This window comes from Pleurodeles waltl, chromosome 7, assembly GCF_031143425.1.
Source record: "Pleurodeles waltl isolate 20211129_DDA chromosome 7, aPleWal1.hap1.20221129, whole genome shotgun sequence".
NCBI classification, from domain to species: Eukaryota; Metazoa; Chordata; class Amphibia; order Caudata; family Salamandridae; genus Pleurodeles; species Pleurodeles waltl.
The window spans coordinates 1,523,942,014-1,524,086,192 of NC_090446.1; the positions used below are offsets into that span (position 1 = coordinate 1,523,942,014).

Here is a 144,179-nt window from a genome sequence, read left to right on the forward strand (position 1 = left end):
TTCCAGAGTGCCTCAAAACTGGAGAAGTCATCCCACTCCTCAAAAAAAATCCTCAGCCAATACTAATTACCTCTACAACTATTACCCGATTTCCAATCTGCCTTTCCTCACAAAAATCATCCAAAGGTGTATAGCGAAGCAGCTCACCCAACAAATACTAATCCGGTTTCAATTAAGGCTACAGCACAGAAAGACCAATACTACAGGTAGCTTATAATGCACTTCGAATCCTAGACTGAAGCAGCTCCTGCCTCTAGATCCTTCACTATCATCAGCCTTTGATGTGGTCTACCCCCACATGCTCCGAGACACACTCAAAAATCAAATGGGGATTGCTAGCACGGTCCTTCAATTTGCTGTGATGGTGTGGTCCTTAAATGGTTCAAATCATTCCTCATGGGCAGATTCCGGAGGATAAATCTGATGAATGTCTCTCAACACCAAAGGTGGTTGAGCAATGGTTCCCCCAAGGGTCTATCCTTGGCCCGACCTTACTCAATCTGTACGATGAGACACTTGGGGGCATATTTATACTCTGTTTGCACCAAATGTGCATAAAATTTTTTGACACACATTCGGCTCAAACCGTTCACCATATTTAAACTTTGACGCCCGAGCCCGCAGATGTCAAAATTCCTCAGTGTGCGTAATTTTTTGGATGCGGGAAACTGCCTTGCGTTAATGACATGCAAGGTAGGCATTCCTGCCCAAAAAATTACTTTAAGGCCTGTGCGCCTTATTTATACTCCAGTGTCATTTTGACGCACAGGAGGGGGCGGGCCTTAAAAAACGGCCCACAGCCTGATGTGCAACAATTTTTAACGCCTGGGTCAGGGCAGGCGTTAAGGGACCTGTGGGCTCACTTCCATGGTATCTGACCATGGAAGGAGTCCAGAGGTGCTCTTTCCTGCCCCCAGGGACACCCCCTGCCACCCTCCCCCACCTCTGGAGGACACCCATGGATGGGGGGACCCATCCCAGGTAAGTACAGGTAAGTATATATATATTTTTTTTAAGTGGCATAGGGGGGCCTAATTTGGGCCACCCTACATGCCACTGTGCCCAATGGCCATGCCCATTAAGTGTTAGAATTTGGTACAGTGAAGGCAAGTTTAGAATGTTGATTTCACGGTCACATGCTGAAGAATAAAGATGTTTAATTCCATAACTCTGTGTGTGGAGTATTAATAAGTGGGTACACAGGCTGGGGAGGACACAATAGTTAGGTGTTTAGAAATGTTTCACTGCTGTACATACCTACTGTTTAACTTGTTTCCTTTTTCTATAACTTACCATTTTGTAATTCTAGAACTTATTTAACTATATTTGATAATATTTGGTCATTCTTAAACCCTCTGTAACCATTCATGCAATGACATATGTGTGGCACCTTCGGGTAATGTTCATGCTATAAAACAATGCAAACTATTTTTTTTTAAATACTGTAGGAGGCTGGCCTGGTTTGTTGTGGGTACCTTGGGTACTTACACGTTATACCAGGTCCAGTTATCCCTTATTAGTAGATTAGTAGTGTTCTAGCAGCTTAGGCTGATAGAGGTAGCTATAGCAGAGCAGCTTAGGCTGAAATAGGAGACATGCAGAGCTCATGCAATAACACTTATAGTGACACAGTACTTATGCACAAGTAAAGACAATACTCAGTGTTACCAAAAATAAAGTTAGTTTATTTGGGTGACACAGTACCAAAAACATCTTAGAGACAATACTCCTTCTGGAGGTAAGTATTATACACAATGTATACACTAAACTCCAAAACAGGGCAAGTAAGTACATGAGGTACCCTCTGAATGTTACAGGCCCTCTCAAGTGCAGCAAACCACTTATAGATGTCATCACCATCCATGTAAGGAGGGACAACTTTATGCAGATTCCTAGAGTCAAATGAAAGTTCCCTAACATTTGAATATCTGAAACTACTGCTGCCACCATGGGGAACTAACCACAACCCCTGCATTTCCTTTTCCACAGCCAGGGATTCCCTGTCTAAGGCCAACTCTTGCTGTATTATCCTCAGTCTGGCCTCTTCTAACCTCAGCTTTCTGAGTTCCCTATCTAGGGACTGGTCCTCAGGGTTAGATCTGTGGGATGCCTCTGAAACCGAGGTCACATGGGAATCTGCAGAGGCAGATCTGTCTCTAACAGGGGCCACCCTAGTGACCTGGTGTAGGAGGCTGACCTGGCTTGTAGTGGGTACCAGAGGTACTTACACCTTGTGCCAGGTCCAGTTATCCCTTATTAGTGTAGAAGAGGTGTTTCTAGCAGCTTAGGCTGATAAAAGGTAGCTATAGCAGAGCAGCTTAGGCTGAACTAGGAGACATGCAAAGCTCCTACTATACCACTTATATCATAGCACAATATCATAGGAAAACACAATACACAGATATACTAAAAATAAAGGTACTTTATTTTTATTACAATATGCCAAAAGTATCTCAGTGAGTACCCTCAGTATGAAGATAAGTTATATAGATCCAAGATATATGTACACAAACCAAAATTAGGTAAGTAATAGCAAGAAAAGTAATGCAAACAGTGTAGAATTACAATAGATTGCAATAGGAGCACATAGGTAGAGGGGCGGCACAAACCATATACTCCAAAAGTGGAATGCGAACCACGAATGGACCCCAAACCTATGTGAGCATGTAGAGGGTCGCTGGGACCGTAAGAAAACAGTGAGGGTTAGAAAAATAGCCCACCCCAAGACCCTGAAAGGTAGGTGTAAAGTGCACCTACTACCTCCAGAAAGAACAGAAGTCGTGATAGGGGGATTCTGCAGGAAGAACTAACACCAGCAATGAAACAACAGTGGATTTCCGGACCTGAGTACCTGTAAGACAAGGGGACCAAGTCCAATAGTTGCGACAGTGTCAAGAGTGGGCAGGAGCCCAGGAAATGCCAGCTGAGGGTGCAAGGAAGCTGCCACCAGTTGGAAGAAGCTTGGAGTTCTGCAAGAAAGAAGAGAGCTAGGGACTTATTGTTTGGAAGACGGATGTCCCACGTTACGATGAATCTTGCAGAGGTGTTCCCATGCAGAAAGACCACAAACAAGCCTTGCTAGCTGCAAGGGTTGCAGTAGAGGTTTTTGGATCATGCTGTGGCCCAGGAGGGACCAGGATGTCACCACTTGGAGGAGGAGACAGAGGGGGCGCCCAGCAACTCAGGGAGCCCTCACAGAAGCAGGCAGCACCCGCAGAAGTACCTGAACAGGCACTTGGAAGGAAAGTGAACCAGAGTCCATGCGAAGTCACAAAAGGGAGTCCCACAATGCCGGGGGACAACTCAGAAGGTTTTGCACTGCAGGATAGAGTGCTGGGGACCCAGGCTTGGCTGTGCACGAAGGAAATCCTGGAAGAGTGCACAGGAGCTGGAGCAGCTGCAAATCACATGGTAACCAGCAATGCAGTCTAGCATGAGGAGGCAAGGACTTACCTCCACCAAACTTGGACTGAAGAGTCACTGGACTGTGGGAGTCACTTGGACAGAGTTGCTGAATTCCAGGGACCACGCTCGTCGGGCTGAGAAGGGACCCAGAGGACCAGTGATGCAGTCTTTTGGTGCCTGCGGTTGCAGGGGGAAGAGTCCGTCGACCCTCAGGAGATTTCTTCAGAGCTCCTGGTGCAGGGAGGAGGCAGGTTACCCTCAGAGCATGCACCACCTGGAAACAGTCGAGAAAGCCGGCAGGATGAGGCGATACAAGGTTGCTAGTAGTCGTCTTGCTACTTTGTTGCGGTTTTGCAGGCGTCCTGAGCAGTCAGCAGTCGATCCTTTGGCAGAAGGTGAAGAGGGAGATGCAGAGGAACTCTGTTGAGCTCTTGCACTCGTTATCTAAAGAATTCCCCAAAGCAGAGACCCTAAATAGCCAGAAAAGGAGGTTTGGCTACCAAGGAAGGAGGATTGGCTACCAAGAGAGGTAAGAGCCTATCAGAAGGAGCCTCTGACATCACCTGCTGGCACTGGCCACTCAGAGCAGCCCAGTGTGACCCCAGCACCTCTAAATCCAAGATGGCAGAGGTCTGGGACACACTGGAGGAGCTCTGGGCACCTCCCCTGGGAGGTGCATGTCAGGGGAGTGGTCACTCCCCTTTCCTTTGTCCAGTTTCGCACCAGAGCAGGGCTGGGGGATCCCTAAACCGGTGTAGACTGGCTTATTTAGAGATGGGCACCATCTGTGCCCATCAAAGCATTTCCAGAGGCTGAGGGAGGCTACTCCTCCCCAGCCTTCACACCTATTTCGAAAGGGAGAGGGTGTAACACCCTCTCTCAGAGGAAATCCTTTGTTCTGCCTTCCTGGGCCAGGGCTGCTTGGACCCCAGGAGGGCAGAAACCTGTCTGAGGGGTTGGCAGCAGCAGCAGCTGCAGTGGAGACCCCGGAAAGGCAGTTTGGCAGTACCCGGGTACTGTGCTAGAGACCCAGGGGATCATGGAATTGTCACCCCAATGCCAGAATGATCTTAGACATGTTACCTGGCCATGTTCGGAGTTACCATTGTGACGCTGTACATAGGTAGTGACCTATGTACAGTGCACGCGTGTAATGGTGTCCCCGCACTCACAAAGTCCGGGGAATTTGCCCTGAACGATGTGGGGGCACTATGGCTAGTGCCAGGGTGCCCACACACTAAGTAATTTTGCACCCAACCTTCACCAGGTGAACGTTAGACATATAGGTGACTTATAAGTTACTTAAGTGCAGTGGTAAATGGCTGTGAAATAACGTGGACGTTATTTCACTCGGGCTGCACTGGCAGGCCTGTGTAAGAATTGTCAGAGCTCCCTATGGGTGGCAAAAGAAATGCTGCAGCCCATAGGGATCTCCTGAAAGCCCAATACCCTGGGTACCTCAGTACCATATACTAGGGAATTATAAGGGTGTTCCAGTATGCCAATGTGAATTGGTGAAATTGGTCACTAGCCTGTTAGTGACAATTTAGAAAGCAGAGAGAGCATAACCACTGAGGTTCTGGTTAGCAGAGCCTCAGTGAGACAGTTAGGCATCACACAGGGAACACATACAGAGCACACATATGAGCAATGGGACCCTGGCTGGCAGGGTCCCAGTGACACATACACTAAAACAACAATTATACAGTGAAATATGGGGGTAACATGCCAGGCAAGGTGGTACTTTCCTACACCTTGCCTCTAGGGGTGAAGGGAGCCCTACTAGTGTGTGAACCCTTCCCACTTCCAGTTGTACGAAGGGGCTTGTTAACAGATAAATCTGTGGAAGGACCCTCCCCAGGATTTTCATGTTGCTCCTCTGAGCCTTCCTGGTTGTAACCATCCTCTACCTCTTCCCCTGTCTGATCTGGACCAGTGCTGAGTCCCTGGTCATCTTGGAGGAGAAGATTTAAGAGGAACTTCTTATTGGGGTTCTTCCCAATCCCTAAACTTTTTTCAGTACAGAGACCCCTCACACTTTTAAAGTTTAGATTCTCATAGGTAGTTTTGACAACTCTAGGGGTAGCTTCTACAGAAGACATATTGAAAGAAAAAAAAGTTTAGGAAAGTGAGTAAAACGTTAATAGAATAACAGAGCTAACTTTTTAGAGAAAGAAGAAAACAACTTTTCAGAACTTTGTAAAAACTTTTCAAAGTTTAAAGAACTTTTTAGTAAGTTAGAAAATTACTTCTAGGTACATATTATATATGCTCTAAGTCTTGGAGCAAGCTTTTCTTGTGAAAAGCACCAGTAACAAAGTGGTAAAGCAATTGCAAATACTTATCCCACCACTGCACCACCAATGTAGGAGGCTGGCCTGGTTTTTAGTGGGTACCTTGGGTACTTACACCTTATACCAGGTCCAGTTATCCCTTATTAGTGAAATGTAGTAGTGTTCTAGCAGCGTAGGCTGATAGAGGTAGCTGTAGCAGAGCAGCTTAGGCTGAACTAGGAGACATGCAACGCTCCTGCAATACCACTTATAGTTAAACAATGCTTATATACAAGGAAAGACAATACTCAGTGTTACCAAAAATAAGGGTAGTTTATTTGGGTGACACAGTACCAAACAAATCTTAGAGACAATACTCCTTCTGGAGATAAGTATTATACGCAATATATACACTAGACACCAAAATAAGGCAAGTAATTAGACATAGGATAGTGTAAACAATAGGAAATGCTTTAGAATGCAATGGGAGAAAATAAGTCTACGGGCAACACAAACCATATACTAAGAAAGTGGAATGTGAATCATGAATTCCCCCCTAGACAAGTACAGTGTGTGCAGAATCGCTGGGAGAGTAAGAATACAGTAAAGGTAAGTAAATGACCCCACCCCAGAGCCCAGAAAAGCAGGAGTAAAGTACTGCAAGTTTCCTTGGGACACACTACACCTCGTGATTGGAATTATTGCAAGGACCAACCAAGTCTGCAAACAACAAACAGTGGATTCCTGGACCTGAAGACTCGCAAAAGAAGGAGACCAAGTCCAGAAATCAAAAGAGGTTCCAGGAAGGACAGGAGCACCTGCCAATCCAGAAGAGGGTGCAAAAGAGTCCCCAGTTGGACGAAGACTGCAGAAATGCACCATAGGAAGATGCCAGCAGGTTCCTGCATGATGCAAAGGATGTCCCACATCGTGAAATTGGATGCAGGTGAGTTTTGGCGCTGGATTCATCCAACAAGCCTTGGTTCCGGCAAAGTCGGGCTTTGCGTCAACTAGGCACTATCTGGACCCAGGAAGGGCCTGGGGGCCTCAACTCTGTGTGAGGAGGGAGAGGGGGCTCTCAGTACTTCAGAGAGCCCTCAGAGCACCAGATCACCAGATAGTACCCACGGGAGTCCCAGGACACGGGGACAAAGTAGGTGCAAAATGCAGTTAGTGCAGCACTACAAAGGAAGGTCCCACGCCGCTGGAGATCAACTCAGCGAGCTGAGCGCCGCAGGAGAGAGTACTGGGGACCTGGGCCAGGCTGTGCACAAAGCAATTTTGCAAATAGTGCACAGAGGATGCAGGAGGTGAAGAAGACACAGTGCACAGGGGTACTGTCATTCTGGGGGAATGCAAGGTCTTACCTCCTCCAAATTGGGACAGCAGGACCACAGGACAGACTGTGTCGATGGGGTCCACCCTCTGTGTTCCCAGGAGCACACTGGTTGCCAGGAGAGGAGTCCAAAAGAACCAATTGTCGACTTTGAAGGTGCCTGCATGAGCAGGGAGTGACTCCGTCACCCCACGGGAGATTTCTTCGGTCTTTTTGGTGCAGGGTGAAGACAGGGAGTCTTCAGAGCTTGCACACCGTGGAAACTATTGGAGATGCTGGCTGGAGCTGAAGTTGCAGAGGAAAAGTATCCCTTGTGGATACTTTGTTGCTGTTACAGCGGTTCCTGGAGCAGGCTTCGGTTGATCTGAGGTCAGAGGATGAAGTAGTAGTTGCAGAGGATTCCTGCTGGAAACTTGCAAGTAGAATCTGAAGAGAACCCACAGGAGAGACCCTAAATAGCCCTGAGAGGAGGATCGGCTACCTTCTCAGGTAAGGACATATCAGGGGGGGTCTCTGATGTCACCTGCTGGCACTGGCCACTCAGAGCCCTCCAGAGTGCCCCCACACCTTGCAAAGCAAAATGGCTGAAGTCCGGGACACACTGGAGGAGCTCTGGGCACCACCCCTAGGGTGGTGATGGACAGGGGAGTGGTTACTCCCCTTTTCTTTGTCCAGTTTCGAGCCAGAGCAGGGGACAAGGGGTCCCTGAACCGGTGTAGACTGGCTTATGAAAGGAGGGCACCATCTGTGCCCTTGAAAGCATTTCCAGAGGCTGGGGGAGGCTACCCTTCCCCAGCCTGTAACACCTATTTCCAAAGGGAGAGGGTGTAACACCCTGCTCCTAAAGGATATGGTTTGATCTGCCTTCCTGGGACTGAGCTGCTCAGACCCCAGGAGAGCAGAACCCTGTCTGTGAGGTGGCAGCAGCTGTAGCTGCAGTGCAAGCTTCTGAGAGCTGGTTTGGCAGTATTGGGGGTCCATAGTGGAGCCCCCAGGATCCATGGAACTGGCTCCTCAATACCACATTTGGAATGGGGGGACAATTCCATGATCTTAGATGGCCATATTCGGAGTTACCATTGTGAAGCTACATATAGGTATTGACCTATATGTAGTGCACACGTGTAATGGTGTCCCCGCATTCACAAAGTCCCGGGAAATGGCCCTGAACTATGTGGGGGCACCTTTGCTAGTGCAAGGGTGCCCTCACACTAAGTAACTTTGCACCTAACCTTTAGCAAGTGAAGGTTAGACATATAGGTGACTTATAAGTTACTTAAGTGTAGTGAAAATGGCTGTGAAATATGTGTGCATTGTTTCACGCAGGCTGCAGTGGCAGCCCTGTGTAAGGGTTTGTCTGAGTTCCTTATTGGTGTCAAAAGAAATGCTGCAGCCCATAAGGATCACCCGGAACCTCAATGCCCTGGGTACCTAGGTACCATATACTAGAGACTTATAAGGGGGGTCCAGTGTACCAATTGAAATTGGTAAATTAAGTCACTAGCCTACAGTGACACATTTAAAAGCAGAGAGAGCATAAGCAATGAGGTTCTGTTTAGCAGAGCCTCAGTGACACAGTCAAGCACTACTGACAACACACACATTTGGCCACAAACTATGAGCACTGGGGTCCTGACTAGCAGGATCCCAGTGAGACAGGCAAAACATACTGACATATATGTTTTTATCTATGAGCACTGGGGTCCTGGCTAGCAGGATCCCAGTGACACAGTAAAAACACACTGACACACACTCACAAACAGGCCAAAAGTGGGGGTAACCATGCTAGAAAAGAGGCTACTTTCTCACAAATACATAAATAAACTCCTTTTCAGAGAAGAAGAATCTGGCGCCCTCTTGCGGTCCTTCTGCTAATGACAGCAGTGTTTTCCTTCTCTAGGCCAGGGTGGAAGACTCGTCGTGTCCAGAGCCTCAGCCATCGGTCTTATTGTTGAACACTTCTTAGGGCCCTTCATTTTTATGTGGAGCGCGCAAGCGTTTTGACCTGTTGTAAGCATTGTGGGCTTTTAACCATGCCTGTGTAACGCCCACCACTTTACTCGTTCGTGGGCTTGACTTCCAAAAATCCTTTTATGTCATTGGTAAATGCTTTATGTTTGTCCCGCCTTGGGGCGGTTTTGTTACCAGCTTGGGGACCGACCCTATTACATGGATTATAGCACGATTGTCGATATACTTCAGCGTGGGTTAACCATTTTTGTGTCTCTCTCATTCGTGCTTCATGGCAGCCATGATGCTCACAGTGTGAACAGGCACAACAGCGTGAATCGATCTACAGGATTGGAACGCTGGTCCTATTGTTCACAGTAACCTAATCAGAGTCATTTCTTGTGTCACTTTCCTTAAAACACTTGAAATTTGTAAATGCTTTACGGTAAAACAGAAATCCTCAAAGCAAAAGTGGCTCTTCCGGCACAGCAGGAGAGTCAATACTGCAATATTCACTGCACTTGGGAAATTCAACCCATATTGCTTTGCAAGCATTCTTTTTCACAACATTTTTGACCATAACTCAACCTGTGGTGGTTCTAGGACAAAGGGCCCACCACCAAAACATTCAAAACAATGTGCTCTTTCTGTCTACGTCAACTTTGAGTGCCCACAATAGGTTAGTGGGGACCCTAAAATAATAACTCCTTCCACCATTCAGTGTCTATTTAAGTCCTCTTGAGGATGGAACTTTTGTTTTACACCTGAGAATAGTTTGTGTTTTATGGGTCTTTTTTGTAATATTTTTGCTATAGGCCTGCAATCTCTGAAAATATGTAATGCACTAAACTCTAAATATATGGTTACACCATATTATTCATTGCCATTTTCTTTTTGTGTGGTTATTCCCTCTAGGGGCTAATTATATATTTACATGACCATGTTTCTTACAAATGCTATTTTCATTGCGGTCATATCAACATATTAAAATATTCATAGCACAGAAACTTGTCCAAAAATGCTTTGACAGCCTGTGCAGGGCGTACATTGACCACAATGTGCTCTTTCTGTCTACATCATCTATTTGGCCCCAAACTATGTTACTGGGGACTTCAAAATAATAACCCCTACCAGCATTCATTGTCTTTTTAAGCCTTCTCATGGCTGTAACTTTTGTTTTATATAGTTGGGAGAAGTTGTGTTTTATGGGCCATGTTTGTAATATTGCAATAGCCCTGCTAACTTTAAAACTGTGTAATGCGTACGCTTTCCGTAAATCTGTTCCTTAGATTTTTGATGTAAGTTTACCTTTGTGAATCGGACCCCTAGATTGTGCTACAGCCATCTTACAACAGCAATACACTGCTGCGCGTTCCTTGACACACACCGCCACCTGCAGGCCCCGTCATGTTCTGCAAGGAGATTGTAAAATACTATCTCCAGGTATTCATGTTGCCAGACATCGTGAGATCTGCAAACATTCCTGAGATCCTGCGAATATTTCCTTTCCACTTCCCACGCTTTCCTCTGATCCCGGGAATCCCCCTTCATAGGGGCCGGCGAGGCTCTCCATACACAAAGAACCACATCAGTCCGGTTTACATTTATCGCACAACTTTATCATCAGCATTGAAAATAATAGTAATTTTACACACTAAGGAAAATCATTTCCAGCACATTAATGATTTACAAAGCTGCAGCAGGCGCAGGTTTTCAGGCGAGCAGAGGAGAAAACAAGAGTTTATATTCGTAGCGCATTCACCTCGTTTGCAGTATGTCAGATATTTAAAATAATCCCTGAACTTTTTTAATTAAAACACCACTTTAGGACAATATCAAAATGAACAAACAAAAAATATGCAATACGGTTTTCAAACTGAAAAAACAAATACATTTTTAAGCAAGCTCGGAATTAAAACAAGAGACCCTGAGTTTGCTGTGTTGAGCTACAATGCGCCGGCTCTTCTCTTACTCATGTTGGTAAAGGCTGCGATTTTGAAGTTGACAAGACCACCATAGAGAGCATGAAATCAATACATAATAACAGAGAGAGAGAGTGTCAGTGGGTCACCTCCGTCAGCCATTGCTCGTCTCCTGTGTCAGTCACGGTTTGATCCTCCCACATAACAGCCCATCAGGGCTGTAGCTGTCGCTCATGACCTATAAATGCGTTTCTTCCTCTTTTCTCTACAGTTCAGCAAGGCAAAGTAGCCAGGATGACAGCTGGGTATCTTGAATGGTTATAGCATGACCCTGACCAGGCGGGGCTGCTACCTCTCATGGGCGCAGTCTCCTTCCCATGACCAAGGCCCCTTGGAGGTGCTGCTCATCTCAGCCAGGCCCACAGCTCCAATGCTCTGCCCCTCCTAGCACTTTGTGGTGTACATAAAGCTGCCAAAAGCTAACAGCAATGGTCCTGAATGTGGCAGCCATCTTGGATCGGGAATGTCCCCACTGTATCACCACTTCTTTAAAGTAATGGCAATGCTTGAAAGTTCTCATAAAAGACCAAACATAGTTACATAATTTCGTGAATGCCTTTTTGTCACCACTGCCATAAGGTGATATCGGTTCTACTTAAAACACGCCGTCTCTCTGCAGGAAACGCTAGAAGCTAGTGGTACCCTAACCTAGTGCAACCCTCTCCTTCACCAAATGCATGCAAGCAGAGTGCTTCTCAGCGCTACTCTAGCCCCTACACTGCCCTGTCGTGGATCATCTCTGGCCACTTCCATCATGGTCCATCAAGGGTGACCACTGACCTCTCCCCCCCTCCCCATGGTCTATTGCTCGATGCCACCCACCACCCCGGCTGGTCCATCGATGTGTCAGCAGCCTGGGCTCTCAACCTCTGCTGTCCGCGACCCTTGCCCATCCAGTGAGCGTCATTTCCCAACAGGCTCCACCCTCACTCTTGTATGAACGCGTTTCAACCAACAGTAGCTAGGTGCGCGCATGGCGGAGACCAGGGCCAGTTGTACCAGGTGTTTCCTTCCCCGCCCTGTATTCACTTATCTTCCGCCCTGTAACTTTTGTAAAGCGCTTGTTGCTGAAGCCATATTACCAATATGTTGAGCGATTCATGTCGCTTCTGGCAGACCACTGGGAGAATATTGGAAACAGAAATATCGTGTTTACATAATATTGTGTCAAAAATATCGAGGCCCAAAATATTGAGAAGGTAAGTATAGATTTACTATTCATAACTCCAGATCTACATACCTAGAAGATACATATGTATCGTCATGGTACATACAGGGGGAGTTACGTCTTGTAAAACTTTGCTACTTCTAGAATTACCGCCATGAAATCTGTTATCCTCAATATTCTTGACACGATATTTTGGTCCACGATATTTTTATTTCCGATAGTCTGTCTAAATACGGTTTCTGGCACTTTGTGACATTGAAAACTGAATGACTGTGGTTGTGATTGCCAAAGTCTGATGAGTTCTGGTCTTTAGGGCTCATCAGCGGTCTCCCCTCTGTTCCCAAACCAAAGCAGCCAGGTGGGGCCACTGCAGGGATGTATGGGAAACACCACTGCACGAGAACTGGGTGAGGGGGCGTGGAAGGAGGGGTACATGGGACGGTGGAGGTTGTAGGCAATTTTATATATATATGTGTATTTATGTTAATCAAACTTAATTAAGCGTGCATTCACCATGAGGTCTCTTAGCACTGAATAGTCAAATGAATGGAGAGAAGGTTGAAAATAAAGATAATTTTTATCATCAGTTGCAGAAAAGCCAAGGCCCATATTTATACTTTTTTAGCGTCACATTTACGTCATTTTTTGACTCAAAAGAGGCGCAAACTTACAAAATACAATTGTATTTTGTTAGTTTGCGCCACTTTGCATCAAAAAGCTGCGCAAATACAGCGCTAAAAAAGTATGAATATGGGCCCAAGTTTTTAATTTTGTCCTAAACTGTATGAAATTATTACTTTCAAAACACAGCTGCTCCGGTAGAGAGTTCCATAGCATCGGAGCCTGAACAGAGAAACTGCGTCCTCCCATACAGTTCCTCCTGTATTTTGGAATCTCTGGATTGTTTGAGCTGGAGGACATTTAAAGTCATGAGAGGGGATACTTCCTAATTCTTTTGGTCACAAAGTGAGGGGCCGCGCCATGTAATGCCTTAAAGCAGGTCTCTGGAGTGTTTGGTGCAGAGAAAAACAGCTGCATTGGGTTCTACATTTGGTGGAAGTAGAACAAACCTATCGTTCATGAGGCCCTGGAGTGAGTCTCCTGCCCTTTCCTGTGCTGTGCATGGTTGCTGCTTTACCCCTGCTTGGGCTGCTTTGCTGCCGTCATTGCGTTTCTCTGTTTGATGCTGTGAAACAGTGAGTTGTTGCAATTTGAAAATTAGCACATTGGTAACCCAGCAGACCTGCGCCTGGGGGGGCTGTTGGGATGTGAGGTGTGTAAATTCTATCAGGAAGCATAGTTTTCAGTGTGAGCACTCCTGGAAGTTCAGATCCACTGCAGAGAAGTCAGGAGTAAGTCACAGTGACTCGCAGAACAATATTTGCTAAAGGGACTCTGTGAATGTAGCCCCTAGCCCACTGTCACTCGGCTGTACTGTCCATCTCTAAAGACGGAAGCTATCCTTTCCCAGTTCTCTGGGCCTCTAGGCGCTGCGTGGCAGCCGTGGAGGAACGGGCACATCTCTGGTCACGAGCTCATGGCCATTTGCCACAGCAGGAGTACTCCTCACTTACTCCTGAATTCAGGGTGCTGGTCCCCGAGTAAGTCATACGTGTTCCAGAGGACAGAGAGGGCCATCCCCGTCCCTGAATAAAAGGGTCCCAGAGGGAGCTATATTGTGTCCCGCAGAGGTGGAGGGGCATAGAGGGGGATGGTGGGAGGTGGAGAGGGAGAGAGAGAGAGGCGCAGAAGAATGCTTTCCGTAGGTAACGGAGTCAGAGAGAGCCAAGCCCAGCACTTCTGTAAGTGCGGAGAACAGAAAGAGACGCACGCCTGCCTCATGGAGGAAGAGGAGGGCAACGGGGGTCTGACCCGGCCTCACGAGAGAGCACAGAGGGAGCCAAGCTCAGCTCCTGCTGGTAGAGGAGACCAGAGGGAGCCACGCTCAGCCTCCTGAAGGTAGAGGAGACCAGAGGGAGCCAAGATCAGCCTCCTGAAGGTAGAGGAGCACAGAGGGAGCCAAGCTCAGCTCCTGCAGGTAGAGGAGACCAGAGGGAGCCAAGCTCAGCCTCCTGAAGGTAGAGGAGCACAGAGGGAGCCAAGCTCAGCTCCTGCAGGTAGAGGAGACCAGAGGGAGCCAAGCTCAGCCTCCTGAAGGTAGAGGAGCACAGAGGGAGCCAAGCTCAGCTCCTGCAGGTAGAGGAGACCAGAGGGAGCCAAGCTCAGCCTCCTGAAGGTAGAGGAGCACAGAGGGAGCCAAGCACAGCCTCCTGAAGGTAGAGGAGACCAGAGGGAGCCAAGATCAGCCTCCTGAAGGTAGAAGAGCACAGAGGGAGCCAAGCTCAGCTCTTTCTGGTAGAGGAGCACAGAGGGAGCCAAGCTCAGCTCCTGCTTGTAGAGGAGCACAGAGGGAGCCAAGCTCAGCTCCTGCTGGTAGAGGAGACCAGAGGGAGCCAAGATCAACCACCTGAAGGTAGAGGAGACCAGAGGGAGCCAAGCTCAGCCTCCTGAAGGTAGAGGAGCCCAGAGGGAGCCAAGCGCAGCCTCCTGAAGGTAGAAGAGCACAGAGGGAGCCAAGCTCAGCCTCCTGAAGGTAGAGGAGCCCAGAGGGAGCCAAGATCAACCACCTGAAGGGAGAGGAGACCAGAGGGAGCCAAGATCAGGGACCTGAAGGTAGAGGAGCACAGAGGGAGCCAAGCTCAGCCTCCTGAAGGTAGAGGAGCCCAGAGGGAGCCAAGCGCAGCCTTCTGAAGGTAGAAGAGCACAGAGGGAGCCAAGCTCAGCCTCCTGAAGATAGATGAGCACAGAGGGAGGCAAGCTCAGCTCCTGAAGGTAGAGGAGCACAGAGGGAGCCAAGCTCAGCTCCTGAAGCTAGAGGAGCCCAGAGGGAGCCAAGATCAACCACCTGAAGGTAGAGGAGACCAGAGGGAGCCAAGATCAGGGACCTGAAGGTAGAGGAGCACAGAAGGAGCCAAGCTCAGCCTCCTGAAGGTAGAGGAGCCCAGAGGGAGCCAAGCGCAGCCTCCTGAAGGTAGAAGAGCACAGAGGGAGCCAAGCTCAGCCTCCTGAAGGTAGAGGAGACCAGAAGGAGCCAAGATCAGGGACCTGAAGGTAGAGGAGCACAGAGGGAGCCAAGCTCAGCCTCCTGAAGGTAGAGGAGCCCTGAGGGAGCCAAGCGCAGCCTCCTGAAGGTAGAAGAGCACAGAGGGAGCCAAGATCAGCCTCCTGAAGGTAGAGGGGCACAGAGGGAGCCAGGATCAGTTCCTGCTGGTAAAGGGGACCAGAGGGAGCCAAGCTCAGCCTATTGAAGATAGATGGGCACAGAGGGAGGCAAGTTCCGCCTCCTGAAGGTAGAAGAGCACAGAGGGAGCCAAGATCAGCTTCCTAGAGGTAGAAGAGCACAGAGGGAGCCAAGATCAGCCTCCTGAAGGTAGAAGGGCACAGAGGGAGCCAAGGTCAGACTCCTGAAGGTAGAGGAGCACAGAGGGAGGCAAGGCCAGACTCCTGAAGGTAGAGGAGCACAGAGGGAGGCAAGGTCAGACTCCTGAAGGTAAAGAACCACAGAAAAAGCCAAGCTAAGCCTCCTAAAGGTAAAGAGCCCAGAGGGAGCCAAGCGCAACCTCCTAAAGGTAGAGGAGCACAGAGGGAGCCAAGCTCAGCCTCCTGAAGGTAGAAGAGCACAGAGGGAGCCAAGCGCAGCCTCCTGAAGGTAGAGGAGCACAGAGGGAGCAGTTCTCTCCCTTAATGAAGAGAAGTAAAGAGGCAGCAAGTCTCTGAAGGCAGAGAAGGACAGAGTCGGATCCTGTACCCTGAAACTAAGAGGGGCTGTGTATTGAATGAGGTGGATCGTATAGGGAGCCAAGCCCCGCCCCGTGAAAGGAGGTGACGTCGAGGAGCCATGCCCCACCCCTGAAGGGAGGTGACATAGAGGGAGCCAAGCTGCCTTCTGAAGAGCTAGGCACTGCGCCCCTAAAGTGAGAGGAGCATAAAGACAGACCCCTGCCCTGTAAAGTGTGAGAGAAGCACAGAGGAAGCCTTCCTGCCCCCCTAAGGCTTCTCCAGCTGGATGTCAGGCAGCCTGACACTGGCCACGTCCTGGTACGTAGACTGGAGACCTCTGGAGATGTCTTCATACATGGAGCACTCACCCAGGTTCAAGCCCTGTCAAGAAAGCAAAGCAAATGTCAGGAATGATGGTCTACAGGGTCATGTGAGGGATACAGGGAGGGGAATGCCCTTATTACTGAATGGTAATCTTCATTACCCCGATTCAGAATCCTCCTCGTTTCATTCCTAACTTGTGAGATGCTTCTGCCTCTGACAAAGGTTTCCAGGCTAGGGATGGTAGATCCCCACAGCTTAAGCTGTCTCCTATTTCCATAACAACAGGATAAAACTCCTCCCCCCACCTGTCGTCCTGTGATATACCAAGTCCGAGAGAAGACTGTGGAGGTGCACAAGACGCGGGAGGGAGGCTTGTGGACTGGGACTAGGAGGATTCCGAATTGGGGTAATGAAGAGTGCTGACCAGAAATAGGGCCATTACCCCTCATCTACATCCTCCTCATCCCAATCCTAACTTGTGAGGAGACACTAAGCAAGAAGTACACCGACACAGAATCTGATGCTAATGCCTTTATTGAGAAATAACAATGACTTCATTGCAGTTTGTAAAATACAAGTTCCAAAAGAGACCTCAGCACCTGACAAACCAAGACGATAACGGCGGGCGAACGTCTGTTAGGAAGACCAGATATCAGCGCAGAAGAACTTCTGAATGGAAGAATCACTGGCTTCAGGCCAGGAAGCTGCTACTGCTCTAGTGAAACGTCCCTGGATGCTGGAGAGTGGACATCCTCCAGCAGAATATGAGCTTGAATGATAGCTTGTCTGACTCACCGGCCTATAGTTTCGGAAGAAACCTTGGAACCTTGACTGAACCGAACGAGACAAACAAACTCTTGGATTTATGAAACTCCTGGATCCTGGACAAATGAACAGACAATGCATGACTCAGACCAAGTGTAGGTTGGACCCCTTCTAGTTCAGAGAAAAAAACTGATAAGAAAACCTCCTGCTTCAAGGGGAAAGTGGGATCTAGCCTAAGAATCACTTTAGCAGGAATAAAGCATAGGAATGGGTAGAGTAAAGAAGCGCTCCCAGTTCATCTAATCGCTTTGCAGATGTGATGGCTACGAGAAAGGAAGTCTTAGCAGACAACCAGGGCAGCTGTCCGGGTCCTAAACGTTCAAAGGTAGCCAACTGGAGGCCCTGAAAAACTTCTGACATTGACAAATCCTAGGAAGGACCAGGGTTGGACAAAACCGGCCTCTTAAATCTGAAGCTCTTCAGAAGCCAAGATACCAAAGGTGAAATCTTGGAAAAATCCCTTTGCACATGAAAAGCCCTAATGGCCGCCCACTGAGCACGAAGGACAGAGCAAGACCTTTTAAGAAGCCATCCTGCAATAAAATCCAGAATAGAAAAAACTATCCAAGGGGGGAGGATTTAAATAATTTGAAAAATACCATCTCTGAAACGTACCCCAGTGTTTTTTCTATGACTCCAAGTTAGAAGGTTTACAAGAGCCTTGAATGTTGAGAGCTACAACCTTAGAACAACCAAGACCCATCAGCCGTGACTTTCACATTCAAGGCCGTCAGACGAAGATGACATTTGTGTGTCTCTTGAAGATTGGGAAACTAGAGCGGTGTAAGAGGCTGGCCTGGCTTGTAGTGGGTACCAGAGGTACTTACACCTTGTGTCAGGTCCAGTTATCCCTTATTAGTGTAGAAGAGGTGTTTCTAGCAGCTTAGACTGATAGAAGGTAGCTATGGCAAAGCAGCTTAGGCTGAACTAGGAGACATGCAAAGCTCCTACTATACCACTTATATTATATGCACAATATCATAAGAAAACACAATACACAGAGTTACTAAAAATAAAGGTACTTTATTTTTATGACAATATACCAAAAGTATCTCAGTGAGTACCCTCAGTAAGAAGGTAAGTAACATACACAAGTTATATGTACACAAACTAAAATTAGGTAAGTAGGAGCAAGAAAAGTAATGTAAACAGTGTAGAATTACAATATGTTGCAATAGGAGCACATAGGTATAGGGGTGACACAAACCATATACTCCAAAAGTGGAATGCGAACCACAAATGGACCCCAGACCTATGTGAGCTTGTAGAGGGTCGCTGGGACTGTAAGAAAACAATGAGGGTTAGAAAAAAAAAACACCCCAAGACCCTGAAAAGTAGGAATAAAGTGCACCTACGACCCCCAGAGAGCACAATAGTCGTGATAGGGGGACTCTGCAGGAAGAACAAACACCAGCAGTGCACTGACAACGGATTTCCAGACCTGAGGACCTGCAAGGCAAGGGGACCAAGTCCAATAGTTGCGACAGTGTCCAGGGGGGCAGGAGCCCAGGAAACCCCGGATGAAGGTGCAAGGAAGCTGCCTCTGGATGGAAGCAGCTTAGAGTTCTGCAAGAAAGAAGAGGACTAGGGACTGCTCCTTTGTAAGACAGATGTCTCACGACACGATGAAGCTTGCAGAGGTGTTCCCACGAAGAAAGACCACAAACAAGCCTTGCTAGCTGCAAGGGTCACAGTAGAGGTTTTTGGGTCCTGCTGAGGACCAGGAAGGACCAAGTTGTCGCCTTTTGCAGGAGGAGACAGAGGGGGTGCTCACCAACGCAGAGAGCCCTCACGGAAGCAGGCAGCACCCGCAGAAGTACCCCAACAGGCACTTGGAAGAAGAGTGAACCGGAGTCCACGCGAAGTTACAAAAGGGAGTCCCACGACGCCAGAGGACAACTCAGAAGGTTGTGCACTGCAGGACGGAGTGCTGGGGACCCAGGCTTGGCTGTGCACAAAGGAAATCCTGGAAGAGTGCACAGGAGCCAGAGCAGCTGCAAATCACGCGGTACACAGCTTTGCAGTCTAGCGTGGGGAGACAAGGACTTACCTCCACCAAACTTGGACTGAAGAGTCACTGGACTGTAAGAGTCACTTGGACAGAGTTGCTGTGTTCCAGGGACCACGCACGTCAGGACGGGAGGGGACCCAGAGGACCAGTGATGCAGTCTTTTGGTGCCTGCGTTAGCAGGGGGAAGATTCCGTCGACCCACTGGAGATTTCTTCGGAGCTTCTGGTGCAGGGTGAAGGCAGGCTACCCCCAGAGCATGCACCACCAGGAAACAGTCGAGAAAGCCGGCAGGATTAGGCGCTACAATGTTGCTGGTAGTCGTCTTGCTACTTTGTTGCAGTTTTGCAGGCGTCCTGGAGCAGTCAGCGGTCGATCCTTGGTAGAAGGTGAAGAGGGAGATGCAGAGGAACTCTGGTGAGCTCTTGCATTCGTTATCTGAAGAATTCCCCAAAGCAGAGACCCTAAATAGCCAGAAAAGGAGGGTTTGCTACCAAGGAAGGAGGATTGGCTACCAAGAGAGGTAAGAGCCTATCAGAAGGAGCCTCTGACATCACCTGCTGGCACTGGCCACTCAGAGCAGTCCAGTGTGCCCCCAACACCTCTGTTTCCAAGATGGCAGAGGTCTGGGACACACTGGAGGAGCTCTGGGTACCTCCCCTGGGAGGTGCAGGTCAGGGGAGTGGTGACTCCCCTTTCCTTTGTCCAGTTTCACGCCAGAGCATGGCTGGGGGATCCCTGAAACGGTGTAGACTGGCTTATGCAGAGATGGGCACCATCTGTGCCCATCAAAGCATTTCCAGAGGCTGGGGGAGGCTACTCCTCCCCAGCCCTTCACACCTATTTCCAAAGGGAGAGGGTGTAACACCCTCTCTCAGAGGAAATCCTTTGTCTGCCTTCCTGGGCCAGGGCTGCCTGGACCCCAGGAGGGCAGAAACCTGTCTGAGGGGTTGGCAGCAGGAGCAGCTGCAGTGGAAACCCTAGAAAGGCAGTTTGGCAGTACCCGGGTTCTGTGCTAGAGACCCGGGGGATCATGGAATTGTCCCCCCAATACCAGAATGGTATTGGGGTGACAATTCCATGATCTTAGACATGTTACATGGCCGTGCTCGGAGTTACCATTGTGACGCTATACATAGGTAGTGACCTATGTATAGTGCACATGTGTAATGGTGTCCCCGCACTCACAAAGTCCGGGGAATTTGCCCTGAACGATGTGGGGGCACCTTGGCTAGTGCCAGGGTGCCCACACACTAAGTAACTTGGCACCCAACCTTCACCAGGTGAAGGTTAGACATATAGGTGACTTATAAGTTACTTATGTGCAGTGGTAAATGGCTGTGAAATAACGTGGACGTTATTTCACTCAGGCTGCAGTGGCAGTCCTGTGTAAGAATTGTCAGAGCTCCCTATGGGTGGCAAAAGAAATGCTGCAGCCCATAGGGATCTCCTGGAACCCCATTACCCTGGGTACCTCAGTACCATATATAAGGGAATTATATGGGTGTACCAGTATGCCAATGTTAATTGGTAAATTTAGTCACTAGCCTATTGTGACAAATTTGGAAAGCAGAGAGAGCATAAACACTGAGGTTCTGGTTAGCAGAGCCTCAGTGATACAGTTAGGCATCACACAGGGAACACATATAGGCCACAAACTTATGAGCACTGGGGTCCTGGCTAGCAGGATCCCAGTGACACATAACAAACACACTGACAACATAGTGTTTTCACTATGAGCGCTGGGCCCTGGCTAGCAGGATCCCAGTGAGACAGTGAAATCACCCTGACAGATACTCACAAACAGGCCAAAAGTGGGCGTAACAAGGCTAGAAAGAGGCTACTTTCTCACACAACCCCCCCCCCCCAAATGAAGGACAATAAGGCTAACCTTGGCCAGTTGAGTCTTTATTGTCTAAGTGGTGATAAGTAGAGAGTAGCTCTGCAATAGCTTGGTTACTCCCTTTATCATCCGCTATATGGTTACTTCCATGTGGGGATATAAACCACCCTGTTTGAAGTTTTTTAGCTAGCCAACAATGTGAGGTTATATTCTCAGAGTTCCTATTAGTATGTTTTAGTTTAGAGCAGTGGGAATTGTCCACTGGACCTATATCAAGTGATGAGAATGCCAGACAGGTATGCTGTCTCAGTAAAGCCATAGCTGGGCAAGAACTTTGTCCATATGGCTGCAAGAGAGAACAGGGGTGCAGTTTCTCTTGAGATGGAGCAGGGCAGGGCTGCTGTCCTATGAGCTCCACACTAGGGCAGGGCTGCTGTCCTAAGTGTTGTGAGGCAGTGCAGGGTTTTTGCACCAAAGTTTCTCTGGGAGGGTTGGAGGGATGCTCCATGTTAACTAAAATGGTGCACATTTCCTCACCAATATTAGTTGTACCACAGAGAGGTACTTCTACCTCATGGAGTTCAGCTGTGCCAGCTGATGGTTCCCTTGGTACAGGTGCCACCCCAGGAGAGGTTTCTCCTACCACAGGAATGGTATCCTGAATGGCAGGGTGGGTAGGGGATACTGTGATGCCTTTTTTACCTGTTGTTGGAGAAGGATCCTGAGTTTTCAGGCCTTTTTCTCTCCTTTGCTTTTTCATTTCAGCTGAAATGAGAGGAAGCAATTCCTCAGGGATACCCAGCTTGGCTGCATGGGTATGAAACTCTACCTCAGCCCAACCTGAGGCCTCTAGGTCATTACCTAAGAGACAGTCTACAGGTAAGCTAGGTGATGCTACCACCTACTTAGGGCCAGTAACTCCACCCCACCTAAGCTGAACCATAGCTAAGGGAAGAAACTTAGTGGAGTTATGGACATCAATAATCTTGTACTGTTGTCCAATGATGTGTTGTTCAGGAGACACTAGGTTTTCAGTCACCAAAGTGATACTGGCACCTGTGTCCCTGTAGGCCTGAGCCTCAACACAATTTATTGAAACTGTCTGCCTGTACTTATCCATTGGAAGGGGACAAGCAGCCAGTGTGGCAAGGCCAATGCCACTAGGTGTGACAGAAACTGTCTTGGGAATGACTACCCCAATTTCTATGATGGACCCATAAGTGAACCCAACTACACCCTTACTTTGACTGTTGCCAGCAGTCCCACCACTATTACCACTACTGTTAGGGGCACTGGAGTTTGATGTATTAGTGGCGGTAGGCTCAGGGGGTTTACCTGGACAGGACTTATCCCCTGGCCGATGGCCCTTATTTTTACACACAAAGCACCAAGGCTTTTTGATGTGTGTGTGCTGTGAAGAAGAGGAAGAAGATGATTTATCCCCACCCCCTGAAGAGTGTTTAGGATTTGAAGAAGGATCTTTGATTTTACCCTTATCCCCATGCTTATCCTGGGATTTCTCACCATCTTTCTTATTGCCATCCTTGTCACCACCTGTATGAACTTTTCTGTTCACTCTTGTTCTGACCCATTTGTCTGCTTTCTTTCCCAATTCTTGGGGAGAGGTCAGATCTGAGTCTATCAAGTACTGGTGTAACAAATCAGACACACAATTGTTAAGAATATGCTCTCTCAGAATAAGATTGTACAGGCTTTCATAGTCAGATACCTTACTGCCATGCAACCACCCCTCCAAGGCCTTCACTGAACAGTCCACAAAATCTGTCTAGTCTTGAGAGGACTCTTTTCTGGTGTCTATGAACTTAATCCTGTATTGTTCAGTGGTTAAGCCAAATCCATCCAAGAGTGCATCCTTCAATACTGTGTAATTGCTAGCTTCACTTTCTCTAACAGTAAGGAGCCCATCCCTACCCTTTCTATTGAAAGATAGCCACAAAATAGCAGCCCACTGCCTTTGAGGGACCCCCTGTACCATACAGGCCCTCTCAAGTGCAGCAAACCACTTGTTGATGTCACCCCCCCCCCCTCCTTGTAAAGGGGGACTATCTTGTGCAGATTCCTGGAATCATGCTCTCTAACAGGATTACTATCAGGAATACTGCTGCTGCCACCATGGGGTCCTAACCCCAACCTCTGTCTTTCCTTCTCAATGTCTAGGGATTCCCTATCTAAGGCCAGCTGTTGCTGTTTAAGCTTCAGTCTGGTCTCTTCAACCATCAACTTTTTGAGTTCCCTTTCTAACAAGTTATCCTCAGGGTGGGTGGGTTGGGGATGCTTTGACACAGAAGACAAGTTGGAAACTACAGAGGGGGGCCTGTCCCTAACTGTCTGGACCCTGGTAACTTGGCCTCTAGGAATAAAGGATGCCCTACTGTGATGGGAACCTCCATTACTACCAACATTACTGGGTGTCCTGCTAGGGGGCAGACCCTGTTCAGAACCCTCCCCACCTTTCTCAAGGTGTTCCTCTGAGTCAGACTGGGAAGCTTCTATTAACCTCTCATTGGATGGACCAGACTGGTTCTGGTCATTCACCATAAGCATGTTATACAGAAACTCTTTTGTAGGGTTCTTTCCTATAACTAAACCTCTATCTAAGCTGAGACTCCTTAAGCTCTTGTAATTCCAAATGTCATAAGTAGCATTGACGGTTTTGGGAGCAGAATCTACCACACACATGATAGCAAAAGGTTTAGAGATAGTGAGAAGAGAGAACAAGTTTCAGAACTTTTTAAAGCACAGAGAAAAAAACTTTTTCTAACTTTTAGAAAACTTTTAGAAGTTTTAGGAAACTTTTCAGAACTTTGTAAAAAGTTTTAGAAAAGAAAAGCAAACTTTTTTGGTTAAGTGTACATACACTGATCTGTTTTGTATATGATTCTCTTATGAAAAGTACACAATGACAAATTGGTAAGTAGTTACAAGTACTTATCCCACCGCTGCACCACCAATAAGGGATAACTGGACATGGCACAAGGTGTAAGTATCTCTGGTACCCACTACAAGCCAGGCCAGCCTCCTACAAGCGGGGAAGGCTGACTAGAGAGAGGTAGATAGATCCTGTTGGAAAGGGACAGCAGCAGTGGGAACCTGGGACTCCAATGCCAAAATGGAGCAATGAGAATGACTGATGACTTCTCCCCCTGAATCTTCTGCAGCAACCTCGGGAGAAGGGGAATTAGAGGGAATGCATAGAGAATCTCATTGCGCCAAGGGACTGAGAGGGCATCGACTGCCCAAACCTGGGGAGCAGGAGTCTCCGAACAAAAAAAGAGGAAGTGTCACATTGTGTGGCGACACAAACCATGGAGTCCCCAAAATTGCACACACCGAACTGCACTCCTGGTACGAGATACAATACAACACCGAAGATTTTGTGTTTCTGCTCAGGCAGTTGGCCTGAAGATTGAGAGATCCCTGTACATATACAGCTCAAAGGGTTAGAAGGTGAGACTCTCCCATAGCAAAGATCTGAGTCAAAATGATATTCAAACTCCTGCTCCTTGTACCCTCCCGTTGATTCAGATAACACATGGAGACTTTGTTGTCCGTACAAACCACCACGTTCTGCCCCATTAAATGCAGAGAAAAAACTAACAGAGCCTGTCAAATTGCGGACAATTCTCTCCAGTTGGAGGAGTGGATTGCTTTCCATGCTGTCCAGGGACCTTTTGGCTGCTGATCTTTGAACACTGCCCACATCCCCACATGCTAGCATCTGTTGTGAGATACATGGGGGGTTTAGTTGACCAGCATGCCTCATGACAGATTTGCCTATGACTGCCACCAACTCAAAGTTTGTTTGACTGAAAGTCACTAGAATCTGATGATCGTGGTTGTGAGAGCTTGGGCTACAAAAGCAAAGTATGTGATTCACTGATGGCTTGAGATGAAACCTTCCTCAGAGAACCACAGCAGTAGAGGCTGCCATAAGTCCTTGAATTTATAGTCATGCTCTTGCTGACATGGTGGTATGAGCCAGAAGTTGAGCCACTGAGTCCTGAATAGCTGTCACCCTCTGTGCAGGAAGAAGTGCTAACCCCCAAACTGTGTCGAACTGGACTCCAATGAACAACTAGGACTCGGTTGGTTCCAGCTGAGATTTTGGAAAGTAGATGAGGAATTCCAAACCCTGTTGTGTCCGTAGTACCAGCTGGATGTCTTCCTGAGCCTTAAGAAGAAGCAAATAAGAGGCAGTCATGAAGGTATGGAAACATAGAAATACGCTGTAAGTGAAAAAGGGTTCACCTTTGTAAAAACCAATGGAGCTGTTGCCAGACCAAAAGGCAAGACCTGGAACTGAAAGTGCCGACCTCCAACAGCAAACTGAAGATTCTTCTGACTTGTCGGATGGCTGGGAACATGAAGGTAAGTGTCTTGAAGATCTAATATGACCAGGTAGTCATTTAAGGCCAATAAAGGAAGAATGGATTGGACCGAAACCATCTTGAAATGTTCCACCACCAGATCCTTGTTCAGAGTCTTGAGGCTGAGAACTGGACGGCGACGACCATCATGTTTGTGGACCAAAAACAGTAGGGAATAAAACCCTGTCCGTACTTGAGAAGAAAGAACTGGAATTATTGCCCTTTTGTCCAAAAGAGACTGAACCCCTTGAAGCATGGCTTCTATTTTTAATTCACAAGTTGGCAATGGAGTAGCAAGGAAACGTCCCCGGGGAGGAGGTCCTCGAAAGGGAATTTGATAGCCATACTTGACGATCTGCCGGATCCATTTGTCTTAAATTGATGCCTTCCAGTGCTGGAAAAAGTGAAGTGAGCGTGTCCTAACTCTTTGATTGTCATTTGGCTGACTGTTCATTGGCAGCCTGGAAGCTTGGTGAGCTCTTATGGGCAAACACAACCCCCTGTCCTTAGGCTCAGCCTCAAAAGGGACATTTGTCAGGAGTGGTATAGGTTGGCTTCTTTGTATAAAAGATTTCCTGCCTACTGAAAATTGAAAAGACTTTAGGATTTTCTTCTCCTCGGCTGCTTTCTGCACCAGCTGATCAAGTTCCGGAACAAAGGGCCATATGTACGAAAGCTTTTTCCCATAGACTGAATGGGTAAAATCCTTTCATACATCTGGCCCCAAATGGCTTCTGGCCAGCAAAAGGAAGCTTCATAATCAGGGAATGCTGGCTAGCATCCAACTTCCGGGACTTCATCCACCACAATCTCCAGTTAGCAATCAAAGCCCCTGCTGATGAGGCAGCTGCCCACAAGCTATGGAATGTAATGTCTGACAGAAACTGTGAGAGCAGCTCCGTATTAGCCAGAATCATAGTAAATCTTTGTCATTTTGCACAAAAAACACAATGTCCTAAAGTCTTTAAGCAAAGCCTGTGAGACATAAGCATCAGAAGGACTGGCTGTTATGGAAAAAGTGGCCTCAGCGTATGACCTTTCTAGAGAAACTTCAACCTTCTTATCCACCACATCTGACAAAGTTGAATCCTCAGATGCCAAGCTCGATGTAGAAGCCATAGTGGCCAACAAAGTGTTCACCTTTCGAGACTGAGGGAACAGCGCCTCAAAGTCTTGTAACACATAGCGCTAATTAAAAAAGGGGGGATTGATTGCTTATCAGGATCCTTCTAATCCTTGCAATAGGATAGATTTTTTGTACATCATGTAATGGCAAGTAATTGCAATCAATTGCATTGTACTGGGAATAAAACCCCTACTCCTGCTGGGGGTTTTCTCCAAATTGTGAGGAAAGAGATCTTTTAATGGTGAACCCCGAATGTATTTGCCTTTGGGATCAGAATCAATGTCCTCAACTGCCTCATCCAACTTCAGTTGTTTTGATGAAGAGTCCCACAGGGCACAATCAATGGCATTCTTAATTAGCTCTGAACAAGAAATCTGGAGCACCTCCTCAATTTCCTCCACTGGAGGGAGCTCCGCATGATTCTCCTTTTGAGAATGCTTTCTCCCCTCAGACCTGCCAACTCACACGCTGCCACCATGTGGCACAAGATATTGGCTCCCCTCACACAGTCTCCCAGTGAGGAACCAATACCACACAGTGGCAGGGAAAACAGTGGTTTTCAGGTCGTTTTTGGAGGCTTTTAACTGTAGATGTCCATTATTGGGCTTGAAAACACACCAGGACATTGGCTACAGACTCAGCAAGCTTTTTTTTTTGAGAATTGGGTTTGGGGCCTGCGTGGGGGCAAAAGTGCATTTTAGGTGCGTCTCTGCATGAGGCCATGCCCCTCGAAGGCCGCACCCCCTCCTCAAACTGTGAGGTTTTTGGTGAAGTTGGCAGGTATGTCCCCTCCATCATGGATAGCAGGTCACAAACGCACTAAAGCAGTGTTCTTCCTGCTTTGTACTGTTGCTTGGTAAAAAAATCCTGCTCTCTCGCGAGAGTTCACTACCAAACAAGAGAGAGAGGGTGGCCTTCCGAGGCCATGTGTGCAACCAGACGCTGGCCCTGCTTTCGGAGCCACAGCAACAGCTCCTCAACGGCCTGCTGGCCAGTGTAGTTCCAGCTCCTCGTCTCAGGACCAGCACATGGACAAGGAGTGCAGCGACCGCAGTGCACACAAACTTCTCGTGACCCGCATCAAAGAGGGCATGTACAAAGCTGTACTGACAACAGTGAGATAAAAGATAAAACACACCAAAATAAAATTACAGCGTGTATTACCTCTGTTCCATGAGGACTTAGAAAATTACAGGAGGACAGGCGGGGGAGTAGTTTTATACTTTTATTATGGAAATAGAAGACAGCTTAAGCTGTAGGATCTAGTGTGGAAATGTCTCACAAGTTAGGACTGGGAGGAGGAGGATGTAGATGAGGGGGTAATAATGCTTAATGCCAGTATTTCTCTCCTGAGTCCAGACCGAGCAAATATAGTGATCTGCCCAATACCACAGGAAGCGTTGGTGCAGGAAGTGGATGATTCCACTGAAGACTCCTGATGGCAGACAGTGGCCTATATTTAAAGGAAAATGACGGAGTTCGACGCTGCGCCAAAATTGACAGCACCGCGCTCCGTCATTTTCACAATGCAACTGTATTTAATTGTATGTAGTGCACCTCTGTGTTGTCCCCTGCACTGGCGCTAAATTGAGCTGCCAGCACCAACGCAGGCATCCTTGCACCATCGTGCAAGGATGTCTGCGGTGAGGGGTGTGATTGTTTATGTGTGGGAAGGTGTCCCTTCCTGCACATAAACAATCACTAATGGCGCTTTGGCACTTCTGTGTGTGCTTCGGAATGCAGCACACACAGAAGTGCCAGAGTGTTATTTTGAAATCATCGTTTATAGGCAGGAAGGGACACCTTCCTGCACATAAACAATCGTTTCTGGCATTTTGCTCTTTCTATGCGTGTGGCAGAATGCAGCACCCAAAGCAAAAGCAAAACACGAGGAGGATTAAAACTATTTTTCCTTGTTGCGCCCTGCTAATGCCACCCCTAGGGTGGCGTTAGATTTAGGCAATGCCTCAGGTTTATGGAAACTCGTAAATCTGAGGCAGAGTCAAACCGCAATGGGTGTTGCTGTGGCACGCCCACACCAACACACATTGCACGGCCCTTCCACGCACAGTGCTGCGTGGGAAGGGGTTGTATTTACAAGGTGGCAGTAAGCCACAAATAGTGGTTCAAGGCCACCTTGTAAATACTGTGCAGGGCATTGCGCCACCGGAGCATCACAAAAAGTGGCATTCCAGTGGCGCTAGGGGCTCTTAAATATGCCCCAGTGTGTCCACTGGTTTCTCTATCTGTTGCTAGCTCCTGAGTGATGACCCTTGAATCTTGTGGGTGATGACTCCTGACCCTAGTGAGTGCTGACCCCTGACCCTGGTGAGTGCTGGCCACTGAGCCTAGTGAGTGCTGACTCCTGACCCTGCTGAGTGCTGACCCCTGACCCTAGTGAGTGATGAACCCCGGCTCTGGTGAGTGGTGACCGCTGACTCTAGCGGGTCCGGAATCAAGACCCTGGTCACTGCTGACCCCTGACCCTGGTGAATGCTGACCCCAGGCTCTAGTGAGTGGTGACCGTTGACCCTAGTGAGTGCTGACCCCTGACCCTGGTGAGTGCTGGCCACTGAGCCTAGTGAGTGCTGACTCCTGACCCTGCTGAGTGCTGACCCCTGACCCTAGTGAGTGATGAACCCCGGCTCTGGTGAGTGGTGACCGCTGACTCTAGCGGGTCCGGAATCAAGACCCTGGTCACTGCTGACCCCTGACCCTGGTGAATGCTTACCCCAGGCTCTAGTGAGTGGTGACCGTTGACCCTAGTGAGTGCTGACCCCTGACCCTGCTGAGTGCTGACCCCTGAGCCTAGTGAGTGCTGACCCTGCTGAGTGCTGACCCCTGACCCTAGTGAGTGCTGACCCCTGACCCTAGTGAGTGCTGACCCCTGACTCTGGTCATTGCTGACCCCTGACTCTGGAGGCTTCTGCCTCCTAACTCTAGTGGGTGCTGACCCCTGACCCTAGCGAGTGCTGACCCCTGACTCTGGTATGTGCTGGCCCCTGAGCCTAGTGAGTGCTGACCCCTGACCCTGCTCATTGCTGACCCCTGACTCTGGTAGCTTCTGCCTCCTAACTCTGGTGGGTGCTGACTCCTGACTCTTCTGTTTCTGGTGAATACTAACTACTGACTCTGGTGGATGCTGACACCTAGCCCCGGCGCTGTAGCTGTGTGTGTATGTGTGTCTCGTTCTTGTGTCTCTGTGTGCCAGTGTATGTGTGTCTTATTGTGTTTTGTGTGCCAGTATCTGTGTGTGACTGTGTTTATGTATCTCTGTGTCTGTGCCGTTCTAAGAGTGTTTATTTGCATCTATGTGTGCATGTGTCAGTCTGTGACAATGGGGCCTAGGTGTGTGCCTGTGTGTTTGTGCTCCTGTTCGGGTCTGTTTGTGTGCTGGTATCCCTGTTTGTGTGTTTATATGTGTGTGTTCTTGTGCATGTCTGCACACGTATGCCCAAGTCTGCATGTGTTTGTGTGTGCCTTAGACTTTGAGGGCCCGAATCACAAAGGTAAAGTTAGACTTTTGGTTTAAACTTAGACCAAAACTCTAACTTTACCTTTGGGAATCGGTCCCTGAGATCAAAAGTCTAACTTTTCCTTCGTGGTTCAGGCCCGGAGTGTCCGGGTGTTTGTGTGGTGACAGCGTTTCTGTTTGACTGTGTCTATGTGTGTGCATTTGTGTGATCACGTATGTCTGTGTGAATACGATTGTATATGCCTCATTCTTTCTATTTGTATGTTTCTGTATGCATGTTTTTGAGTTTGTGTGCATGTACGTATGTGTGCTGATCTATGGATCTGCAGGTGTGTGCCTGTTTATGCACTTATTTCACATAGTGTATTTTTTGTCTCTCTGTGTGTGAGTGTGCCTATGAGTGTGGGCCTTTGTGCCCCTGTTTTTGTGTGTGTCTTTGTGTATATGTGTGTGTCGGTATGAATGGCTTTCTGTATGACTATGTGTGTTCTTGTTAGTCCTTGTGTCTCTATGTGTGCTTGTGCGCATGTGTACATGTTTCAATGTTTGTTTGTGCCTTTGTGTGCCTGTCTTCTCCCATGTTTGTGCGACTGGCTGGCCCTCAAATCCCACCTTCATCTCATACAGGTTGTGTCTGTGTGTCCAAGAGTTTGTGTCTATGTGTGTGTGTGTGTGTGTGTGTGTGCATGCGTGTGCCTGACCTCGAAGCCCACACTCACCTCATATAGGTTGTTTCTGTGTGTGTGTGTGTGCGTGTGTATACACGTGCCTGGCATCGAAGTCCACACTCACCTCATACAGGTTGTCGCCCTCGTCCAGGTGCTTCTTAATCTGATATTTCCTCTCATTCTCCCATCTTTTCTGCAGGATTGAAGAGAAGAGAGGGGTTAGTTCATGAGAGTCATCCACTCCAGTGGCTGGGGTGAGAAATGTCCTCTCACACTTCATACAGCATGGGTGTGGCAGGGGTAGGTGCACCATACAACAAGATGTGTGCTGAAGTATAAGCACCATGCAACAAAATGTGCACAGTTTGACGCTTTTTCGTTTTTCCCTTCCTCCGTCTTTCCCATGTGTGTATTTTGCTCACAGCAAATGCTTGAGGCAGAAGAATAAGCCCCGACCCTCAAAAATAAGTTCCAGTGCTCAGCACCGGAAACAACAAGCACAAATTAAGCACTGGGTCCCACCCAGGGAGCTACCTCAGCGAAGGCTGGTTCTCTGTGAAGCTCCTTCAGCCCGAACTTTGACCTCCCGTTCTTCGGCCACTTGGATTGTCCATCCCTTTGCAGCATCTTGCTGGAGCCTCCCCCCTGGTTCCTATTCCCCTCGAGGCCAGACTTCCAGCTCGCGCTGCTGAGTATCAGGTACTCGCGCGCTCGCGCACAGGATCACTGTCCTGCCCCTCACAGGCCTCGGCATTGCCCAGTCTTTTTTATTCTGTTTGGTGAGCCTGTGCTCTTTACCTGTGAAAATGAAGTTAAAACCCCTCTGCGGATGCCTGATTTTCTATGTCCTCTTAAATATATCATTTTTACTGGTGAATATTTCACTTTGAATCGTGTGAAGCGATCTGATGTTGACGTGAACTGGCCCGAGATGCACAAAAGTACACAACAAACAAATCTTGAGTTAGTTGCTTCGGTTCAGTGGTGGGACCTCTGGAGAGTTTACCCCACAACTTGAATATTGGGAGATAGTGAAGCTAAAAAATTACCCATCACGAGGAAGGCCCTCCGGATTCCCTTGCTTTGTTGGTTGTTGTTTGTATGTAATGGTGCACTATTTTATTTAGCTGGACAATTACCTTCTTCTTCTCTGTGGTGTAAATAATTATGAAAAGGTGAAACACTTACCAGTGCACTGTCTCTTCCTAACACCCTCTATCACAAATAAATGCATGTCGCAGCCCCACTGCAGCTCTCTGTGTCCTTAGGATTTCATGTACACGATGCAATGTTACTCTATCTATGCGTTACTCTTTCGAACAAGTCACAAGTACTCGTGTTGCTCTGTACTTACAGACGGGATATAAGATGCCTTATAGGGGTTGATGGAATGTCAGTACTGACAACATGCCAAAAACACACCTCACGCAGAGGCCCTCACCCACTCACACCGCATGGAGAGGCCCTCACCCACCCACTCACACTTCACGCAGAGGCCCTCACCCACTCACACTTCACGCAGAGGCCCTCACCTACTCACACCTCACGCAGAGGCCCTCACCCACTCACACCGCACAGAGAGGCCCTCACCCATTCACACCTCATGCAGACCCACACCCACTCACACCTCACGCAGAGGCCTCACACCTCACATGCAGAAGCCCTCCCCCACTCACACCTCACACAAAGGCCCACACCCACTCACACCTCACGCAGAGGCCCACACCCACTCACACAGAACGGAGAGGCCCTCACCCACTCACACCTCAAGCAGAGGCCCTCACCCCCTCACACCGCACGGAGAGGCCCTCACCCACTCACTCCTCACGCAGAGGCCCTCACCCTCTCACACCTCATGCAGAGGCCCTCACCCACTCACACCTCATGGAGAAGTCCTCACCCACTCACACTGCACGGAGAGGCCCTCACCCACTCACACCTCATGCAGAAGCCCTCACCCACTCACACCTCACGCAGAGACCCACACCCACTCACACCTCATGCAGAGGCCTCACCCACTCACACCTCACGCAGAGACCCACACCCAGGATTAGGATTTCATGTACACGATGCAATGTTACTCCATCTATGCGTTACTCTTTCGAACAAGTCACAAGTACTCGTGTTGCTCTGTACTTACAGACGGGATATAAGATGCCTTATAGGGGTTGATGGAATGTCAGTACTGACAACATGCCAAAAACACACCTCACGCAGAGGCCCTCACCCACTCACACCGCATGGAGAGGCCCTCACCCACCCACTCACACCTCACGCAGAGGCCCTCACCCACTCACACCTCACGCAGAGGCCCTCACCCACTCACACCTCACGCAGAGGCCCTCACCCACTCACACCTCACGCAGAGGCCGTCACCCACTCACACCGCACAGAGAGGCCCTCACCCATTCACACCTCATGCAGAGACCCACACCCACTCACACCTCACGCAGAGGCCTCACACCTCACGCAGAAGCCCTCCCCCACTCACACCTCACACAAAGGCCCACACCCACTCACACCTCACGCAGAGGCCCACACCCACTCACACAGAACGGAGAGGCCCTCACCCACTCACACCTCAAGCAGAGGCCCTCACCCCCTCACACCGCACGGAGAGGCCCTCACCCACTCACTCATCACGCAGAGGCCCTCACCCTCTCACACCTCATGCAGAGGCCCTCACCCACTCACACCTCATGGAGAAGTCCTCACCCACTCACACTGCACGGAGAGGCCCTCACCCACTCACACCTCATGCAGAAGCCCTCACCCACTCACACCTCACGCAGAGACCCACACCCACTCACACCTCATGCAGAGGCCTCACCCACTCACACCTCACGCAGAGACCCACACCCAGGATTAGGATTTCATGTACACGATGCAATGTTACTCCATCTATGCGTTACTCTTTCGAACAAGTCACAAGTACTCGTGTTGCTCTGTACTTACAGACGGGATATAAGATGCCTTATAGGGGTTGTTGGAATGTCAGTACTGACAACATGCCAAAAACACACCTCACGCAGAGGCCCTCACCCACTCACACCGCATGGAGAGGCCCTCACCCACCCACTCACACTTCACGCAGAGGCCCTCACCCACTCACACTTCACGCAGAGGCCCTCACCCACTCAGACCTCACGCAGAGGCCCTCACCCACTCACACCGCACAGAGAGGCCCTCACCCATTCACACCTCATGCAGAGACCCACACCCACTCACACCTCACGCAGAAGCCCTCCCCCACTCACACCTCACACAAAGGCCCACACCCACTCACACCTCACGCAGAGGCCCACACCCACTCACACAGAACGGAGAGGCCCTCACCCACTCACACCTCAAGCAGAGGCCCTCACCCCCTCACACCGCACGGAGAGGCCCTCACCCACTCACTCCTCACGCAGAGGCCCTCACCCTCTCACACCTCATGCAGAGGCCCTCACCCACTCACACCTCATGGAGAAGTCCTCACCCACTCACACTGCACGGAGAGGCCCTCACCCACTCACACCTCATGCAGAAGCCCTCACCCACTCACACCTCACGCAGAGACCCACACCCACTCACACCTCATGCAGAGGCCTCACCCACTCACACCTCACGCAGAGACCCACACCCAGGATTAGGATTTCATGTACACGATGCAATGTTACTCCATCTATGCGTTACTCTTTCGAACAAGTCACAAGTACTCGTGTTGCTCTGTACTTACAGACGGGATATAAGATGCCTTATAGGGGTTGATGGAATGTCAGTACTGACAACATGCCAAAAACACACCTCACGCAGAGGCCCTCACCCACTCACACCGCATGGAGAGGCCCTCACCCACCCACTCACACCTCACGCAGAGGCACTCACCCACTCACACCTCACGCAGAGGCCCTCACCCACTCACACCGCACAGAGAGGCCCTCACCCATTCACACCTCATGCAGAGACCCACACCCACTCACACCTCACGCAGAGGCCTCACACCTCACGCAGAAGACCTCCCCCACTCACACCTCACACAAAGGCCCACACCCACTCACACCTCACGCAAAGGCCCACACCCACTCACACAGCACGGAGAGGCCCTCACCCACTCACACCTCACGCAGAGGCCCTCACCCACTCACACCGCACGGAGAGGCCCTCACCCACTCACACCTCACACAGAGGCCCTCACCCTCTCACACCTCATGCAGAGGCCCTCACCCACTCACACCTCATGGAGAAGTCCTCACCCACTCACACTGCACGGAGAGGCCCCCCCCCACTCACACCTTATGCAGAAGCCCTCACCCACTCACACCTCACGCAGAGACCCACACCCACTCACACCTCATGCAGAGGCCTCACCCACTCACACCTCACGCAGAGACCCACACCCAGGATTAGGATTTCATGTACACGATGCAATGTTACTCCATCTATGCGTTACTCTTTCGAACAAGTCACAAGTACTCGTGTTGCTCTGTACTTACAGACGGGATATAAGATGCCTTATAGGGGTTGATGGAATGTCAGTACTGACAACATGCCAAAAACACACCTCACGCAGAGGCCCTCACCCACTCACACCGCATGGAGAGGCCCTCACCCACCCACTCACACCTCACGCAGAGGCCCTCACCCACTCACACCTCACGCAGAGGCCCTCACCCACTCACACCTCACGCAGAGGCCCTCACCCACTCACACCTCACGCAGAGGCCCTCACCCACTCACACCTCATGCAGAGGCCCTCACCCACTCACACCTCACGCAGAGGCCCTCACCCACTCACACCGCACAGAGAGGCCCTCACCCATTCACACCTCATGCAGAGACCCACACCCACTCACACCTCACGCAGAGGCCTCACACCTCACGCAGAAGCCCTCCCCCACTCACACCTCACACAAAGGCCCACACCCACTCACACCTCACGCAGAGGCCCACACCCACTCACACAGAACGGAGAGGCCCTCACCCACTCACACCTCAAGCAGAGGCCCTCACCCCCTCACACCGCACGGAGAGGCCCTCACCCACTCACTCCTCACGCAGAGGCCCTCACCCTCTCACACCTCATGCAGAGGCCCTCACCCACTCACACCTCATGGAGAAGTCCTCACCCACTCACACTGCACGGAGAGGCCCTCACCCACTCACACCTCATGCAGAAGCCCTCACCCACTCACACCTCACGCAGAGACCCACACCCACTCACACCTCATGCAGAGGCCTCACCCACTCACACCTCACGCAGAGACCCACACCCAGGATTAGGATTTCATGTACACGATGCAATGTTACTCCATCTATGCGTTACTCTTTCGAACAAGTCACAAGTACTCGTGTTGCTCTGTACTTACAGACGGGATATTAGATGCCTTATAGGGGTTGATGGAATGTCAGTACTGACAACATGCCAAAAACACACCTCACGCAGAGGCCCTCACCCACTCACACCGCATGGAGAGGCCCTCACCCACCCACTCACACTTCACGCAGAGGCCCTCACCCACTCACACTTCACGCAGAGGCCCTCACCCACTCACACCTCACGCAGAGGCCCACACCCACTCACACCTCACGCAGAGGCCTCACACCCATTCACACCTCATGCAGAGACCCACACCCACTCACACCTCACGCAGAGGCCTCACACCTCACGCAGAAGCCCTCCCCCACTCACACCTCACACAAAGGCCCACACCCACTCACACCTCACGCAGAGGCCCACACCCACTCACACAGAACGGAGAGGCCCTCACCCACTCACACCTCAAGCAGAGGCCCTCACCCCCTCACACCGCACGGAGAGGCCCTCACCCACTCACTCCTCACGCAGAGGCCCTCACCCTCTCACACCTCATGCAGAGGCCCTCACCCACTCACACCTCATGGAGAAGTCCTCACCCACTCACACTGCACGGAGAGGCCCTCACCCACTCACACCTCATGCAGAAGCCCTCACCCACTCACACCTCACGCAGAGACCCACACCCACTCACACCTCATGCAGAGGCCTCACCCACTCACACCTCACGCAGAGACCCACACCCAGGATTAGGATTTCATGTACACGATGCAATGTTACTCCATCTATGCGTTACTCTTTCGAACAAGTCACAAGTACTCGTGTTGCTCTGTACTTACAGACGGGATATAAGATGCCTTATAGGGGTTGATGGAATGTCAGTACTGACAACATGCCAAAAACACACCTCACGCAGAGGCCCTCACCCACTCACACCGCATGGAGAGGCCCTCACCCACCCACTCACACCTCACGCAGAGGCCCTCACCCACTCACACCTCACGCAGAGGCCCTCACCCACTCACACCGCACAGAGAGGCCCTCACCCATTCACACCTCATGCAGAGACCCACACCCACTCACACCTCACGCAGAGGCCTCACACCTCACGCAGAAGCCCTCCCCCACTCACACCTCACACAAAGGCCCACACCCACTCACACCTCACGCAAAGGCCCACACCCACTCACACAGCACGGAGAGGCCCTCACCCACTCACACCTCACGCAGAGGCCCTCACCCACTCACACCGCACGGAGAGGCCCTCACCCACTCACACCTCACGCAGAGGCCCTCACCCTCTCACACCTCATGCAGAGGCCCTCACCCACTCACACCTCATGGAGAAGTCCTCACCCACTCACACTGCACGGAGAGGCCCCCCCCACTCACACCTTATGCAGAAGCCCTCACCCACTCACACCTCACGCAGAGACCCACACCCACTCACACCTCATGCAGAGGCCTCACCCACTCACACCTCACGCAGAGACCCACACCCAGGATTAGGATTTCATGTACACGATGCAATGTTACTCCATCTATGCGTTACTCTTTCGAACAAGTCACAAGTACTCGTGTTGCTCTGTACTTACAGACGGGATATAAGATGCCTTATAGGGGTTGATGGAATGTCAGTACTGACAACATGCCAAAAACACACCTCACGCAGAGGCCCTCACCCACTCACACCGCATGGAGAGGCCCTCACCCACCCACTCACACTTCACGCAGAGGCCCTCACCCACTCACACTTCACGCAGAGGCCCTCACCCACTCACACCTCACGCAGAGGCCCTCACCCACTCACACCGCACAGAGAGGCCCTCACCCATTCACACCTCATGCAGAGACCCACACCCACTCACACCTCACGCAGAGGCCTCACACCTCACGCAGAAGCCCTCGCCCACTCACACCTCACACAAAGGCCCACACCCACTCACACCTCACGCAGAGGCCCACACCCACTCACACAGAACGGAGAGGCCCTCACCCACTCACACCTCAAGCAGAGGCCCTCACCCCCTCACACCGCACGGAGAGGCCCTCACCCACTCACTCCTCACGCAGAGGCCCTCACCCTCTCACACCTCATGCAGAGGCCCTCACCCACTCACACCTCATGGAGAAGTCCTCACCCACTCACACTGCACGGAGAGGCCCTCACCCACTCACACCTCATGCAGAAGCCCTCACCCACTCACACCTCACGCAGAGACCCACACCCACTCACACCTCATGCAGAGGCCTCACCCACTCACACCTCACGCAGAGACCCACACCCAGGATTAGGATTTCATGTACACGATGCAATGTTACTCCATCTATGCGTTCCTCTTTCGAACAAGTCACAAGTACTCGTGTTGCTCTGTACTTACAGACGGGATATAAGATGCCTTATAGGGGTTGATGGAATGTCAGTACTGACAACATGCCAAAAACACACCTCACGCAGAGGCCCTCACCCACTCACACCGCATGGAGAGGCCCTCACCCACCCACTCACACCTCACGCAGAGGCCCTCACCCACTCACACCTCACGCAGAGGCCCTCACCCACTCACACCGCACAGAGAGGCCCTCACCCATTCACACCTCATGCAGAGACCCACACCCACTCACACCTCACGCAGAGGCCTCACACCTCACGCAGAAGCCCTCCCCCACTCACACCTCACACAAAGGCCCACACCCACTCACACCTCACGCAAAGGCCCACACCCACTCACACAGCACGGAGAGGCCCTCACCCACTCACACCTCACGCAGAGGCCCTCACCCACTCACACCGCACGGAGAGGCCCTCACCCACTCACACCTCACGCAGAGGCCCTCACCCTCTCACACCTCATGCAGAGGCCCTCACCCACTCACACCTCATGGAGAAGTCCTCACCCACTCACACTGCACGGAGAGGCCCTCACCCACTCACACCTTATGCAGAAGCCCTCACCCACTCACACCTCACGCAGAGACCCACACCCACTCACACCTCATGCAGAGGCCTCACCCACTCACACCTCACGCAGAGACCCACACCCAGGATTAGGATTTCATGTACACGATGCAATGTTACTCCATCTATGCGTTACTCTTTCGAACAAGTCACAAGTACTCGTGTTGCTCTGTACTTACAGACGGGATATAAGATGCCTTATAAGGGTTGATGGAATGTCAGTACTGACAACATGCCAAAAACACACCTCACGCAGAGGCCCTCACCCACTCACACCGCATGGAGAGGCCCTCACCCACCCACTCACACTTCACGCAGAGGCCCTCACCCACTCACACTTCACGCAGAGGCCCTCACCCACTCACACCTCACGCAGAGGCCCTCACCCACTCACACCGCACAGAGAGGCCCTCACCCATTCACACCTCATGCAGAGACCCACACCCACTCACACCTCACGCAGAGGCCTCACACCTCACGCAGAAGCCCTCCCCCACTCACACCTCACACAAAGGCCCACACCCACTCACACCTCACGCAGAGGCCCACACCCACTCACACAGAACGGAGAGGCCCTCACCCACTCACACCTCAAGCAGAGGCCCTCACCCCCTCACACCGCACGGAGAGGCCCTCACCCACTCACTCCTCACGCAGAGGCCCTCACCCTCTCACACCTCATGCAGAGGCCCTCACCCACTCACACCTCATGGAGAAGTCCTCACCCACTCACACTGCACGGAGAGGCCCTCACCCACTCACACCTCATGCAGAAGCCCTCACCCACTCACACCTCACGCAGAGACCCACACCCACTCACACCTCATGCAGAGGCCTCACCCACTCACACCTCACGCAGAGACCCACACCCAGGATTAGGATTTCATGTACACGATGCAATGTTACTCCATCTATGCGTTACTCTTTCGAACAAGTCACAAGTACTCGTGTTGCTCTGTACTTACAGACGGGATATAAGATGCCTTATAGGGGTTGATGGAATGTCAGTACTGACAACATGCCAAAAACACACCTCACGCAGAGGCCCTCACCCACTCACACCGCATGGAGAGGCCCTCACCCACCCACTCACACCTCACGCAGAGGCCCTCACCCACTCACACCTCACGCAGAGGCCCTCACCCACTCACACCGCACAGAGAGGCCCTCACCCATTCACACCTCATGCAGAGACCCACACCCACTCACACCTCACGCAGAGGCCTCACACCTCACGCAGAAGCCCTCCCCCACTCACACCTCACACAAAGGCCCACACCCACTCACACCTCACGCAAAGGCCCACACCCACTCACACAGCACGGAGAGGCCCTCACCCACTCACACCTCACGCAGAGGCCCTCACCCACTCACACCGCACGGAGAGGCCCTCACCCACTCACACCTCACGCAGAGGCCCTCACCCTCTCACACCTCATGCAGAGGCCCTCACCCACTCACACCTCATGGAGAAGTCCTCACCCACTCACACTGCACGGAGAGGCCCCCCCCCACTCACACCTTATGCAGAAGCCCTCACCCACTCACACCTCACGCAGAGACCCACACCCACTCACACCTCATGCAGAGGCCTCACCCACTCACACCTCACGCAGAGACCCACACCCAGGATTAGGATTTCATGTACACGATGCAATGTTACTCCATCTATGCGTTACTCTTTCGAACAAGTCACAAGTACTCGTGTTGCTCTGTACTTACAGACGGGATATAAGATGCCTTATAGGGGTTGATGGAATGTCAGTACTGACAACATGCCAAAAACACACCTCACGCAGAGGCCCTCACCCACTCACACCGCATGGAGAGGCCCTCACCCACCCACTCACACTTCACGCAGAGGCCCTCACCCACTCACACTTCACGCAGAGGCCCTCACCTACTCACACCTCACGCAGAGGCCCTCACCCACTCACACCGCACAGAGAGGCCCTCACCCATTCACACCTCATGCAGACCCACACCCACTCACACCTCACGCAGAGGCCTCACACCTCACATGCAGAAGCCCTCCCCCACTCACACCTCACACAAAGGCCCACACCCACTCACACCTCACGCAGAGGCCCACACCCACTCACACAGAACGGAGAGGCCCTCACCGACTCACACCTCAAGCAGAGGCCCTCACCCCCTCACACCGCACGGAGAGGCCCTCACCCACTCACTCCTCACGCAGAGGCCCTCACCCTCTCACACCTCATGCAGAGGCCCTCACCCACTCACACCTCATGGAGAAGTCCTCACCCACTCACACTGCACGGAGAGGCCCTCACCCACTCACACCTCATGCAGAAGCCCTCACCCACTCACACCTCACGCAGAGACCCACACCCACTCACACCTCATGCAGAGGCCTCACCCACTCACACCTCACGCAGAGACCCACACCCAGGATTAGGATTTCATGTACACGATGCAATGTTACTCCATCTATGCGTTCCTCTTTCGAACAAGTCACAAGTACTCGTGTTGCTCTGTACTTACAGACGGGATATAAGATGCCTTATAGGGGTTGATGGAATGTCAGTACTGACAACATGCCAAAAACACACCTCACGCAGAGGCCCTCACCCACTCACACCGCATGGAGAGGCCCTCACCCACCCACTCACACCTCACGCAGAGGCCCTCACCCACTCACACCTCACGCAGAGGCCCTCACCCACTCACACCGCACAGAGAGGCCCTCACCCATTCACACCTCATGCAGAGACCCACACCCACTCACACCTCACGCAGAGGCCTCACACCTCACGCAGAAGCCCTCCCCCACTCACACCTCACACAAAGGCCCACACCCACTCACACCTCACGCAAAGGCCCACACCCACTCACACAGCACGGAGAGGCCCTCACCCACTCACACCTCACGCAGAGGCCCTCACCCACTCACACCGCACGGAGAGGCCCTCACCCACTCACACCTCACGCAGAGGCCCTCACCCTCTCACACCTCATGCAGAGGCCCTCACCCACTCACACCTCATGGAGAAGTCCTCACCCACTCACACTGCACGGAGAGGCCCTCACCCACTCACACCTTATGCAGAAGCCCTCACCCACTCACACCTCACGCAGAGACCCACACCCACTCACACCTCATGCAGAGGCCTCACCCACTCACACCTCACGCAGAGACCCACACCCAGGATTAGGATTTCATGTACACGATGCAATGTTACTCCATCTATGCGTTACTCTTTCGAACAAGTCACAAGTACTCGTGTTGCTCTGTACTTACAGACGGGATATAAGATGCCTTATAGGGGTTGATGGAATGTCAGTACTGACAACATGCCAAAAACACACCTCACGCAGAGGCCCTCACCCACTCACACCGCATGGAGAGGCCCTCACCCACCCACTCACACTTCACGCAGAGGCCCTCACCCACTCACACTTCACGCAGAGGCCCTCACCCACTCACACCTCACGCAGAGGCCCTCACCCACTCACACCGCACAGAGAGGCCCTCACCCATTCACACCTCATGCAGAGACCCACACCCACTCACACCTCACGCAGAGGCCTCACACCTCACGCAGAAGCCCTCCCCCACTCACACCTCACACAGAGGCCCACACCCACTCACACCTCACGCAGAGGCCCACACCCACTCACACAGAACGGAGAGGCCCTCACCCACTCACACCTCAAGCAGAGGCCCTCACCCCCTCACACCGCACGGAGAGGCCCTCACCCACTCACTCCTCACGCAGAGGCCCTCACCCTCTCACACCTCATGCAGAGGCCCTCACCCACTCACACCTCATGGAGAAGTCCTCACCCACTCACACTGCACGGAGAGGCCCTCACCCACTCACACCTCATGCAGAAGCCCTCACCCACTCACACCTCACGCAGAGACCCACACCCACTCACACCTCATGCAGAGGCCTCACCCACTCACACCTCACGCAGAGACCCACACCCAGGATTAGGATTTCATGTACACGATGCAATGTTACTCCATCTATGCGTTACTCTTTCGAACAAGTCACAAGTACTCGTGTTGCTCTGTACTTACAGACGGGATATAAGATGCCTTATAGGGGTTGATGGAATGTCAGTACTGACAACATGCCAAAAACACACCTCACGCAGAGGCCCTCACCCACTCACACCGCATGGAGAGGCCCTCACCCACCCACTCACACCTCACGCAGAGGCCCTCACCCACTCACACCTCACGCAGAGGCCCTCACCCACTCACACCGCACAGAGAGGCCCTCACCCATTCACACCTCATGCAGAGACCCACACCCACTCACACCTCACGCAGAGGCCTCACACCTCACGCAGAAGCCCTCCCCCACTCACACCTCACACAAAGGCCCACACCCACTCACACCTCACGCAAAGGCCCACACCCACTCACACAGCACGGAGAGGCCCTCACCCACTCACACCTCACGCAGAGGCCCTCACCCACTCACACCGCACGGAGAGGCCCTCACCCACTCACACCTCACGCAGAGGCCCTCACCCTCTCACACCTCATGCAGAGGCCCTCACCCACTCACACCTCATGGAGAAGTCCTCACCCACTCACACTGCACGGAGAGGCCCCCCCCCACTCACACCTTATGCAGAAGCCCTCACCCACTCACACCTCACGCAGAGACCCACACCCACTCACACCTCATGCAGAGGCCTCACCCACTCACACCTCACGCAGAGACCCACACCCAGGATTAGGATTTCATGTACACGATGCAATGTTACTCCATCTATGCGTTACTCTTTCGAACAAGTCACAAGTACTCGTGTTGCTCTGTACTTACAGACGGGATATAAGATGCCTTATAGGGGTTGATGGAATGTCAGTACTGACAACATGCCAAAAACACACCTCACGCAGAGGCCCTCACCCACTCACACCGCATGGAGAGGCCCTCACCCACCCACTCACACTTCACGCAGAGGCCCTCACCCACTCACACTTCACGCAGAGGCCCTCACCTACTCACACCTCACGCAGAGGCCCTCACCCACTCACACCGCACAGAGAGGCCCTCACCCATTCACACCTCATGCAGACCCACACCCACTCACACCTCACGCAGAGGCCTCACACCTCACATGCAGAAGCCCTCCCCCACTCACACCTCACACAAAGGCCCACACCCACTCACACCTCACGCAGAGGCCCACACCCACTCACACAGAACGGAGAGGCCCTCACCCACTCACACCTCAAGCAGAGGCCCTCACCCCCTCACACCGCACGGAGAGGCCCTCACCCACTCACTCCTCACGCAGAGGCCCTCACCCTCTCACACCTCATGCAGAGGCCCTCACCCACTCACACCTCATGGAGAAGTCCTCACCCACTCACACTGCACGGAGAGGCCCTCACCCACTCACACCTCATGCAGAAGCCCTCACCCACTCACACCTCACGCAGAGACCCACACCCACTCACACCTCATGCAGAGGCCTCACCCACTCACACCTCACGCAGAGACCCACACCCAGGATTAGGATTTCATGTACACGATGCAATGTTACTCCATCTATGCGTTACTCTTTCGAACAAGTCACAAGTACTCGTGTTGCTCTGTACTTACAGACGGGATATAAGATGCCTTATAGGGGTTGATGGAATGTCAGTACTGACAACATGCCAAAAACACACCTCACGCAGAGGCCCTCACCCACTCACACCGCATGGAGAGGCCCTCACCCACCCACTCACACCTCACGCAGAGGCCCTCACCCACTCACACCTCACGCAGAGGCCCTCACCCACTCACACCGCACAGAGAGGCCCTCACCCATTCACACCTCATGCAGAGACCCACACCCACTCACACCTCACGCAGAGGCCTCACACCTCACGCAGAAGCCCTCCCCCACTCACACCTCACACAAAGGCCCACACCCACTCACACCTCACGCAAAGGCCCACACCCACTCACACAGCACGGAGAGGCCCTCACCCACTCACACCTCACGCAGAGGCCCTCACCCACTCACACCGCACGGAGAGGCCCTCACCCACTCACACCTCACGCAGAGGCCCTCACCCTCTCACACCTCATGCAGAGGCCCTCACCCACTCACACCTCATGGAGAAGTCCTCACCCACTCACACTGCACGGAGAGGCCCTCACCCACTCACACCTTATGCAGAAGCCCTCACCCACTCACACCTCACGCAGAGACCCACACCCACTCACACCTCATGCAGAGGCCTCACCCACTCACACCTCACGCAGAGACCCACACCCAGGATTAGGATTTCATGTACACGATGCAATGTTACTCCATCTATGCGTTACTCTTTCGAACAAGTCACAAGTACTCGTGTTGCTCTGTACTTACAGACGGGATATAAGATGCCTTATAGGGGTTGATGGAATGTCAGTACTGACAACATGCCAAAAACACACCTCACGCAGAGGCCCTCACCCACTCACACCGCATGGAGAGGCCCTCACCCACCCACTCACACCTCACGCAGAGGCCCTCACCCACTCACACCTCACGCAGAGGCCCTCACCCACTCACACCGCACGGAGAGGCCCTCACCCATCCACACCTCATGCAGAGGCCTCCCCACTCACACCTCACGCAGAGGCCCACACCCAGGATTAGGATTTCATGTACACGATGCAATGTTACTCCATCTATGCGTTACTCTTTCGAACAAGTCACAAGTACTCGTGTTGCTCTGTACTTACAGACGGGATATAAGATGCCTTATAGGGGTTGATGGAATGTCAGTACTGACAACATGCCAAAAACACACAGGTGTGTATGAGGTCAACGGTGCGCACACCCCACAAAGCCCGAGTGCACACTGTCCTTAGAAGAAGACCCAGGTGTGTCCTTGCAGGAGATCACTCTCACACTCAGGCTCACGGCACAGGTGCCCCATGACTGTACCGGGACAGTGCCACACACACCTCACGCAGAGGCACAGGGTGGTGACAGGACAGTACCACACACACCTCACGCAGAGGCCCTCACCCACTCACACCTCACGCAGAGGCCCTCACCCACTCACACCTCATGCAGAGGCCTCACCCACTCACACCTCACACAGAGGCCCACACCCACTCACACCTCACACAGAGGCCCTCACCCTCTCACACCTCACGCAGAGGCCCACACCCACTCACACCGCACGGAGAGGCCCTCACCCATCCACACCTCATGCAGAGGCCTCACCCACTCACACCTCACGCAGAGGCCTCACCCACTCACACCTCACGCAGAAGCCCTCACCCACTCACACCTCACACAAAGGCCCACACCCACTCACACCTCATGCAGAAGCCCTCACCCACTCACACCGCACGGAGAGGCCCTCACCCTCTCACACCTCACACAGAGGCCCTCACCCATCCACACCTCATGCAGAGGCCTCACCCACTCACACCTCACGCAGAGGCCCACACCCACTCACACCTCACACAGAGGCCCTCACCCTCTCACACCTCACGCAGAGGCCCACTCACACCTCACACAGAGGCCCTCCCCCACTCACACCTCACGCAGAGGCCCTCACCCACTCACACCGCACGGAGAGGCCCTCACCCTTTCACACCTCACGCAGAGGCCCTCACCCACTCACACCTCATGCAGAGGCCTCACACACTCACACCTCACGCAGAGGCCCACACCCACTCACACCTCACATAGAGGCCCTCACCCTCTCACACCTCACGCAGAGGCCCACTCACACCTCACGCAGAGGCCCTCCCCCACTCACACCTCACGCAGAGGCCTCATCCACTCACACCTCACGCCGAGGCCCTCACCCACTCACACCGCACGGAGAGGCCCTCACCCTCTCACACCTGACGCAGAGGCCCTCACCCACTCACACCTCACGCAGAGGCCTCATCCACTCACACCTCATGCAGAGGTCTTCCCTCACACACACCTCACACAGGCCCTCCCCCACTCACACCTCACGCAGAGGCCCTACCCCACACACACCTCACACAGAGGCCCTCTCCCACTCACACCTCACGCAGAGGCCCTTCCCCACTCACACCATATGGAGAGTCCCTCATCCACTCACACCTCATGCAGAGGCCCACACCCACTCACACCTCACGCAGGGGCCTCTCCCACTCACACCTCATGCAGAGGCCCACACCCACGCACACCTCACACAGAGGCACTCACCCTCTCACACCTCACGCAGAGGCCCTCCCCCACTCACACCTCACGCAGAGGCCCTCCCCCACTCACACCTCATGCAGAGGCCTCATCCACTCACACCTCATGCAGAGGCCCACACACACCTCACACAGAGGCCCTCCCCCACTCACACCTCACTCAGAGGCCCTCCCCCACACACACCTCACACAGAGGCCCTCCCCCACTCACACCTCACGCAGAGGCCCTTCCCCACTCACACCATACGGAGAGGCCCTCATCCACTCACACCACATGCAGAGGCCCACACCCACTCACACCTCACGCAGGGGCCTCACCCACTCACACCTCATGCAGAGGCCCTCACCCACTCACACCTCATGCAGAGGCCCTCATCCACTCACACCTCATGCAGAGGTACAGGGTGGTGACAGGACAGCACCACTCACACCTCATGCAGTCACCCCCATGACAGTGATAAGATACAACCACTCACTGGTCAAGCACACACCCACATGAGTGTGACAAGATAGAACCACTCACTGCTCAAGAAGAGACTACCTAGACTGTGATAAGATAGAACCACTCACTGCTCCAGCACACACCCCATGAGTGTGACAAGATAGAACTACTCACTGCTCAAGCACACACCCCATGAGTGTGACAAGATAGAACCACTCACTGCTCTAGCACACACCCCATGAGTGTGACAAGATAGAACTACTCACTGCTCAAGCAGTCACCCATGAGTTTGACAAGATAGAACCACTCAGTGCTCATGCACAGGACCCAAGACTGAGATGAGATAGAACCACTCACTACTTAAGCATCCCCCCATGACTGTGATAAGATAGAATCACTCACTGCTCAGGTCCCCCCCCATAACTGTGACAAGATAGAACCACTCACTGCTCAACAGACACCCCATGACAAGATAGAACCACTCACTGCTCAACAGACACCCCATGACAAGATAGAACCACTCACTGCTCAGGCAGACACCCCATGACTGTGATAAGATAGAACTACTCACTGCTCCAGCACCCCCCACCCATGTCTGTGATAATTTAGAACTACTCACTGCTCAGGCACCCCCACCCATGACTGTGATAAGATAGAACCACTCACTGCTCATGTGCAGGCCCCAGGATACATGATAGAATTGTGCCTCTCACACTCCATGTGAGGGCCCTCTTGACCGTGTTAGGGGGCACGAGCATCGATTATATACAGACCGCAAGAAGTGTGATTGGACCCATTATGTCTGCACATGCCATCTAACATCCCATGCACATACTCCACCCAGGACTGTTCTGCATTAGGGCCAGGTACCTTTCATTCACAGGCCCCCAGGACAGTGATGGGATTGGACCAATCACACCTCATGCACAGACCTACTTAATACGGTGCTGGTGTATGTCCACTGACACCCCAGCCACATGCCTCTAGGATTGTGCTGAGATAGGGCCACTCACACCCCCTGCACATGCCCTCTAAGATTGTGCTGAGATAGGGCCACTCACACCCCCTGCACATGCCCCCTGGGATTGTGGTGGGATAGGGACACTCACCCACTCTGCACATGCCCCTAGGATTGTGGTGGGATAGGGCCACTCACACCCCCTGCACATGCCTCTAGGATTGTGGTGTGATAGGGCCACTCATACCCCCTGCACATGCCACTAGGATTGTGCTGAGATAGGGACACTCACACCCCCTGCACAGGCATTCCAGGGGTTGTGGTGGGATAGGGCCACTCACACCCCTTGCACATTCCCCCTACGATTGTGGTGGGATAGGGCCACTCACACCCCCTGCACATGACCCTAGGATTGTGCTGAGATAGGGCCACTCACACCCCCTGCACATGCCCCCTAGGATTGTGGTGTGATAGGGCCACTCACACCCCCTGCACATGCCACTAGGATTGTGCTGAGATAGGGACACTCACACCCCCTGCAAAGGCAACCCAGGGGTTGTGGTGGGATAGCAATGCTTCCACCTCATGTCTCTGCTTTTCAGGACACTGTTGTTGTAGGATTCTCACACCTTACGCACAGCCTTCGCCGTCTCATATGGCTAGTGAATAGCCGAAGCTCACCTGGAAAAGGAGGATGGTGCCGGGTACCACGGCACAGATCAGCAGGATCACACCCTCAGCCGTGATGATGGTGTTCTTGGTCCCTTCCTCCAGCTGCAGCAAGGCTTTGGGAACCGGCTCTGGAAATCAGCAAATTTACAGAAGTTCTTGAGCTTCGAGTTAGAGATTTGTGTCACAGTACCACCCTCTAGAGCCCTAGTGCAACCGCGGAACTCGAGGTGGCTGAGTCTCAGAGCACCACCGACAATGTGTTCAGGTGTGGAGAACATGGAACATGAGCCCCTTCTGCATCCATACCATGTTCATTGCAAACAGAACCCTGTACGACCTTTTCATGGGTCCTGAGGGAGTCTGTGGTTACTGGGCAGTATCCTGTGGGGGTTCAGTTGTTTACCACTGGTGTACTAGGGCCACACTACTAACCCACTCTAATGTGGGCGCTTGACTGCCCAGGGCTAGTAAGGGTGAGCAGCCAGGGCTTACCCTAGCAGGTGGTCAGGGCTCAAAAGTGAGGCACAGTGTGACAACATTATCCAGTAAGCTCAATTTACAGCAGATGCTGCCTCTTCAAAGAAACATTTCAGTTTTATTAACAGGTATTTGAATGGGTAGTTACAGCTGGGCACTAGTTTTCAAAATCATACTGAGACCTGCAGCTGATGGCTCCCTATGGAAAGTGTTTGTGAGCCACTGGCTTTTACTTCAAGTCTCAGACATGGCCTGAACCTCAGTGAATGCGATGGAATCTCAGTCAACGGGCTTGAGTCTCAATCAGTGGGCTTCAGTCAATGGGTTTGAGTCTCAGTCATGGCACTTGAGTCTCAGTCAAGGGACTTGAATCTCAGACAATGGGCTTGAGTCTCAGTCAGTGGGCTTGAACCTCAGTCAGTGGTCTTGAGTCTCAGTCAGTAGGCTTGAGGCTCATTAAGTGGGCTTTAGTCTCAGTCAGTGAACTTGGTTCTCAGTCAATGGGCTTGAGTCTCAATCAGTGGGATTCAGTCAATGGGTTTCAATCTTGGGTCTCAGTCAATAGCCTTTTTTCTCGGTCAGTGGGTTTGAGTCTCAGTCAGTGGGCTTTAGTCTCAATCAGCGAGTTTCAGTCAATAGGTCTGAGTCTCAGTCTGTAAGTTTGAGTCTCAGTCAATGGCCTTGAGTCTCAGTCAGTGGGCTTGGTTCTCAGTCATTGAGCTTAAGTCTCAGTCAATGGATTTGGGTTTAAGTCAATGAGCCTGGCTCTCAGCCAATGGGCTTAAGTTTCAGTCAATGAGCTTGGCTTTCAGTCAATGGGCTTCAGTTTTAGTAAGTTGGCTTGAGTTTCAGTCGATGAGCTCGGCTCTCAGTCAATGGGCTTGAGTCTCAGTAAGTTGGCTTGAGTGTCAGTTGATGAGCTTGGCTCTCAGTCATTCGGATTGAGTATCGGTCAGTTGGCTTGAGTTTCAGTCGATTAGCTTGGCTCTCAGTCAGTGGGCTTGAGTATCAGTCAGTTGGCTTGAGTTTCAGGCGATGAGCTTGGCTCTAAGTCAATGGGCTTGAGTATTAGTCAGTTGGCTTGAGTTTCAGTCGATGAGCTTGGCTCTCAGTCAGTGGACTTGAGTATCAATCAGTATGGTTGAGTTTCAGTCGATGAGCTTGGCTCTCAGTCAGTGGACTTGAGTATCAGTCAGTTGGCTTGAGTTTCAGGCGGTGAGCTTGGCTCTCAGTCAAATGGCTTGAGCCTCAGTCAGTGGGCTAGAGTGTCAGTAAACTGGCTTTAGTCAATGAGCTTAGCTCTCAATCAGTGGGCCTGAGACTCAGTCAATGCTCGTGAGGCGCCAGACAAAGAATACAATGTAGAACATTTAGAATGATCCGCCTGGGCTTCTCTTTCAGTGGTTTCTGACCCTGGTTACAAAATGGACAACTCAGAGGAATGATGCTTGAGCTGCGGAGTTTTCAGGGAAAAAATGGGTAAAAGCTGGTCTGAATAAAAATTCTAGCAACCAAACAAGGGTTCCAAACCACGTAGAATACATGACAAATGTAGAGTGTCAGGGTTCGTGGTGCTCAGTTCTAAGTGGTGTGCAGTCAGCTGGCAAGGAGAGTAACTGGAACTGACCTCCCAGTTCTTGCAAAGGGACACTCAATGTGAGACCCCCCCTCCCACCTCCCCCCCGTTCACTCCCCTTTCCCCACTTACTTCAAGGGTCTGCACCTCGATAAGGACCAGTCAGAGTCGAGACTGTCTGGACAGGGCATCCATGGAGCTGCCCACACCAGCTGGGCCCCAAGGCCTTGCCAGGGCCCAGGGAGGGGCCCAGAAGAAGAGGATGAGGGAAGAATACAGAAGAGACAAGAAAGGGATGAAATAAAGGAGGGGCGAAGAACAGAGAGGAGGGCAGGAAAATGTAACAGAATGGGAGAAGGAAACAGGGTGGAGCAAGAAGGAGATAAGGATGAGCACCGTGGGGAGGGAACATAAAGAGAAAGGAACCAGAACTAAGGAGAGGGTGTTGGAAGAGTATGAGTGAGAGACAGAAGAGGGGGAGAAAGGAAAGAGTATCCAATGGATGAAGGAGATGAGAGGAGAGGGGGTGGGCATAGGGAGGCCAGAAGGAAAATGAGTAGATTGAGGAACTTGGAGAACTGTAAATGACATTAGTGTAGCAGGTGCAGTGACACCAGGGTCCAGAGGTGTGATGGGCACTGCACCTCATCTATAGCAGTATTTTAATACCAGCTGGGGAGCTAGTTTCTTGCACTTGGGCCCACTGGACCCCCACAGCTCTTTCATCATCTGGGCCATGTGCAGGTCTTCCAAGGCTGCCAGGGGTCAGCTCCTCTCCACAATGGGCAGTGCCAATCCTCTCCATGCACCCAGGTCAGAGCTGCATGGTTCTCTAGGGTACAAGGTTTGTCCCCAGCCCACCCAGCAGGCCCCGGACTCTTGCCAACACAACTCAGCACCGGCAAGCAGAGTCCCCCAGAGTCTGACAAAGTACGAGGCACTGGCTTGAGGGGGCAGACTTTAATCCTTGCCCAACAGCCTGGATACCCTCTCGGGGGATATGTGCACCATACACATCGGTATTTCAGAGCATTACATCCCACCTTGGAAGGACAGGCAGGAAGCTCGAGGTACCTGTACAGTGTTCATGGTAGAGAGGGCACCTGCCCCTGAGGTATCCGTATAGTGTCCAGAGAGGGCACCTGCCCCTGAGGTACCCGTACAGTGTTCATGGTACAGAGGGCGCCTGCCCCTGAGGTACCCGTACAGTGTCCATGGTAGAGAACACGCCTGCTACTCAGGTACCCATACAGGCAGAAAGGGCGCCTGCCCCTTGGATACCCCTAGAGTCTCCATGGCAGAGGGAGCACCTGCTCCTGAGGTACCCGCACAGTGTCCATGGCAGAGAGGGCACCTGCCCCTGAGGTACCCGTACAGTGTCCATGGTACAGAGAGCACCTGCCCCTGAGGTACCCGTACAGTGACCATGGTAGAGAGCACGCCTGCTACTCAGGTACCCATACAGTGTTCATGGCAGAGAGGGCATCTGCCCCTCGGGTACCAGTACAGTCTCCATGGCAGAGACGGCACCTGCCCCTAGGGTACCCGTACAGTGTCCATGGCAGAGAGGGCACCTGCCCCTGAGGTACCCGTACAATGTCCATAGCAGAGAGGGCACCTGCCCCTGAGGTACCCGTACAGTGTCCATGGTAGAGAGGGCATCTGCCCATGGGGTACCAGTACAGTCTCCGTGGCAGAGAGGGCGCCTGCCCCTCGGGTAACCGTACAATGTTCATGGCAGAGAGGGCATTTGCCCCTCGGCACCCGTACAGTCCCCATGGCAGAGAGGGCGCCTCTCCCTCGGGAACCAGTACAGTGTTCATGGGAGAGAGAGCACCTGCCCCTCGGGCACCCGTACAGTCTCCATGGCTGAGAGGGCGCCTGCCCCGGAGGTACCCGTACAGTGTTCATGACACAGAGGGCGCCCGCCCCGGAGGTACCCGTACAGTGTTCATGACACAGAGGGCGCCTGCCCCTGAGGTACCCGTACAGTGTTCATGACACAGAGGGCGCCTGCCCCTGAGGTACCCGTACAGTGTTCATGACACAGAGGGCGCCCGCCCCGGAGGTACCCGTACAGTGTTCATGACACAGAGGGCGCCTGCCCCTGAGGTACCCGTACAGTGTTCATGACACAGAGAGCACCTGCCCCTCGGGTACCAGTACAGTATGAATGGCATAGAGGACGCCTGCCCCTCGGGTACCCGTGGAGTGTCCATGGCACAGAGGACGCCTGCCCCTCGGGTAACGGTACAGCATTCCTGGCAGAGGGAATACTTTTTATTTCCGTGCATGGGGCACTGCCACCCCCTGTAAACAAACTGGCCGGCAAGGGACCCTGGCACACGGAGGCTTGACCCTTCCATCCCAGTCCGCCTGAAAGCACCTGATCTATGCAAACAAACTGACCTGCCTTTTCTCGCTGGAAGAAAAATAAACTGTGGGGCAGTGAGGCTGGCTGGGTAGAATGAGACGTGAAGAAAGAATTGAAGAGGCAGAGAAAAGCCGAAGGGAAGCGAAGAGGAGGTGGTTTAGAAAAGAAGGGAGGCCATGATAGATCCTCCCCCAGCATGCCGACTTCCTGTCAGTCCAAGGTCTGTTAGTTGTACTACTGCCACGTGCCCACAGACCCCCGTGACTCCTCTTCCGGTTCTCATTCTTAGCCAGCTCTGCTTCAGGAGCCTGTAGCTTGGACTGAGTGCTCCGAGTGAGAGCTGCCTAGGCCCAGGGTGTGGAGTAGAGATGTCTGTAAGCTAGAAGTGGCTGAAGAGGACCTCTGGCAGCTATGACCCTCCTAGTAGGGTTGGTGGGGAGCCCCCCTCCCAGGGTCCCCGGTGCTACTTACTGAGGACACGCAGGTAGGTGCCACAGGAGCTGCCGGACTTTCTACCTTTGGTCACCTTGCAGATGTAGAGCCCGGAGTCCGCCTTCTCCACCTCGTTGATGGACAGGTTGGCCACGCCGTGGTCTGGCAGGCAGTAGAACTTGTCCTCTGGGTTCCTGGTGGTGGTGACATTGGTGGCCAAAGACTCGTTCCTGGCCATCTGAATCTTCGTCCAGGTCACCGTGACACCAAGCTTCTCTGGAGTGTAGCTGCACTTGAGTGTGGCGCGTTGTCCCTCCAGGCACGTCAAGGAGGTGGGCACCCACTCAACCGAGATGTCCTTGCCCGCATCACCTGCAAGGGAGACCAGAGGGTAAGAAGAGCAAATGCTGGGAAAGAGATCCAAGGTAACTTGGTCTATGGGTGGTGCCTCCCTGAGGACTAAGAATATGGGTACCGCTACCCTTCGTGAATGACCGGTTTGTTCCATTGCCCTGGAAAAAGTGAGTGCCTCGCTACTTTGACTGGGGTGTAATTAATCTGAGGACAGAAAATGGGGGTACTGAACTACCTGCATGTATGGCCAGGTTCCAATGCTCATGGGGTATCGTGAATGGGGGCGCTGCCGTAGTCGGGTGTATAATTGACCTGCACTAGACAATGGGAGTATGTTATTGTAGAGTACCACCCAGTCTGTACTATACTTTGGGCCTGATTTAGAGTATGGCACAATGGTGATGGATATCCCGTTCGCCAAAATATAAATCCTATAGGCTATAATGGAATCGTAATATAACAGACAGGATATTTGTCCCCTTTGTGTTAGAGTAACCCCTCCACCAGAGTCTAGATCACTCCGAGGGCCAGACTCAGCATGGGGATATAGATGAGTGAGCAAGTGGTCCCTCCAGGCCACTGCTGAGACAGTTACTGAGTGTGTGTGTATTTGTTCATTCTACATTTGCACTTGGTACCCCTTGTAGGAAGCTGGCCTGGTGTGTGGTGATTACCTGTGGTGTTATCACCTTATACCAGGTCCAGGTTTCCCCTATTAGTGAGGTGTAGACAGTCTCTATGAATCCAGGCTCTCTAGAGGTAGCTGTGGATGAGCAGCCAAGACTTATCTAGGAGACGTGCAAAGCTCATCCAATACCACTGTAGTTACACAGCACTTACACACATGAAAGAACAACACAGTGTTACAAAAATAAAGGTACTTTATTATGGTAACACAAATAGTAATATCATGTATAGGCAATACTCTACTAGCAGGTGAGTAAACACACTATTATATACACATTAGTAATCAGAAATGGGCATAGAAAGCAATAGAAAACAGTGAAATAACAGAAAATAATGGAGACCTTGGGGGAGACCAACCATATACTAAGTAAATGGAATGTGAAAGGCAGGCCCCCAAGGAACTGGAATCTTTAGGGGGAGCTAGAGTAACAAGGAACCCCAAAAGGTAAGTACCAGAGTGTCCCCCAGCGAAAAGGAGAGAGGAGGTAAGTACCTGGTTTTTCCCAAACCCACAGGTAAGCTTTGTAAAAGGACTGTGCAAGACCCAAGCAAGACTGGAAGGAACAGAAGGTGGATCCTGACAGAAGAGGATCTGAAAAAGAAGGGGACCAAGTCCAATTCGAGTTGGAGGGTCCAGTTGGGACAGGAGCCACTACCCACCCTTTTGGAGATGCAGGACAAGGTCGACGGTGGAGCTCAGGAGTCGGCTAAGCAGCACAGGAGCATTAGAAGAGTTCCAGAAGTGATGCAGTCAATGTCCCACATCGGAAGAAGTGTTCAGTCAGTCAGTGGTGTGGAAGAACCACCAACAAGCCTTGGCAAAGGTAAGAGTTGCAGATGAAGCGTTATAGAGCTGCCGGGGACCAGGAAGGTCTAGCGGGACTCAACCCAAGGAGGGGAATCCTAGGCGACCCTCAGCAGTGTGGAGAGTCAGAAGTTGAAGATGCAGCCCCCCCAGAGGCAACTCACAGGCGGCAGACCCAGGAGTCGCAGTGAGGCCCACTCAGCACACTTGGAGAGGAGTCCCATGTCGCTGGGGCAGCAGGCAGGGGACTGTATGCTGCAGGAAGAGAGTGCTGGAGGCTGGGGTTACACGGAGCCCGAAAATCCCTTGGAAGAAGAGCCACCAAGCCTTGGTAGCTGCAAGAGTTGCGGTGCACAGGGGTACTGTTCTGCAAGGAGAGGCAAGGGCTTACCATCTCCTACATTGGACAGCTGGTAGAGAGGACCAAGGGGACCACTCCAGACTACCACCTATGATGCAGAATCCACGCAGTTTGGCAGGAGAGAAGATCCATGCAGCCATTTGTCATTGCAGTTGGTGCCTGCGGATGCAGGGGAGTGACTCCTTCACTTCAAGGGAGATTCCTTCTTGCTTCTTGTGCAGGCTGAAGACTTGTCGCCCTCAGAGGATGCACAGCCAGGGAAATGTTGCAGTTGCTGGAAAGAGCTAGAGCAACAATGTTGCAGAACGGAGTCGTCGCTGGAGTTGCAGATTGTCGGTTCCTGGAGGGTCCAGTTGCAGTCCTGGTGGCCAGAAGATGAAGTAAACGATGCAGAGGATTTCTGCTAGAATCTTGCACGTCGAATCTGAGGACCCACCCTGGAGGGAGTCCCTAAAAAGCCTAGGAAGGGGGATTGGTCACCTAGCAGGGTGACCACCTATCAGGAGGGGGCTGTGATGTCAACTACCTGTCCCGGCCACTCAGATTCTCCCCGGGGCCTCTGCCCACCTTTGCTCCAAGATGGCAGAATCAAGTGGTCACCTGGAAGAGCAGGTCACTCCCCCTTCCATTGTCCAGTTTCGACAGAGCAGGGACTGGGGGTTGCAAGACTGGTGCAAACTGGTTTATGCAATGAGGGCAGCAAATGTGCCCTTCAAAGCATACCAGTGGCTTGGGGATGCTACCCCTCCTGAGCCATGTAAAACCTGTTTCCAAAGAGAGAGGGTGTTGCCTACCACTCCGAAAAGAAATCATTTGTTCTGCCTTCCTATGCTTGAGCTGGTCAAGCAACAGGAGGGCAGAAACGTGGCTGTAGGATGGCAGCAGCACGGCTGCCCAGGAAAACCCTGCAAAATTGGTAGGAGCAAAGCTGGGGATCATCTAAGGAGCCCCCCAGAGTGCATGGAATCATACAACCAATACTGGAAACAGTATTGGGCTATGATTCTGACATGTTTGATACCAAACATGCCCAGGTGCGGATTTACTATTATGCAGCTGGACATAGGTAGTGACCTATGTCCAGTACACGGCTAGAATGGCTTCCCCACACTTACAAAGTCCAGGAAAATGGAGCTGGAGTTCGTAGGCGCACCTCTGCTCATGCAGGGGTGCCCTCACACATAGGTACTTGCACCCTGCCCTCTGGGCTAGGAGGGACTGCCATAGGGTGACTTACAGTGACCTGGTGCAGTGACCTGTAGTGAAAGCGTGCATGCATCTTTTCACGGAGGCTGCACTAGCAGGCCTGCAGACACATTTTGCGTGTGCTCCCATGAGTAGCATAATACATGATGCAGCCCATGGGGAACCCCTAGTGCCCCATGCCCTGGGTACCTAGGTACCATATACTAGGGACTTACATGGGGGCACCAGTATGTCAATTGTGGGGTGTACTAGTCAGGGACAACTAAATTTAGAGGGAGAGAGTACAGTCAATGGGGTCCTGGTTAGTAGGAGCCCAGTGAACACAGTCAAAAACACACTGCCTGGAGGCAAAAAGTGGGGGTAACCATGCCAAAAAGAGGGTACTTTTCTACACCCCCCTCAGGCTAGGACATCACACTGGTGAAGAGGCTGGCGACTGCTCCATGCATGCAGTGTGCTGGCCACCCCACTGCAACTTGCAGTCACACTGGACGGTGACCGTCGGAGCGGGCTACCTGGCCGAGAAGTGAAGAAAATTGAAGCGCTCCCCAGCAATCCACCCATGGAAGCGATCGAGCTCTACCTGCTGGTGAGATTCCCTCTTTGGCCCGGCCCGGCCCAGCCCAGGCTCCCACCCCAATCAGTGATGGTGTTCACCGTCGCCATGCTCCATGTCCCAGCCTGTGAGTGCTGTGCTCCCAAATAGCACAACAACAACAATATCAATCATCCATAGGAGATCAGTGCCTAGATGATCAAAGGAAGCAAATCAACAGTACTCGAATGTCTCATCATGTGGAAGCCACACTTCTCTTTGGACAACATTCTAGTCTTAACCAGTCCCACAAGCTGTCGAACAACAGAGCTGAAGATATGGAAACAAAGCTGCACTCAGGAGTGGGCCCAAAAAGAACACAAACATAAAAGAAGAATGTGTTGACACAATCCCAAAACGTCCAGGGGGTGTCCCGAGACAATCAGCTGGGGGATGCAGCTATGGCAGGCTAAAACACAAGACCCCGAACATCTTCCCAGCCAGAGGGTGAACCTGCTCAAAATGTGGGAAAGCAAACCACTTTGCAAAAGTGTGCAGGAGTGGGAAGCAAGTGCACATTGCAGGGTATCCAACGAAGATGGCAACGGCCCTACTGCAGCTATCCCTTGACAAGCAGGCAGCCAAAGATGTGCTGAGCAGCGGAAAAGCAGGCACCCGTCAGGAAGATGATGAAGACGGTGTTTTTGTAATATTATTTGTTAGGAGGGAAGGCAACAGGAAGAGAACGCGTCCCATGTGCACAGTTGAGATTGAAGGCACTACAATCACTGTGGTGATTGACACCAGTCAATGTCATGGACTTGGTGCAGTTCAATCGAATCATGCTGTGGCCGGCATTATCACCCAGGAAAGCACAAATATATTCGTGCAGGGGCACCGAGCCAATGCCCCTCAAAGGACTGACAGAAGTCGATGTCGTAACCAAAGGCTGTCTGGATGAAGTTCCACATCACCAAGGGCAGCAGGGGCATGCTGCAGTGGTGCCACATGGCAGAAGACCAAGAATTAGTGCTAAATAGGTGCACGAGTCACATGCTGATACAATGCTGGCCGAGTTCTTACTATTCTTCACCAGACTCGAACAACTGAAAGGGAAGTAGATCCGACTACACATTGACAACTACACTGCTGTATTAGAGAATCCCCTTTCACTTGCGGCCGCAAGTGAAACAGGAATTACAGGACCTAGACTAGAAAGGAGTCATAGAGAAGGTGGCCAGCCCCACATTGTGGATGTCCCCACTAGTTCTTGCACCCAAGCCAAATCAGCAAGGGGCGATCAGGCTGTGCATTGACATGAAGCTCCCAAACCAGTCCATTGAGAGGGAGCAGCACATCACGCCAACCAAGGATGACATTGGGGCGGACTTGAATGGCCCAAATGGGTTTTCGAAACTAGTCAAACACTGGGTACAATCAGCTAGAGCTTAAATTGCCCAGCCGATACATCACCAAATTTTCCACGCATGTGGGCCTCAGGTGATATCAAAGGTTACATTTCAGAATCTTGTCTGCTGCAGAGCTGTTCCAAAACACCATCAAGGAGACCCTGTTCGGGCTGAATGGGGTAATCAACATAGGTGACGACATGTTGATTTTTTTCAGAGAACCTCGAGGAACACCACATGACGCTGAGAGCCACCAGGCAATGGCTGGTGAATTGCAGCCTGACCCTGCATTGACAAAAATGCTCTTCTTCATCACGACTCCATATGCATATGCATATGTTATGTGGGGAACATCCTTTTTTACGACTTTTTTTTTCCGAAAGTCGTGGTTAACGAAAGCGCAACAACGCTTTTTTTTAACCACAACTCCGGTGTTTTGTGCCTTAACTACGTATGTTCTGAACAACGAACATGCGTGGTTAAGGTACAAAGAAGGGAGTTGGCGAAGGTAAGTGGTGGGTTTAGGTTTTGGGGAGGGGATGGAGGGTCAGGGGGTTTTAGGTTTTGGGGTGGGGTTGGGGGGGTGGGGCGTTTTTGGTTTTGGGGAGTGGGTGGGGGGTCAGGGGGTTTTAGGTTTTGGGGTGGGGTTGGGGGGGTGGGGCGTTTTTGGTTTTGGGGAGTGGGTGAGGGTCAGGGGTTTTTAGGTTTTAGGGTGGGGTTGGGGGGGTGGGGTGTTTTTGGTTTTGGGGAGTGGGTGGGGGTCAGGGGTTTTTAGGTTTTAGGGTGGGGTTGGGGGGGTGGGGTGTTTTTGGTTTTGGGGAGTGGGTGGGGGGTCAGGGGGTTTTAGGTTTTGGGGTGGGGTTGGGGGGTGGGGCGTTTTGGGTTTCGGGGAGTGGGTGGGGGGTCAGGGGGTTTTAGGTTTTGGGGTGGGGTTGTGGGGGTGGGGTGAGGGATGTAGGGTGAATGGTGCCTATTGCTAATGATTTTATCAGGAATGCCTTTACAACGAAATATCGTTGTTAAGGCATTCGTGGTAAAATCATTAGTAGTAGCAACGAGGTCGGTGTCCCGACCTCGTTGTTAAGGCAGTAGTTGTTTTTGAAGTTGTTGTTTCGTCGTACAATCATGTTATGTTATTTTCATTTGTTATAGTACACAAATCACCCCAGGAGGGGTATCTTGGTGCTTTTTTAGCCCTAGGAAGAGAAAAGGGCACAAAAAACGGGAAGTGCTTTCGGGAGGCAGAGAGTTCTTTGGATACATATTCTCATAAGATGGTTTAAGGGTGGACCCAACAAAAGCAGATGCCATCAGGAACACATCCATACCCCAGAATCGAACAGAAGTAAGGAGCTTCCCAGGTATGGTGACACATTGTGGGAGATTTATTCTGAATCTGGCTATCCTGTTGGAGCCGCTAAGGACATTGACAAACACAAGTGCTCAGTGGGAGTGGGGACCGGAGGCTGAGAAAGTATTCCTCAAGGTAAAAGGGAGCCCTCCTTGACAATGCCACCATGGCGTATATCAACCAGCAGAGAAGAACGAGGCTAGTGGTTGATTGCATCCCGGTTGAGATAGGAGCGGTGCTCCTGCAAGAGAAGGCAGACAGATTTGTGGGTCCTCATCACATACTCCACCCCGGCATCTCTGACACCGAGACCAGGTATGCTCAGATCGAGTGTGAGGCGCGGGCCATCCAGTGGGCATGCCACCACTTCCATCTGTACCATTGTGGTCAGCAGTTCCTGGTGGTCACAGATCCCACACCACTGGTCCCGCTTTTCACAGGGTCAGCCCAACTGCCCCCCACCGAGGATTGAGAGGCGGGCCGTGCAGCTACAGCCATATTCCTTTTAAGTTATCTACCATCCAGGGGCCAACAACACAACCCATTAGACTGCATGTCAAGACACCCTCCCTCTCCTGAAGGAAAACAGCAGATGGAGGACAATGAAGGAGCATAGGCTTTTGTGTGAATGATTGTGCAAGGAGCATACCCCAAATCCCTCACTACACAAGAAGTTCAAGAAGCGACAGAGGGAGACAAGAGCATCTTTCAAGCAAAGGAGGCCCTAACCCAGAGACTGTGGAAACATTTTCTAGACGGATCTCGGTTGCTGGCGCACGCAGAGCAAATGACAAGGAACCAGATATGGCAAGTGCGGAATGAGCAGAGTCAAAGTGAGGAAGAACTGCTGCTGTGGAGTCCACAAATAGTGATGCAAAGTTTGTGGGCAAGAGGGATCGATCTGGCACACCAGGGTCGCCGAGGCATAGTCAATACAAAGGCAAGAATACACTACACGGTGTAGTTCCCAGGGATGGACACTCAAGTGGGGGAAAGGGTGTGAAGCTGCCATTCATGCGTCATCACCATTGGAGACTCACCCCAGCCCCAGAGATAACAGAAAAGCCCAGCCTAAAACCCTGATCGAACGTAAGCATGGATTTTGGGAGTTTCCCCAATGGACATCTCACGGCATTGCTCATAAACTCCCACACTAAATAGCCTGCAGTAGAACTGACACAGACAACTGCATTTTCAAAAGTGAAGCACGTTTTGGAGAAAATATTCGCCCTGGTCGGCCTGCCCAAGGAAATAAAGTCAAACACCGCAGTGTGAAATGTGTTGTAGTTCAAGAAGACCTCTGGCCCACAAGGGAGTCTGATGAGGGTCTTGATGAAGACGGTGGCACTGAATAAGAGGGACCTAGCATCATCTTGCGCTGCCCTAGAGTACTTTTATTTTTTAATGCTAAGGCGACACTAAGGTGGGATTTCCCTGCGCCGTATTTACAAATTGGCACAATGCTCCCATTGCACCACTTTGCAACTCCTTGTGCCACATTATGCCTGCGCCAGGCATAATGTATGCAAGGCGGGGGGGCGTTCCGACGCAGGAGGCCCGAAAAATGGCACAGTAAAATTTACATTTCACTGCGCCATTTTTTCCATAATTTTTAACGACTGCTCAGAGCAGGCGTTAAATTGAAGCATCCATTTTAATCAATGGACCTCCCTGTGCTTTGCTGCACTAGCACCAACATTTTTGAAGCTAGTGCAGGAAAGTGCCACAATCACGTTACAAATGTTGACGCTTTTGTTCTAACGACCGCCATGGTGTGCCGTATTGTAAATGCAGTGCAACCATGGTATCGTTAGGTGGGGCAGGGGCGACGCAAGAGAAGTGTTGCATCGGGACCAATGTGCCACTTTCTTGTAAATATGCCCTTTAGGGGCAGATTTTAAAAAAGTACTGCTGCATCCAATTGAGCACCACTTTTCTTTCACCCCGTAGTGCCCCCCTAGCACCACCATGTGTGTGCCGTATTTAAGATATGGTGCAGCATGGCGGTAGTTAGGGAACAAGCGTCAACATTTGTGACGCTAGTTTGGCACTTTGCAGGATTAACATCAAAAAGTTTGACGCTAATACTGCAAAGCATCTTGATGCCCATTATAAATAATGGTGTGCCTCCTTTAAACGCATTCTCTGTGCAGGTGTTAAAAATGCCCCAAAGAAATCTTTTAGATTTCTTTGCGCCATTTTTTCAACACCCTAATGGGGGCACGGCCAAAATCGCTGTGCCAGATTTGCGCCACTTTGTCAATCAATCAATCAATCATAATTTCTTAAGAGCGCTACTCACCCAGTAGGGTCTCAAGGTGCTGGCGGTTGCGGGGGGTGTTACTGCTCGAAGATCCATGTTTTGAGGCGCTTTCTTAAAGTTAGGAGGTCCTGGGTCTTGCGTAGGTTGGTGGGGAGGGAGTTCCAGGTTCTGGCGACGAGGTTGGAGAAGGATCTTCCGCCAGAGGTGGTGCGTTGGATGCAGGGGACGGCTGGAAGGGCGACATGAGCGGAGCGGAGCTGGCGGGTCGGGATATGGAAGTTGTTTCGTTCGTTGAGGTAGGCCGGTCCGGTATCGTGGAGGGATTTGTGAGCGCGGATTAGGATTTTTAAGACGATCCTTTTGTTGATGGGCAGCCAGTGTAAGGATCTGAGGTGGACGAAGATGCGCTCGTGGCAAGCACAGGCATAATGTATGCAAGGGGGGCATTCCCCCATAAATGGAGATGAAAAATTGGCGCACAGAAATCTAAAAGATTTCTTTGAGTAATTGTTTTTGCCATTTTTAACGCCTGCTCAAAGCAGGCATTAAAAGGGGACACATCACTGGTTACAATAGGCCCTATGTACTGTTCACTGTTAGCGCCAACATTTTGGCTCTAACTCTGAACAGTACATCAATAGCTTCAAAAGTTCTGACGCTGTCGCCCCCTACCCTGGGCCACGGTGCGCTGTATTTTAAATTCCGCGCACACATGGTGGCGGTAGTGAGGTGCTAAGGGCCGGCAGAGAAGTGGTGTTGCTCTGGAAGCAGGGCCATTTTTGTTAAATCTGCCCCTCGGTTCTTAATCTTCTCGCATCTGTGAACCCTCACAGAATAATCACTGGAAGCCAGGGAGCCCGATCTAAGTCACTTCTACAATTTGAATTTCAAAACAATGCAAACAGTACAGAAACAAGTATACATCAAACAATTCCACAGATCATGAAATAATGTCTAATTCACAAACAGAAAAAAATGCAAAAAATTAAATTTTAATTTCTATTGGGAATGTTGGATCTTCAAAATGTAGTTCTGTTTGTAAAAGCAGGAGCAATACACTAAACTATAGCATATCACTTTGTCTTTTTTGGTCCTAGTGCATGTCTTCTTCTAGTAGGCGCACTGCGATGTTTCAACTCAGTCCACTAATTGTGCACAGAAGATTCTGTTGCTGCATTTGCACTGGTCCCATTAATGAAGGGAAGAACTTAGGCCCAGGTTGAGGAAAAGTGGCACTTCATGTCATGTAGCATCACTTTTCTTGCGTCCTGTTGGGCCCCCCTAACTCCACCATGTGTGCCCCGTATTTAACATACCGCACACCATGGTGCAGGTTAGGGACACTAGTATCATCATTTGTGGCGCTATTGTTGAACTTTGCAGGATTAGAGCCAACAACCTGTGCCATTTTTACAGGCCCCCTAAAGGGGGAATGCCCCCCTTACATACATCATGCCTGGTGCCAGGCTCATTGCAGTGAAAATGTGGCCACAATGTGAACATTGCCTTAAAAACATTGGAATTACATATCTGTTTTGTGAGCTCACAGTTGAATAGTGACCCTTTTCTGGCAGGATATATAGACAAGGATGGGCGACCAAAATGCGAATGAAGGTCAGACCCTCCAAGTGACTCCTCCTTGTGTCTATTCCACCTGATCCTTAGCTCCCCTGAGATGGGGGCTCGGCCACAGGTCCCAGCAGCCACATGGCTCTGTCTGGGCTACTGCCCTTTGGGCCCTCAGGGAGGTGGCCTGGGGTAAGAGCCACAGTGTGCTGGTTACTGGGGTCCCTCTGGATGAGGAGGCGATCCGCAGGGGAGTCTGGGTTGTTGCAAAATGACTGAAAAGAACTTGATAGGTGACACTTGTGTGTCATGCATGACGCATCTGTGGCAGAGAAGCAAGGAGCGGACACAGGGTGGACACTGCTGGATGGACTCAGGTGCCTTGGCTTCTTAGCTGCTGGTACTTCTGAGCAGCATGGCTCCTGAGCCCCGGACAATGACCCTTCATCTCAAACCTGGGAATCTGAGACCCATCTTCCATGTCACACCCCTCTTAAGATGCTTTGGATCCATCATACCCAGGGCAGCTGGAATTAATGCGGCAAGGGAGGATCAAATTATGTGGCAAGAAAAGCCAAATTATGCGGCATTATGCAGCACATTTTGTGACAGTATTACGTCAATATTTAGTCATTTTTAAACCTGTTAACACTGTCTAGGCATTGATTGTACCTCATTAGTACTAGTTTAACACCTAAATATGGCAAAAAGCTACAGAAAGGAGACCAGTCAACCTTTGCGGAGGGCCTTCCACTGCGCGGCAACACGTGGCGCTCCTTTTTAGTACCTTTCGAGGCTTTTGAGCTAGAAACATTTATTGGGGTAAAATCTGCAGATTATGCAACAGATGATGGAGTGTGAGGCGAATGCTGCAAATATACAATTATACGTAAATCTCCGCAGCCGCACAATCGCGTCATTGCAGAGGCCCGGATGGTGCCTCCTGGACCCTCGTAGGGCTCGGAGACCAATAGTTTGCCTCCTACCTCAGGACCGATGGGTCCTTTTCTGCCTCTCGCTTAGTATCAAACAGTAACAGTGATAGTGGGACGCATCACCCAGTCACTGGCCTCCAGGCGCTGCCCGACCACGGCATTAACAGTCACAGTACTTCCTCGATTGCTCAAGGATGAATGTTTTTTGCTCAGGAGCCATCTCAGGGGTGGGGCAGGAAGGGGTAGCGCTTTCACTTCTTCATTCATAGTCCACGCACTGAGGGCTTTGATTTGAATGCCACAGCAGACTGCCACAAACCCCCTCTCCCACCCACCCCCCCCCCCCCCCCCCCCCGTACGTGCATTGATGCACTGTTCTAAAGAGGGCTGTGTGTGCGTGTGCGAGTACCAGTACTGGAAAAGCATGGGTGCTGCGGGTCAGGATTGAGGTGCACTGGAAAAGCTGTGTGTGTCCCAGTACTGGAATAGGAGCAGAGGTTACCTCAGGCCAGGACTGAGCTCCACTGGCAGACCTGTGTGTGTCCCAGTACTGGAATAGGAGCGGTGGGTACTGGAATGTGAGCAGCGGATACCACAGGCCAGGGGGACTGAGCTACACTGGCAGAGCTGTGAGTGTCCCAGTACTGGAATAGCAGCAGCGGGTACCATAGGCCAGGACTGGGCTCCACTGGCAGAGCTGTGTGTGTCCCAGTACTGGAATAGGAGCGGTGGGTACTGGAATGGGAGCAGAGGATACCACAGGCCAGGAGGACTGAGCTCCACTGGCAGAGCTGCGCGTGTCCTAGTACTGGAATAGGAGCAGACGGTACCTCAGTCCAGGACTGGACTCCACTGGCAGAGCTGTGTGTGTCCCAGTACTGGAATAGAAGCAGCAGACACGACGGGCCAGGACTGAGCTCCGCTGGCAGAGCTGTGTGTGTCCCAGTACTGGAATAGAAGCTGGGGGTACCTCATGCCAGGACTGAGCTCCACTAGCAGAGCTGTGTGTGTCCCAGTACTGGAATAGGAACAGAGGGTACCTCATGCCAGGACTGAGCTCCACTGGCAGAGCTGTGTGTGTCCCACTACTGGAATAGAAGCAGACGGTACCTCAGGCCAGGACTGAGCTCCACTGGCAGAGATGTGTGTGTCCCAGTACTGGAATAGGAGCGGTGGGTACTGGAATGTGAGCAGAGGATACCACAGGCCAGGAGGACTGAGCTCCACTGGCAGAGCTGCGCATGTACTAGTACTGGAACAGGAGCAGTGGGTACGTCAGGCCAGGACTGAGCTACACTGGCACAACTGTGTGTGTCCCAGTACTGGAATAGGAGCAGCAGGCACGACAGGCCAGGACTGAGCTCTACTGACATCACTGTGTGTGAGTCCTAGTACTGGAATAGGAGCAGTGGGTAGGTCAGGCCAGGACTGAGCTACACTGGCACAACTTTGTGTGTCCCAGTACTGGAATGGCAGCAGCGGGTACTACAGCCCAGGACTGAGCTCCACTGACAGAGCTGTGTGTGTTTCAGTACTGGAATGACAGCAGCGGGCACGACCGGCCAGGACTGAGCTACACGGGCGGAGCTGTCTCTGTGTCCCAGTACTGGAATAGTGGTAGAGGGTACCTCAGGCCACGACTGAGCTACACTGAAAGAGCTGTATATGGGTCCCAGTACTGGAATAGCAGAAACGGGTACCACAAGCCAGGACTAAGCTCCACTGACAGCACTGTGTGTGACTCCTAGTACTGGAATAGGAGCAGCGGGTACCACAGGCCAGGACTGAGCTACACTGGTAGAGCTGTGTATGTCTATACTGGAAAAGGAGCAGCTGGTACCACAGGCCAGGACTGAGCTACACTGGCACAGCTGTGTGTGTCCCAGTACTGGAATAGGATCAGCGTGTACCATAGACCAGGACTGCGCTACACTGAAAGAGTTGTATGTGGGCCCCAGTACTGGAATAGGAGCAGCGGGTACAACAGGCCAGGACTAAGCTCCACTGACAGCACCGTGTGTGAGTCCTAGTACTCAAATACCTGTGAGTGTCACAGGCCAGGACTGAGCTACACTAGTAGAGTGTGTCTGTGTCCCAGTACTGGAATAGGAACAGCACGTACCACAGGCCAGGACTGAGCTCCACTGGCACACCTGTGTTTGTTTCAGTACTGGAATAGGAGCAGCGGGTACCTCAGGCCAGGAGAGAGCTCCACTGGCAGGGCTGTGTGTGTCCCAGTAATGGAATAGGAGCAGAGGTTACCTCAGGCCAGGACTGAGCTGCACTAAAAGAGCTGTGTGTGTGTCCCAGTACTGGAATAGCAGCAGCGGGCACCACAGGCCAGGACTGAGCTCCTCTGGCAGAGCTGTGTGTGTCTCAGTACTGGAATAGAAGCAGCGGGTACCACAGGCCAGGAATTAACTCAACTGACAGCACTGTGTGTGAGTCCTAGTACTGGAATAGCTATGGATGTCACAGGCCAGGACTGAGCTCCACTGACAGAGCTGTGTGTGTTTCAGTACTGGAATGACAGCAGCGGGCACGACCGGCCAGGACTGAGCTACACGGGCGGAGCTGTGTGTTTTTCAGTACTGGAATGACAGCAGCGGGCACGACAAGCCAGGACTGAGCTACACTGGCAGAGCTGTGTCTGTGTCCCAGTACTGGAATAGTAGCAGAGGGTACCTCAAGCCAGGACTGAGCTACACGGAAAGAGCTGCATATGGGTCCCAGTACTGGAATAGCAGAAACTGGTACCACAAGCCAGGACTAAGCTCCACTGACAGCACTGTGTGACTCCTAGTACTGGAATAGGAGCAGTGGGTACCACAGGCCAGGACTGAGCTACACTGGCACGGCTGTGTATGTCTCTACTGGAAAAGGAGCAGCGGGTACCACAGGCCAGGTCTGAGCTACACTGGCACAGCTGTGTGTGTCCCAGTACTGGAATAGGAGCAGCGGGTACAACAGGCCAGGACTGAGCTACACTGAAAGAGTTGTATGTGGGCCCCATTACTGGAATAGGAGCAGCAGGTACAACAGGCCAGGACTGAGCTCCACTGACAGCACCGTGTGTGAGTCCTAGTACTGGAATAGGAGCAGCGGGTACCACAGGCCAGGACTGAGCTCCACTGGCACAGCTGTGTATGTCTCTACTGGAAAAGGAGCAGCGGGTACCACAGGCCAGGACTGAGCTACACTGACCGCACCGTGTGTGAGTCCTAGTACTCAAATACCTGTGAGTGTCACAGGCCAGGACTGAGCTACACTAGTAGAGCTGTGTCTGTGTCCCAGTACTGGAATAGGAACAGCACGTACCACAGGCCAGGACTGAGCTCCACTGGCACACCTGTGTTTGTTTCAGTACTGGAATAGGAGCAGCGGGTACCTCAGGCCAGGATAGAGCTCCACTGACAGCACTGTGTGTGAGTCCTAGTACTGGAATTGCTGTGGGTGACACAGGCTAGGACTGAGCCGCACTGGCAGAGCTATATGTGATGTGAGCCCCAGTACTGGAATAGGAGCAGCGGGTACCTCAGGCCAGGACAGAGCTCCACTGGCAGAGCTGTGTGTGTCCCAGTACTGGAATAGGAGCAGAGGTTACCTCAGGCCAGGACTGAGCTGCACTGAAAGAGCTGTGTGTGTGTCCCAGTACTGGAATAGCAGCAGCGGGCACCACAGGACTGAGCTCCTCTGGCAGAGCTGTGTGTGTCTCAGTACTGGAATAGAAGCAGCGGGTACCACAGGCCAGGAATTAACTCAACTGACAGCACTGTGTGTGAGTCCTAGTACTGGAATAGCTATGGATGTCACAGGCCAGGACTGAGCTCCACTGACAGAGCTGTGTGTGTTTCAGTACTGGAATGACAGCAGCGGGTACGACAGGCCAGGACTGAGCTCTATTGATAGCACTGTGTGTGAGTCCTAGTACTGGAAAAGTACCGGGTGCCGCAGGACCACATTAAGATGCATTGACTGAGCTGTGATTCAGTCTTGGTACTGGAAAGGTAGTGGATGCCACAGTTGTGTGTGAGGCTCAGTCAGGAATGAGGTACTTTAGTAGAGCAGCAGGTGTCATGCAGGTTATGTACACACACGTTTCTGCAGCAGGATCATTCACCCTGCAGTAGCTCACTAAGAATGAAGCACGTGACCTGGTCACAGATCTCTGCTACGCGTAATTTACATTACATACATATAGCACTGACTACCCCGTCGAGGCGTCAAACAAAGAGTCACTGAGCTGTCTTACTAGGATTGGAACCTGTGGATTGGGGGGTACACTCATCTGATGCAGATTTGCCACCTACATTCACAAAATAAGTACCGAATTATAACATGATGTAAACCTAACAACAAAAACAATTTAAATATTTTAATGCACATACAAAGAACTAATTATTTAAAAATTATGTTTCCTTACCACAGGTACACAGACTGCCAAAAAACATCACAAAACAACAAAAAAAGGCCGAGGAAGCACAAACGGGTTGCACTGACCCACTCACAGCCTCTGCCGCAGGTGTACAAACCCGCTGAGCTATCTTATGTCGTGACATCGTTCCCTGTGTCAGGTGCATTACCAGGCTGAGCTATCTTATATCGAGACATATACCCCTGCGTCAGGCGCATTACCAGGCTGAGCTATCTTATATGGAGACACCGATCCCTGCGTCAGGCGCATTACCATGCTGAGCTATCTCATGTCGCGACACCGATCCCTGCATCAGGCGCATTACTAGGATGAGCTGTCTTATATCGAGACCCCGATCCCTGCGTCAGGCGCTTTACCAGGCTTAGCTATCTTATATGGAGACACCGATCCCTGCTTCAGGCGCATTACCATGCTGAGCTATCTCATGTCGCGACACCGATCCCTGCATCAGGCGCATTACTAGGATGAGCTATCTTATTTCGCGATACCGATCCCTGCGTCAGGCGCATTACCAGGCTGAGCTATCTTATATCGAGACACTGACCCCTGCGTCAGGCGCATTACCAGGCTGAGCTATCTTATATCGAGACACTGACCCCTGCGTCAGGCGCATTACCAGGCTGAGCTATCTTATGTCCCGACACTGACCCCTGCGTCAGGCGCATTAGCAGGCTGAGCTATCTTACCAGATGTTCCTTGGGCGTGCTCCCTGCTCCACACCGCCCCCATTAGGGGGACCAGCAGCAGCCAGCGAGTGGGCATTGGCGGGCAGGGGGGCGCCAGGCTCCCAGTTGGTGAACTGTGTTCGGAAAGGGTGCGTAGTCGGTGCCACGGAGGGTCCCTTCGGTCTGAGGCAGCGAGCCCTGCACACACTCCGTCCGGCACCACTGCGAGTCCGTTGTGCGCAAACACGAGCCTGCCTGCTTTGAATACACTGGAGATGCGCCTCGCTGCGCCCAGGCCACCTGGGTCTATCTGGGGCCTCTGCGCGGAAAGAGAGGGTGGGGTCCTAGTGCCATCTGCCTCGGGTCCCCCTCCACCCCACCCCTTCCCGTGCTCCACTGTGCCCACAACAGACAGGACGGCTCAAACTTCATTTTTTTGCTTTAAAAAAGTATTGATTTTAAAAAAGAAAATAACATTACAATTCATTAACTTGTCCCATCCCCCCGTCCTCCCGGCTCACACTCCGTAATAGCGCCTTGTTTCTATACCCTTCTGTAGAGCGCTGCATAGTACTTCAAACAGTGCTTTTTATTGCCAGCCGAGCTAAGGCGCATATTTAAGAGCCACTATCGTCACTGGAGCGCCACTTTTCGTGCCGCTCCGGTGACGCAATGACTTGCGCCGTATTTACAAGGTGGCCTTGACCCACTATTTGTGGCTTACCAACACCTTGTAAATACGGCCCCTTCACACGCAGCAGTAGAATGGGCATGCAATGAGCGGGTGTTGCTGTTGGCGTGCCACAGCGACACCCATTGCAATTTTGACGCTGCCTCAGATTTACGAGTTTTCATAAACCTGAGGCAGCGCCAGAATCTAATGCCCCGCTAGGGTTGGGGTTAGCAGGGCGCAACGAGGAGGCATAGTTTTATTCCTCCTCGTTTTTATCTTTTTCTATTTGTGCCGCATTCTACAGCACACACAGAAGTGCCAAAGCGCCATTAGTGATTGTTTACGTGCAGGAAGGGGCACCTTCCCGCACATAAACAATCACACCCCTCAACGCAGACATCCTTGCACGATGGCACAAAGATGCCAGAGTTGGCGCTGGCAGCTAAATTTAGCGCCAGTGCAGGGGGAAACGCAGGGCTGCGCCGTATTCACTTAAATACGGCGCATCCCTGCGTTGTGGTCATTTTCCTATAAATATGGGCCTAAGTGTCCTCATTTTATCGGCACTGAAGGATAAAGAGCTCCCTCCACACTGTAGCGTGGAGGGTACACACATCTCTGTGGCATCAGCATTCACTTGCTGACCTATTCAGCCTCTCTGCCCAGCTGCACGGCCACGCGTGGGGTGCAAACAGTGTCACCTGGCGATCTATGAAAGCGGAGGGTGTAATACTCGACAGGAGTACACCCCTTTAAAAAAAAAATGCTTTCAGAGTTCCCCATTTGCTAAGAATGACTTCCATTGTGCCAATGCCAGCATGTTGTTATGGGTACCCCTTATGCCAAGAATGATGTCAGCTGAAAAATTTCTGCATCAAGTACCTTCCCCTAGGGTAGGCCATCATCTAGGACTGGGCGCGGAGCGGCCCTATAGGGACCGTAGTGCTGTCCCATTGCACCCATCACTGGCAGATTGTTAAACCCAGGCAGCAGTGCCGGGCCATTCTCCTAAAAATGGCAGACAAAAATCATCTTTCAAAGAGCTATGTAAGAATTCATTTTCAAATACAAATAAAGCGCCTTACCTAAATTAGCAGAAGATCTTGTAAATCATACGCGCAAAGCACTCAGACCCATATTTATACTTTTTTAGCGCTGCATTTGCGTTATTTTTTGACACAATAGCGGCATAAATTTACAAAATACAATTGTATTTTGTAAGTTTGTGCCGCTTTTGCGTCAAAATGCAGCGCAAATGCGGCGCTAAAAAAGTATAAATATGGGCCTATATTTTGTAAGTTTGTGCCACTTTTGCGTCAAAAAAATTATGCAAATGCGGCGCATAAAAAGTATAAATATGGGCGTGTGTGCGGCTCTCGGTAAAATCCTTCGTAGGTTTGCCTTCTGAGACAGGGAACAGGGCTCTAGTTAATGGGTAACAAATACGCACTCTCATATAAGACTTTAGACAAAGGGGTTCATGCGTTTTGTGGGGACAAGTCATCCTAGGGATTTGAACCAATGAGAAACATTCCAGAAGCGGCATTTTACCCTGGCATACATTAGAAGTGCTCCCAGCATAGAAGTGGGGCGTTGAGATTTCATCTTTCCCATCGTCATCAGGCCACAGTGGAGCTGATACATGGTTTGATTCACAGTAACACAGAGGTTTCTCGGAGAACACTCTCTGTTGATACAAATGAAACTAGTCGAGTTTTATTTAGAACCGGAATCAACAAAAGCCATCACGTGAAGTTTGTAACACTGGGGCAGGGTGGCACTCAGCGTAAACACAGACTGATGCCAGCATCGGCTCGAATCACGGGGCTCTTTTTATTAACAGAGAATCATTGTCCACAATGATGTACAATATTCCAGTGCCACAATGTTACCATTGGCCACGGGTGGCAAACATTCCCTTCCTTACTTCAGAGCCAGCATCTTATCTCGGTGTGCTTCCCCAGCCATGGCTGCCATCTCTAGGACTAAGAAATGCCCCCAGTGTGCCATCATCAGGGCCTTGACATCGGTGCCCCCTTACGTCAAGTTCTTCTTTCAGTATTTCAGGGTCTGCATTTTGCCTTTGGTGCCCTCTAATGGTCCAAGAATTATCTCCAACGTCCCAGCTGCAGCATTTAGCCAAATTCTGTTCCCACCCATTCATCTCCTTCAGTATGCAACCACCAGCATTTTCCACAGGGGCCCCATGCCAAGAATTCTTCTAGTATGTCTGGGCCTGCATTGTGCCACCGGTGTCCTTCTTTATGCCAAGATTTGTATCCAGTATTCCAGCGACTGAGTGACAGCATGATACATTGGTGCCGCCCTAAACCCAGAATAAAAAATGAAAGCCTCATACGGCAGCCATTTTCCATCCGCCTTTCTGTTCCAACTAGCACCGTCATTTTTGTTTGTGGTCTAGTTGTCAGTATTTGCTTCCTGGGCCCATAAGAGAGCCCATGAAGCGGACGCGCCAAAGGCAAGTCCGTCTGCACCTGTCCGCGCCTGGCCGGGCTCAGGGCCAGGAAAGGCTATAAATCTAGCCCCTGAGAGATTAGGTTATTGCAAGCAATCTTGTATCACCCTCAATAATAATAACACAGTGAAACCCAGTCAATACTGGCCTAATCCAGTGCTTAATTTGTGCTTGTTGTTTCCGGTGCTGAGCACCGGTATTTATTTTTGAGGGCCGGGGCTTATTCTTCTGCCTCAAACATTTGCTGCGAACAAAAGACACATATGGGACAGACTAAGGAAGGGAAAAACTAAAAAGCGTCACAAAGGGAGAAAGCAGAAAGCTGCAAGAGTGAGCTCAAGGGGCAGGGAGGGGCTGTACATGGATTGAAGAGGCCCGAGATGGCTTCAGGATTACGCTGCCTCAGTATTCCGTGTTCACACATTTAATTGCAGCAGCTGCGTGTTTAAGAGGAGGGCTTTGGGCACCGGCACCTTTTTATTTACAAATTAAGCACTGGCCTAATCCCAAATCCCTTCCAATCCATCCTCCCCCAATTTACAACTCCTGTCAACTAATCCCCCATTCTACATCTTCTCCAAATATAAGACTGGAGTAAGAACAGACCATCAGATTATTGCTGCTTAACTGTCACTCCTTACCTGCACATAAACGTTATATTCATTCACTGTTAGAGGAATATACCCCAGAGGTTCTGTTTCTAACAGAAAGTTGGCTATCTGAGGACTCCACTCCTGACATAATTATGTCCCTTCCCTCAAATTACTCCATACAGCGTCTAGATAGACCCCAGAGAAGAGGAGGAGGGATTGGAATAATCCCAAAAAATTATATTTATTGTCATTTTCACCCCCTCTGTATTCCGGACTGTGAAAGTCTGGCTTTTCCTTTGACAATTGATGCCACTTTCACCTTCTCTGGTATCTTAATCTACAGCCCCCCGGCCCCCTATGTTAGGTTCCTGCAGGCTCTGCCTGATTGTGTGGCAGAGTTTGCTTGCAAATATCCTAATTGCACCATTTTAGGTGATTTTAATATTCAGATAGATGAACCTCACAACGCCTCTGCTAAAACCCTACTTACAGACCTGGCAGCTTTGGATCTGACACAACTGATATGTGGCCCCACTCATCTTCATGGCCACACAATTGACCTAGTTTTTAGCAATCTCCTTAATCTATTAGCCCAGGCTCCTCTGCCTTTGGCTTGGTCAGATCACTTTCTAATTGTACTTACATTCCCTATCCAACCTTCGGCAATCCACCAACCCTGCGCTAAATCAAAGGTACGTCAATGGTCAAAGCTGAAGAAAAATGATTGGATGGACACATTTACGAACCAGTGTGCCTCATCTTCCCTCCCGCAATCTTATACTGCAAACGGCTTTGACAAATGGATTTCGAAGTCTCTAGATATCATTTTACCCGCTAAAACTATTACTAAGACAGCTCGGAAAAAAACCTCATGTTGGTTCACCCCTCATTTGCTGGATTTAAAAAAAGAACGTAAGCGGATAGAGAGGAAACGGAGGAAATCATATGACCCCGGCCTCAAAAGAGACTATAGGAATATGATTTGTTCCTTACATCTGGAAATTAAGGCTGCTCAAGCCTCCTACTATACCTCCAGGATCGAGCGGTCCTCCCACTCTCCTCGAGACACTTTCTTGATTTTTGAGGAAATGACTAAGCCTCTTCCGGTTAATAACATAGTAGAAGGTTCTCGTGCACACAGTAACGAACTAGCCTGTTGCTTTAAAAAACAAATGCTGACATCCATGCAACTCTTCCTAGCAATATTATTACTGAAGATGAGTCTGCCCATGATCCTGATGTTCAGGATCCTCAAGTCCCTCTTTCCGTTTTTCAGCCTGTCACTAAAGAACTAGTAGACAATTATCTTGGTTCAATGAAGTCTGGATATCCCTTGGACCCCTCCCCTCTCTCTATTTTAGCATTAGGATCAGAAGTTACATCACCTGTGCTAACTGACATTTTGAATGATTTGTTTCTACACAGGTATATACCAACACACTGGAAACATGCAGTAGTTAAACCTTTATTAAAAAAAACTAATCTTGATACAGCTTCACTTTCCAACTTTAGACCAATTGCTCTTCTTCCTATTGCATCACAAATAATTGAGAAACATATTAATTCTCAGGTGTCAGGTTTTCTTGAGGAACATAATCTTCTCCACAATACTCAAATTGGATTTAGACCGCTCCACAGCACTGAAACAGCCTTGCTGGCTGTCACCGAAGATACTAGACGACGTGTGGATGCTGATGGCTACGCAGCAATCATTTTACTGGATCTGAGCGCTGCCTTTGATACAGTAGATCACAACATCCTTCTTCGCAGAGCCTCTCAAATAGGAATCAAGGTCACATGCCTTAACTGGCTTTCTCCATTTTTGAATCAGAGAACTTTTCAAGTCCTTGATCAAATCTATTATTCTGACACTTTCCCATTGACCTGCGGGGTTCCACAAGGTTCGTCATTAAGTCCTACACTCTAAATATCTATATGGCCCCTTTGGCAAAGGTCGTGGAACCCCATGGGTTGTCTCTTGTGTCTTATGCCGAGGACACTCAATAGTTTTTTTTCTTTTTCTACTGGGACCAGCTCAGAATTGGCCACTCTCTCTTCTTGCCTATCCGAAGATGCTAGATGGATGGCGAACAGTAAACCCAAGTTAAATGATGACAAAACTGAGGTTATGCTGGTAGGTGACTCTTCTCACCTGACGCTCCCTGCTTCAGTGTCAGCTGGGCTAAACGATCTTCCCTTGCCTAAAAGTAATATAAAGAGTTTAGGTTTTTGGCTGGACTCTTGTCTCACAATGGAATGCCACTCAAAAAAACTTGCGGCCACCTGTTTTTATCTATTGAGGACCTGTATGAAAATGTTCACACTTCTCTCCTTTGCAGCCAAGAGGCTCATTGTTCAGGCCTTGAGATTGTCCCGTTTGGACTACGGGAATGTTTTATTTTTTAGCTCCCCCTCCTATGTTTTAAAGAGACTACAGGTGGCGCAAAATGCTGCCGCGTGCCTCCTAATGGGCATCCCGAGACATCATTCAGCCAAATCGGCTCTGGGGTCGTTCACTGGCTCACCATTGAACAGCGCATTAATTTCAAAGCCGCCTGCTAGGTGCATCGGGCACTCCACAATAGGGGTGCGGCCTTTCTTACGCGGATTATCACCCCCTACACCCCCCAGAGATCACTAAGATCTTCTTCCGTATTTTTGATCAATACACTCCGGTTTAACAAAGCAAGATGGGGAGGCAGGTCTTTTGCCTTCAAAGCAGGTCATCTGTGGAATTCCCTACCTCTGGGACTTTGATATGCGAACTCGGAACTTCGATTTCAGAAAAAAGCTCAAGACTTTTCTCTTTCCTTCATAGTCTGTCAGTTTTGTCTGTTTAATGGTCCTGCATCAGCGCTGGGAGGCCTCTGTGTAGCCATGCGCTCTACAAATCTCTAATAATAATAGGTTTGCCATGGCCGGAGGAAGACTCACAATCAGAAAACACACACACAGACTCTTACTCACTCATACTCACTCCCTCACATTCACTCTCTTTCTAACCACTCAATGTAACTCACACTCTCACACTTTCTCATTCTCACTCCCCCTCACTGTTACTCACTCACAAGCAAAATCCTACTCACTGGTTCTCACTTACAAACACTCTCACCTTATCACACTTGCTGACTCTGGGTCTTGGTGCAACTGCACCTGCTGCAGTATTGATAGTGACACCCCTGGCAGGTGCCATCAGAGAAGGTTTGCTGGCCTTTCACGGCTGTAGTCCTCTTGAGTCCCTTTACCACCCCTCCATACAAATTGCTACCCATTCGTCCACCCTCCCTCTGCCCTTGACAAGGTGCACGCCAGAACTCAGGATGTGCTGTGGGCCCTGCTCAGATGGGAGTAGCCCCACCAGCACACTGTGATTGGCTGAGGACCGCCTAATGAGCATCCACAAACTACTGTGAGTATTATGGGATGCCTTCCACCTCCTCTAGATTCATTGATATGGGATGTCTCATCACCCAGGAGTTGGACAACACACACAAAAAGATGCAGGTGAAATTAATGGTTCTCCTTTTAGGTGTTTGTGTGTTGTTGATTCCTGTGTGCATGTGTGTTTTGTGTGAATGGATGTGTTATGGTGTGAGAAAGTAGCCTCTTTCTAGCATGGTTACCCCCACCTTTGGCCTGTTTGTGAGTGTGTGTCAGTGTGTTTTTCCTGTCTCACTGGGATCCTGCTAGCCAGGACCCCAATGCACATAGTTTGTGGCCTAATGTGAATGCCTGTGCAGTGCCTAACTGTGTCACTGAGGCTCTGCTAACCAGAACCTCAGTGCTTATACTCTCTCTGCTTTAAAATTTGTCACTGTAGGCCAGTGACTTCATTTACCAATTTCAATTGGCATACTGACCCCCCTTATAAGTCCCTAGTATATGGTACCTAGGTACCCAGGGTATTGGTGTCCCAGGAGATCCATATGGGCTGCAACATTTTTTTTGCCACCCATAGGGAGCTGAGACAAACTCTTACACAGGATTGCCACTGCAGCCTGCGTGAAATAGTGCACACACTATTTCACAGCCATTTTCACTGCACTTAAGTAACTTATAAGTCACCTATATGTCTAAGCTTCACTTGCTGAAGGTTAGGTGCAAAGTTACTAATGGCCATATTTATACTTTTTTAGCGCCGCATTTGCGCGGCTTTTTGGTGCAAAAATGGCACAAACTTACAAAACACAATTGTATTTTGAAAGTTTCCGCCGCTTTTGCGTAAAAAAATGATGCAAATGAGGTGCTAAAAAAGTATAAATATGGGCCTAAGTGTAAGGGCACCCTTGCACTAGCAAAGGTGCCCCCACATAGTTCAGGGCCATGTCCCGGGACTTTGTGAGTGCAGGGACGCCATTACACACGTGCACTACATATAGGTCAATACCTATATGTAGCTTCACAATGGTAACTCCGCATATGGCCATGTAACATGTCTAAGATCATGGAATTGTCCCCCCATTCTAAATCTGGTATTGGGGAGCCAATTCCATGCATCTTGGGAGCTCCACCATGGACCCCCAGTACTGCCAAACCAGCTCTCTGAGGCTTGAACTGCAGCTACAGCTGCTGCCACCTCACAGGCAGGTTTCTGCCCTCCTGGGTTCTGGGCAGCCCAGTCCCAGGAAGGCAGAACAAAGCATTTCCTCTGAGAGCAGGGTGTTACACCCTCTCCCTTTGGAAATAGGTGTTACAGGCTGGGGAGGGGTAGCCTCCCCCAGTCTCTGGAAATGCTTTGAATGGCACAGATGGTGCCCTCCTTGCATAAACCAGTATACACTGGTTAAGGGACCCCTTGTCCCCTGCTCTGGTGGGAAACTGGACAAAGAAAAGGGGCGTGACCACTCCCCTGTCCATCACCACCCCAGGGGTGGTACCCAGAGCTCCTCCAGTGTGACCCAGACTTCAGCCATCTTGCTTTGCAAGGTGTGGGGGCACTCTGAAGGGCTCTGAGTGGCTAGTGCCAGCAGGTGACGTCAGAGACCCCTCCTGATAGGTTCATACCTGATAAGGTAGCCAATCCCCCTCTCAGGGCTATTTAGGGTCTCTCCTGTGTTCTCTTCAGATTCTGCTTTCAAGTTTCCTTCAGGAATCCTCTGCAACAACTTCAGACTCTTCTGACCTCGAATCAAAGGCAGCCTGCTCCAAGAAACGCTGTAACTGCAGCAAAGTGTCTACAAGAGACACTTTTCTTCAGCAACCTCAGCTCCAAGTCAGCAACTGCAACAGTTTCCATGGTGTGCACACTCTGGGGACTCCCTGTCTTCGTCCTGCACCAGAAGAACCGAAGAAAACTCCTATGGAGTGACAGAGTCACTCCTCTGCTCCAAGCAGGCACCTTCCAAGTCGATGACCAGTACCATGGGACTCCGCTCACAATGACGAGCATGCTCCTAAGGACACAGAGGATGGATATCATCGACATAGGCTGTCCTGAGGTCCTGCTGATGCAATTTGGAGGAGGTAAGACCTTGCCTTCCCCGAGAATGACGGTACCCCTGTGTACTGTGTCTTCTTCACCTCCTGAGGCCTCTGTGCACTCTTTGCAAAATTCCTTTGTGCACATCCTGGCCCAGGTCCCCAGCACTCCACCCTGCGACGCTCAACTCGCTGAGTTGTTCTCCGGCGGCGTGGGGCCTTCTTTTGGTATGCTGCATCAGCTGTGTTTGCACCTCCTTTGAACCTGGATCCTGCGGCTTCTGGGGGTGCTGGCTGGCATCCTGAGGGCTCTCTAGAGTGCTAAGAGCAACCTCTTCCTCCTCACAGAGAGTTGAGGCCCCCAGGTCCCTCCTGGGTCCATCCAGTGCCATTTTGATGAAAAACACACTTTTGTCATAGCCAAGGCTTGTTGGCACCTTCCAGCATGAAATCTCATCTGCAACGATCTTCACGCCATGAAACATCTTTTGCATCATGCAGGAACCCGCTGGCATCTTCCTAGGGTGCATTCCTGCAGTCTTCGACTAACTAGGGACTCTTCTTTTACACCCTCTTCTGGGTTGGCAGGGGCTCCTGTCCTTCCTGGACCTTCTTTCAAACTTCAGGACTTGGTCCCCTTCCTTTGCAGGTCTTCAGGTCCAATAATCCAACAGTTGTTCTTTGCAGACTTGGTTGGCTGCTGCAAAATCCCCAAAACGAGGTGTAGTGTGTCCTAAGGAAACTTGCAGTACTTTACTCCTGCTTTTCTGGGCTCTGGGATGGGATAATTTACTTACCTTTACTGTATTCTTACTCTCCCAGTGATTCTGCACACACTACACTTGTCTAGGGGGGGAATTTGTGATTCACATTCCACTTTTTTAGCATATGGTTCGTGTTGCCCCTAGACCTATTTTCTCCCATTGCATTCTATAGGATTTCCTACTGTTTGCATTGTTCTATGACTATTTACTTGTCTCATTTTGGTGTCTAGTGTATATATTGTGTATAATACCTACCTCCAGAAGGAGTATTGTCTTTAAGATATTTTTGGTACTGTGCCACCAAAATAAATACCTTTTTTGGTAACACTGAGTATTGTCTTTGCTTGTGTATAAATACTGTGTAACTATAAATGGTATTGCAGGAGCTTTGCATGTCTCCTAGTTCAGCCTAATCTGCTCTGCTATAGCTACCTCTATCAGCCTAAACTGCTAGAACACTACTACTTCACTAATAAGGGATAACTGGACCTGGTAGGTACCCACTACAAACCAGGCCAGCCTCCTACACATGGTAATTATGTACTACGCAATACGCCCCTTGAGAAGGCTGATTTCCAGCTGTCACACTTTCTGCAAGACCCCTACACATGTTCAGATCTATTCCTCATGCTGCTTACATCATCCAGATATTTAGACTTTTTTTCTTACTGTTACACCAATCTTTTGCTCAACCCTTTTAACCCTAATCCCAAAACTACATTGTGTCGTGCAGCTTGGCTTTGGACTGAAATACTGACACAGGATGAATCCAATATTGTTTGTACAACCAAGATGGCCGACACTTAGGAACTTCCCCTTAATCTCTTCAACCAGTTTGCTAAGTAATGTTTCACTTCCCTTTAACACAGATTACACATCTTCTGTATAATTTCTTCTCTCTCATCTATAGGTCTCCTGGGCAAAACAAGGACATCATTTCTGAACTCTTGGATCGCCTTACCACCGTATTCATTGATCCATCAACACTACCTTCTTTGGTGACTTCAACCTCCCAGACAGTCCAAGTTTAAAAAAAAAAAAACATTCATCACTGTTATCAACATGTCACCCAGACACATTCCAGAAGATACATCCTCAATCTTGTCTTTTCAACATCACCAACTATCCAAGTCAACCTCCCACACTTCTGGACTGGTCTGACCACCTCATCATCCCCATCTCCCTGTTCAGCTCCCTATCACCAAATCAAGGACAACGCAAATACAGAATTTTCTGAACATTCTCTGCCTATAAAATTCCTACAATGCACTGGTAAAGTCATACTGAGGAAACGTGTTAGCTGTTTCTTTGTATGGCATGAATACTTTGGTTGTGAATTTGGAACTTTTGCCCATAATACAACAAGAAGCCTAGTATAATTTTTTTTGTCTGCACCTCATAATCAGAAGTTTGCGCTTTCATTTACCAAGATTGTTCTGAATACTTTACACAGTAGCTTTAAGCAAGAACTTCCTTTTCATGAAATGTATTGTAACCTTGACTGCCCATTAACAACTTTAGAACAAATTGTACCTTTTAGGTTGTGTAAATAAAATAGGATCTACGGATCTGACTGCTTACTTCCATTTGTTTATATGTTGTGTTACTTTTCAGTGTGGTCCAGAATAAATATATAAAGTTGAATACTATGTTGGAAAGGTTTACGTTTTATTTAAGGACACAGAAGGAAGGGAAAACCATTGACCAGTTTGTTTGCAGTCCTGGGAGCCATTGCCATCACATGTGACCTACCATAAAGTGTTGCTGGACAAGATCCTTATGAAAACTAAATCAAAGAAAATTTAGAAGAGATTATGTCCAGGAAATAAAATAAAGCATCAATCAACCGTGTAGTGGGGAAACTTTTGCAGCTTTTGACAAGGTGTCTTTAGCAAGTGGATCACATGGCTGGATGATCTTGGATGGGTACAAATCTCTTGAAGGACAGGCTTATCTGGAGGCTGGATGGTTGCTGCACCAAATTATGAGGTTGTGTTTCGGTCATCTCCCTCCACGTGCGCACACCTTACCTTGGCTTTGAAATGAAGATCTACACACCTGTCTGATATGCAGGATGGCTGAGGAGGACATTGTCCATTTAATTTGTATCTGCCTCAATCTCCAAAGTGAAAGAAGAGACCTTTAAAGAGTGTTTTTTAACCAACATGAAAGCGATCATGTAGACAGGCGGTGACTGCCTGTTCTAATTCTACTGACACTATTTTGAACTGTTGTTTTACCAAATTCTTAAAAAGAGTTCATCAAAACCATGAGCACTGTGTAGTCTCTTCAATCCCTCTCTCCATTACCAAAACCTCTTTCTAATTTTGCATTTCTCTTTTTTAATCTTCTTAATAATTATTGACTTTTGCCTTGGCGAGTGCAAAATGATTGAACAGTTGCTTCATATTTTATGTAAAGTTTTATTGTATGAAAAGTATTATTTAGTTCTTTATAATAAGTTTATCATCATCATGATTGTTATAGGAGGACAAATGGCCAAGATCAAAGAGCCTGGGGCATATTTACAAGCCCCTTGTGCCATCTTAGCACCGCCATAGCACAATTTTTTTACGCTAAAGTGGTGCTAAGGTGGCTTTTCTGCCGCACCATATTTACAAAGAGGTGCAATGCTTGCATTGAGCCACTGTGCAACCCCTTGCACCACATTATGCCTGTGTCAGGCATAATGTATACAAGGGGGGTTTTCCGACGCAGGGAGGCCCGAAAAAATGGTGCAGTGAAATTTATAACATTTCACTGTGCCATATTTTCCGTCATTATTAACGCCTGCTCAGAGCAGGCATTAAAATGACACACTCATTATATTCAACGGGCCTCCCTGTGCTTTGCTGCACTAGTGTCAAATTTTTTGACACTAGTGTAGCAAAGCGCCACAATAGCATCAAAACGTTTGATGCCATTATGCTAACAACAGCCATGGTGCACCGTATTGAAAATATGGACCCACCATGGTGTTGTTAGGTGCCGGGTGGGGGGGGGGGGCCCAAGAAAAGTGGTGCATCATTTATGATGCACCACTTTCTTGTAACTATGCCCCCAGGTTTGGTTGAGAAGGAATTGGCTTGCTGGTGAGATTCCCCAAGAGGTGAAGTGATGCGGTGTGCGCTGCTAGGCTGGAGGATGGTAGAGTATGGAATTTGGGTAGCATATAAGTATATGTACCCAAGTTCCATACAATATGATACTGCTCACTCATTTCCACTATACATGTGGTTGTAGGGAATTGATGTTGGGGGGGGAGTGAGGATAACTATGAGTTCTAGGGGGCGTGGCCGGCAAGATGGCCGCTCGGACACACTAAAGCAGTGCTTGCGGCCCTGTGTCTGGAATCCTGCACCACCCTGTCGCCCCCGGGCTCCATAGACCCCGCAATGTAGTCCCGGGGGTCTCGTGGAGGAGGATGTGCCACAGGAGGTGAGAATCGTGCTGAGGCAGAGCTGTATCATCCAGCCCCGAGCAATTGCCTGACCTTAACTTGGCGGCCGCCATGTTTATCAGCTGGTAGCCTGGCGCGAGGGGACCTGCGGAGCTCCGCCTGGCGTTCGCAGCGGGGGGGACCCCCAGTGGTGGTGCTTTGTCCACCGGCAGTCGGTACCGGTGGGGAGAGGGTCCCCCCTTTTTTTTTCAGCTGTGCGGCCCGTCGTGAGAGGCGGGCCGGGCCTGTGGCTGTCCCGGGGCCTGGTGGTCCTGCTGAGGCGTGTGCTGCTCCAGTTGTGGGGGACCCCTGCAGCGCAGGCCGCCCCCTTGGAGGCGAGGAGGAGACGCTTGGCGCTATCATTTTGTTGGGGGGCTATTGGAGGAGTGTAGCCCCCCCAGCTAGCTCGCCCCAGCGTGACGACCTGTTCCCGGCGTGCCGCCCGTCGTGTCGGGCAGCCATCACATTTAGGGCCAGAGTTGTCGAGTGGTGCCATCCGGAGAGCGCGCTGAGTGGGGTGCACCAGGTGCAGTGATATGGTTTGAGCAGATCGATGGTAGTGGGGAACGAATTCTGTCCCCCTCCTCTGCTTTATCTCCGCACTGGAAACGTACAGGGCAGATGCTGGGGCAATCAGCCTGATTTCCCCCCCCCCCGGACCTATACGGCGCCAGACATTGTGAATCTCTTGAGTGGCGACCTAAGCACCAGTGGTGTGATTTTGGCGCATGGGCACGGTGAGCGGCTGAGACTTGTGTGGGACGTCGACCCAAGCCGGTTGGATCGTGCTGGGCCCTTCCTACATCGCTTCTACGGTTGGTGAGCACCTGAAACTGTGAGTTGGCCCTATGGCTTTCACTGAGACCCTCAGTGCCTAGACGAGTGGGGAAAGTGAGTGCTAACATGCAGAGTGCACCATGGGCAAGGACAAAGCAGGGAAGGGAACACAGCAAACCCGGATGGACTAATACAACACAGACTATGAGTGGGCCTCTACTGCAAGAATCTTCATGTCCCTTGAACAAAGGAAGTGAACCCACTGGCAGGCAAATCCTGGCCACCATTGAGGCCTGGGGTCAGGCAGTAAAGTCGCAAATTGCCGCCATAGCAGTTGATGTTAACTTGCTGAGAGCAGATTTGAGAGTGGTGGCTGAACGCTCAGTGGTGACCGAACAACAAGTGACCTCTATGGGGACCGATATTGACACCCTAAAGACTTCAGTGGCCGCTGTGGAGGTTACAATGCACAGACTGGAATTGAGAGTTGAGGATGCAGAAGGAAGAGGTCGTAGATCTAACTTCCGAGTGGTGGGTTTCCCCGAGGGGGCTGAGTGCTCGAACCCAGAGGCCTTCTTGGAAGACTGGATTAAGAGAGCACTGCCTAACGCCTCCCTGTCAACTGTGTTTGTTGTGGAATGTGCGCACAGGGCATTGGCCCCTCCGCCGGGTGCCCCCCTCGGGCGATCATCGCCAAGGTTCTCAACTACAGGGACCGGGACACTATCCTTCAAGAGGTGTGCAAGTATGGAGACCCTTCCTATGAGAAACACATAATCCGCTATTTCTCTGATTACACCCGGGAGGTGCAGCTCCAGAGGCAGTCATTCATGGGTGTTAAGCGCAAACTGAAAGAACTTGGGTACACCCACATGTTACTATTCCCAGCTAAACTGAAGGTTCTTCATGCAGGCGGCTCTCACTTTTTTCAGACACCCCAGAGGCGGTATGGGATTGGCTGGAGCTGGGTAGTGGCGATGGCACACCGAGGCCCCAGAGCGGAGGAGTCCGCGAGCAGCCCACCAAAATGGGTAACATACAATCCGCCTTGAGCCGGACCACTAGGCGACGCCGTGCCACCCGGAGCGCCAAGGTGATAGTGCGAAAGGATGGCACCTTGAGTTTGGACAGGAGGCGTCAGGAGCAGGAGGAGGCGAGATTGTTGGTGCGTTCCGTCACTGCCGAAGTGTCCCCTGGGTCTGGTTCCCCCCGAGAGGATGGTGGATTGACACAGGATTCAGACAGCACCAACGCCTGAAGAGCCTCTGGGAATGGACTTCTGAACTAGATGGGCGGTGCTGTGACTGCTACCGGACTTAAGAATCTGCCTTGATCACTTGCTCTTCCTCCTTCCCTCCTCCTGTTCTGCGGCTGCCCTCCCACTTCCCACCTCAGCCCCCCCTCTTTCCTTTTTCTCCTTGCTGTTCAGCTCCTTTATTGCGGGATGGTGGAGTCTCAGGAGTCTGTAGGACACAGGGCGGGGTTCATGTGGGTTCACACTCTACCTTTCCCCCATCTCTCTTTCCCCTCTTTGCTTGACCAAAGCTAACATTGTTTTTTTCCCCCACCTTTCTGTAGTGGGGAGTGCGACCCGTTGTGGCTTATACTAAGTATTTGTTGTGAGTAGCATTGGAGTTTGGGTACTGTGTGTGTGAAGTCTGGGTGGGCAGATGCGAGAGGTAGGAGTGTAGAATGGACTCTGTCCAGACCAGTTCCCCGCAGTAGTACAGTTTGGTGCTGCTGCTACTTCCTGATCTTTGAGGTAGACTGCGGGGCGCATACACGGAATGGGCAGACACTAGTTGTGGGTGGTGTTTACCTGGGTTGGGACTGTTGGTTATGGATTCTAATTTCGATTGTTGTTGGAGTTTTGCATCATGCACTGATTGTAGACAGATGGGTGGGCCACGCCTTCATTGCTGCAAATACGAGTGCCTGTGGTGCCGGGCTGGAGTGGCAGTTGGTTGGTGTGGGGGGGTTGGGGGAGGGTTTGCGAATTAGCATAGAGCATGGCAGGTACATTGATCAAGATGGTCACATGGAACATGAGGGGGCTGAACTCTTTTGTAAAGCGTTATAGGGTGCATACGTACCTACAGAGACTTGGGATCCATATTGCCCTCCTGCAGGAGACACACCTGTTAGATAATGAAGCACAAAAATTACAGAGAAAGTGGCGAGGTCAGCTCTATTCAGCGACATATTCATCTCATGCCAGGGGGGTGTCCATCTGGGTAGCCCCTGGGACGCCTTTCCAGTTGAGGAGTTGCACTGCGGATGTACAGGGCCACTGTCTTTCTGCATGGGGAGCTGGATGGCAGTGAACTTTGCATTCTGAATATATATACCCCCAACTCCGACGATGCAGAGTTTTTCCGCGGGCTCCAGTGGGAGTTGGTGCCCTATGCTGGGATGCCCATTATTTGGGCGGGTGATTTTAATTGTGGATTAGACGGGGCATTGGATAGAAGCCCCCCCAAAATGGGCACTAAGCCCCATATGACCTCCATGCTTCGCGGTATAATGGATAATCTACACTTCGTGGATATATGGAGGGATATGCACCCCACCTCTACAACCTTTTACTGTTACTGTCCCATACATGGAGCGTATGGCCGCTTAAACAGATTTTTGCTGGGGAACGACGGGTCCCTTGATATTCATCGGGTTGACTATCAGGTCAGGTTTCTGTCGGATCACGCCCCTCTTCTGTTGGAGTGTGATACCCCTACACCGTGGCCGGTGATCCCTCTCTGGGGCATGCGGCCGGAATTACTGGGTGACCATGAGTATAGGCATGATATTTAGGAAGTGCTGGCTGGGTATTTTAGCGAGAACTGGACTACAGCCCTGAGTTGCAGCTTGGAATGGGAGGCCCTTAAAGTTGTTATAAGAGGTGAAAGCCTCGCTAAAACATATGGTATTCGGAAGAAACTAGATTGGGAACTGGTGCAGCAACAGGACGCCTTAAATGCCTTACAACGTCAAATTGACAATTGGGGCGCGCTGGAGAACGAGAGTCGAGCGGTGCGTGGTCACATAGGTGCCCTGTGGAGTAGACTGGATAGTTATGCTTGTAAAGATTTTCGACAGTGATTGCATGATGAAGTGGACTGATCTGGGCGCTTACTCGCTTGGCTGCTCTGCCGTGAATGCTCCACCCCCATAATTGTGTCTCTTCGGGGCCCAACTGGTTATAGGATTTTAGATCAAACTTGCATGAATGCTCATTTACGAGAGCACCTTGAGACCATCTACTCCTCTCTGCGGTGTGATGCGAGCTCTCAGATACGAGAATATCTAGATGGCCTCCAGTTACCCAGTCTCACAGACGCTCAGACAGCAGAGTTGGGGGCAGAATTGTCCCTGGAGGACCTTCAGGGAGCCTTGAGTGACATGGCCTCTGGACAGGCACTGGGTCCTGACGGCCTTCCGGTCGAGTTTTATCGCACTTACTCTGCGACACTGCTCCACCGAATTCTGTAAATACTTTGGGAGTCATGCGAAGGGGGCCTGTTTCCACAGCAGATGAGGGAGGCATTGATTGTGATGCTACCTAGAGCTGGGAAAGATCCTGCGGACCCGAACTCATATAGGCCACTTTCTATGTTAAATGTGGATGTGAAACTCCTCACCAAGGTCCTTGCAATGCGATTGGGATGGGTGGTGACTTCATTAGTGGGGCAGGACCAGTGCAGGTTTATTCCTGGAAGAGGGACCCACATGAACCTGCGGAGACTATCACATGTCATGCACGAGACGCGCGGACTCCCTGGCCGTGCTGCGCTGGTTGCCCTGGACATAGAGAAAGCCTTCGACACTCTGTCCTGGGAATACCTGTGGGCTGTCCTGCGTAGGGTGGGCCTGGGACCCTCCTTCTTGTCATGGGTACGTCTGCTTTAATTGCCCCTGCGGGCTCGGGTTCGCATGGGGGCTCTAGTGTCCGAGGCGTTTCCTATACAGCGGGCACCCAACAAGGCTGCCCCTTATCTCCGCTATTATTCGCTTTGGCCTTGGAATCCCTAGCTATATGGTTGCGAAAACGCCTGCGGATTTGGGGCATACCGGTTAGAGCAAAGACGCACACTATATCACTATATGCTGATGATGCACTGGTGTATGTTACTGATCCGGAGTGCTCAGTCCCTCTCTTATTACAGCTGATGGACGATTTCAGTAGGGTGTCGGGGCTCTGTATAAATTGACAGAAGACGGTACTGTTCCCCATGGCGGGTCTGTCGTCTGTGGCTGTATCTGAGCTGCCGTGAATGGATCTGGATTGGGAGTCGGAGTCGTTTCAGTATCTGGGTATGTGGGTGACACACTCCCCTCGCCTACAATATGCCTTAAATATGGGTAGGGTGATGGATAGTCACTGTGCCTCTGTCCTCTTTTGGACCTCCCTCCCACTGTCAGTTATGGATAGAGTCGCGCTCTGCAAAATGATTCTTCTCCCGAGATGCCTATACATGTTACAGAACTCTTTTTGTGCCAACCCCTCTTTTTCGGCAGCTTGATAAACTACTTCTGTCTTTGGTATGGGTGGGCAAGCGGCCCAGGGTACGCTTGGATGTGCTGAAGCTGGACCTAGTCAACGGTGGTCTGGGCCTCCCCGATTTGTTCCTCTATTATGCAGCATGTTGGCTGCAATATGCGGCTCTGTGGTGCAATGATGGCTCTAATTGGGAGAAAGAGCTGCTGGAGGGCTCCGTTTGCTTTTCGCGTTTACTGAGCTTGTTGATGGGTGGCTCTAGGTCGCCACCGGGGACCCCCTTCCTGGTCGCGCAGGTGTCACCAGTCTGGGAGCAGGCCGTTGTGAAGGTGTTACGCAGGGCGCCGTATGCACGCTTACTTCCGCTTTGGGTGCTGCGCCCCTTCGCCCATGTTGCAGAAACGCTAGACTTTGGAAAATGGTGAGACAGCGGCTGTAATGCTGCTGGTGATCTTTACCAGAACAATACATTTATTACTCAGATGGAAGCGCAGGCCCTCTTTGGCATTGACCAGGGTCAGTTTTTGCAATAGGCAGGCCTTTCGCAGACGGTACGTGAGGTTTGGACCTCTTTTCCTACAGAGCCGACTGAATCCCACCTTGCAGCTACCCTTATTGACCCTGGTGGTGTCCGAGGTCTCATCTCCTGACTATATAAGGCCCTAAAACAGGACAGACAGATAAGCATGGCAGGGGTTAGGGATAGTTGGGATGCTGTTCTGGATGTTCCGCTTACGGATGGTGAATGGTCTAGAACGTGTACCCTGGTGCGGGATGCGCCCAGCAATGCGAGATTTAAATTGATACACTTTTATTATGTCCACCGGGCTTACATGACACCGCACCGCCTACATAGGATATTCCCAGTACGCCCAGATAGATGTGCTCGCTGTGGTGGGGCTTTCACTAATTTTGACCATATGACATGGGTATGTAGTAAGATTCAACCCTTTTGGACCCAAATAGCGAGCACGCTGAGGGAAGTGTTGGCGATTGACGTGTGGGTGTCCTGGAAGCACTGCCTATTGGGTCTGATCCCTTGCACAAAAAAAGGTTGTAAAATGACTTACAGATTTGCTCAGTTAGGACTTATCCTTGCCAAACGACGCATTGCAATACACTGGACGAGCCCCCCCCCCGCATGACGCTTGGTTAGCTGATCTTGTTGAATGGGCGACTGCTGAGGAGTGTCAGCTTCGTAGAGTGTGTACAGATGAGTTTGCTGAGCGAGACCTGGAGAGATGGAGGGGTATGATTGATTCCCTATTAGGGGACTCTGATGAGTTTGCGGTGGACTCCTGAGGAGACTTCTGTTTGTTGAGACTGGGTGATACCTTTTTATGACTGATGTACCTTTGCGTGGATTGTATGATTGTTTGGAGCTATTTTGGGAGCTGGTCTGCCCTCGCCCCCCGCACCTCCCCATCGCCCCCCCTTTTTTTCTCCACTGATGGGCTGTCGCTGGAGGGTAGATGCCCGTCAACCCGCCTGCCTGTATGGTAGCAACTGTATGTGATGCTCGGAGTTGTTGTGGGGCTGGATGGTTTCTCCGTGGTGTGTTTTATAGGCGGGGTGGGTCTAGCCCAGGTTTGTACATACCCTTCTGACTCAGAAGTTCACACTACCTCAGCAACAGTATTACACAATGGGTTGTCACTGACGTGACATCCATGTTGCGGGTCATATGGTGCTTGGTGAGATATCATACCATTGTTCAGTTGGTGCTTGTCTGGCTGCAATTGTTTTTTGCAGGCACATCGATTGGTCTGATCTTCTGTCTTCTGTATGAGTATCTCTTTGGGCACCACCACAGTTCTTGCTGGAGACACGTTGCGGACACCATGATTGTCAATTTGGTCTGGAATGCAACTGTGTATCACATGAACAGTGCAGTTTTTGTGTTGTTATTATAAAAGCAATAAATAAAGTTTTAAAAAAACAACTGCAGTGAATTGATGTCATAGATCCAAGGATCTGTTGTTGAGCCTTCTGACTGTGTATCCAAGCAGGGTGTCAGGTGAGGTACGCGTGTGGGGGTGTACCAAAACACTTGGATGAGTTTGTATTAGGTTGGTGCAGCAGTAGATCTGTTGTTAGATAAATCTCTCTTAATCACCCTGCTGTGCAGGCTGGATCCCACAAACAGATGTCCTGGCCACCTGTCCTCGGCTTTTTCCCTGCGGACCACAGTAGAGCCTCCCAAGAGACACCCCACAGCAGCTGTCCACTTACCAGGATATTTACTCCCTCCAGCAAGTGAAGCCTGTCTGACAGCACAAGCAGACACTCTGCTACCTGCTGCACTCCTAAGATTTTCATCTGACACTGACAGACTTCTGCTGAAAGTCTTCTTTCAGCAGTTATATTTATTTATGTTTCCATCGCTCTCTTGTTCCTTTGCCACAAGCAGCATCTTTAAGTCATCACCAGGCTGTGGAAGAGAAGGTAAACAGTTTCACAAGAGTCAGGTAGCCACATAGACACACCAGGTACGAAGTAGGGAGTTTATGATTTAGCATTATAGACAGAGAAGGCCATGGAGTGGCCTCGCTGGTGAGGGATCAGCTTCTGGGATAAGTCGCCAACTGATACACACTACAGCTGACACCCCCAACACCCTGTGCTAGCCAACATAATACTCAAAAAGCACTGCCCCATAGGGGCTCAGCCTGGCAGGGGGGGGGGCATAAAATGCACCAGTGCCCCTGACATATAAAATCTTAGCGTCGAGGATACGCTCTTCAGATGCAGTCTGCGAAGCAGTTGCAATCCCACAGGTGTGCCAGAGGCTGGTGCTGTTCCATCCTATGGCTACTGGCACATTGAACAACAGCAGTTTGTGACTCCCCTGAGCAACTTTGGGCCGCACCGACAACACAGACGGTACACTCAGTACTGGAGGGGCTGATAGACCTCAGGTTCTTTTAGGGGGTACCGACTCTGTGAGGTGGGGTACAGAACCACAAGCCCGAGAACTGGGCGAGGAGCGAGAGCTCGAGGTAGACTTTATGTGCTGGGCACTCGCCATACTCTGGAATAGTCATTTTCCAGCCTTTTATAGTCAGTTGGCGGCACCACCAAGTAAAGCTGGGGTACCAGACAATGAATGGGTGGAACTGAGCCACAGCCGAGCCTGGGTTCTGGCCATTAAGAGTCCGCATTCAGATGACACAGCAAAAGTCCCATAAAAAACGTGATAAAGACTCATTTAGATTTACAAATATTTTACCTTGAATGCTTATGTTTTTAGTACATTCGATTATATCACTGCATTGATATTGTTTAAGAGAGTTTTTTCAGTGTGCTACCTTTCACACCATACAATTGCTAAGACTAAGGAACCCTTGAATACCGAATATTAAGATTATTTGATTGTCTAGCACTGATACATGAGTCAAGTAGAAATTATAACTCATCTTCCGCAGACTGAATTATGATGAAACTCGAGGTAGCTATTCAAGTCATAGGGAGAGTGAACGTGTGTTTATGGTGCTTATTCTTCGTACGGTTAGTTTTCAGGAACTACATGCCCAATGTACAAATGATGGTTAGACAGAGGTACTGCTAAGGAATACCCATTCACCTTTGCAGCTGAAGCATATTTGGCAAGTTACTTAAGATATCTGCTTGCCTGATAGGCAGTGCTTAATTTGTAAATAAAGAGGTGCTGGTGCCCGAAGCCCTCCTCTTAAACACGTGGCTGCTGCAATTAAATGTGTGAACAAGGAATACTAGGGCAACGTAATCCTGAAGCCATCTTGGGCCTCTTCAATCCATTTAAAGCCACTCACTGCCCCTTCAGCTCACTTGTGCAGCTTTCTGCTTTCTCCCTTTGTGACGCTTTTTTGTTTTTCCCTTCCTCCGTCTTTCTCATATGTGTACTTTGCTTGCAGCAAATGCTTGAGGCAGAAGAGCAAGCCCCGGCCCTCACAAATAAGTGCCGGTGCTCAGCACCCAAAACAACAAGCACAAATTAAGCACTGCTGATAGGTATTAATTGATCCTGTACACATCCTTGAGCAACAGATTTGACTAGTCAGGGTGGTGACAATGTTTTCTCTCTCATCCCATTCCCCTTCCCACCACTGACACCCATAGTCCTGTGTACGTGGTCAATGCTGGAGGGTGTGAGTGACAGAAGATTGCATCACTGCTATGTATTCTGATCAGTATCTCGGTGAACCCTGACTCTCTTTCTCATTCCCTTCACTTTCTGACTCTCTCTCGTATGTATTCTGAGAGTTACAAGAAGAATGACATTGCATAATAGAACCAGAAATCTCTCTGACACACCATGGTGCGCAATCTCTGCACACATTTCTGACACTCACGTAGGACGGGAAGACAGGCATCCAAACTACATGAGCTATGAGTGGCACTTAAAGAAAATACTCCTACCATCCTTGATTAATGCCTGCCGAGAGATGCACACCTTGGGGACAGAGACCACACAAAAATGCAGGCTGCTACAGGTGAACCAGGGAAGGACCACAAGCTACAAGGAGGTGTTTGATTGACCGGGAGGTCTACGCCAGTGCAGGTAATAACAATATTATTATAATTATAGCAATTTGTAAGCACTCAGATACTCCATAGGTGTTTCCTGCCGCTCCTCACTGTGAGGAGTGAAGTAAATCCAGACTCCCGTATTTTTGCCAGAATCTGGATTACAAGTTGAGTGATAATTTCACACACCACAGTTGTTCCCGGGCCCAGAGAACATGGCAGGCAACCAAAAAGCACTGGCAAAACCAATAGGGTTCACCTTTTGAAGGCAAGTGCCAGCCTCCTATGTTGCTGTGTCTTGTTTATTTTTACTTTACGGTTCTAAATTGGCCGTCAGACATGATAGAACGGTAAAGCCAAACAACCACAATGGACACTGGTGCCTAGGCCTTCTTTGCGCTGTACGTGCACGCTCGAGCATATACGGCATCCATCTTGGAATGGTTTAATCCATTCTAAGGTGGCCACAAAGTGAGTGCCTACATCACGACACATTACACACATTCATCCTGACACACTAGAAGCCACTGTCCATGTTCTAACATGGCTTGGGGGTAATTTAGAACATTAAAGTAAAAATAAAAAAATTACAGAAAGAGAGGTGAGTGTCCTTGGAGCACTTTGCAGCCTCCAGGACCGTAAAAAAAATAAACTAGTAAAACGAGCAACAGAAAGTGAGAGGTGGAGAGCTTTAGGGAGCAACAGATGGGTGAGTGAGCAGATAAGAGAGAGCGTAGGGGTGGTAATTAGTGTGACGGTGTGGCTGATACCAATGGTGAAGGATAACCTAAGCTAAGATAACCCTCCTAGCAAATGCGTAACACCTGCTGGACAACATTAGGCAATGTCCCAGAGAGGATGGCCAAAAGCTCTCTGTGGTTGTGTGTATGTGATGTGATGACAATATATTTCACCAAACATCTAATGGTCTCTTTAGGCCAGACCTAAAAATGGGAACCCTATAAGTTACACACCAGACATACTAGTGAACAACCACATTTTTAGCAGAATCAAGAATGCAAGGGGCTTAACACAGACTTTAACCAGGTTGGGGTGATCCCTCGGATCCACAGCAGACGGCTAGGGAGGTGACCTAGGAGGTCCTAGTCGTAGCGCTTGAGTTCTACCCTGCGGTGAGAACATGAGCAGATTCAAGGCGCTGCTTCAGACCCTGGCCTCAGAGAGGCGATGTAAGAACTGGGTGTGAGTCTGAGTCGAAAGCTGTAGACGGCTCCAAAAGGTCACCACTGTAGGACTTTCTGCTATATGGGGTCCTGCGCAAATCACGAGGCGATGCTGGAATCATCGATTCCGTCCCATGCGTAGGTCTGAGAATGCCGCCTGTGCAGGGTCCACGCTGAAAGTTGATTATTACCTGGAATTCCTGACTCCTTGTCTAAAAGAGGTGGTAAGGCTGAGGTTTGTGTGAGCTTCCAGTGTTTTCTTTAACTCTGGTATATCTTGGGGACGTGGACTATTTTCATGGACAGATTACTGCATATCATCGCTAATTACCTTGATCCTTTTAATGTCACCCGATTCCAGAGGTGAACTCCATCCAGTGCTTTGAACCATCCTCTCAGCTGTCTCCAAGGACCCAAGGTCAAGTAGCCATGACCTTGAGCTACAAGCAGAGCTCCAAAGATGGGGGGCTCAGAGCGTGGTGGATTACTTGTGGTGGCTCCGATCTTATCACTCGTCTTACACGAACTCCTCTGAGCGGCTGAGACCCGTGAGACCTTCATGTTTGCACTCCAAGGGGAGTGGCCGTTCCCTGGCTGTGCTGGAGTCTCTGGCTGGGATGGACGCTTTGGAGCATTGATGTCCTGAGATGCATAATATTCTCATGGTGATGACCTCATCTTTCTCCTGGACATTGAAATCAGCACCTGGTGCATCCCGAGCCTTTCTCCTGGATGGAACCATCAGGGCTCCGCGGCCCTGGGGGCCTTTAATGAACTCATCTTTTTTTCTGGCCCGATCTTATCCGGAGGTGAAGCCTGCGTTGGTGGAATCCAATGGCCTTTCCCTGCCTTGTTGTGATTTTACTTATTTTGCTAACGAGAATGCCTGAATTTGATTCTCCTGGTCGTCACCCTGGACTGGGGGCCGCGACTCCCAGGATCCGCGAATCTCTCTGGATTCGGATGCGCTGCGTTAGAGCCCCCAAGTCAGCTGCCCTCTGCCCAAACCCTGCCCGCCGCACCACGGCCTCCCCAGGGGGGGTCTCCAGGTGCCCTCGCCAGCTGCCCTGTGCCCAAACCCTCCCCCCACATCACGGCCTCCCCAGGGGGGGTCTCTAGGCGCCCTCGCCAGCTGCCCTCTGCCCAAACCTTGCCCGCCGCACCACGGCCTGCCCAGGGGGGTCTGCGGGCGCCCTCGCCAGCTGCCCTCTGCCCAAACCCTGCCCTCCGTACCACGGCCTCCCCAGGGGGTCTGCTAGCGCCCTTGCCAGCTGCCCTCTGCCCAAACCCTGCCCGCCGCACCACGGCCTGCCCAGGGGGGTCTGCAGGCGCCCTCAGCAGCTGCCCACTGCCCAGGACACGGGCGCGCCCCAGCAGACCAGCGGGCACCAATGCCACCTGCTGCTTAATCTCTTCTCTCAGCAGCTGGCGCTCCACTCCCCAGGACACGGGCGCGCCCCAGCAGGCGGTGCCTGTCTGCCAGCACCAGCGGGCACCCATGCCACCTGTAGACTGAGTCCCCGAGGTCTGCGTCTCACCCTGGCAGACTGCTGCTGAATCTCTTATGTGTCGCTCACTGAGCGGCTCCTTGCCAGCTGCTAGGACAGAAGCTGAGCGGCCCTGCCCTCGGGAGTCGGGCATCCAGGCACAGGCGCCAGGCACACAAGGGAAGCTTCAGCACTTATCAGTGCAGACGGGAGAGTCCACGAACTGCCCACAGGGGCGGGATCAGCTTCCCTGTAAGTCTCACCCGAGGCACACCCCAGCTGACCCCCAGCATCGTGTGCGGGCGGGCACGAAAAACGATACACCCCCCCATCAGGGCCCATGCTGGCACTGACAGGGCTGTGGGTGAACACGCCGGTGCCCCCTGGCAGAGACGCCCTTGTTGTTTTAAAGATGAACTGCCCACTCCCAGTGCCCTGCCAACACTGGCACGAGTGACCCAGGAGCTGGCAGTTTGTAATGGGCACTGTGTGTGGGGCCCACACAGGTGAGGTGTGCCCAAGCGACTGTCTTTAAAATGATTCTAAAACGAGGTACGTATGTACCCCGACGTCCAGAACTGACCGTCTTCCAAAGGTGTCAGGTCTGACACAATTAAAGTGAGGCGCGGTGAAGTCAGTTGACTGTCGCAGGATCACACAGTTTGTGGCAGCTGGGGCTCAAAGCTGCGAGTCCTGGTTAAACGTTGCACAGTTCAGTCACCGGGTGAGTCCCTCCTCCCTGCTGCCCGTTATCAGGCCACACTGGCTTTCTGGAAACAAGAACCAGGTTACGTGTCCGGAAAGCAGAAAACGTTTCAGGTCGCTAGCACTGCTGTACACTGGCTTAATAAACAGCAAAAAAACAGGCGAGGGCGAGCAACTCAATGACGTCCGCGGAACTGATGAGCAAAACAAAGGGGACTGACTTCCCGCCGGTGCTCGGGGATTTTGTGTAGTCGGGTAACACAGGTCTTTTATCTTTGAAAACTTCTGCTGGGGCAGAGTATGTAGCGCCTGGGGCCCCAGGCTCGGCCGTATTTGGGCTCTCTCTCCCTCGGCGGGACAAGGGCCGAGCCGGAGGCGGCGTTTGACCCCGAGCCAGGCGTGAGCTTTGCTGACCCCACATCTATCACTGGGTGACCTCACCTTACGGAAGACCCCCCGCCGGCCACGTCGCCCTGTTATTGCGACAGCTGGACCTTATCCTACAGGGGCAGTTGGGGAGTCGAGCCCTTTCCCCTCGGCCCCTCGGTGCTGCTCCTGTACCCCGCCTGTACCGTCTGCGAAGGGTATTTTTCATGGGGCAAGTGTCCCACTTGTGTTGTTTTCTTTGTTACTTTTTTTCTCTCATTCAGCCTGTAAGCGGCACTTACAGACTATTACCACTGGGGGGCACTGCTCCATTAATGTTGGGGAGGCACAAGGCGCTGTGCAGCGGCAGGAAGGGTCTGTGTCTCTGCAGCACACGCATTGATGGAAGTGCTCCACCGGGCCGGGGGAGGGTCTGGGGGATGTCATCAGGAGGGGGCTCAAACTGTGCATCAGTGGTTCACCGGACGCTGTGCATCACAGGGGCTGAAACTGTGCATCAGAGGAGGACTGGAGGCTGTGCATCAGAGGATCACTGGAGGCTGTGCATCGGGGAGGACTGGAGGCTGTGCATCAGTGGATCACTGGAGGCTGTGCATCACGGGAGGACTGGAGGCTGTGCATCAGTGGATCACTGGAGGCTGTGTATCACAGGGGCTGAAACTGTGCATCAGAGGAGGACTGGAGGCTGTGTATCAGGGAAGGACTAGAGCCTGTGCATCAGGGGATCACTGGAGGCTGTGCATCAAGAGAGGAATGGAGGCTGTGCATCAGGGAAGGACTGGAGGCTGTGCATCAGTGGATCACTGGAGGCTGTGCATCACAGGGGCTGAAAATGTGCATCAGAGGAGGACTGGAGGCTGTGCATCAGGGGAGGACTGGAGGCTGTGCATCAGGGGAGGACAGGAGGCTGTGTATCACAGGAGCTGAAACTGTGCATCAGGGGAGGACTGGATGCTGTGCATCCGAGGAGGACTGGAGGCTGTGCATCAGGGGAGAATTGGAGGCTGTGCATCAGGGGAGGACTGGAGGCTGTGTATCAGGGAAGGACTGGAGGCTGGGTGATGGGGGAGGGCTGAAGGCTGTGTATCAGGAGAGGACTGGAGGCTGTGCATCAGAGGCTGTGCATCAGGGGAGGACTGGAGGCTGTGCAGCAGGGGAGGACTGGACGCTGTGCATCAGAGAAGGACTGGAGGCTGTGCATCAGGGGAGGACAGGAGGCTGTGTATCACAGGAGCTGAAACTGTGCATCAGGGGAGGACTGGATGCTGTGCATCAGTGGAGGACTGGAGGCTGTGCATCAGGGGATCACTGCAGGCTGTGCATCAGGAGAGGACTGGAGACTGCGTATCCGGGGAGGATTGGAGGCTGAGCATCAGGGGAGGATTGGAGGCTGTTCATCAGGGGAGGACTGGATGCTGTGTATCAGGGGAAAACTGGAGGCTGTGCATCAGGGTGGAGTGGGTGCTGTGCAGCAGGGGAGGACTGGAGGCTGTGCAGCAGGGGAGAACTGGAGGCTGTGCATCAGTGGAGGATTGAAGGCTGTGCAGCAGGGGAGGACTGGAGGCTGTGCAGTAGGGGAGGACTGGCTGCTGTGCATCAGGGTGGATTGGGTGCTGTGCATCAGGGGAGGACTGGAGGCTGTGTATCACAGGGGCTAAAACTGTGCATCAGGAGATCACTGGAGGCTGTGCATCAAGAGAGGAATGGAGGCTGTGTATCAGGGGAGGACTGGAGGCTCTGTATCAGGGGAAGAATTGAGGCTGTGCATCAGGGGAGGACTGGAGGCTCTGTATCAGGGGAGGACTGGAGGCTGTGCATCAGGGGAGAATTGGAGGCTGTGCATCAGGGGAGGACTGGAGGCTGTGTATCAGGGAAGGACTGGAGGCTGTGCATCAGGGGAGGACAGGAGGCTGTGCATCGGGGAGGACTGGAGGCTGTGCATCAGGGAAGGACTGGAGGCTGTGCATCGGGGGGAGGGCTGAAGGCTGTGTATCAGGAGAGGACTGGAGGCTGTGCATCAGAGGCTGTGCATCAGGGGAGGACTGGAGGCTGTGTATCAGGGGAGGACTTGAGGCTGTGCAGCAGGGGAGGACTGGAGGCTGTTGTGAGAAGGTAGCCTCTTTCTAGCCTTGTTACCCCCACTTTTGGCCTGTTTGTGAGTGTATGTCAGGGTGTTTGTCACTGTTTTCACTGTCTCACTGGGATCCTGATAGCCAGGCCTCAGTGCTCATAGTGAAAACACTATGTTTTCAGTATGTTTGTTATGTGTCACTGGGATCCTGCTGGTCAGGACCCCAGTGCTCATAGGTTTGTGGCCTATATGTATGTGTCACTGGGACCCTGTCACACAGGGCCCCAGTGCTCATAGGTGTGCATGTATATGTTCCCTGTGTGGTGCCTAACTGTCTCACTGAGGCTCTGCTAACCAGAACCTCAGTGGTTATGCTCTCTCATTTCTTTCCAAATTGTCACTAACAGGCTAGTGACCATTTTTACCAATTTACATTGGCTTACTGGAACACCCTTATAATTCCCTAGTATATGGTACTGAGGTACCCAGGGTATTGGGGTTCCAGGAGATCCCTATGGGCTGCAGCATTTCTTTTGCCACCCATAGGGAGCTCTGACAATTCTTACACAGGCCTGCCACTGCAGCCTGAGTGAAACAACGTCCACGTTATTTCACAGCCATTTTTCACTGCACTTAAGTAACTTATAAGTCACCTATATGTCTAACCTTTACCTGGTAAAGGTTAGGTGCAAAGTTACTTAGTGTGTGGACACCCTGGCACTAGCCAAGGTGCCCCCACATTGTTCAGAGCCAATTCACTGAACTTTGTGAGTGCGGGGACACCATTACACGCGTGCACTACATATAGGTCACTACCTATATGTAGCTTCACCATGGTAACTCCGAATATGGCCATGTAACATGTCTATGATCATGGAATTGCCCCCTCTATGCCACCCTGGCATTGTTGGTACAATTCCATGATCCCAGTGGTCTGTAGCACAGACCCTGGTACTGCCAGACTGCCCTTCCTGGGGTTTCACTGCAGCTGCTGCTGCTGCCAACCCCTCAGACAGGCAGCTGCCCTCCTGGGGTCCAGCCAGGCCTGGCCCAGGATGGCAGAACAAAGAACTTCCTCTGAGAGAGGGTGTGACACCCTCTCCCTTTGGAAAATGGTGTGAAGGCAGGGGAGGAGTAGCCTCCCCCAGCCTCTGGAAATGCTTTGTTGGGCACAGATGTGCCCAATTCTGCATAAGCCAGTCTACACCGGTTCAGGGACCCCTTAGCCCCTGCTCTGGCGCGAAACTGGACAAAGGAAAGGGGAGTGACCACTCCCCTGACCTGCACCTCCCCTGGGAGGTGTCCAGAGCTCCTCCAGTGTGCTCCAGACCTCTGCCATCTTGGAAACAGAGGTGCTGCTGGCACACTGGACTGCTCTGAGTGGCCAGTGCCACCAGGTGACGTCAGAGACTCCTGCTGATAGGCTCCTTCAGGTGTTAGTAGCCTTTCCTCTCTCCTAGGTAGCCAAACCCTCTTTTCTGGCTATTTAGTGTCTCTGTCTCTGGGGAAACTTTAGATAACGAATGCAAGAGCTCATCCGAGTTCCTCTGCATCTCCCTCTTCACCTTCTGATAAGGAAACGACCGCTGACCGCGCTGGAAGCCTGCAAACCTGCAACATAGTAGCAAAGACGACTACTGCAACTCTGTAACGCTGATCCTGCCGCCTTCTCGACTGTTTTCCTGCTTGTGCATGCTGTGGGGGTAGCCTGCCTCCTCTCTGCACCAGAAGCTCCGAAGAAATCTCCCGTGGGTCGACGGAATCTTCCCCCTGCAACCGCAGGCACCAAAAAGCTGCATTACCGGTCCCTTGGGTCTCCTCTCAGCACGACGAGCGAGGTCCCTCGAATCCAGCGACTCTGTCCAAGTGACCCCCACAGTCCAGTGACTCTTCAGTCCAAGTTTGGTGGAGGTAAGTCCTTGCCTCACCTCGCTGGGCTGCATTGCTGGGAACCGCGACTTTGCAAGCTACTCCGGCCCCTGTGCACTTCCGGCGGAAATCCTTTGTGCACAGCCAAGCCTGGGTCCACGGCACTCTAACCTGCATTGCACGACTTTCTAAGTTGGTCTCCGGCGACGTGGGACTCCTTTGTGCAACTTCGGCAAGCACTGTTTCACGCATCCTTGTAGTGCCTGTTTCTGGCACTTCTCCGGGTGCTACCTGCTTCAGCGAGGGCTCTTTGTCTTGCTCGACGTCTCCTCTCTCTTCAGGTCCAATTTGCGATCTCCTGGTCCCTCCTGGGCCCCAGCAGCGTCCAAAAACGCCAAACGCACGATTTGCGTGTAGCAAGGCTTGTTGGCGTCCATCCGGCGGGAAAACACTTCTGCACGACTCTCCAAGGCGTGGGGGATCCATCCTCCAAAGGGGAAGTCTCTAGCCCTTGTCGTTCCTGCAGTATTCACAGTTCTTCAGCCTAGTAAGAGCTTCTTTGCACCAACAGCTGGCATTTCTTGGGCATCTGCCCATCTCCGACTTGCTTGTGACTTTTGGACTTGGTCCCCTTGTTCCACAGGTACCCTCAGTCAGGAATCCATCGTTGTTGCATTGCTGATTTGTGTTTTCCTTGCATTTTTCCTCTATCACGACTTCTGTGTCTTTAGGGGAACTTTAGTGCACTTTGCACTCACTTTTCAGGGTCTTGGGGAGGGTTATTTTTCTAACTCTCACTATTTTCTAATAGTCCCAGCGACCCTCTACAAGGTCACATAGGTTTGGGGTCCATTCGTGGTTCACATTCCACTTTTGGAGTATATGGTTTGTGTTGCCCCTATCCCTATGTTTCCCCATTGCATCCTATTGTAACTATACATTGTTTGCACTGTTTTCTAAGACTATACTGCATATTTTTGCTATTGTGTATATATATCTTGTGTATATTTCCTATCCTCTCACTGAGGGTACACTCTAAGATACTTTGGCATATTGTCATAAAAATAAAGTACCTTTATTTTTAGTATAACTGTGTATTGTGTTTTCTTATGATATTGTGCATATGACACTAGGTGGTACTGTAGTAGCTTCACACGTCTCCTAGTTCAGCCTAAGCTGCTCTGCTAAGCTACCATTATCTATCAGCCTAAGCTGCTAGACACCCTATACACTAATAAGGGATAACTGGGCCTGGTGCAAGGTGCAAGTACCCCTTGGTACTCACTACAAGCCAGTCCAGCCTCCTACAGCTGTGCATCAGAGGAGGACTGGAGGATGTGTATCAGGGGGCTGAAACTGTGCGTCAGGGTAGGACTGGAGGCTGTGTATCAGGGGTGGAGTGGGTGCTGTGCAGCAGGGGAGTACTGGAGGCTGTGCAGTAGGGGAGGATTGGATGCTGTGCATCAGGGAAGGACTGGAGGCTGTGCATCAGGGGAGGACTGGAGGCTGTGTATCACAGGGGCTGAAACTGTGCATAAGGAAATCACTGGAGGCTGTGCATCAGGGGAGGACTGGAGGCTGTGCATCAAGAGAGGACTGGAGGCTCTGTATCAAGGGAGGACTGGAGGCTCTGTATCAGGGAAAGAATTGAGGCTGTGCATCAGGGGAGGACTGAAGGCTGTGTATCAGGGGAGGACTGGAGGCTGTGCATCAGGGGAGGATTGGAGGCTGTGCATCAGGGGAGGACTGGAGGCTGTGTATCAGGGGAGGACTGGAGGCTGTGCATCAGGGGAGGACTGAAAGCTGTGTATCAGGGGAGGACTGGAGGCTGTGCATCGTGGAGGACTGGAGGCTCTGTATCAGGAGAGGACTGGAGGCTGTGCATCAGAGGCTGTGCATCAGGGGAGGACTGGAGGCTGTGTATCAGGGGAGAACTTGAGGCTGTGCAGCAGGGGAGGACTGGAGGCTGTGCATCAGAGGAGGACTGGAGGATGTGTATCACGGGGCCGAAACTGTGCGTCAGGGTAGGACTGGAGGCTGTGCAGTAGGGGAGGACTGGAGGCTGTGCAGCAGGGGAGTCCTAGAGGCTCTGTATCAGGGGAGGACTGGAGGCTGTGTATCACAGGGGCTGAAACTGTGCATCAGGGGAGGATTGGAGGCTGTGTATCAGGGGAGGACTGGGGGCTGTGCATCAGCAGAGGACTGGAGGCTCTGTATCAGGGGAGGACTGGAGGCTCTGTATCAGAGGAGGACTGGGGGCTGTGCAGCAGGGAAAGACTGAAGGCTGTGCATCAGGGGAGGACTGGAGGCTCTGTAGCAGGGGAGGACTGGAGGCTGTGCATCAGGGGAGGACTGGAGGCTGTGTATCAGAGGAGGACTAGAGGCTGTGCAGTAGGGGAGGACTGGAGGCTGTGCATCAGGGGAGGACTGGAGGCTCTGCATCAGGGGAGAACTGGAGGCTCTGTATCAGGGGAGGACTGGAGGCTGTGCAGCAGGCGAGGACTGGAGGCTGTGCATCAGAGGAGGACGGGAGGCTGTGCAGTAGGGGAGGACTGGAGGCTGTGCAGTAGGGGAGGCCTGGAGGCTGTGCATCAGGGGAGGACTGGAGGCTGTGCATCAGTGGAGGACTGGAGGCTGTGCAGCAGGGGAAGACTGGAGGCTGTGCATCAGAGGAGGACTGGAGGCTGTGTAGTAGGGGAGGACTGGAGGCTCTGCATCAGGGGAGGATTGGAGGCTGTGCATCGTGGGAGCGGAGGCTGTGCATCAGGGGAGGACTGGAGGCTGTGTATCAGGGAAGGATTGGAGGCTGTGTATCAGGGGATCACTGGATGCTCTGCATCAGGGGAGGACTGGAGGATGTGTATCAGGGGAGGACTGGAGGCTGTGCATCAGGGGAGGGTTGGAGGCTCTGTATCAGGGAAGGACTGGAGGCTGTGCATTAGGGGAGGACTGGAGTCTGTGCATCAGGGGATCACTGGAGGCTGTGCATCAGGGGAGGACTGGAGGCTGTGCATCAGGGGAGAACTGGAGGCTGTGCATCAGGGGATCACTGGAGGCTCTGTATCGGGGAGGACTGGAGGCTGTGCATCAGGGGAGGATTGGAGGCTGTGTATCAGGGGAGGACTGGAGGCTCAGCATCAGGGGAGGACTAGAGGCTGTGTGTAGGAAGTTGGCTCTTTATATACTATCTCAAAGTAAGAGGTAGTGTGCACAGAGTCCAAGGGTTCCCATTAGAGGTTGATAGTGGTAAAGTTAGATAATACTAATGCTCTATTTTGTGGTAGTGTGGTCGAGCAGTAGGCTTATCAGAGGGTAGTGTTAAGCATTTGTTATACACACATAGGCAATAAATGAGGAACACACACTCAAAGACTTAACTTCAGGCCAATAGTTTTTATACAGAAATATATATTTTCTTAATTTATTTTAGAACCACAAGATTCAAGATTTGAAGTAAATACATAAAATGCAAGGTACTCCACACAGGTAAGTAGGGAACTTTGAATTAAAGCAGTAGTACACACAGTATAGGTTAAAATGGCAATAAGTTATTTTAAAAGTGGACACAGTGCAAAAATCAACAGTTCCTGGGGGAGGTAAGTTTGGTTAGGTTTTGCAGGTAAGTAAAGCACTTACACAGTCAGTCTCCTAGGCATAGGGAGCCCACCGTTGGGGGTTCAAGGCAACCCCAAAATCACCGCACCAGCAACACAGGGCCGGCCAGGTACAGAGGTCAAAGGATGGCCCAAAACACAGAGGCGCCTATGGAGAACAGGGGTGCTCCGGTTCCAGTCTGCTGGCAGGTAAGTACCTGCATCCTCGGGGAGCAGACCAGACGGCATTTGTAGAGCAGTGGGGGGGGCACAAACAGGCACTCAAAACACACCCTCAGCGGCACAGGGGCGGCCGGGTGCAGAGTGCAATTTTGGCATTGGGTTTGCTATAGGAAGCAATGGAGGGACCCAGGGGTCACTTAGGCGATGCAGGCAGGGCACGGGGGCTTCTCGGGCCAGCCACCGACTGGGCTAGGAAGAGGGCTGCCTGCTGGTCACTCCTGCATTGGAGGTTGGTTCCTCTCGGTCCTGGGGGCTGCGGGTGCAGTGCTTGGTCCAGGTGTCGGGTTCCTTGTTACCAGGCAGTCGCGGTCAGGGGGAGCCTCTGGGTCTTCTCTGCAGGCGTCGCTGTGGGGGGTTGACTCAGGTTACTCACATCATCGCAGTCGCCTGGGAGTCCTCCCTGCAGTGTTTGTTCTCTGAAGCTCAAGCCGGGGCGTCGGGTACAGAGTGAGAAGTCTCACGCTACCGGCGGGAAGGGAGAGTTCTTTCAAAGTTGTTTCAAAGTTGCAAAAATGTTGCAGTTTGTGAACAGTGCCGCTGTTCTCGGGAGTTTCTTGGTCCTTTGGGTTCAGGGCAGTCCTCTGATTCCTCAGAGGTCGCTGGTCCCTGTCGGATGCGTTGCTGTGCAGGTTCTTTGAGTCTGGAGACAGGCCGGTAGGGCTGGGGCTAGGTTAGTTGTTGTCTCCGTCGTCTCTGCGGGGCTTTCAGGTCAGCAGTCCTTCTTCTTTGTGTAGGTTGCAGGAATCTGATTTCCTGGGTTCTGGGTCACCCCTAAATACTCAATTTAGGGGTGTGTTTAGGTCTGGGGGGCAGTAACCAATGGCTACTGCCCTGGAGGGTGGCTCCACCCTCTTTGTACCTCCTCCCTGGGGGCGGGGGCACATCCCTATTCCTATTGGGGGAATCCTCCAATCTCCAGGTGGAGGATTTCTAAAGGCAGGGGGTCACCTCAGCTCAGAGCAAGTTAAGGGCTGTCCTGACAGGTGGGTGGCTCCTCCTTGTTTTCCTCATTATCTCCTCCAGCCTTGCCACCAAAAGTGGGGACAGTGGCTGGAGGGCCGGGCAACTACACTAGCTGGGATTCCCTGGGGTGCTGTAACAAAAGACATGAGCTGCCAGGTGTTACAGTTCCTGCAGGGGGGGGGTGGTGAGAAGCACCTCTACCCAGTACAGGCTTTGTTCCTGCCCACAGAGTGACAAAGGCACTCACCCCATGTGGCCAGAAACTCATCTGGTTGTGGCAGGGTGGCAGAAACTGGTCAGCCTAGCACTAGGAGTTGGACTGGTATTCAGGGGGCATCTCTAAGATGCCCTCTGAGTGTATTTTACAATACATCTCACACTGTCATCTGTGTGCATTTATTGTGCTGAGATGTTTGATACCAAACTTCCCAGATTTCAGTGTAGCCATTATGGAACTGTGGAGTTCGTGTTTAACAAACTCCCAGACCATATACTCCTTATGGCTACCCTGCACTTACAATGTCTAAGGTTTTGCTTAGGCACTGTAGGGGCATAGTGCTCATGCACATATGCCCTCACCTGTGGTATAGTACACCCTGCCTTAGGGCTGTAAGGCATAGGTAAGTCACCCCTCTAGCAGGCCTTACAGCCCTAAGGCAGGGTGCACTATAACACAGGTGAGGGCATAGCTGTATGAGCAATATGCCCCTACAATGTCTACGTCCATTCTTAGACATTGTAAGTACAGTGTGGCCATATTAAGTATATGGTCTGGGAGTTTGTCAAAAACGAACTCCACAGCTCCATAATGGCTACATTGAATCCTGGGAAGTTTGGTATCAAACTTCTCAGAATAATAAACCCACACTGATGCCAGTGTTGGATTTATTAAAAAATGCACACAGAAGGCATCTTAGAGATGCCCCCTGTATTTTACCCATTCCTTCAGTGCAGGACTGACTGGTCTGTGCCAGCCTGCTGCTGAGAGACAAGTTTCTGCCCCCCTGGGGTGAGAGCCTTTGTGCTCTCTGAGGACAGAAACAAAGTCTGCACTGGGTGGAGGTGCTTAACACCTCCCCCCTGCAGGAACTGTAACACCTGGCAGTGAGCCTCAAAGACTAAGGCTTCGTGTTACAATACCCCAGGGCACTCCAGCTAGTGGAGATGCCCACCCCCTGGACACAACCCCCACTTTTGTCGGCAAGTCCAGGGGAGATAATGAGAAACACAAGGAGGAGTCACCCACCAGTCAGGACAGCCCCTAAGGTGTCCTGAGCTGAGGTGACCCCTGCCTTTAGAAATCCTCCATCTTGGTTTTGGAGGATTCCCCCAATAGGAATAGGGATGTGTCCCCCTCCCCTCAGGGAGGAGGCACAAGGAGGGTGTAGCCACCCTCAGGGACAGTAGCCATTGGCTACTTTCCCCAGACCTAAACACACCCCTAAATTGAGTATTTAGGGGCGACCCTGAACCCAGGAAATAAGATTCCTGCAATCTGAAGAAAGAAGGACTGCTGACCTGCAAGCCTGCAGAGAAGGAGGAAGACGACAACTGATTTGGCCTCAGCCCTACCGGCCTGTCTCCAACTTCGAAAACCTGCTCCAGCGATGCATCTGACAGGGACCAGCGACCTCTGAAGCCTCAGAGGACTGCCCTGGACTACAGGACCAAGAACTCCTGTGAACAGCGGTCCTGTGCAAAACCAGCTACTTCTTTGCCACAAAGAAGCAACTTCCAAGGACTTCACGTTTCCCGCTGGAAGTGTGAGACTCTACACTCTGCACCTGACGCCCCCGGCTCGACTTGCAGAAAACCAACACCTCAGGGAGGACTCCCCGGCGACTGCGAGCCCGTGAGTAACCAGAGACAACCCCCCTGAGCCCCCACAGCGACGCCTGCAGAGAGAATCCAGAGGCTCCCCCTGACCACGACTGCCTGTAACAAGGGACCCGAATCCTGGAACCAACACTGCACCCGCAGCCCCAGGACCTGAAGGAACCGAACTTCGATGCAGGAGTGACCCCCCAGGTGAACCTCTGCCTTGCCCAGGTGGTGGCTGTCCCGAAAAGCTCCCCCTGTGCCTGCCTGCACCGCTAGAGTGACCCCCGGGTCCCTCCATTGAAACCTATACAAAACCCGACGCCGGTTTGCACACTGCACCTGGCCGCCCCTGTGCCGCTGAGGGTGTGTTTTGTGTGCCTAGTTGTGTCCCCCCAGTGCTCTACAAAACCCCCCTGGTCTGCTCCTCGAGGACGCAGGTACTTACCTGCTGGCGGGCTGGAACCGGAGCACCCCAGTTCTCCATAGGCGCCTATGTGTTTTGAGCACCTCTTTGACCTCTGCACCTGACCAGCCCTGAGCTGCTGGTGTGGTAACTTTGGAGTTGCCTTGAACCCCCAACGGTGGGCTGCCTATGCCCCAGGACTGAGACTAGTAAGTGTTTTACTTACCTCCTAATCTAACCTTTACTTACCTCCCCAGGAACTGTTGATTTTTGCACTGTGTCCACTTTGAAAATAGCTTATTGCCATTTTTACAAAGACTATACATGATATTGTTTTCTTTCAAAGTTCCTAAAGTAACTAAGTGAAGTACCTTAGATTTAAAGTATTAACTGTAAATTTTGAACCTGTGGTTCTTAAAATAAACTAAGAAAATATATTTTTCAATATAAAAACCTATTGGCCTGGAGTAAGTCTTTGAGTGTGTGTTCCTCATTTATTGCCTGTGTGTGTACAACAAATGCTTAACACTACCCTCTGATAAGCCTATTGCTCGACCACACTACCACAAAATAGATTATTAGAATTATCTACTTTTGCCACTATCTTACCTCTAAGGGGAACCCTTGGACTCTGTGTGCACTATTTCTTACTTTGAAATAGTATATACAGAGCCAACTTCCAGCTCCTCTTTGCACCTCAGCAGTATATCTGCCTCAGGGCCAGGTTTCCAGCTCCTCTCTGCAACTCAGCAGTTCATCTGCCTCACAGTCAGTGGTCCAGCTTCTCTCCTGTCCTCTCCTCTTCTCTCCCCTCATCAGCAGTACATCGGCCTCTAGGTCAGGGGTCCAACTCCTCTCCTCACCTCAGCAGTACACCTGCTTCACAGTCAGAGGTCCAGCTTCTCTCTGCACCTCAGCAGTACTGTATATCTGCCTCAGCTTCAGTGCCCAGCTCCTCTCTGCACCGCAGCAATACAGTGGCCTCTGGGTCAGGGGTCCAGCTTCTCTCCTCACCTCAGCAGGACATCTGCCTCACAGTCAGGGGTCCAGCTCCTCTCTGCACCTCAGCAGTACATCTGCCTCACAGTCAGGGGTCCAGCTCCTCTCCTCTCCTCAGCAGTACACCTGCCTCAGGGTCAGGGCCCAGCTCCTCTCCTCACCTCAGCAATACATCTGCCTCACAGTCAGGGGCCCAGCTCCTCTCCTCACCTCAGCAGTATATCTGCCTCACAGTCAGGGGTCCAGCTCCTCTCCTCTCCTCTCCTCAGCAGTACATCTGCCTCAGGGTCCAGCTCCTCTCCTCACCTCAGCAGTATATCTGCCTCACAGTCAGGGGTCCAGCTCCTCTCCTCTCCTCTCCTCAGCAGTACATCTGCCTCAGGGTCAGGGTCCAGCTCCTCTCCTCACCTCAGCAATACATCTGCCTCACAGTCAGGGGCCCAGCTCCTCTCCTCACCTCAGCAATACATCTGCCTCACAGTCAGGGGTCCAGCTCCTCTCCTCAGCAGTACATCTGCCTCACAGTCAGGGTCCAGCTCCTCTCCTCAGCAGTACCTCGGCCTCTGGGTCAGGGGTCCAGCTTCTCTCCTTACCTCAGCAGTACATCAGCCTCTGGCTCAGGGGTCCAGCTCCTCTCTGCACCTCAGCAGTACATCTGCCTCAGGGCCAGGTTTCCAGCTCCTCTCTGCAACTCAGCAGTTCATCTGCCTCACAGTCAGTGGTCCAGCTCCTCTCCTGTCCTCTCCTCTTCTCTCCCCTCATCAGCAGTACATCGGCATCTAGGTCAGGGGTCCAGCTCCTCTCTCCCCTCAGCACCTCAAAAGTACATCGGCCTCTAGGTCAGGGGTCCAGCTCCTCTCTCCCCTTAGCACCTCAGCAGCACATCTGTCTCAGGGTCAGGGTCCAGCTCCTCTTCTCAGCAGTACATCTGCCTTAAGGTCAGGTGTTCAGCTCTTCCCCTCACCAGTCTGAGATCTTTGAAAACACTCAGGTTTTCAGTCTTGCAGTGATGTCACACAAGTAAAGTTCCCTCGGTATCGGTCTGTAGTACCCCAATTACAACATGTCATGAGGAGGGTAGAAATGTGGACGTACCTCTATTACCTGCTGGGTCCAGAGAGACAGTCTATCTTCCCTTTCCATTCCTGCTTGGGATTAGCAAGAACCTTCCAACAAATACCACAGTTAAGATTAAGAATCTAACACATAGGAGCAGACAGGGACAGTGGTCAACATCTGCCCTACCCACAGCCGCTCTGGCTCTATCCCCTCCCCCCCCCATACAGAAGGGTTTGGTAGAGGAAGGAGTCATTAACGCAATGCATAACAATTGCAACAGCCTTTATGCGGGTCACCTCTCTATTCAGATCCACTGGAGAGTGGGAATGCTGCAGCATTTGGATTCACAATCCTGGGGAGGGGAGGGCATGTCCCTCATTCCAGAAGACTGCTTGTTTCACTGCCTTTCAGCTACAAACCATATTCACTTCAAACTTGACACCCTGATGTTCAAATGTATTCACGACTATGCCGTAGCCTAGCTGCCTAAGAACATTTCCCTGCCCTGACTTTTCTGGCACTCCGGCAGTGCAGAGTGTAGAACCATATCTGTGAGGCCACACAACGCCACTTTGCGTGGCTTTTCATGGCCTCATAGATATGGAGTAAGGCAAGGCTGCGTAAGTCGCTTTGTTACCTTACTCTGCACTAGGAAGGCATCCTATGTGCGTTGAGGTGTGTTTTCCCATGCAACACCCATGGATGTTGATGCATTCACAGATTTACAAGGATCTGTGAACCTTGTAAACTTGGGAATGCGTCAAACCCGTACGCCTTACCAGGGAGACGTAACGAGGAGAAATATCTCTATTTCTCCCCTTTTATTCAGAGAAAAAAGCCTCCATGGATTTTTGTGTGAAGGAAGGTGCCCCTTCCTCCACTTAAACAATCTTGCAGGCAACGCAGACATCCTTGCACCATGGTGCAAATATTCCTGCTTTGGCACTAGGCAGCCCATTGTGCGCCAGTTCAGTGGCAAAGAACAAGAATGCACTGTATTTTATAAATACAGTGCATTCCTGCCCTTTCATATTGGCACCGGACAGCACAGCAGTAAGGCTTGGGCTGCTGCTCTAAGCCAATCTCTTGTAAATAGGCCCCTAAGTGTACACAGACAAGTAGTAACGTATTACTGAACTCGCTGAGAAGCAAGTCCAGATGCTTTCTCAACAGAGAATGTCCCACAAGCAGGCATCCGCGTGACAAAGGTGGCATTCATGATGCAGCCATCGGTGATAGAGGGCACAGAAGTATTACTTCTCTTCTCCTGGCAGTTATTGGACTTTGGCCTTCGCTCATAAACATGTTTCAGCTCACAGAGTCCGAATTTGTAGCCACATGCTTGACAATTCGTTTCAATCAAGAGCTGTGAGGAATATAATAATTTGCTTCTATTGTATGTCATTCCCTTTGGTTTCTGGGTACAGAGGAACCTAATTATAAAATGCAAACTTTGAAGTGAAGCATTTACCCTCCTCCACGAAGTGTCATTAAAGATAATGACATGAAATGGATAGTGTGAGGGTCAGGCTAGGTCCCCGAGGCCTAAGTAAGGGCTACCTGGGAGACCCCTGTAGCATGCCTAGTCTGTTGTCCTTGAAGCCCCTGGAAGTAGAGGTTTCCCAGAGCTCACTGAAGTGATAGAATCTCTACTTTAGGGTTAGACTCTCAGGGCTACTCTTGCTGACCGACGTAAGACTAGAGAGTCAGATAAAAAACACCCAAATGAAGCAAAATAACTTGGATGTCCAGGCAGTGCTGCAGTTTTTAGAAAGTTTTCTTCACCTTAAGGTATCCTTCTATAGAGACAAGGAGTAAACTACTTTTCTACTCAACGGGGGGTACCTTCTTTCATGGTGAAGCAGAGAATACTCCAGTAATTAAAGGTAGGTCTTTGTGTGGGTCCGCTCAGCACTATTTAGTCCACAAAGTTCTGCCCAGGGTGCACTACTCACTCGTATGTTGTTGTTGGAAATGGCCCTTTCTGCAGGGTTATCCTTAAATCTTTTGCCTTCCTCTTCCTATTTTTTTACCTTCTTTTTGTTGCCTTTCTGACGGGGCAGTTTACCACTGTTAATCAGTGCTAAAGTGCATGTGCTTTCTCCTCTAAAACTTGGTATGAAGGCTTACACCTGTTGGCATATTTAATTTACCTGTAAGTCCCTTGTAAAGTGGTAAACCATATATCCGGGGCCTGTAAATAAAATGCTTCTAGTGGGCCGGAAGCACAGATTGCGCCACCCACCGAAGTCGCCTTTCAAACCTGTCTCAGGCCTGCCACTGCAGGGCCTGCGTGCGCAGTTTACGGCCGCATTGACTTGGCATTTCAAACTACTTGCCAAGGTCTGAACTCCCCTTTATTACACCCACGACACCCCCAAGGCCCTAAGTAGCCTCTTGGGCAGGGTGCTATGTATGTAAAAGGTAGGACATGTACTTTTATGTTTTGCATGTCCTAGAAGTGGAAAACCGCATATTTTGACTTTCACTACTGTGAGGGCTGTTTCTCTCATAGGTTAGCATTGGGACGTCCCTTATATATTTTTAAGTGGTAAATTCTGATCTGAAAGTAGCATTGCCATGTTTGGAATGGTAGTGAGAAATCCTGCTTACTGGTGTAGTTGAATTTTGCATTACTATTTTAGACATGGCACTTTTAGAAAGCGGGCATTTCTCTGCTTATAACTGTGTGGTTTGCAGCATGGCTCCCATCCATGTCTAGGGCGGAGAGACAGCTACACTTTGTGCATACTTTCCAGACAGCCACAACAGAGGAGGGGCTGGGTGTGACAGGAGAGGCATCTCATCCATCTGCATTCTGGATCCTGAGCTGGGAGAGCTCGTTCATACCTTAAATGTCAATAGGTTGGATTTAATCCCAAAACCCCCTGACTTTGCTTTCAATTGGCACTGCTGGACTGCAGGAGGAACCACCATTTGGACCACCTGCTTTGTTGTGCTGTCCTGCTGCCTGCTGGGCTGCTGGAAGGACTCAGAATGACCAAATATCCCGGTTTTGCCCGGATAGTTCTGTTTTTTTAAGAACTGTCCCGGTGTCCCAACACTTTTTGTTAAAACAAAGACATGTCCCGGTTTTTGACAGAGGGTTGGATGAACATGCACATGAATCACAGGGTTGTGCAGGCTCACGTTTCATCCATCCCTCTTATCACACCACAGACATGATTTAACATTATCAGAGTCACCTGCTGTTCTGCTTGCATCATTCAAGCAGCACAGCAGGAGTTCATGACGGGTGAATAATGGCTGCAACCCAAGACCCTGGAGCTTCAGACAACAATGGGTGGGGGGGTGGAGGGTTATCATATATCACTAAACGGCACGTCATTCAACTACATATATATATATAAATATATATATACACACACACACACACATATATCCATACAGACACACACATCTCACTTTCTTTATATATACACAAATATCACTGAATAGCATGCCAACGTTCAGTCCTATTTCTATGTTCGTGCCCGTCCCGGTTTTTGGTTGTGAAGATATGGTCACCCTAGAACAGAGGTCTTTAAACTAGGGGGCGGCCCCCCCTAGGGAGGGGCTCAAATGATCCCGGGGTCGCCAGCCTCTGGCCAAAAGCAGCATTAAACAGATAACAGGCCTTTGTTTTAAGCAGAAGCATGCTATTGCATCTTTAAAAAGGTTACAGTACTGAACTGCATTGTTCAAACAGGTCTAGACATATTTAAACATTGCTATCTTTATAAAATAATTGTGAACAATTCTGATGTGGGACCCAATAATATATATTTTATAACTGGGAGGTACGGCATTAAAAAGTTTGGAGACCCCTGCTGGAAGGACTACCACTAATGCCACTCTACCCTGTGTGCTGGCCTCCGCTTGCCCCTCGTTGTGCCCCGCTGCTCTCCAGGGGCTCGCTGGCTTGCCCCCCGTTGTCCCCGGGGTCTCAGCGACATAAAGGCCCTCGCCAAAGCAAGACCTGCGATTTGCAGCGATGCCCGATTTCCGTGGGCCCAGTGCGCCGCGAAGCCCCCTGCCGAAGGGTTACAATGGGGGTTTGCCCCGCGAGCGTGGTGCTTGCTGCCCGTTCCTGGCACCTTCAGCAACTGCCAGCCCTCCACCTGGGAGAACCTGAAACCCCCTTTTGTGGGGAATGGTCATGCTGGGCTCAGTGCGCTGTGCCTTCCCTTATTATATCAGTACAAGAACCCCCACAGAAGGGCCCATCAGTGGGGCCACCTTGCAGTATTCAGTGCCACGCTACGGGGCCCCCAGCGCAGCCCTCCCCGTCAGATGTGCAGGAGGACCGGCCCCGGGGGTGCTGCCTGAGCCCCGAGCGTGGCACCAGAGGCCCGTGAACCCCGACTTCCACAGACCCGCACGGACCCGGCTGCAGCTCGTATCACCCCGCCTCCTCTTTGCACGTACTGGGACCTGAAGGGCCAAGGATTCTCTGTGACCCCCCCCCCCCCACTCTTTGTAATCTGCCGAGGGTAGAGCTGAGGTACAGGGGGGCAGCCAGGTCAGAGCCGTGCAGACCAGTCGGAGTGGCCATTGGAGGTTTCTTCAAACGTGAGCACCTTGGGGCGTATTCGGGAACCATGTTATCGTTTCACGGGGAAAAGGTGTGCACGTGCCCCCGCCCCCCGTACCTCTGTGTCCAGCAAGACTCACGAAGCTCCAAGGACCACAGGTGCTCCTGTGCCCTATGGGCACATATTGTACCCACCCCCCCTCCCATGCACCTACAACCTGCATTACCTGCGACTGTCTCCCTAATCCAGCGGGGCCCGCATTCAGCAGGTGGCTGTCCTCTCCACACAGCAGCCCACAGGTGTGGCACTGTTCATGTGACATAGCAGCCCACAGGTGTGGCATGTTCATGTGACATAGCAGCCCACAGGTGTGGCACTGTTCATGTGACACAGCAGCCCACCGGTGTGGCACTGTTCATGTGACATAGCAGCCCACGGGTGTGGCACTGTTCATGTGACATAGCAGCCCACTGGTGTGGCACTGTTCATCTGACACAGCAGCCCACAGGTGTGGCACTGTTCATGTGACACAGCAGCCCACAGGTGTGGCACTGTTCATGTGATTCATGGGCTGCCCTCTGACCCGGCTGGCATTACATGCACCGAGGTGATGACGGATGTCGCTTTCCTTCTTGCATTGAACTCTCTCAGGGTTTCCCTTATAGTCACCGTATTTATGACTCGTCATTTTGGTCTCCTTTCATGCATAATATTTTTTATATATTGTGATATAATCCTGTGTGGAGTCTGTTTGTGGTGTGTTCATTGTGTTTCTGAGTGAGTGTGTTGCACAAACGCTTTACGCATTGCCTCTGGGGATAAGCCTGACTTCTCTCCCCAAGTGAGCACAGGTTATCTTTGGTGTGTAACTTACTCACCCAGACTAGAGTGGGCGGGCTCTGCCTGGCTGAGGCGCTTACTCTAGCCAATCAGAAACCCCATTTCTAACAGTGGAGCAGAGCATGGTGTGTGCACAGTGAACTCCTGACTACACTCTGAAGCAGTGCACACACGTGCTTGGCCAGGTGTCATGGGGCAGACACGGGGATACAGGATGCTGCGGTCTCAGTGTGGGCGCTACGGGCCACAAGCTCTGGCCATGTACAAGCAGCAGCCAGTAATTAATCGGGCGAGTCTTCTAAACTCAGCAGCTAGAACTGGCTCTCAGGAGTGTACCGGATGAGCCCCCTTACTGGCCCGCAGGGAGAGGGAATCACCCAGCCCACTGGAAGTGATAAGGCCTACCTCATGCTCCGGCTGCCTCCATGATGTCTGGGCCTGTGGGAGGCTGTGATGATGATGGAATGGTGCACACATCATCAGCTGAGGATGAAAAGCACCTCTAATTGTAGCAGCCTGTCTGAGCGAGACCCTTCTCTGCCAGGCAGGAGCCAGCTGCCTTGGCACAGAGCTTCCACACTGCACACTGAGGTGCTGTCTAGTGCCCCGACTCTGAGATGCAGTCTTTGGGAGCGCCCTGACTTCGTGGTCGTGTCTTTAAGAGTGCCCTGTCCCTGAGATGCTGTCTGTGGAAGCGTCCTGACTCTAAGGTCCTGTCTTTGGGAGTGTCCTGACTCTAAGGTACTGTCTTTGGAGTGCCCTGACTCTGAGGTGCTGTCTTTGGAGTGCCCTGACCCTGAGGTCCTGTCTTTGGGGGTGCCCTGACTCTAACGTACTGTCTTTGGGGGTTCCCTGACTCTAAGGTACTGTCTTTGGGAGTGCTCTGACTCTTAGTTACTGTCTTTGGCGTGCCCTGACTCTGAGGCCCTGTCTTTGGGGGGTGCCCTGACTCTGAAGCCCTGTCTTTGGGAGTGCCCTGTCTCTGAGGTCCTGCCTTTGGAGTGTCCTGTCTCTGAGGTGCTGTCTTTGGGAGTGCCCTGACTCTCAGGTCTTGTCTTTGAGAGTGACGTGACTCTCAGGTCTTGTCTTTGGGGGGTGACGTGACTCTCAGATCTTGTCTTTGGGAGTGTCCTGTCTCTGAGGTGCTGTCTTTGGGAGTGCCATGACTCTCAGGTCTTGTCTTTGGGAGTGCCCTGACTCTCAGGTCTTGTCTTTGCGAGTGCCCTGACTCTCAGGTCTTGTCTTTGGGAGTGCTCTGACTCTCAGGTCCTGTCTTTGGGAGTGCCCTGACTCTCAGGTCTTGTCTTTGAGAGTGACGTGACTCTCAGGTCTTGTCTTTGGGGGTGACGTGACTCTCAGATCTTGTCTTTGGGAGTGCCCTGACTCTGAGGTGCTGTCTTTGGGAGTGCCATGACTCTCAGGTCTTGTCTTTGGGAGTGCCCTGACTCTCAGGTCCTGTCTTTGGGAGTGCCCTGACTCTGAGGTACTGTCTTTGGGACTGCCATGACTCTCAGGTCTTGTCTTTGGGAGTGCCCTGACTCTCAGGTCCTGTCTTTGGAAGCACCCTGACTCTCAGGTCCTGTCTTTGGAAGTGCCCCGACTCTCAGGTCCTGACTGGAGCACCCTGATTCTGAGGTGCTGTCTTTGGGAGCGCCCTGACTCTAAGGTCCTGCCTTTGGAGTGCCCTGACTCTGAAGCCCTGTCTTTGGGAGCGCCCTGACTGTAAGGTCGTGCCTTTGGAGTGCCCTGACTCTGAGGCCCTGTTTTTGGGGGTACCCTGTCTCTGAGGTCCTGCCTTTGGAGTGTCCTGTCTCTGAGGTGCTGTCTTTGGGAGTGCCCTGACTCTCAGGTCTTGTCTTTGAGAGTGACGTGACTCTCAGGTCTTGTCTTTAGGGGTGACGTGACTCTCAGATCTTGTCTTTGGGAGTGTCCTGTCTATGAGGTGCTGTCTTTGGGAGTGCCATGACTCTCAGGTCTTGTCTTTGGGAGTGCCCTGACTCTCAGGTCTTGTCTTTGCGAGTGCCCTGACTCTCAGGTCTTGTCTTTGGGAGTGCTCTGACTCTCAGGTCCTGTCGTTGGGAGTGCCCTGACTCTGAGGTGCTGTCTTTGGGAGTGCCATGACTCTCAGGTCTTGTCTTTGGGAATGCCCTGACTCTCAGGTCCTGTCTTTGGGAGTGCCCTGACTGCGAGGTACTGTCTTTGGGACTGCCATGACTCTCAGGTCTTGTCTTTGGGAGTGCCCTGACTCTCAGGTCCTGTCTTTGGAAGCACCCTGACTCTCAGGTCCTGTCTTTGGAAGTGCCCCGACTCTCAGGTCCTGACTGGAGCACCCTGATTCTGAGGTGCTGTCTTTGGGAGCGCCCTGACTCTGAGGTCCTGCCTTTGGAGTGCCCTGACTCTGAAGCCCTGTCTTTGGGAGCGCCCTGACTGTAAGGTCGTGCCTTTGGAGTGCCCTGACTCTGAGGCCCTGTCTTTGGGGGTGCCCTGTCTCTGAGGTCCTGCCTTTGGAGTGTCCTGTCTCTGAGGTGCTGTCTTTGGGAGTGCCCTGACTCTCAGGTCTTGTCTTTGAGAGTGACGTGACTCTCAGGTCTTGTCTTTGGGGGTGACGTGACTCTCAGATCTTGTCTTTGGGAGTGTCCTGTCTCTGAGGTGCTGTCTTTGGGAGTGCCATGACTCTCAGGTCTTGTCTTTGGGAGTGCCCTGACTCTCAGGTCTTGTCTTTGCGAGTGCCCTGACTCTCAGGTCTTGTCTTTGGGAGTGCTCTGACTCTCAGGTCCTGTCTTTGGGAGTGCCCTGACTCTCAGGTCTTGTCTTTGAGAGTGACGTGACTCTCAGGTCTTGTCTTTGAGGGTGACGTGACTCTCAGATCTTGTCTTTGGGAGTGCCCTGACTCTGAGGTGCTGTCTTTGGGAGTGCCATGACTCTCAGGTCTTGTCTTTGGGAGTGCCCTGACTCTCAGGTCCTGTCTTTGGGAGAGCCCTGACTCTGAGGTACTGTCTTTGGGACTGCCATGACTCTCAGGTCTTGTCTTTGGGAGTGCCCTGGCTCTCAGGTCCTGTCTTTGGAAGCACCCTGACTCTCAGGTCCTGTCTTTGGAAGTGCCCCGACTCTCAGGTCCTGACTGGAGCACCCTGATTCTGAGGTGCTGTCTTTGGGAGCGCCCTGACTCTGAGGTCCTGCCTTTGGAGTGCCCTGACTCTGAGGTCCTGCCTTTGGAGTGCCCTGACTGTAAGGTCGTGCCTTTGGAGTGCCCTGACTCTGAGGCCCTGTCTTTGGGGGTGCCCTGTCTCTGAGGTGCTGTCTTTGGGAGTGCCCTGTCTCTGAGTTGCTGTCTTTGGGAGTGCCCTGACTCTGAGGCCCTGTCTTTGGGAGCGCCCTGACTCTGAACCCCTGTCTTTGGGAGCCCCCTGACTCTGAGGCCCTGTCTTTGGGAGCGCCCTGACTCTGAGGCCCTGTCTTTGGGAGCGCCCTGACTCTGAGGTCCTGCCTTTGGAGTGTCCTGTCTCTGAGGTCTTGTCTTTGGGAGTGACGTGACTCTCAGTTCTTGTCTTTGGGGGTGACGTGACTCTCAGATCTTGTCTTTGGGAGTGCCCTGACTCTGAGGTGCTGTCTTTGGGAGTGCCATGACTCTCAGGTCTTGTCTTTGGGAGTGCCCTGACTCTCAGGTCCTGTCTTTGGGAGTGCCCTGACTCTGAGGTACTGTCTTTGGGACTGCCATGACTCTCAGGTCTTGTCTTTGGGAGTGCCTTGACTCTCAGGTCCTGTCTTTGGAAGCACCCTGACTCTCAGGTCCTGTCTTTGGAAGTGCCCCGACTCTCAGGTCCTGACTGGAGCACCCTGATTCTGAGGTGCTGTCTTTGGGAGCGCCCTGACTCTGAGGTCCTGCCTTTGGAGTGCCCTGACTCTGAAGCCCTGTCTTTGGGAGCGCCCTGACTGTAAGGTCCTGCCTTTGGAGTGCCCTGACTCTGAGGCCCTGTCTTTGGGGGTGCCCTGTCTCTGAGGTCCTGTCTTTGGAGTGCCCTGATTCTGAGGTGCTGTCTTTGGGAGTGCCCTGACTCTCAGGTCTTGTCTTTGAGAGTGACGTGACTCTCAGGTCTTGTCTTTGGGGGTGACGTGACTCTCAGATCTTGTCTTTGGGAGTGCCCTGACTCTGAGGTGCTGTCTTTGGGAGTGCCATGACTCTCAGGTCTTGTCTTTGGGAGTGCTCTGACTCTCAGGTCCTGTCTTTGGGAGTGCCCTGACTCTGAGGTACTGTCTTTGGGACTGCCATGACTCTCAGGTCTTGTCTTTGGGAGTGCCCTGACTCTCAGGTCCTGTCTTTGGAAGCACCCTGACTCTCAGGTCCTGTCTTTGGAAGTGCCCCGACTCTCAGGTCCTGACTGGAGCACCCTGATTCTGAGGTGCTGTCTTTGGGAGCGCCCTGACTCTGAGGTCCTGCCTTTGGAGTGCCCTGACTCTGAGGTCCTGCCTTTGGAGTGCCCTGACTGTAAGGTCGTGCCTTTGGAGTGCCCTGACTCTGAGGCTCTGTCTTTGGGGGTGCCCTGTCTCTGAGGTGCTGTCTTTGGAGTGCCCTGATTCTGAGGTGCTGTCTTTGGGAGTGCCCCGACTCTCAGGTCTTGTCTTTGAGAGTGACGTGACTCTCAGGTCTTGTCTTTAGGGGTGACATGACTCTCAGATCTTGTCTTTGGGAGCACCCTAACTCTGAGGTGCTGTCTGTGGGAGTGCCCTGACTGTCCTGTAAGGTTCTTTCACTGCTGATTTAAGAGTGCTTAGAGAGGCCAGCTGACTGCATCTCATGGCCCCTGCAGCTCTACATTAAGTGGTCAATGCCTGTGAGACTGACCCTGAAACTTGAAACACTTTCTGAACCTTTGCTGTACTTTTGCAGTTGATTTCGTCTGACACCTCCACCTCACAGAGGTTTTCTGCTTTCTCCTGCTCAGAAGAGTTGCCTCTTCAGCATCCTGCTTGAGCATGGGGGACCTGGCACAGATGTCAGCTCTAGAGTGGGTTCTTTTTATCCAGTTACCCTCTCCTTTGTGTGAACAGTTCACCAGCTGTGCCCTTTATTTTCTTTGGAGCAGGTTCTGGTGGATGATAAATCTTCATCCTCTGATCAAGTCTTTGTCAGATATGGAGCATTATCTTAATTACAACTTTATGTTTGTTTATTCAGTTGGTTTGGGCCTTTTTGTATTTGTTTATGTCTTTCAACTTTACTCTTCTATAAAATAAAATGTGACCAAGACAACACATGTGCCTTCCTGTAAAGTATGGCCTTGCTGCTGAAGACAAATTACAAAAGGTCAATAGAACTCTTGGGTGAAACCTGTTTTCTTCTGCAGACTGTGCTGAGACATAGCCCAACAGGTCAGTTCCTGACACCAGTGCTCACTGGAAACAGGGCAGCACCATAAACAGAATTCAAGGGCACCCACCCGACTATGGGTACTCCGAGGCAGAGCCCCTGGCACGGTAGCATGACAGTGGCCAATTGGGAGCTACCGTTTTGCGCAGCACACAGTGTAACCTACAATTCACCCTGCACATTGGCAGACAGTTACACAACTCATGTGTAACATGCCTTACACCTCTCACAGTCCATCCTCACATCCTTGGGAGCCAGTAAGGACAGCATGGTTTATAGGGTGTGATGGACGGCTGTGGAAGAGCAGCCAGACAACCTCCCCATCAGCTATTCGGGTGAAATGTCCTTGTTCCATAAACCAAAATTATGTCTATCCCTCCATTGCCAGGTTCAAGTTAAGGTTGGACTGTGGCGGGGGGCACTCTGAGTGTACCATTGGACTGTGGCGGGGGGCACTCTGTGTGTATCACTGGACTGTGGCTGGGGGCACTCTGTGTGTACCATTGGACTGTGGCGGGGGCACTCTGTGTGTACCATTGGACTGTGGCGGGGGGCACTCTGAGTGTACCATTGGACTGTGGCTGGGGGCACTCTGTGTGTACCATTGGACTGTGGCTGGGGGCACTCTGTGTGTGTACCATTGGACTGTGGCGGGGGGCACTCTGTGTGTACCATTGGACTGTGGTGGGGGCACTCTGTATGTACTATTGGACTGTGGCTGGGGACACTCTGTGTGTACCATTGGACTGTGGCGGGGGCACTCTGTGTGTGTACCATTGGACTGTGGCGGGGGCACTCTGTGTGTACCATTGGACTGTGGCTGGGGGCACTCTGTATGTACCATTGGACTGTGGCTGGGTGCACTCTGAGTGTACCATTGGATTGTGGCAGGGGCACTCTGTGTGTACCATTGGACTGTGGCAGGGGGCACTCTGTGTGTACCATTGGACTGTGGCAGGTGGCACTCTGTGTGTGTACCATTGAACTGTGGCTGGGGGCACTCTGTTTGTGTACCATTGGACTGTGGCTGGGGGCACTCTCTGTGTACCATTGGACTGTGGCTGGGGGCACTCTGTATGTACCATTGGACTGTGGCTGGGGGCACTCTGTGTGTACCATTGGACTGTGGCTGGGTGCACTCTGTATGTACCATTGGACTGTGGCTGGGGCACTCTGTGTGTACCACCTGTTCTAGCAAAGTGTATGGAGCTCAACTGTGTCAGTAAACACCATGAAGCACTGCAGTGGACTCACACATTCTCAGGTCCATTGATGGAAAACATACGTCAGGTAGGAAAAAAGGAGGCTGTGTGGTTGTCACCGGGCACCATGTAGTCAGGACCTCTTCTTTGTAGTTTGGGCCTTCAATTATCTTCCTATGGTGCTCTTAGTTCGCTTTCATTGAACCAGTTAGACTCACCCCCCTAAGAGGACTTACTAAAGGACAAAATGCAGACCAATCCATTTGATCCAATTGGGTTTCCCACATTGTGTGTACTGGACCCTTTCATACAGTGAAGCTCCATAGCCATCAGGGACTGATACCTTTCATGCACTAGTACTCCCCACACGGCTGGTACCAGACTACTAAGTCAAGCAGGGCTTTCTACATTCACAGGCGTAGCTTAGTCAGTGACCTTCGGGTGGGGGGGGGGTGAATCTCAAATTTCCCAACTAAAAAAGCAGTGCGCTGCAGGGTGGAGAGCTGACATGACCAGGGTTCAGGATGGACTGTTTCCCAGGGTATTGGGGTTCCAGGAGATCCCTATGGGCTGCAGCACTTCTTTTGCCACCCATAGGGAGCTCTGACAATTCTTACACAGGACTGCCACTGCAGCCTGAGTGAAATAACGTCCACGTTATTTCACAGCCATTTTTCACTGCACTTAAGTAACTTATAAGTCACCTATATGTCTAACCCTCACTTGGTGAAGGTTAGGTGCAAAGTTACTAAGTGTGAGGGCCCCCTGGCGATTTCCCCGGACTTTGTGAGTGCGGGGACACCATTACACGCGTTCACTACATATAGGTCAATACCTATATGTAGCTTCACAATGGTAACTCCGAATATGGCCATGTAACATGTCTAAGATCACGGAATTGTCCCTCAATGCAAAATCTGGTATTGGGGTGCCAATCCCATGCATCCCTGGGGCTCCAGCATGGACCCCGGGTACTGCCAAACCAGCTCTCTGGGGTTTTCACTGCAGCTACCGCTGCTGCCAACCCACAGACAGGCTTCTGCCCTCCTGGGGTCTGGGCAGCCCAGTCCCAGGAAGGCAGAACAAAGAATTTCCTCTGAGAGAGTGTGTTACACCCTCTCCCTTTGGAAATAGGTGTTAAGGGCCTGAGAGGAGTAGCCTCTCCAGCCCTCTGAAAATGCTGTGAAGGGTACAGATGGTGCCCTCCTTGCATAAACCAGTCTACAACGGTTCAGGGAACCCCCCAGCCCCTGCTCTGGTGCGAAACTGGACAAAGGAAAGGGGAGTGACCCATCCCCTGCCATCATCACCCCAGGGGTGGTGCCCAGAGCTCCTCCAGTGTGTCCCAGACCTCTTCCATCTTGAATCCAGAGGTGTGAGGGCACAATGGAGGCCTCTGAGTGGCCAGTGCCAGCAGGTGACATCAGAGACCCCTCCTGATATGTGCTTACCTGACTAGGTGGCCAATCCCCTTCTGAGGGCTATTTAGGGTCTCTCCTGTGGGCTTTTCCTCAGATAACGAATGCAAGAGCTCACCAGAGTTCCTCTGCATCTCCCTCTTCGACTTCTGCCAAGGATCGACCGCTGACTGCTCCAGGACACCTGCAAAACTGCAACAAAGTAACAAGAAGACTATCAGCGACATTGTAGCGCCTAATCCTGCCGGCTATCTCGACTGTTTCCTGGTGGTGCATGCTCTGGAGGCTGTCTGCCTTCACCCTGCACTGGAAGCCAAGAAGAAATCTCCTGTGGGTCGACAAAATCTTCCCCCTGCTAACGCAGGCACCAAACTTCTGCTTCACCAGTCCTCTGGGTCCCCTCTCATTGTGACAAGCATGGTCCCTGGAACACAGGTGCTGGATCCAAGTGACCCGACAGTCCAGTGGTCCATCTGTCCAAATTTGGCAGAGGTAAGTCCTTGCCTCCCCTCGCTAGACAGTAATCCTGTGTATTGCATGAACTGCAGCTGCTAGGGCATCTGTGCACTTTTGCAAGGAATCCTTCATGCACAGCACAGCCCAGGTCCCCAGCACTCCGTCCTGCATTGCTCAACTTGCTGGGTTAATCTCCGGCTTCATGGGACCCTTCTTTGTAGTGTTGAGATGACCACCATGCTCAGTTTTCTTGAACCCGTGTTCAAGTCCTTCTGCGGGTGCTACCTTCTTGTGCGTGGGCTCTCTGTGTTGCTGAGCGCCCCTTCTGTCTCCTCTCCCGAGTGGCGACCTCCTGGTCGTTCCTGGGCCCGGGCAGCACCCTTATTCTTCAACCGTGACCTTTGCAGCTAACAAGGCTTGTTTGTGTTCTTTCGCCAAAGAAACAACTTTGCATCCTCCAGCACGCCGTGGGACATCTTCTGACCAAAGGAGAAGTTCCCGGCATCTTCCGTTGTTGCAGAATCTTCAGCTTCTTCCACCTAGAGGCAGCCATTTTGCACCTTCATCTGGGGTTTAGTGGGCTCCTGCCCCCCACCCGGACACTTTCGTGACTCTTGGACTTGGTCCCCTTCCTTTACAGGTCCTCAGGTCCAGGAATCCGTCTTCAGTGCTTTGCAGTCAGTTGTGGTCTTTGCAGAATCTCCTATCACGACCTTAGTGTGTTTCTGGGGACATAGTGTCACTTTACTCCTACTTTTCAGGGTCTTGGATTGGGGTATCTTGGACACCCTTAGTGTTTTCTTACACTCCTAGCGACCCTCTACACACTACACTAGGCCTGGGGTCCCTAAGTGGTTTGCATTCCACTTTCTTAGTATATGGTTTGTGTTGCCCCTAGGCCTATTGCATCCTATTGTATTCTACAGTGTATGCACTACTTTTCTAACTGTTTACTTACCTGATTTTGGTTTATGTGTATATTTTGTGTATTTTACTTACCCCCTAAGGGAGTATATCCTCTGAGATATTTTCTGACATATTGTCACTAAAATAAAGTACCTTTATTTTGAGTAACTCTGAGTATTGTGATTCTTATGATATAGTGATATATGATATAAGTGGTATAGTAGGAGCTTTGCATGTCTCCTAGTTCAGCCTAAGCTACTCTGCTATAGCTTCCTCTATCAGCCTAAGCTGCTAGAACACTACTAATCTACTAATCAGGGATAACTGGACCTGGCACAAGGTGTAAGTACCATCAGGTACCCACTATAAGCCAGGCCAGCCTCCTACACTAAGCCCAAATAGCAAACAGCGGAGGGCGCCCAGGCTAATAAATAGGGCAAGCTGAGCCAATAGTTTTGCTTGGGTTTAAGAGTCCATGCACAAGCAAGGCATGAAAATGTTTGGCATGGAATGTCTCTCGCAACACCAGACTCCGCTACACCCAATTCAACTATGTGCATCACTCCTATTTATCCCCTTCCCGCATAAAACGGATATACCTAGGGTCGGACCTGATGAGCCCCAGATGCACGCAGCCATCAGCAGATTTCTACCACATGGTGTGGGAATGTCCCCCGTTAGCCATAGCCTAGCAACGTGTCACTGACACGGTAACCGATATCACTGATCATACCCTGAAAATGGACCCTGAGTCCTGCCTGCTGGGACTACGCCACTGTGCCAAAGGGGACAAACAGGTACGCAGATTTATTGATCTGGCCTTCATTGTGTTTAAGCGCTTGATAGCAACCAATTGGAAGGCCCCACATGCTCCAGGATATACCAGTTGGCTGCACGACCTGCTACAATGCTCTCACGCAGAAGCTCAAACCCTACGCCAATTACAGTATAGAGGGTTAGCTCAAGGAGGCTTTGAAATATGGGATGCCTTAATTGTAAGCATTGAAGCTAAGAACGACATACACCCTCCTTGAGCCCTACACGTATCGCATGGTATTGGACAGACACATAGGCCCTCATTACAACCCTGGCGGTAAATCCCGCTTACCGCCTTGCAGAAGACCGCCAACATACCGCTGCGGCCGCGGAATTCCGCTACAGGTATTACGACCCACAGCTCGGAATCCGCCACAATACAGATACCCACACAAGTCTGCCACACCAAAGGTCAGTGATAAACTGGCGATAACAAAACCTTGACCTTCACGCCAACAAAAATACGCCCACACTATCACGACCCACAAATCAACGCAGCGGTCTTTCAACCGCGGTAAACCATTGGCGGTACACACCGCCGCGCTCAAAATACACACACATTTACAAAACACAAACACATTGGACAATTCAAACTACACACACCTGATACACATACACACACCACACACTCACACCACTATAAAACACACACCCACATTACCCACAAACCCTTACTACCAGAAATTTGAAAGCAGGCCAGAGAGAGACACTACCTAAAACAACACCAGCATCCACAGACACACAACACCATCACTTACACAACATCCACGCACCTCAAACAACACACACCGACACATCCCCTCACACATCACAACAGACACCACCTCACACATCACCCACACCACATCATGGCACCTCAAAGACACCCCAGGTTCTCTGAGGAGGAGCTCAGAGTCATGGTGGAGGAAATCCTCCAGGTAGAGCCACAGCTATTCGGATCACAGGTGCAGCAGATATCCATTGTAAGGAAGATGGAGCTATGGCGCAGAATTGTCGGCAGGGTCAACGCAGTGGGAGAGCATCCAAGAACACGGGATGATATCAGGAAGAGGTGGAACGACCTACGGGAAGGTGCGTTCCGTGGTCTCCAGACACCAGATTGCTGTACAGAGGACTGGCGGTGGACCCCCATTTCTTCCCTCACAACTAACAACATGAGAAGAGCAGGTCTTGGCAATACTGCATCCTGAGGGCCTCGCAGGAGTTGAAGAAGGACTGGACTCTGGTAAGGCAAATTTTTACTACCTTATCCCCCCCACCCCACCTGCATGCCATCACATACTCCCACCCTTACCCTCACTCCCATCACCCCAACAACCCACAGAAACCCCATCGACACAACCCACACATCCCAAAACCAAGCCCTGCATGTAACACCAATGCATGGACACCCATCACCCAAGCATGTCCAGTACAGAGACTCACTCATGCCCCAAAATCACCAATCACACAAGGACCAAGCCAATAATGCAAGCACAGGAGTACAGGGTCACTCACCCATTGCACACGATGGCACACACAGATACAATAACTATGCATTTACACCCCAACAGGACCCCTACCCAACGTCACCGGACAGGAGGTGCCAGACATATCCAGTCCCCCCACAGAAGAGGCCCACAGTGATTACATAAGCTCTGCACGCCTGGATCAAGATGACCAGCCCGGCCCATCTGGGACCTCGGGACAGTCGGTTCCCCTGCCACTGTCACAAGCCACCACAGAGCCTCCCCCACAGGAAACACCAGCACAGCACCCACCCAGCGGGCCCATCCCTCTGTCCCCAGGACACATCAATCAGCAGTGTGTCCACCACTACAGGGAACCCAGGCAAACTCACCAACCCAAGAAAATCGGGGATCTGGGGGCAGTGGCAATGGGCACACAGTTCAGGGGACAGAGGCACAGGGTAACAGGGAAATTGGGAGGACTGCTGTGCGATGGGGGGGGACAGGCCCAGGGAACCGACACTCCACGAGGCACTCTTCAACATCATGGGAGCATACCATCATTCCCAGGAGACCATGGGCACGGTACTGGCCAAGTTTCAGGAGACCCAGCGGCTGCAGGAGGAACACTACCTTGGGATCAGGGAGGACTTGAAGTCCATTAACACCATCCTAGTCACCATTGCAGGGGTGCTGGCAGACCTTCTCAACACCAGGAGGGACACAGTGGCACAACAAGGGGCCCCTGACACTAGCCTGGATGATAAACAACCCTCCACCTCCGCCGGCGCTAGTGGACAGGAAGCACAGCCACAGGATCAATAGGACACCAGCACCCCACCCCCTGCAGATGGAGAACCATCCCGCAAATGGTCCATAAGATCCAGGAACAAGACAGAGAACATTGCCAAGACCCCGCCAGGAAATGAGACCCCCTGAATGTCACCCTTCTGTCCCACTATGTCACCCTGTCCATTCTTAAACTGCCATTGCTCCACTTCCTATGCCCCTTTGGACAATGCACCTGTGAAACAAATAGACAGGACTCTGCCATGGACATTCCTCCACCATCACCCCAGCCCATTTTACAACCCCCTCCACTTATTTGCACAGGAATAAACACACTTCAATCACAAAACAATCTGGAGTCAGTCTGTGCTTTCACAAATGTGTAATTGCAATAACTATGGAATATAGCAATGTCAATTTACTTGTTCACACACCAATGTAACACAGCTGTAGGCCAGCAGTAAACAGAGCAGAGGGGGGCACAAAGTGGGACCCAGATCTGTGAGATGGAAAGTCAAAGTGACAAGTCAGGGTCCATACACTGAGTGGAAATGACAGACTTATGCTAGCTCAAACAATAGTATGAGATGTGAGAAGTAGTGACATATTCTTACCTGTGTCTCACTGGAAGAATTGGATGATGATGTTGTTTCGGTTGTCGATATCCTCTTCTTCTGCCTCCTCTTCTTCACTGTCCACAGGCTCCACAGCTGCCACAAGGCCACCATCTGGCCCATCCTCCTGCAGAAAAGGCACCTGCCGTCGCAAAGCCAGGTTGTGCAGCATACAGCAGACCACGATTATCTGGCACACCTTCTTCGGTGAGTAGTATAGGGAGCCACCTGTCAGATGGAGGCACCGGAATCTGGCCTGAGGAGGCCGAAGGTGCGTTCGATCACCCTCCTAGTTCGCCCATGTGTTCCATTGTAGCTTTCCTCTGCCCTTGACCTGGGATTCCTCACTGGGGCCAGTAGCCATGACAGGCTGGGGTAACCAGAGTCCCCTGCAAATGTCGAGGGACAACTCTTAGACACACACTAACCCTTAGTGACAGCCCATACCCAGACACCTATGTCAACTGTATTGGTACCTTGCCCTCACCTATTAGCCACACACGGTGCCTCTGGAGTTGCCCCATCACATAAGGGATGCTGCTATTTCTCAAAATGTAAGCATCATGCACAGAGCCAGGATACTTGGCATTCACATGGGAGATGTACTGGTCCTGAGGGGGTACAAATGCCACACATGTCCCATCAATGGCACCAATGATGTTGAGGATATGTCACAGGGCATAGAAATCACCTTTCACTGTAGGCAAATCCTCCACCTGAGGGAACACGATGTAGCTGCACATGTGTTTCAGGAGGGCAGACAGCACTATGGACAACGTGTTAGAGAACATTGACTGGAACATCCCTGATGCCATGGCCACTGTTGTTTGAAAAGACCCACTGGCCAGGAAATGGGTTACAGACAGAACCTGCACTAGAGGGGGGATTCCTGTGGGATGGCGGATAGCTGAAATCAGGTCTGGCTCCAACTGGGCACACAGTTCCTGGATTGTTGCACGATCAAGTCTGTAGGTGATAATGATGTGTCTCTCTTCCATTGTCGACAGGTCCACCAGGGGTCTGTACACCGGAGGATGCCGCCATCTCATCACCTGCCCCAGCAGACGTGCCCTATGGGGGAGAACAGCGAAAAGAGGGTCATCCAACACTTAGGTACCACACTGTGTTCTTTGGTAAAATGTTAGAAATTCGCAATGTGCCTTCATCTGTCCGTATTCCAGGCCTAAAGAGGTGTGACGCAGTTTTTTTTCCATGCCATGTGGCCCCCTGAAATGGCGGCTGCCTGACCTGTAAGGTGGGACAAGGGGAAATGAGGTAACTGCGCTGGCGGTGTACACCGTAGCGGAGGGCGGTTGAAGACCGCGGCGCAATTCTGCATTGGTTAACATTGGGCCCTATGGGTCCCAGGAGCCAATAACAATGTACACCGGCGGTGTGGCGGTGCGCACCAGCACGGACGTGACCGCCATTTTCTGTCTGTTCCCTCACTTGATACCTGACCTTCAACAGTAGAGGACCTACACTGCAAGTGCTGCTGTGACCTGTGTCTGGAAGCGACGATGGCTCTTTGTCTGGGGAAAGGGCCCCTGCCTTCACTTCGGAGGAGTTGGAGAAACTAGTGGATGGGTTCCTCCCCCAGTACGCGCAACTGTACGGTCCTCCAGACAAACAGGTGAGTACACTGTGAGCATGCTGCATGGGCAATGCCTGTTTTGAGTGGTGTGGATGGATGATACAGGGGGGGCTGAGGTCTGCATGTGCGGATGGTGAGTGTATGTGCGTCAGAGCATAGGTGGGAACTGGTGGGCAATGAGTATGACGGTCCGGACGGGTAAGTAATTTCCTTTCCCCCTGTACCATTCCTCTAGGTCAGCGCCCACCAGAAGAAGGGTATTTGGCGTGTCAAGGACGTCCGGACCCTGGGGGTCTACCACAGACGGAGCACCCACTGCAGTAAAAGATGGGAGGACCTGCACCGTTGGAGCAAGAAGACGGTGGAGGCCCAGCTGGGGATGGCCTCCCAACGTGGGAGGGGTGCCCATCGCACCATTACCCCCCTGATGTTCCGGATCCTGGCAGTGGCCTATCCGGAGTTGGATGGGCGCTTGAGGGCATCACAGCAGCCACAAGGGGGTGAGTGCACTCTCATTCAGCTGACTCTGCGCGCATTACGAGGTGACTGGGTAGGGGAGGTGGGCAGTGGGTTCCCCTAGGCCAGGGCAAACTTGGCAGGCAAGGTCCCTTGTGAGGCAGGCTATGTGGCACCCCAACCCCACCAGTGGTAAGAGCCATCTACACCTAATCAAGCTCCTGTGACTTCCAGATGTGCAGCAATTGGTCTTAGGCCTTGTACCCCATGGTCAGCTTACATTTCTAGGAAAAGTCAGTGCATGGCGTAGTGCAGAGGGCTGCTCCATGTGTGTTGTGTCCGCCAACGGTAGTGGTGTTGCATGCACTGAATGTCTTTCTTCTGTCTCCCCCACACCTTTTTGTGGTCTTCCTGTTCTTGTGTGCAATAGCATCATCAGGCGGAGGAGCTTTGGCACCGGAGCCGGAGGAAGCTGCAACCCACTTGGCCCTGGAGGGTGAAGCAACGGAGTCTGAAGCCACCAGTGGGACGGAGGGCGAGGGAAGCTCCACGGCGGGGACAGGAGCAGACAGCAGTGACAGCGACTCCTCCTCTGATGGGAGCTCCCTTGCGGTGGCGGGCACCTCTGTGCCCACCGCATCAACAGGTACAGCTGCCGCCCCCCCCTACCAGCACCGCCCTCCCAGCAGCCCCTCAGCGTGTGTCCCATGCCCACTCACCCAGGAGGGTGGGCATCTCCTTCACCCCAGGCACCTCAGGCCCTGCCCCAGTCAGCTCTGCTGCCATCAGTGAGGAGGCTATTGACCTCCTGAGAGCCCTCACTGTTGGGCAATCTACCATTGTGAATGCCATCCAGGGTGTAGAGAGGCATTTGCAACAAACAAATGCATATCTGGAGGGCATTCATTCTGGGCAGGCAGCCCAACAGAGAGCATTTCAGGCTCTGGCCTCAGCACTGATGGCAGCCATTGTCCCTGTGTCCAGCCTCCCCCCTCCAACTTCCTCCACCCCGACCCAATCCCCTGTACCTCAGCCTGTCCCAAGCACAGCGTTAGACCAGCATGCACACACATCAACACACAAGAGTGGACATGGCAAACATAAGCACCACACATCCCACAGGCACTCACACAAGCACCATCCCCATGCAGACACAGCAACATCCACTGCCTCCACTGTGTCCCCCTCCTCCTCCCTCCCTGTCTCGTCTCCACTCACACCTGCATGCACTACATCCTCAGCCACTACCTCCATCACCAGCACGCCCATCTCCACACACCGCTCACGTGCACTCACCACCCCCACTACCATTCACACATCCTCAGTGTCCTCTCCCAGTGTGTCAGTGAGCCCTCTTCCCAAAGTACACAAACGCAGGCACACACCCACCCAACAGCCATCCACCTCACAACAGCCTCCAGCCCATGCACCTTCACCCAAATTCAGCAAACGCATACCTCCTACAACCACTACCTCTACCTCCACTTCCAAACTCCCTCCATCTTCCCGTCCCAGTGTGTCTAAAAAACTCTTCCTGGCTAACATTGACCTCTTCCCTACACCTCCCCCCCTCCGTCCTTCCCCTAGGGCCAGGCTTTCCAGGTCCCAGCCCAGCACCTCAGCCACCACATCCCCAGGCACAGTGGTGCCAGCAACTGCGGGGTCATCGAGTGCGCCACCCATCAGGGCTGCCAGTGTGCCACGCAGCGAGGGAAAGGACATTCTGCCACCTGCCAAGTGAAAATGGTGCCCACATCCCAGAGGGAGAAGCCGAAACTACCAGCCACCAAGCAGAAGAGCAGGTCAGGAGAGGGCATGGTGGCACTGACTGAGGGACCAGTGTCACACCTTCTGTCCACGACCACGCCAACCCGTACGGCGGCGAACACCGCTAGCTGCCCAGCCACCACAACCGCCACCTGCACCGCCCCCGGCATATCTACAGCCTCTGCGACAGTCCCCAGCCTCTTCCCCAGTGGGCAGCCGTCCGAGGCTGCAGGAGATGTCCTGCTTTGTCCCTCAGCAGGTGCTGACCCATGCAATGCCGCCAGCACTGCTGCCACAGACACTGCCACAGACACCGCCGCAAGCACTGCCACCGGCCCCGCGGCGTCCTCGGACACTGGCACCACCGCTGACATGGCTACCATCCCCAGTGGTCAGTCGTCTGAGGCTGGAGGAGACTTCCTGGACCCTGGGCAGCTTCCATGAGGCATGACTTCCATCACTGTTTGCACCTGCAGGTGGAAGGCGAAGCCGCAGCAGTGTGGGGTATGTCACTACCTCCATGGCGTATCATGCTACCTGATCCTCGCCAATCTCGTGGCACGCACACCCAGGAATTGCTCCGGCCACACTGCACCTGGAGCACTCTGGGCACCAGGCCCCCTCCAGAACCATTTGAGACAAACATCCGCTACCTCAGTCCTTGGCAGGATGAAGCACTCTGGGCACCAGGCCCCCTCCAAAACCAGTGGAGTATCACATCCACTACCTCAGTCCTTGGCAGGATGAAGCACTCTGGGCACCAGGCCCCCTCCAAAACCAGTGGAGACTGTTATCCACTTGAGAGACTGTGGCTTTGCACTCCCCAGGACCAAGCAGTGGGCAAACCACCCACTGGAGAGACTTGAGAGACTGTGGCTTTGCACTCCCCAGGATAGAGTAGTGGGCAAACCACCCACTGTAGAGACTTGCGAGACTGTGGCTTTGCACTCCCCAGGTTACAGCAGTGGGCATGGAGCCCCCTCGTGCAGCAGTGGCATTGTGCGTTCATCAGGCTGAGGTGCCCCCCTCCCCCTGAGGTGCCTGTGTATTTTCGATCTGATGCCCCAGCAGTGTTCTCTCCGTTTCCAATCAGGTATCATGTGTGGGCTTTGCCCATGCATTTTGGGCCCAGTGGTCCACAGACAATGATTGGTACACTATCCAGACTTGTGTAGTTGGTGTACATATTTGTATATACTGAATTTTGACTTTTGACTAATGGATTTTCCATGATTACAATTGTTTCCTTTTGTCCTTGCGTTCTTCCAGGGGGTGGGGGGGTGTATATGTAATGTCGATGCATGTATTTGCGTGTATGTTGTGTGTGAGGGTGAGCATGGGGGTGTTGCATGTTGCGTCTGTGTGTCACTCTCTTTCCTCCCCCCTCCACTGTGTTGTAGGTGCAGTACTCACCGTAGTCGCCACCGCCGCCGTTCGTACTCCTGGTAGAAGAGGAGGTAAACCAACATAGGTAACACCTGAAGTTCAGGCTCCATGGCGTACTGGTTCCTTGTTGGGTGTCGAGAGGTGAGTGGTTTCCCTTCTATGTACTGTTTCCGCCGTGCTTTGATAGCGTTGGTTCCGCCCCAGAAAAGGTGGTGGATAGGCGTCTTGAAATACAGTGGGCGGTACTTTGTCTTCCGCCTGTTTATTGGCGGTTACTTCCGCGGTGTTTGTTTCTACCGCCGTGGCGGTCGGAGTGTTAAAGTGGCTGTCTATGTTGGCGGTTTCTGCCACGGTTGTAATCCCATTTTTTTTACCGCCGGCCTGTTTGCGGTATTACCCCCGCTTTAACACCGACCGCCAGGGTTGTAATGAGGGCCTCAGTCCCTACTTGCCCTTGGGTTGCTCATGCCCTGCTGGGATAGCCTACATGTCTCACCTGACACACACCACCAGGACGCTGAGGTTCCCTCGCACGATGGATACTGATTAAGATGTTTCCTGCCCACAACTTGGCCGGCCACATCGTGGCCAGAGCTGACCCCTCTTGGCATCCTCGCCCAACATATCTAGGTGTTCGCAACTGGTAACTAATGTGCGCCCCGTAAGAATATAATTGCATCCTTTGAATCGGACGCAGGCAACCCTCCCCCCCACACACAATGCAACATCACCAATTGATATTAAGTGGCATAGTTATTTGTTATGGTTTTCACAGTATATTTACATGTTTATTGCAATGTATGATTCTCTGTATGTGTACTTAACTCGCTTGCCTATGTGAGCAATTGCTCTGTCAATCCCTATTATGATCAATAAACAGATTTGAAAAAGAAATTAAAACGTTTGGCATCTAAATCGTGCAACAAACATAGTGTAAAAACATGATAGAATCTCTTCAAAGTTCAAAAAAGTGTATTTCTTTAATTTGCGGAAGCATTTCACCATAGTACATCAGATTATATCACTGCAGTGACAGAAGTGTTAAAAGTGATAGCTTTTAGAAACATTCATGGCTCACCCCAATGAAAACGCCATTAGTGAACTAAGAGGCAAGTCAGTAGTCATGTAAACCCTAAACGTGGTCTAGATTCTTATTACCGATGATGCAACTTTACAGTCTATTACATGAAATATAAGAGGTGCTTGTGCAGTGCACATATTGAACTCAAGTATTTAAAAGTGCATTCATATGTTGTAATAAAAAAGAAGGCCGTGTGAAATAAACGTTTGCCTAGGATCAGACAGTTTGGACAGGCAGGGAAGCTAGGAGGTAGTAATTCCAGGTTATCTGGTTTCACATTTTGAAATTCAGCCACCAGATGGTCATCTCTGTCTCTCACTCTCTCTCTTTTCTAATCAAAAGTCACAGGGACAGAAGCCCACTGGAAAATTTCTGATGCAAGAAGCTTTGTAATCCAATGCAAAATGACAGTCATCTCTGTCTCTCACTCTCTCTCTTTTCTAATCAAAAGTCACAGGGACAGAAGCCCACTGGAAAATTTCTGATGCAAGAAGCTTTGTAATCCCATGCAAAATGACAGTTCGCCATTTGGGCTCCCCTCCAGTGTTAACAAGGTCATTTACATGTCATTTGCTGCAAGATGGCGCCCTCTTAAGGCCTCTTATGGTAACACTGTGAGGCAGCAGCCTGCAGTGGCTTTATTTCTCAACGACCCAGCGCAGAAAGAGGCAGGAAGGCAGTGACCCCGGTCGGTGAGCGTGGGGCGACCGCCACCATCAGGAATTGGGCGGGAAAGTAGTGTGGTACAGCACAGTGGCCACGTGACCCAGGTTGTTACTGAGAAGCTGAGGCTAGGCAGGAAGCAATGCAAGGCGGTCACAGCCCGGAAAGCATTCACAATACGCAGCCACTTCCTGCTTTGGAACAAAAAACACATCATCTACTGTAACAGAGAGAGACAGAGAGGAACAGAAATAATTTACCAGACCAATGCAACAGGCCGTGGCCCAGCATTTTGCAAGAAACCACACTGCAGCAATCTACTTACAGGTAAACTGGAGATTTAGTTGTAGTCAGACTACAATAAAGGCCTGTAGGGATGGGGCTGGGTCTCAGGCCAATCTTATGTCAGACTGGACTTTAGATGGTTCAACCTCTGTCAGGATTAAGGCTTTCCAAATGTACTGGCCTTCCAGAGCTGAGCTAAAACCTGCCTAACTTTGCAGGCTGAACACTTAACTGACTGCCCCAGCGGTCGAAGTGCATTAAAAAGAATGGGAACTGTGAGTACAATGGATGCGAGTGAAGTGAGTGTGAGGTCAGAGGGATTGCTAAGTAGAACAAATATTTTGTAACTATTTTGCTGACCTTTTTACTTACAAAAAATGCATATAAAATAGAATACGTGCACCTCAAATGCAAAACAAATGCAAGTTAAACTAACTTCTGGGTAGTGCGTTGTCCCAGTGGGAAAGCTCAGTTGGTTACTGCCATGCTGCAGATGTCTGTGGGTGTAACTATAGAGTCACTGATCTGAATCCAGGTTGGTGCACTGGAGGACAGTGACATATATTTATAGTGCTATGAGATCCCAGGTTCGGACAGAAAGCACTGTGGATATATGTCATTACTTTTAAAAACGTATTAAAAATATAACATAGTACTTATTAAACAAATTATAAAATATTTAATAACCTATTTTGAATTAAAGAACACTGTAAGTTACATAATGCATGTTGCTGGAATGACTACAAACTTGTAAGTTATTACAAAAGTGGAGTTTGTCAATACTGAAAAATAGTGAACTTACTGAAAGTTATTCGTATGTGGATTTTTTGAACCCGACCCACTGTTTTAAGTGTTTAAAGAGCTTTCAAAAGTTACATATTTTATAATATGCAGACAGTACTTAGGGCAAACCTCTTTTACAGGTTTCTATTAAAAGGACAAAGTGATAACACCTTTACAGGGCCTCTCAAGAAGCACACTTCTCGGCCACCACGAAACGTGAAATTATTCTACAAATTCGCCCATCCTGCCCCCCAGGCAGCTTTTCTATGTGCTGCTTACCAGTTGCACACATTTACAGCATGTCTTTCAGGACGCAGGCACCCTGTGGGCCAGTCCTGTTTCTTCTACAGCTCTATGTACCTTCTCACCCGCCCTCTCTCTCTCCTGAGGGAACTCAAGGTCGCCATTAACCTTTCAGGGGAGGTGTCCGCCTGCAGAATAAGTCTCGCCTGTGGCTGGCCTCTTACAGCCTGCAGAATAAGTCTCACCTGTGGCTGGCCTCTTACAGCCTGCAGAACGAGTCGCACCTGTGGCTGGCCTCCTACAGACCGCAGAACGAGTCTCACCTGTGCCTGGCCTCTTACAGCCGCCGGCAGGATAAGTCTCACCTGTGCCTGGCCTCTTACAGCCTGCAGAATGAGTCGCACCTGTGGCTGGCCTCTTACAGCCGCCTGCAGAATAAGTCTCACCTGTAGCTGGCCTCTTACACCCTGCAGAATAAGTCTCATCTGTGGCTGGCCTTTTACCGCCTGCAGAATAAGTCTCACCTGTGGCTGGCCTCTTACACCCTGCAGAATGAGTCTCACCTGCAGCTGGCCGCTTACAGCCTGCAGAATAAGTCTCACCTGTGGCTGGCCTCTTACACCCTGCAGAATAAGTCTCATCTGTGGCTGGCCTCTTACCGCCTGCAGAATAAGTCTCACCTGTGGCTGGCCTCTTACACCCTGCGGACGAGTCTCACCTGCGGCTGGCCGCTTACAGCCTGCAGAATAAGTCTCACCTGTGGCTGGCCTCTTACATCCTGCAGAATAAGTCTCACCTGTGGCTGGCCTTTTACAGCCGCCTGCAGAATAAGTCTCATCTGTGGCTGGCCTCTTACAGCCTGCAGAATAAGTCTCACCTGTGGCTGGCCTTTTACAGCCGCCTGCAGAATAAGTCTCACCTGTGGCTGGCCTCTTACAGCCTGCAGAATAAGTCTCGCCTGTGGCTGACCGCTTACAGCCTGCAGAATAAGTCTCACCTGCGGCTGGCCTCTTACAGCCTGCAGAATGAGTCTCACCTGTGGCTGGCCTCTTACAGCCGCCTGCAGAATAAGTATCGCCTGTGGCTGGCCGCTTACAGCCTGCAGAATAAGTCTCACCTGTGGCTGGCCTCTTACTGCCTGCAGAATAAGTCTCACCTGTGGCTGGCCTCTTACCGCCTGCAGAATGAGTCTCACCTGCGGCTGGCCGCTTACAGCCTGCAGAATAAGTCTCACCTGTGGCTGGCCTTTTACAGCCGCCGGCAGAATAAGTCTCACCTGTGGCTGGTCTCTTACAGTCAGCAGAATAAGCCTCACCTGTGGCTGTTCTCTTACAGTCAGAAGAATAAGCCTCACCTGTGGCTGGCCTCTTACAGCCTGCAGAGTAAGTCTCACCTGTGGCTGGCCTCTTACAGTCTGCAGAATAAGTCTCTCCTGTGGCTGGGCTCTTACAGCCTGCAGAATAAGTCTCACCTGTGGCTGGCCTTTTACAGGAGCCTGCAGAATAAGTCTCACCTGTGGCTGGTCTCTTACAGCCTGCAGAATAAGCCTCACTTGTGGCTGGCCTCTTACAGCCTGCAGAATAAGCCTCACCTGTGGCTGGTCTCTTACAGTCAGGAGAATAAGCCTCACCTGTGGCTGGCCTCTTACAGCCAGCAGAATAAGCCTCACCTGTGGCTGGCCTCTTACAGCCTGCAGAATAAGTCTGACCTGTGGCTGGCCTCTTACAGCCTGCAGAATGAGTCTCACCTGTGGCTGGCCTCTTACAGCCTGCAGAATGAGTCGCACCTGTGGCTGGCCTCCTACAGCCCGCAGAACGAGTCTCACCTGTGCCTGGCCTCTTACAGCCACCGGCAGGATGAGTCTCACCTTTGGCGGGCATATTACAGCCTGCATAATAAGTCTCACCTGTGGCTGGCCTCTCACAGCCTGCAGAATAAGTCTCACCTGTGGCTGGCCTCTTACAGCCTGCAGAATAAGTCTCATCAGTGGCCTCTTACAGCTGCCTGCAGAATAAGCCTCACCTGTGGCTGGCCTCTTACAGCCGACAGAATAAGTCTCACCTGTGGCTGGCCTCTTACCGCCTGCAGAATGAGTCTCACCTGTGGCTGGCCTCTTACAGCCGCAGCAGAATAAGTCTCACCTGTGGCTGGCCTCTTACAGCCCGCAGAATAAGTCTCACCTGGGGCTGGCCTCTTACCGCCTGCAGAATAAGCCTCACCTGTGGCTGGTATCTTCCAGCCTGCAGAATAAGTCTCACCAGTGGCTGGCCTCTTACAGCCGCCTGCAGAATAAGTCTCACCAGTGGCTGGCCTCTTACAGCCGCCTGCAGAATAAGCCTCACCTGTGGCTGGTCTCTTACAGCCTGCAGAATAAGTCTCACCTGTGGCTGACCTATTACAGCCGCCTGCTGAATAAGCCTCACCTGTGGCTGGCCTCTTACAGCCGGGAGTATAAGTCTCACCTGTGGCTGGCCTCTTACAGCCACCAGCAGAATAAGTCTCACCTGTGGCTGGCCTCTTACAGCCTGCACAATGACTCTCGCTTGTGGCTGGCCTCTTACAGGCTGCAGAAAAAGACTCACCTGTGGCTGGCCTCTTACAGCCGCCGGAAGAATAAGTCTCACCTGTGGCCGGCCTCTCACAGCCTGCAGAATGAGTCTCACCTGTGGCTGGCCTCTTACAGCCTGCAGAATAAGCCTCACCTGTGGCTGGCCTCTTACAGCCTGCAGAATAAGTCTGACCTGTGGCTGGCCTCTTACAGCCTGCAGAATGAGTCTCACCTGTGGCTGGCCTCTTACAGCCTGCAGAATGAGTCGCAGCTGTGGCTGGCCTCCTACAGCCCGCAGAACGAGTCTCACCTGTGCCTGGCCTCTTACAGCCACCGGCAGGATGAGTCTCACCTTTGGCGGGCATCTTACAGCCTGCATAATAAGTCTCACCTGTGGCTGGCCTCTTACAGCCTGCAGAATAAGTCTCACCTGTGGCTGGCCTCTTACAGCCTGCAGAATAAGTCTCATCAGTGGCCTCTTACAGCTGCCTGCAGAATAAGCCTCACCTGTGGCTGGCCTCTTACAGCCGACAGAATAAGTCTCACCTGTGGCTGGCCTCTTACAGCCTGCAGAATAAGTCTCACCTGTGGCTGGCCTCTTACCGCCTGCAGAATGAGTCTCACCTGTGGCTGGCCTCTTACAGCCGCAGCAGAATAAGTCTCACCTGTGGCTGGCCTCTTACAGCCCGCAGAATAAGTCTCACCTGGGGCTGGCCTCTTACCGCCTGCAGAATAAGCCTCACCTGTGGCTGGTATCTTCCAGCCTGCAGAATAAGTCTCACCAGTGGCTGGCCTCTTACAGCCGCCTGCAGAATAAGTCTCACCAGTGGCTGGCCTCTTACAGCCGCCTGCAGAATAAGCCTCACCTGTGGCTGGTCTCTTACAGCCTGCAGAATAAGTCTCACCTGTGGCTGACCTATTACAGCCGCCTGCTGAATAAGCCTCACCTGTGGCTGGCCTCTTACAGCCGGGAGTATAAGTCTCACCTGTGGCTGGCCTCTTACAGCCACCAGCAGAATAAGTCTCACCTGTGGCTGGCCTCTTACAGCCTGCACAATGACTCTCGCTTGTGGCTGGCCTCTTACAGGCTGCAGAAAAAGACTCACCTGTGGCTGGCCTCTTACAGCCGCCGGAAGAATAAGTCTCACCTGTGGCCGGCCTCTCACAGCCTGCAGAATGAGTCTCACCTGTGGCTGGCCTCTTACAGCCTGCAGAATAAGTCTCACATGTGGCTGGCCTCTTACAGTCAGTACAAATCTCCGCATCCAAACAGCGGATACACACAAATTGCTTTGGTACCCTGTTTTCCTCCTTTGCACTCCAAATGTTACATGTAAAGCTGGAAGACCTATCAAACAGGCTTTTACACCTTAAAGTCAAAAAGAGGCCCACTGTGATTGGGGCCTGTCTAGTTTAGGGACAACAGAAAGGAGCTTCCCAAGTGTAAGCTACCATTTACCTGTGACAAGAAAAGTATCTTTGAAGTGAGTCCCAAGTGTCATATGAAAAGCCCAAGCAGATCTGTCAGCAGAATTTGACACTTTATTGTAAAAAAAGATCCTTACAGTCCCATCCTGCATATTCTATCAGGTTCGCCGGGTCATTTGTGCCAATTCAGGTCAACCTACTGTTTGCTCCAGGAAGCAGTAGGCTGACCTGAATTGGCAGAAATGCAATATGCATTTTGCTCTCCCAATTTCTGTCGGCCAGTAATTAGCATTTCAATATGCATTATTACGTATTGAAATGCTAATTACTGGCTCACAGAAATTGTAGAGAAAATGCAGATTTAGCTTACAGACACTTCAGGCAAGGCAAAAGTAATTTTCTAAAAATCCCCTTTCCAAAAAATGTATTACAAATCCGACTTTACCAGTGAATTGAGCATAAGATAAATATTTCATAAAGTCAAAAAATTATATTTGTAGTTGTTTCCTAGTTGGAGGTAACATTTATTGAGCTTAGTATTGTATTCCAGAGCTTTCCTAGGGAAGAGCCAACCCCGCTACAGTGAAAATAGATTGTAGGGCCTTTTCACTGTAAGGACATGTTTAACATTAAACTTTTACATTTTTAAATAGCATATACCCTGCGTTAAGGGCAATAGGCCCTACTCAGGTGTGACTTATTAATGTTTAAAGTTAAGAGATAGGCCTGTCAAAAGCGGTTATTTTGACAGGTCAGATTCGTAGTTTTAAACGTATACAGTCAGGCTACAATGGTCGGCCTAGAGACATGCTTTACGGTGCATCTGCGGTGGATGGCGCAACGGGGAGTGCAGGTCACTGGTAGCATTTAATTTACGGGCCCTGTGTACACTTTGTACCATATATTGGTCATATTATCACTGACCAGCATGGCTAAAGTGCACAGAATTCCATAGCCAGCAAAACTAAGAGTTAGCAAAAAGGTAAAATAAAATGTGGGGTGACCCTGTAAAAAGGGTACATTTCCACCCTTTAGCAATAAGCAAGAGCAAAGCAGTGTGTTTTAGGCCTGCGTGGTAAGAGAATGCATTTGTGGCAACTGAGGCCCATATTTATACTTTTTTAGCGTCGCATTTGCATCGCTTTTTGATGCAAAAGTGTTGCAAACCTACAAAATACAATTGTATTTTGTAAGTTTGCGCCGCTTTTGTGTCAAAAAATGACGCAAATGCAGCACTAAAAAAGTATAAATATGGGCCTAACATTTTCCATTTCTGCTGTTTTGCAAAATTGCAGAAATACTGCATCAGTGATCTTGCTGTTTACCTCTTCCCCCGACGGCAGTGCGTGAGGGATTTTCACTGGCTTTACGCTGATGGAAACCAAATGCAAGTTGCCATGCTGCTGTCTCCACTATGCACTCTTTGTATCACAATGGCAGCGGGTGCTCTGCTGTGCCTATTAATTACAGCCTCCTGCTGTCTGCGCTGTCTTATTATCTTCTCTTGCAGTGCGTGATGCTGTCTGCACTGCTTTCATTTATTGCGTTCAGGTTCATGCTTACTGTTTTGAGGTCTTGCCTGAAGCTTTTAGCTGTCTGTTGTCAAAAAGACCTATTGTGGACCATACCAAAACGTATAGTGGGGTTACGGCCAGCCCTTTGCTTTCCATCAGTTGGCTTTCTTGTCAATCTCATTTTCTTGCTTTTTACTCAATGGCTTTTCTCCCTCTTCTTGTCTTTGCCCTCTCCTGAGGAATGGCTTTTTGCCACCATTTTGATAGGATGATTTGTAGATTTTTGAAGGGCAAGCCCATGAACAAGTGATAGTGATGGGTTTGAGGTGGGCGTGGTTAAAAGCCCAGATACATACCAACACGTCAGAAAAGCAGCACTTGCGCGCAGCTATGCTAAACCTAAAAACCAGGAGCGGGTTAGCCCCCACACATCTTTAGATCCTTGGTGAAGGATGGTTTGTTCTGCTTATGGCAGTTGTGTATTTGTTTTGTTTCTTTGATGACACAAGAGAAGGACTCGTGGACAGTGCATTTTCCTGGAAGTGGGTGGCTGAGGCCTTGATACAGATTCTATGAGGGCACCAAAGGTTCGCAAACGCCTGCCAACCCATGTAAGACAATTGACAAAGCCAGTAGGCTTGCTGTTGTGCTTACGGTGAAATGAGGGAATGGGAGCTTGTAATATCTATATTAGTTGTGACTAGACGTTTTATAATTTTACGTTGTCGGGTGCCCTGCTATGCCTATTAATTACAGCCTCCTGCTGTCTGCGCTGTCTTAATATCTTCTCTTGCAGTGCGTGATGCTGTCTGCACTGCTTTCATTTATTGCCTTCAGGTTCATGCTTACTGTTTTGAGGTCTTGCTTCAAGCTTTTAGCTGTATGTTGTCAAAAAGACCTATTATGGACCATACCAAAACGTATAGTGGGGTTACGGCCAGCCCTTTGCTTTCCATCAGTTGGCTTTCTTGTCAATCTCATTTTCTTGCTTTTTACTCAATGGCTTTCCTCCCTCTTCTTGTCTTTGTCCCTCTCCTGAGGAATGGCTTGTTGCCACCATTTTGATAGGATGATTTGTACGCTTCCACTGCTTACATTTAGGCATGTACTTTTTCTTTTAATCCAGCACTCTATGAGATTTCATGCATTTACGTTAATTCGTCAAAATTCCAGCGGTAGCAGAAGGGACAACACACACCCTTGTACCTTAATGAATCACAGGAAGTTACATCATATGACCTCTGCCCTTGCACCTTCCCAGGAAATCATGTCACATGGCGTTAACCCTGAAATCACAATATTTGGTATCACTGTAATAACTGCATGATTAATAAAACGCCACAATACAGACAACTGTTTGTTTCAATTACCATCTATTTTAGGGTACTGACATGATCTTTGAAAGTGGTGGGCTGTAATACTTGCCCTGCATTACAGCAAGCAAGTGCTCCAGACCTCTTTTACAGGGAGAAGGTCCAGAGGTTCTCCCCTCCCCCCAGAAAAGTTACAAGAAATGGCATCAAATAGTGCATTTAAAGCACAGTTCACACATACATTTGCTAAAAAATGAAAGGTCACTTATGCAATAATCAAGTCCTTTCTTTGTGTTCAAAGAAAATGAAACCGAATGCTCCCTGGGAGTTGAT

At 51.3% G+C, this 144,179-nt stretch overlaps 1 protein-coding gene across 1 annotated transcript; it reads right to left on the minus strand.

The window, feature by feature from the left end:
- Positions 1–10,561: 10,561 nt before the first annotated feature.
- CD79A (CD79a molecule) lies at positions 10,562–70,704 on the minus strand. The gene is made up of 5 exons (XM_069201361.1): positions 70,493–70,704; positions 53,939–54,271; positions 49,050–49,168; positions 30,676–30,744; positions 10,562–16,275 (listed from the first exon to the last, which is right to left on the minus strand). The coding sequence occupies exons 1-5, from the start codon at positions 70,566–70,568 to the stop codon at positions 16,162–16,164; spliced, it is 711 nt and encodes a 236-aa protein (XP_069057462.1). The 5' UTR covers positions 70,569–70,704; the 3' UTR covers positions 10,562–16,161.
- Positions 70,705–144,179: the final 73,475 nt, after the last annotated feature.

Excerpts from the sequence above, each read along its gene's own strand:
- CD79A (XM_069201361.1), bottom strand. The coding sequence starts at position 70,568 with ATGCCCACTCGCTGGCTGCTGCTGGTCCCCCTAATGGGGGCGGTGTGG. Across the intron at positions 49,169-53,938 it reads CACCTACCTGCGTGTCCTCA|AGCCGGTTCCCAAAGCCTTG; the intron begins GTAAGTAGCACC and ends GCTGATTTCCAG. Across the intron at positions 16,276-30,675 it reads AGGGCGACAACCTGTATGAG|GGCTTGAACCTGGGTGAGTG; the intron begins GTGAGTGTGGAC and ends CTTTCTTGACAG.